This window comes from Triturus cristatus, chromosome 12 (genome assembly GCF_964204655.1).
Source record: "Triturus cristatus chromosome 12, aTriCri1.1, whole genome shotgun sequence".
In the NCBI taxonomy this organism is placed as follows: domain Eukaryota; kingdom Metazoa; phylum Chordata; class Amphibia; order Caudata; family Salamandridae; genus Triturus; species Triturus cristatus.
The window spans coordinates 67646325-67790503 of record NC_140595.1 but is presented as its reverse complement, the minus strand read 5'-3'; the positions used below and the strand labels follow the sequence as shown (position 1 = coordinate 67790503).

The 144179-nt window shown below is 44.0% G+C and overlaps 2 protein-coding genes across 2 annotated transcripts; both read left to right on the top strand.

The window, feature by feature from the left end:
• The first annotated feature begins 9320 nt into the window (after positions 1-9320).
• On the top strand, positions 9321-38640 carry LOC146772511 (uncharacterized). The gene is made up of 6 exons (XM_085639855.1): positions 9321-9453; positions 18270-18383; positions 20206-20532; positions 23781-23932; positions 29982-30094; positions 37703-38640. The coding sequence occupies exons 1-6, from the start codon at positions 9363-9365 to the stop codon at positions 37875-37877; spliced, it is 972 nt and encodes a 323-aa protein (XP_085495981.1). The 5' UTR covers positions 9321-9362; the 3' UTR covers positions 37878-38640.
• Positions 38641-63196: 24556 nt separating this feature from the next.
• LOC146772510 (uncharacterized) lies at positions 63197-104914 on the top strand. The gene is made up of 6 exons (XM_085638017.1): positions 63197-63328; positions 71035-71148; positions 72589-72957; positions 75394-75545; positions 81644-81756; positions 101755-104914. The coding sequence occupies exons 1-6, from the start codon at positions 63247-63249 to the stop codon at positions 101924-101926; spliced, it is 1002 nt and encodes a 333-aa protein (XP_085494143.1). The 5' UTR covers positions 63197-63246; the 3' UTR covers positions 101927-104914.
• The last annotated feature ends 39265 nt before the right edge of the window (positions 104915-144179 follow it).

Below are 144179 nucleotides of genomic sequence, written 5' to 3'. Positions count from 1 at the left end.
GGAAGATAGCCAAGACTTCTAGCTGCTGGAACAAGAACAGGAGACCAAGGTATGCCATGTTTTCTACTGTGTGAGGGCCCATCACCCAGGACGTCAAAACCACTTGCCCTGAGCCTGGAGCACCAGCCTTTTGCCCGCCTGCCAAGACCAGCGGACACTGAGGACGAGAGCGCCTAGAGTCCATTTGATGGCCAAGACCAGTGGGCCCCTTCGAGGAGGGGGAAAGTGCCTGGAGGGAGCGGGCGCAGCAGGGATATTGCCGAGAGGATTCCAGTGAATGACGTGTGAGATGCCATATCTGGTTGGGATCATTTTAAGAGTGTTGGCTGTTTGCCTGGTCTTCCAGAAGCTAGGGAGCTTGCTGTGGTGTGCGTGCTGTAGTCAGTGACTTCCGTGCACCTGTAGGAGGCCGTCGCCTGTGTGCACACTGTAGTCGGTGAACCCATGTGCCAAGAGGAGGCTGCATGAAAGACAAGTCTATTTGCCTGCACAAAATTAGCTAGTTCTATCTGAGTACAACTGGGTACAGAAAGTGATCCATAGGTAGAGGTGGTGGCCTTGCAGCTGTCATTATTGCAACCAACTCAAACTGTGAGATTTACCTTTCAACCACCCCATAAATCTGAAATACTTCTAATACTATACAATTCTCCGCCTGCCGCAAAATTTCCTCTCTGTATCACAGAGTTCCTGCATCTGACTTCCATTTCATTCATTCATTTTTTAATTTAATGTTTTTTTGGTATGTATTAAATCCATTTTGTGAGCTGAAAAGCCTTCCCGGCTTGGAAAATGCGTTTACCCTTATCAAATTGCAATTCAGAAGGGGCGTAAAAGGGTCATCCTCTCCTAGATTAGGTACGGTAGGTATCAATAGTTTACAAAAGCAATTGCGACTGCAAACTAGTGATCATTTACCAACACCTCAAAGGAAGTCATGACTGATTTGCAACAGGGAATGTGCCCCTTTGTTTGCTTAAATAAAACTAGTTGCTCTTTTGGGAATGCAAACATAAGGATGGTGGTTTGCTGTTCTCTGCAGGCCAACATCCCCGTGTTTGCAGCCAGTCCCAAGGCATCAGAAATAGAGAACTGCCTAATTAACATTCATTAAACGTTGGTGCACAATTTATCAACACGTTTCGTGGCTTTAGTACATGGGGCTCCTTATTTCTTATTGTGTTTGTTTTCCTTTGCACAGATAAGAAATATTTCTGTTATTATTTCACAATGTTTGTGACCCATGCGGTATCTGATGGTAAACCTTGTTGTATTCAAGAAGATGCAAGATGTGTCTAATGGGCTTCTGCATAATTTTGAAGATCCAGAAAATTGCTCATTTTAGCCACCTAAAATGTTGCCACTTTGGATGCATTAATAAGCTTCCCTTCAGAAGCATCTTGACAACCTATGAAACGTTTGGGAAAAGGTTTTATGATCTGAACACTTTTATCCAATTTAAAAATATTTTTGGTATTAAATCCATGTAGGTCCCAGAGAAATTTGTAGACACCTCTCTAAGTTCACTAGCTAAGAGACACAGGCATCGCTAACTTCAACGGTATTTGGTTTCTCCAATGGCCCGCACTCAAATGAACATTTTTACGGTCCCACTGGTCAACAGGAAGTCTAACTAAATTTGCATGGCTAAGTCCTCCCCTAAATTGATTAATGCCTTCCCCCTTGTACCTAAAGATGCCACTTATGTCAGAAGATGTGAGTCAAAAAATAGTAAATCTATACTTAGCTGTATATCCATACTTTGACAATAGAATGCTGGTCAGTATCATGGATGTTACCTTTTTGCATGTCGATGTGTTGACTGACAACACGGCGCACTTTCAAAAGCCAATACACAATGGAAGGCCTATCGAATGAAGGTAATTGACGTTTTAAATTTGCCATTTCATTTGCTTCATAGCTTTATGACACATTATACGCAAGCAAGGCCCTCGCTTTTGCAGGCGGATGTTTCCTAACAGTGAAGGACAGTGTCTATCTCACCTGGAGAACGAAGGATGCCCCTAGTCCAACTAAAACTCACATCTGAACATAACAAACCTGCCATTACCTTTTGCCTAACATTTGAACCCATATGCAACTTACCCAGTAGCCCTTTAATGTCTCGTGTGGCCGTGTGGAGGCCGTTAAACGGCCACATCCCACAGAGCTAGCAGATCTGCATTTTATTTATCATACAGACTTGCTTGCCCTCTCCAGTGCTTGTTAGACTATAAACAAGTGATGGTTATCATCTAATAACACCGCGCGCCCAATTTTTGTTTCACCTTAGACAACACTTTCTCTCCTATGGGTCCAAGGAGTTGAAAAAGTGACATACTTGAAACTACAGCTTCCTAAAACTATTCCTATTCTTATTATCATTATTTTCACCATTAATAATACCATTAATAATGGTGCTACTGCTGATAATGATATTATGATTATTATTACTATTACTATTATTATTATTATTATTATTATTATTATCTTCAATAATACTAATAATAAGAACCACATTAATTGTGCTGCTACCAATAAAAATGTAATGGTGATGATGATGTTGAATAATAATAATATTAATAATAGCTATTAATATTGTTAATGTTCTTGTCATTATGATAACTATTATTAACCCTTTCCATGCGCTTGTCGGCCAACGGCCGTCGCGAGCACTACCTCCGTAGTGCTGCGCATGTCTGTTGGCCGACGCGGCCCCACCCGCGCAAGAATTTACCCGCACCGCGGTGGATTTTACGCCACGGCCCACCCTGCCAGCACACTAAAAAACGTGAAAAATAATATGATAATAAAACAGGTTTTAAACCCGTTGCATTTTTCTTCTAACTAAGTGTTAGCCTTAGGGGTGGGGCCAGGGGGATGACAGTCACTGAGGGGGAGTGGTATGCACTGCCTTCAGTGTGCATGTCGGTTTAGCCGGCCGTCTCAGGACAGCCAAGCTGTTATGTGCACTGAAGCTGTCACCAACCTGTGCTGCCACGGCCGGCTTTAGCACTGGTAGCACCCAGTGTGACAATCATTTTTGGCAGCCCCACACCCTATGACCACCTCCTCGAATTCTGCACTACCAACAGGCAAAAGTGCCCCTCATCCCTCCAATCATGTTATTGCTCAACACAGCCCCCCCCCCGAGGTCAGCACCCCCTCCACAGGTCAGCTCCCAGTGCGGCCGCATCGGTCGCACTGCCCTAAAGCCGGCCCTGCGTGCTGCGTTGCCAGGTTGGAGACAGCAGGTACAGGCCTTAGTCTCTGTGGAAGCACAAACCAAGGGCGCTCGGGCCAATCTTGGCTCTGCTGTCAATCTGCATGAAAGCGGCATCATGATTGGCCGCAAGGGATTCTTGGAGCCTGTCTGCAGAAGAGCGTGATGTGCCTGGCTAAAAGTAAGTTCCTATTTTTTTTTTTTCATTGTAGTCCGTTCCCCCTCCCCGCCCCACCACTCTGCCCTGACACCAGCTGCAACTGGTTAAAGCTTGGGGGTTTATCACGTGGGCACATGTTCCCTCACCTGCAATTTATGAATACTATGCATTGCAGAGGATGCTGAAAATATGTATTGGTGCACTGCAGTCACCCTCGATCACCTCTGACTGCCAGGCTCTCCATGGGTATTTATGCCCGTGGACCAGACCGCCCAGAGGGCTGCGGTGCACCTATTACAACCTATGATGTTCAATTTGCAGGCGAATACAGTTCGGAGGGGGGAGATATGATTCTTATTTTTGGGTCGATGATACCTCTAGGGCATTATTATCAGCCTACTGAGGCCATTTCATATTTCAGAAACTAACTATATAATGGAATTATTTAAAAAGAAGGTCAATATAGTTTTCTGCCAGGAGATTCCAATGTGAAACCACCCTGCTAAGGATCCTTAAATATTTGGCTTCCTTAGAAAGTTCTTCTATTATTTGTCCTACCACTAAAGTCATTTTGATTACCTCACTGGTTCCAATTTCGCACCTCCAATCCGGGACATGCATTTGATTTTTTTTGGTACGAAGGTGACAATTTGTTAAAGTTGTTTGGTCATATATTGGGTCAACACAACATTATATAAAGAGAAAGATTAGAAAACCATAAAGTCTTCAGGAAAATAAGTTGTGGTTCATTTCACAAAAACAGTAAAATTATGGACTGAGAATTACATATCCACCTAAACATACTTTCACAAGTTTATTTTTGTTGGGCAAAAAAAAAACTTAATATCAACCATAAACTTAAACTTATGACAAAAAAGTATCTTTGTGAGTCGGATCCATGGGTCTTCCTTTGAATCGCGTCAATTGACAGGTTGGTTGAGCGTATAATGTGAAACTAACCAAGAAAAATACCACACAGCACAGCTGCCTCTGAAAATGTTTTTGTTATTTTTGATTTATTTCATCCTTTTGATTTAATGTTTATTTAACTTCAAAAAATGTTGGGGCACCCACTGAGCTCTACAAATTTAAAGCAAATGCACCTCACTCATCAATTTCCACTTCAAGGCCTTAGATGCAGAGTATTTCAGACCAGGACTCAGTAACAGACACTATTCTATGGGTAAGAACTCCATCTACCCACTAGCACATCACTCCGGCCTCCCCTGCACCTCCTAAGAAATAACTTACAAAGGATGACTGGAGCAGCCAATACCCCACTTATCAGTGTATTTAATTAGTTCCAAAGAGAAAACTATTGCACAATTGTAAGAGCCCAGTGGCCCTTTATTAGTCAACCACCTTGCCCATTAAATTATTAAGACATTACTCAGCACTAAAATCAAGTCACCAATGCAATACTACTCATCACATAATATGAGTAAATTGCCCATGTTTCAATGAAACAACAAAAGAATCCTATATGCAGTTTGTATTTGATTCTTTATTTATCATCTGGTCTCGGGCTGTCCGTATATCTAGCTTCATATCTGTCGTAAAATAAAATAATAAATCCGTATTTCTAAAGCGCAAACTACTCACCCTTACGGGTCTCAAGGCGCTGGGGGCCGTCGTGGAATTTAAGAGTCATATGGTGCTGTGCTGAGCTGCCACCGGAGATTGAACCGTGAACCCGGTGCTCCGAAGTCAGCTGCCCTGGCCATTGCACCACACCTCTCCCACGTACGTTGTACGTCACTGTTCCCCTGCACCTCCTCTCTGAGGCTGTTGCCTACTATGCAGCATGCACAGGTTGTGGCATATTGATCATTATGTGATGCAGCGCAGCAATCCTCCTTGCTGCGCTGCGTGAAAGGGCAGGAATGTGCGGTCTTTAACATAATACAGAGCATTACTGCCTTTTCCCAGCACTGCCACACCGTGCTGCCTAGCGCCAACGCAGGCACTCTTGCGTGCAGGATTGTTTTTGTGCAGGAAAAACACCTTCCAGCACAAAAACAATCCCCTCAGTCATTTTCCTCCTTCTATGAGTGCTGCAGAATGCAGTGCACATAGAAAGAGGGAAAAACTAAGAGAAATAAACATATTTGTCCTTGTGACGCCTTTCCTGGGAAGGCATAGCATTTTGGAGCATTCCCAGGTCTACCAGTAATGGTAAATTTGGGAATGCATCAAAATCCATGGGTGTTGGAACACCCACGCCCCACCCATGGAATGCCTCCCTGGAGCAGAGTAGCACAACGCAGCGATTTGTGCTGCGTTGAGTTATTGCATATGTATCAAGCCACTCTGGGCCACACAAGGTAACCTTGCATGGCTTGATAAATTGCAGTTAAGGGTTGCATCACGCTTACACCCTGTTGCTTGATGCAAAAGTGGTTCACCCCTTTGATAAATGTGGCCCGTAGTATCCAATTCTGAGCTCATATTCCTCACAATTGACCAGAAGCTTAAGACAAGCCATCAAGGGGGCGCCACATAAACCCAGCAAGCCACTTCCTGAAACTGTATGAGTTTAATTGGTTTAAAAAGTAGTGCAAAATGTAGAGGCAAAGAAAAGAGACATAAAAAGTTGAGGTGACCGTAACCCACATAATTGTGTGTAGCATAAACACGTAGAGTTACCTTAGAATTCTGCGAGATTACCCCGAATTACGCAAGAAGAGTAATTCTGCTTTTAATGCGATTTCTAAGCATAAAAATGCTCGAGGATGCATTTTTGCACTAAGAAATAGAGCCAAATGTATCAGAGCGCAATTAGCATGTGCAAGCGGTCGTTCTCTTGCAGTTTTCCCCCAAATTACATGAGCAGGAGCAATTCTATAATCATCTCTAATTCCACATCCTAGAGTAACATGGAATTAGCAAAATTACTCTGATTACTCTGGCGTAAATTAAATTCCACCCAGGCCTAATAAAAAGGTAGAGGTAAAAGCATTGTAGATAAAAAGTATCTCAATAAAAAATACAACACTGCAGTGGTTAATTTTACCAAAGTATATATGAATTGTATACAGATATGCATTAATCTTGGGGAGAGGATGTAGCCTTACAGCTAGAGCGCCCGACCTCGAAGCTGGGGAACTGGGTTCGAGTCTCGGCAGCGACGCTCAACATCCTGTGATTCTAGGCAAATCACTTACTCTCCCAGTGCCCAACAAAACAAGCATTTGCAATGCAATAGGTCTCACATTATTAAAGTTTGAGCTATCGGCATACCTAAATAATGCAACACCAATAGCTCAAACTTTAATAATGCAAGACCTATTGCATTGCAAATGCTTGTTATATTATTCATTGAACAAGCATCTCACAGCGGCTTTGCCTTTCATTGTGGTCATCTAGCTGATATCTTGAATGACTGGTTTTGAACTGGGCCAACACAAAAGTTTAAGTTATCTTTGCATGGTCCAATGTACCTAATAAGAACACCTTTGATAATTAGTTGATTAAACAATAATTGTACACTGATGGGAAAGTAGACACATATGAAGCAATAGAAAGAACAATAGAGGTACGCTAAATTTATCTCCTGTACATTCAAAGTGCTTAAACATCCTTTGCCGTAATGTGGCAAAGACCAGTACTTTGAAATAAGACACGAACAACCATTGAACAATGTTTTTGCATGAATACCGATTTATAAAAGTCTTTTAAAAAACACAAAAACGATGTAAAAGTATAAAATACTGCTCAAATTTACGTACTCTAACAAAAAACGTCCTCCCACACTGTGCCTTGGATTTTGGGAGCGAACAGCTCTTTTATGATTAGATCAAAGACAAGTGCTGCCTGGAATCATGTCCATATTTCTGCCACTTTATATTCAATTTATGTCCACCCGTGTGCACTTCATTAGCCCTTTTCAGTATTATCTGCTCAAATAGAGAAGGCAGAAGCAAGCGGCAGGGAAAGCGATTGCTTTCACTTTCGCGATCGCTTCAAAAGCAAAGAAGCCCGCGAGTGGTGCGCGCCCGCGCAACAGCGAGCCATATGGTTTCAATTATCGCGCCCGTGTCTGGGCACGATAATTGAAACCATATGGCAGGAATGCGCGTAAAAGACACCAATAGGCCATGGGCGAAGCAATGCGCCCGCCTTTGGCCTACTGTGTGATATCTTTAAAACAAACATGCAGGCAAAGGCCAATAGCAGGCCACAAAAGTAAAAACACACGCACAAGTGTGTACAATTCCAGGGTCCGTTTCGGAACCCCGTAAAAAAGGACTCTCGCTGCACGAGCAGGGCTACGCACTGCATCGCTAGGCGCGAGACCTAAAAATGAATGTGTCCTCATGTAACGAAACTGGTGCTCATGTAAAGCGCTCTGATACCCGATCTCTCGGGTCTAGTTCGTGCTATATAAAACTCTAAAAAAAAAAAATCTTCACCATAATCCCTAAATGGTACTCCTTCTTAGCTCTAACCTTAACCTGTTCCCCTTACACCATATTGCTGTTTTAAAGGGGGTGCCCCTGGACCATTTCTTGTCTATGTTTCTTTTGCATTTTCTTTTTGCACCATTAGTTACACCTCCCATTACACTAACCCTTACCCGTGCCTCAATCTAGCCTAACATTAACCTCACCCCTTGTCGAAACCCTACTCCTTACCCCAATCCTTACACTAACCCGTACTTCAAACCTAACCGTAACACCATCCCTTACTCTAAACCTAACCTTAACTTCTACACATAACCTAACTCTAACTATTAACATTCTTAATGTCATTCCCGATGCATCCATTTGTTTACTACTTTTTTCAATCTTTTTTGTAGTTTACTTTTGTGCTTTTTTTACCTCTTTGTTGTTAATCTACCCTTTATTGTACTTTTTTACCATAAACCCTCAATCATCCAGTGACTCCACACACTTGCCGCCATCACACTCATAAATAGTTGAGGTTAAAACCTGATTTAAGTTCCACTTGTTGGTACACCCTTACAACCACAGCAAGCAGTGCACATGTAGAAACACTGCGCACCCCTTTCCTTCTGAAATACAGCGCTTTCAGGAAGCAAAAAAGGTTTGCTGGATCTTACAAAATCCTGAACCAAATAAATACTAACCTCTACACATGTGAAATATCTTGGTGAAAATCAACATCAAGTAACACTTCCTACACCAGGAGACATGCTTTAGTGTCTCGAGGCACGCATGTGTAGTTTGCTGCCAGTAGTGACTCAACAGTCAAGTGTGACCAGGGCTGGCTTTAGCGCTGCTGGTGCGACAATCTATTTTGACGCCCCCCCATGTCCTACTCCTCAGATTCCCTCACTAGCACTCAGCAAAGGTGCCCCTCACCTCTCCATAGCCCCTCTCTCATATACATTTCATTTGTTTTAAAGCTCTGGTAAAGGCTGGCTTTACTAATTCACTCAGCTATCCACATAAAATACAGATCTGTACTTTACAGCAGGCGTATTAACCCTCTGCGCTACTTTATGTTGAGTCAAAACTGTCACCAGAAAAAATTCGATCCCTCTCTCTAGCAGAAAAATTAATTGCAAGAGTTATCTCGACATTTTTATTGCTGCCTGGAAGCTGGTCGCAGAAGGAACTCCGCAGCAGGTGTTTTTAAATTGTAAGTTATTGCTAAACACAAAGCCCCCCCCTTAAGGTTGGGGCCCCCCTTCCAGGTGAGCGTCCAGTGCGGCCGCACCAGTGGCACCTCCCTAAAGCGGGCCCTGAGTGTGACAGACATCAACGGGTGAACTAGAAAGGAAATAACGTAGCATTGCTCTTTCGCAACAGCTTGTAGCATCAGTTGAGTATGGAGCTCCAAAAATGGTTTGGGCACATTTCTTCCTCGACGGATTGCTAAAATCACATTTTGCAATGGGTAAATTTGCATAACTGAATCCAGCCCTAGAGTTCTTAAGACTTTACTTCCCCTTTCTACAGCTGCTGCCTACATCACTTCAGATGTACTCCTGATAGTGTAGGGTCCACAGCCGTGATGGAGCCTGAGGTCACGTATGCAGAGCTGAAGTTCCCTCCTACAGCACCACCACCAAGGAAAGGACAGGTGGCCGTGGTCAGGACAGCAGGTAGGGGGCACTGCAAACAAGCTTTCATAGGGCCTTTGCATGAGGACTTCTGTAGAGGGCTTGGCAAAGAACAGCTATAAGGACACAGCTTTAAGATTTCTATAGGGCACTGTAGCAGATCTTGTGTGGTGTCACGCATGATTTCAGTAGGGTCGCTGTATCCTTTCTTATGTAGGGTCACTATAACATGGCCGTCGTCTATGAAGTTACTGTTGTTCAAATGGCTGGAGTTGCTTTTGCAGGGTGTTTGAATGATAAAAGCAAGAAGACATTTGTAATGTCGCAGCTCCAGCTCTTCTGAGGGATAACTCAGGTAGTTCTTTAAGGGCACTGCAACAAATATTTTCTTTTTCCACTGCAACAGTACACCTCTTTCCTAGTTCTTATATTTGACAAAGGTTTGAAACAGAAAGTCTTCTTCTGGGATATGTCAGAACATTTCAAACTTAGGGCCTTATTATGAGTTTGGGTGTGCGGGTGAGCAGGACCGTCCCGCTCCGCTCCCGCACTGCCAAACCCATGTTTGAACAGCCTGCCAAATTAGGAGATTTTTCTTGTCTGGCAGCGGTTCTTTGGTGTTTCCACGGTGGTGCTTATGACATAGGCACTGCAATGGGAATGTCAAAATCAGTACCTGCACGTCATGGACTGCAGCAGGCGTAGGGCCCCCTTTGTTTCCTCACCACAACACTTTTCATGGTAGTCACACCACCATGAAAAGTGTGGCTGTAAGGAAATTCTTATTATGCTTGGTGGGCTGCAGTGGCCCACTAAGCATATTGCGGCCTCAAGACTGACGCAATCCTTCCAGGGATCTATGATACCTGGAGGTTGCGATGGTCCAGGGTGGCCTGAGTGCCCTGCTCCTAATAAGGCGGTCAGGAGACCACCACTGCCGTGCACCCGTGAATCTGGCAATTCGTGGACCACCAGACTCGTAATAAAGCCCTTAGCATAATCGTTGACCAGCACTGACAGTGAGGAGGAGATGTGGCTAGTAGTGACTAGAGCAGTTGACATTGGAACATGGGGAACCAGGCTCAATTCTTGGCCTCGGCTCAACATTCTGTGACTTCAGGCAAATCACCTAATCTGCCAGTGGCTAGGATAAAAAAATGTGTAATGTCTGGTTCTCCACTAACGCGCTATAATAACCTCAGGGCCAGTTTTGAGATACAAAGAAGAGCTCAATATCTTAAGGTGTCTTTTCATTGAGTGTTTATTAAATCATACAGTAAAAATAAGAAAACTATCTTGGCAATATTAATCTAAATCAGAATCTCTTTATAATGTTTCACCGTGCGTGCTAAAAATATCAATGCATAGGCATCAGTGTGTTAGAGCGCTATCAAATTGTGAGAATCTCACGCATATCTTTTAACCATACTGTACTATGGTACTAACTGTTTGATTAATAATGGAAAACCCCGAATGTACATTTTTTGGGGAAGTAGCCACAAGAGCTAGCTATCAACTTCTCTTTGTATTTCCTGTTTAGATTGGGTTTAAAGTTCAGAATACATGTCTTTCATCTCTTGACTTTCCCACAACTACTAACACTAGAGGTGTTGGGTTCATGGTCACATGTTTCAAATGAGTAGTTAACATAAGCGTAGGTTGGTAAACCCTCTACCAGTTTAATCCAAGTTTTTCACAGAATTGTTCCTTTTGTAGTGCTATCCTGGTGCATGCTCTGTCCAGTGGCATTGAAGAACATTCCATAGTGAAGAGGGTGTATAAACTTGTATCAGTCCAAGGATGCAACCACCACTAATTCAGATGAAAGAATCATCGTAAGCCAGAATTTATCCAATTTAAACCATTTTATTCAGTTAATCCTCGTTTTCTTGTTTATAATCCAGAAATTAGTAATTTTAATTTTCAAATGCGTGTACAATGCTAGTCCATGCATTTTCTACAGCATGTAAAAATTACTAGTTCATCAAATAAAATGTTATAACGCAATGCATTTCAGGCATTTCACCCTTCCTCAGAGGTCCTACCAAAAGAACACCCTAGTTTTATTGAAAAGCTGTGAAGGGATGGTTAAAATATATAATGGGATTTATGAGACTTAATTATGCCACTCATTTGCTACTCAGGTCGACATGTTTCAGCCCTCAGTTGGCCCACAAAGGAGTCCCGGGGCTTTCCTGAGCACCAAAAAACCCTATGTGACCCTATATAGTTCCCTTAATCAAAATAGTCATACACACTCTCCGTGCACACTCATACAATGCCAGATCACTAATATCTGATTACTTCAATCAGGAAGCTTTTCCTTCTCAGTAAAGGGTCCATAACTATGGGAATCTACCACCTCATGGAGGATTAGAGTGGGGAAGTTATGTAGTCACATATGAAGTGCACGTATGTCCATTTTGATTAAAGGAAATACATAGGGCCTATCAATAAAACTAGGGTGTTGTTTTGGGAGATGACAGGGATTTTTAAGTAGATCCCTCTGACTCTCAGTATACTTTCCCTCAGTCTGTTGGCAAGGGCCCGCCCACCATTAGAGGGTGCTTTGGCGAGCGTGGGATCGCCTATGATGAGGCACACCCGGGTGGAGAGGGACCATCCCGTTCCTTTTAAACATATGTCTGTTGGGTCCCATCAGTGGAACTCTGGGATAGTTGGTCCACTTGTAATAGAAGAATTTCTCATATGGCAGGGTGGCTCAGCCCCAAGGTAGGGCTGGTCTGACATGGGAATGTTAATTTTTTGATTTTTGGCTGTTGCAAGGGAAAGCATGAACGCCTGCCCTATAAATCACTCTCCTTCCCCCGGCCCTACTAAATTGAATGGGCGCATGCGTTGAGGATACTTTATGGGCCTGTTGTTGTTAGGCATGGGGTTCGTCTCAGCTTTGGAGATTCCCTCCATCGCTCATCATCTTAATCCTCCTCACTAGCTCCTGATAGCTAAGTGTGTTCTCTTCAAATCACTTTGCATTTCCTCCTTACATAGTTTAGGCCTGCTCTATCTTCCGATTCGTCCTCGTCAATATACATCAGTCAGATCTATCCAGTCCAGAAATTCCAGCCGTTCCAAAGCCTTAACATCTCTTGAACTTGTACTGGTGACCACTCCTTTTCCTAGTTGCTGACCAAACATTAGAACTCCTTTCTTATCAATCTTGAAGCCATTACGAACCATCTTCTCTATAGTCATCAACTATAAACTGTAACACTTCATCCTTCGTCAAGCAATAGCTTAGGCTCCTGGCTTTCCAGATGACCTATGTTATCGCTCTGTGCTGCATCTTCCTTTGCGGTGGATGATGTTGGGTCTTCACCTAGCCCATCTGAGTGCAGTCAACCATCTGCAGAGGGCACTAGGGGGTAGGAGGGAATATTTGGCCTTGTGACTTTACTCCAAACCTCTGCAGGTGAAATGTGAATTATCTGTGTTTGGTACTTGTGCATTACTGATTTTGTGCCTCCTGTTGTCCATATTTATTGGTTGATGTTGTGCCTGCCTGACCATGTGTTCCTACTCCTCTATGTCTCCCTATGTGTTCCTGCTTCCGTGCCTCCAGTGCTCCAGGTTGTGCAGTCACACGGATTCTATTTCTCCGTTTCATTTGCGCCTATCCGTTTTACACCTACCACTATCCTTCTCCTATCACTCCATTTCATCTGAACCAAACCGTCACCATCCCTGAGTTCCCACTCTCTGTATCCCTATCCTGATCTTTGTCTTGCCACGTCACATGGGGCCAGATGTTAGCTGGTCGCAATTTTTCTGTGGCTCGCCAAACAGGAATTGCGAAGCGCCGTTTCAAGGGCGTCCCTTCCTAATAGCGAGTTTCTACCCCATGTAGGAATCTTTTCGACCGCAATTGTGGTCGCAAAACACTCGCAATTTACCACCCTCTTCAAGAGTCCCCAGGGGATCCCTTCCCCTTTGAAAATGCAGGGAAAATATTTTTTAGGGGCAGGCAGCGGTCCCAGGGACGACTACCTGGCCTTAATAATGAAACGAGAACGTTTCATTTTTAAAAAAAAAAATGCATCCGTTTTCCTAGGTGTTTTCCTGGGCGTGGCTTAGACTCGGTCGAATGCCATATACCAGACGTGCCAGGCTGAGCTCATTTCCCTTACCGGTTGCACAAACCAGCCACAAGTAATTCACCCTTAAGGTAGGCACTGACACAAGATCTCCGAAGCCAGTAACCCCCTTGTTTTCCACCACCTGCTTGTTTCGTTTGTTAAGCTCCTTGCAATCGCTGCTCGGCAAACTCAGACTTACATTCCGGCCGAATGAAATTTTGACTGTATGTGTAAAGCCTTGCCGTCCCTCCCTACAGGGGTCATCCAGTCATATATCCCTTCTGGCCAGCTCCAATACTACCTCGGCCTTACATGGCTCGTCGCCACGGCATGGTGGTACTCTGTATACACAAGCGTCCCGTAGTACACCTGCACCTCCCAGCATATGTGTGTGTAATTTCGATCCATTCCTCTTTCTACTGCGTTTAATCTTGTGACTGACAATAACCTGGACTGGCACAATACATACCTACTCCTTGCCTCTAAACATTCAGCACCGCTCACGGTTTCTTACATGTTGAACCAACATCACATGGTCCGGTGGCTATCCAGCTTTCCTTTGTACCGTTGTCTATTGCAGTACCTCACCTCCCTGTGTAATCATTCTGATCTGGGTTGGAACTAGAGTTTTGAGCAGTCATCTGCTCTTCACCAGATTTGTGCTCTTTTTAGCATACATATTCCACTCCTACTCAGCTGTATTTGTATGTATATGTATGACTGCATGCCACAGTCAACCTTTATGTCCCCCTTCCTAATATAGGGTTTGGAAGCCACCTCGAGGGCGTGCGCTGAGGGTGAGGCGCCATTAGCTCTCCCGACAAAACGGGTAACCATCACAAATTGATCATTTGTATGAATTGCATAGCCACATTTACACTGATATTATATACATGTGGCACTTTGCTTAAGGAGTACGTGTGAAATGTGTAAAACTTTATGTTTTTAATACTTGTCTCTTTAGAGGGACGACGTTGACCAGCAGAAAATGTAATTGTTTCAATAACCTACTAGCTGATGGTATCCTTTATTAACCGCCTACTAGATCTGGAATGTGTGGTTAACTCACTTCATTTTGGTCCTGAAGAAAGCCACGTCACCTCTACGGAGGGCATCAAGGCTGAAACTTGTTGACCATCTAGAGACCATAACAGGTTGAATCCTCCTGCCATAGCCCTCACTCTTTTTAATCCTGAGCCCTGGATGTCCCATTAAAACTTGTCCTGACATACCAGGGAGTTAGTTTTAACTTCACTTTAACTTCCCCTCCACGCCCAGCTCATCAGAAGGTTTTAGAATACCTCTTAACTACATTAATAAAACATCCCTGAGCTCCTCCCTCTCAGTGAGGGGGTTGTAGCCCGCACTATGACTAGGTTCGCAGTACAAGGAGGTTCCTGATGATGAAGCATGCCACCCATGGGTGGGTGAAGGTAGTCCGTCCTATAAAAGGGACCCCCGCATTCCCCCTCTTCACTATAGACCCAGGGGTGCTTTTTTGTGTTGCTATATAGATTAAGAAATATACCCAGAATTACGAGAGCCTGAGCCGAAGTCCGGACTCGAACCTGGTTCTCCAGTTCTAAATTCGGTAGACTGGGAGGCGGAGCAAGATTATGCATAGGCGTGCCATGGCCATGAGGTAAAAAAAGTGTTTCAAGGAACCCCTAAAATCTGTTAATTTATTCACCTGTGTTTTAAAGGTGAGACAATCTTTTTAGCACTGGGATGACAGAGCTTCTGCCCTTGAAAGGCAATCTCTGCCCTCTGTCCACAATCTGGATTGGATCCAGGAATAGAAGGCAGAAAATCTTAAATGAGATGCTTCTCTTTTTATTAAATAGATTGTAGTGCCATCTCTTCCATCTGGCAGTTCAGCCTTTTCTGCCAACAATGTCAAATCATTTTGCTTTTCCATATTTTTTGCAACATTTCTGTACGTATTTTCAAAATGTCTTGCAGGGATATTTCATAACATCCTCATTCAAGGGGGTATTATATCAGGTCATGACACCACATGTTAGAATAAATCAGAACAGCACGATATTACACAGCAGAGTATGATATAATGGAGCATCATATATTACGATGTGGTACTAAAATGGGAAAACTATAAGTGGCAAAATAAAATAATTTAAAAAAAGAATGAATTGGACCAGGCGCCAACAATGCCATGTGTCGCACCTTACAACCTGGGCGTCTTCGCCCACCCTGCTGAATGTAGTATATCAACTAGTGAACATGGGGCAGGTAGTGCAACAATGTCCCTAAAGAGAAAGGAGAGCGCGGGAAAATCTGAAAAACTTGAGTAAGTGTAATGACTTGGGAACTCATGGGTACATCCCTAGAGAGAGGGATTACAGTTGGCGTGTGAAGGTAGGTTGTGGGTTTCTGGGAGGGGACAGGTACAGAGAACCATCTTGGGGCAATGACCATCCATTGAATCAATTCTTCACAAAGATATCTGGGTTCACTACGTACAGTTCAGCAAGCGTCAGCGAGCATGTGTATACAGTCAATAGATGTAGAGACATCTTACTAATGTATAAAGATACACGCCCCGCCAGAAGTGTGTAGCTTCGGTAAGATGGAATAGGTTGATGAGACACACTCAGGTTAGTGAAGAAAACACTTATTACCACAAGAATGTCCCCTCTGCATTCAGATGTTTGCTTTCTATCTAATTAGGGTAAGCAACAAAAGAGTGATCCAAACTGTATGGGGGGTTCCTAAGTGTGTAGTGGTGACCCACTCCTGAACAGAGTTCACAAGAGAAACAAAAGAGTTATGTCCAACCCGTTGCTACGGGTGGGAAGGGAAAGAGACCCTTTTCTTTAAATAGCCCTCACTCACTCTAATAGTGACATGCTTCATCATAGGGCTCACCCCGACTGCTAAAAGTCGGGGTGGGCTCGACTGTATTTCAGGGAGCACTTAAGATATTGTGTAAGGGGGCGTACTCCTAAAGATAAAATTCCTCACCTACTCCTAAAGAATTCTTTAATAATGGAGTGGGGGGGAGGCTAAAATATATATAATAGGGTTTTAAGGATGTGATGGTCCTATGACCCTTACTCTAGCACCAACATTTTTCAGCCCTTCCTATGTGGCCTAAGTAGGTCCTGAGCTTTCGTCAGGGTGGGATGTAAAGAAGTTACTTCCCCCAAAGACGTGCATGCGTGTCAACTATTCGTTTCAGGCACTCCTAAGTGATTAGAAACTGGAACAAGCCTAATACTTGCCACTGGTCTCGGTGAGGAATTACCTATGTAAAGAAAAAACATATAATATATGCACTTGTTAACATATACATTGTAATTAATACTTGATCACCAGTTTCACACCGATCCCTCTAGATCCATTGTTGTGATAATGTGGGCGTTTTCACCCTATAACCCCATTGTTTCAGCATCTTGCTGCAGGGGTTGTATCCTTTGTACTTCAAGTATACAATAATACTTACACTCCTGTGACTTTCACGTGTGATATGCATAAGTGAAGAAAACAGACATAAAGAGTCTGATACTGGTTGGTCTGTTGCATGGCAGGTGAGATTGGATACAGGATTTATATAGCACGAAGCTTGGCCAAATGCATGAGACCTCTTTATCTGAGACTCACCAATTTTACAAGACAGACATATTTTACACATATTTTATTAGACATGGGGAGGTTAAGTGATTTGCAAAAAATCAGAAGAGGTGAAGCTGAGGTTGGATTCAAACCTGGTCCACCAGTTCGAGAGTTGCAGCTCTAGCCACTAGCCCACATCTTCTCCCCTATAGCTCCACTCATCCAGGTAGCCAGCTTGAGGCAAGGAGTACATTCAAACACTGTGGAAGATGCTTGAGACCCACATATACACGTCACAATGCATATCACAGATCCATTGCAGATCATTGCCAGAATCCAAACATGCCACTTGAGTGAGTGGATGGTAGAAAATTAGGGATGCCAGACTACTCCATCAAAAGAAAGTGTACCACTTCCTACACATATCAGATTTCCACTGACACCCGCTCTAAATCAAGTGCATGCAGTTGGGCAGTCTGTCCAAATCCTTCAATGTTTGCTCACCATAAATCCCTAAATCAGATCCATGCTGTCCAATCAGCGTAGAGCGGTAGGATAACTATGCCTACCAGATGGCCGTTTACTAGTAGCTCCAAGTGGCAGCTTTGATGTGAGTCACCGCAAAAGTGGAAGGCCATGTCAGAAGCGCCAGGCCAATCTGCGAATGACCAGGAGAGGGTAAACAGGATGCTCCCACATGCAATGCATCTCCCAATGCCAACAGCATAACACCACATGACTGGGTGCTCCTGTTCCCTCAAGTCTCACAGTTAGATTATTAATAGTATTTGTATTACAACTACCTTTATATTTATTAAGCACATGCCTATCTAAGCACCTTCGCACTACGAACAAACGAAAGTAAACATAAAAAATAATTAAAAACAAGTAATACTAGAGTACAAAAACCCTGCATGGAGTGTCTGCATGTCTAGGACAGAGGCTATAAATAGATCTGTTTATAGGACTTGGGCTGAAAGGTGGGGCCTCCTGAAAGGTGTGCACTACAGGGGCTGCTGATGCCACTGTTAAAGTTGTGTTATGTGCTCTGGGGCGTGCAAGCACAGGCAGAGATGCATGACTGATGGGAAGAGGTGTAAGTGTTCAAGAAACCACAAGACCGCCCACATCAATCGCAGATGACTCACGCTGTAAACTTGTAGATTAGTGACTTGTTCCTTCTTTCAGAGACCACGACTGGAAAGACACCGGTTTCTTCCCCAGCGTCTACAAAGTTGGTGTGGACTCTTGCCATTTTAACTCTTATCCTGCTGGTGCTTGTGATCACTCTTTTAATTCTCTGTAAGTATATTCCAGAATATTATTTTGGTATTTCAATAAGCATTGTTCCAAAGCTTACTTAAAAAACATGGGTCTTCACCTGTTCTTTGGGTTGGGCTTCTGATGGTCGCCAGGTGTCGTAATATTGAGAGTACCCCGGGAGCATAACTGCCGTAAGCAACAGCTTTTTGTGCTCCTGGGGCACTTTGATGTTCTAGAAGGATCCACAGTCATTTGTGCTGCCCCTTCTGTAATACAGATCGCGTTGGTGGAAAATATGCGCAATTGCAATCTCAAGGGGTCTTTCCCTCCTTTGCTTGGGATTTTGGTTCCAGGGGAATGAGGGAACCTATTCCTTTTGCATCAGCCAAATATTACAGACATTGTGGAGGTTGCAAAGAATCCATCGAGATTCACACCGACTATACACCAGATAAAGGTGGTGCACAGTCAGTGCAACCGTCTCGGTCACCCTTGGTGAGGGTGTGACATGGATTACCCAGGATCCCAGTGTAGGCGCAGAGGCAAAGAGTCCATCAAGAGGCACACTGACTATGAGCCACATAGAGATGGTGTACAGTCTTTGCAACCTTCAAGGTCACCCATGGGAAAGAGAAGACATGGATTACCCAAGGATCCCCATATAGATGGTGCAGTCACTCACTGTGCATGCCTGCGGGAGGATTTCTGCCCTCTTTGAACGGAATGCTGGTTGCCGCCAGCGTAGTGAACGTCAGACAGGAGGCTTCAAACAGCTGGTCTGTGCTTCGCTGATGAGCTGTTCGCAATAAAGCCACAGTGGGACAGTGTGCCTTATCTATAATGCAGCCACTGGTGCACCATATGTGTACAGTGGATTTCCCTATGGCTGCTAAGTGTTCCACCATATTTTGTATGATACCAACTTTTTGCATTCCAGAATTCGTAATTTTGAGGTTGTCATTATAAGTGGGCTTAGAAATACCAGCATGCAAAGTGATATTGGCTCATAAAACGAAGAGCAGCAGAAGGTGTGGTGTCATGCATAAGTTATACCATCAGGCAGGTGTGCTTCCTGTGTGATGTTTCATTGTCTATGTTGAGTTTCATCCTCTCACACTGCTCTTAATGCATGGGGGGGATGCACTGAAAGGGTGACCAAAGCATTTAATGGTACCGCCGACCATGGTTCCCTGTCTTGGGCATTTCATCTACAAATCAATGTTATCCATTGTGTTAATCTAATTAGTATTTTTGAAGCACACCAAGACTACAATACCCAGAATGCCTTAGGTTATTATACAAAGGATCAGGCCTGGAATCGTGTCAGTGAAGAGAAAGTACAGAGATGGCCAACCTACTGATGACCCCATTATTAACCTTACATTTCATATGAATGTCTTGCCTTATGTACCTTGAAGCACCAAAGGAGTTAGCTAAAAGACTTTTCAGGGGTGTCATTTAAGGGTAGGTAGGGCTAGCAAATCCCAACTCTCTGCTGTAGTTTCTCTCCTCCTATGTCATTTTAATGGCAAGGCTAGTTTTACCATCAATAGGGCTCAAAATGAAAGCACTCCTTGGAGAATTGTAGTAGCGCTTGCGCTAGCAGGACTGGGACTGCTCTGGCTCGGAAAGGAAAACATTGCAACTAGCAGATGGTTTAATAGAGCTCTAGAGTGTTTCTGAAAGATAACCGAATACTCAAACTCCCTTTGCCTTCTTAGAAGACATTTTGTGCCATTTTTTAATGGTCAGCTGCTCTTGATACGGATCCATGATAATTACACGTACAAATTAAATTTAAAATGCCTCATGCCTGATTGAATTTTGTGACTCTGTTGAAGTAATCTTTCATGTGTTCCAGCCATGAGGTGGTCCAGTCAACTGCAGGAGAGGACAGCGGAAGTGGTGCAATGCTCTGCCAATGCCACCCTTTTATCTGAAGAAGTCGGGTATTTCTCCAAGCAGTGGGGCACCTCCCAACAAAACCTTACCCAGTTGCTAGCAGAGTACGACACAATGACCTGGCTGTACCAAAATCTGTCTGTATCCTTCCAAAACACCAACGAGACTCTTCAAGGCCTGCTGGAGCAGCAGAGGCGAGCGGAGGAGCACCGGACCCAGATGTGGCAATGGCTGCAGGGACGAAACCTTTTTCAGTGTTCGAGAGTGGACATGAGTGGTCATGCAGGTGAGGCAGTTTGTGTGAGTCCGATAGCTTGGCAGGGATATAGTTTTTTAGGTCTCGCCTGACCCAGCGCATGCGCTGGTCTGGCGAGACATTTTGAGAGGGCTCCAAAAAGTGCTACCAGGCCAGCCTAGAGCTACGGTGCATGTGCGCGGGCGCGCGCGTCGCGCTTTACCGCGATTACTTTCACTTTCGCGGCCGCTTTGATGTTTGATCGCGATCACTTTCACAGCCGCACGGCCGCTTTGATGTTCTCCGTGAGGCTTCAATAGATTGCAGCAGTTAAAACAAGCATTGGCATAGCCAATAGGTCTCGCTTTTGGGACCTTATAAGTGTTTAGTTATGCAACTGTTGCATGGCTAAACACTTATAAGGTCCCAAAGGCGAGACCTATTGGCTATGCCAATGCTTGTTAACCTTATAATAGTCTCAACTGAAGTTCTGCATTTGTAGCTTGATAGTCTATATGTTATGAGGTTGTCATCCATCAAAAATAATTCCTAAGAATTAGGTATATTCAGAAGTTGAATTCTGGTGCTCAATCCCTTCAGACACAAAATGAAAGTCATCTTGCTGTGTGTGGAGGAGATCAGCTGAAATTCCGTTTTTGCAGACTTAGTTTAAGTTGATTGTAGGTCTTCTAAGATTGTATGTTCTTAATGGTCTGTGTAAAAGATGTTTTCAAGAGAGGAAACTTTTAAGTAATTATTATATCTGTGGCAGAGATCTCCCCCTTTGGTTAAGTACAGGGGAAAAGTAAAAAAGTTTATTAAACAGTGTATTAAAAATTCTAAAATGAGTAGGAATACTTTTATGTTGAATAATTTTGTAAATTAGCTTTATATATTGTAAATACAGAACACAATTCAGAAATGAACTTACCTTGAATGTAAATGTTAATTATTTGAAATATGTTAAAATTACATTCATTTTTTTCTGAAGTTTAAATTAAAAAACAACCTAAAATTAAAAAAATAATATCTTTTACGTACTATAGATTACTTAAAATTATCTGTAGAGTTGATTAAAAGATTAATTTCAAATCCGACTTTGCAGGGCCCCCATGGGTGTAAGGCCCCCTGTTGATCCCTTCACCCCGTGGCAGGCACCTCAAGGTGCCTGCCACAGGGTGCAGGGATGAACTGCACCTCAGCTCTTTACAATGAGAGAATGCATTCCAGTCGGAATGCATGCTCCCTTTGTAAAGAATAGGAATGCGACCAAACAGTGTTCGTTCGCATCCTAATTGCTGGGTTGGGACCACCAACAGAAGGTCGTTCAGTCCCAATTCCGAAATGATGTCGGACGGACTCAGGTCCGTCTGACATCGTAATCGGGCCCTAAGTAGTAAATTTACATGTGTGAGGATCTTATAATAAAAAGATAGGCAAGGTGAAGGTGAGGATTTACACTCATAGGCTTGTGAATTACATTCTGTAGTATTTAAGTAGTTCTAATGTAGAAATACATTATATAATACAAAATGCAGTTTGTGATTCAGGCCAATAGATTCCATAACACACTTGACTGTTCATTGTGACCGTGATGGGCTTGGCCTGCTAGACCTACTAGGTAATGTGGTTTCCCATGTCAGTGTCAGAACAAAGAGGTGGCGTACAGGTAAGGAGTCATTTGGGGGTGTAAGGCCCGACAATGTTTGAGATCTGTATGGCCGTGTTGAGCAGGAGTTTAAAAATCCATGACAGCAGAGATCTGCTAACCAGTTCGAAGACGCACTGTGCCGAAGATGCCCTTATGCTAAAGAGGTTTAAGAAAAATTCAACTAGTGTTCATCTAGAATTCGAAAATCAAATGATTTATGCTTAATCAGCAAACGTCCAACCATATTTCACAATCTCTTTATATGCTTAGTTTGCAAAATCCGTTCATAGTTTTTTGCACTTCGTCTGATGATCAGAAAATAAATGTCTTCAAGACATTCCAATATCAAAGATGTTGAATTTCCAATGTATTTTGGTTCATAATAACCCTTTGTCAGGGTACACTTTCAACACAGTTTGTGCGCGCTCAGAATCTCCTGCCAATGGTGCTCTCTCAGAATCTCCTGCCAATGGTAAAACAATTTTACCATTTGAGATTTAATTTTCAAATTCTGGATGAACCTCAGTTTAATTTTATTTAAAGGTCTTTAGCCTGTGGGCATCTTCGGCACAGTTCGTCTTGGGACTGGTTAGCAGAGCTCGGCTATCAGCCATTTTTAAGTTCTATTTTGAGTTAATTGGACAGAGAACACAGCAGTACGCACGTCCTATACTGATGAACTCTTATTCACACAGATTTATTTAACCGATTGCATTTTTCACACTCAGCATTGATTCATGTTGAGCAGGGGGACATTGTGCGAAGTTCAGAGCATCTTGAGATTAACTTTGGTAGGGGCTGGCAGGTACATGCCCCTCTTAAGTTAGCTGGAACAGGATGCTCACAGCTTTCAGTGCATAATGTGTCTACTTCTTAATAAAGAGAGTTGTCCTGGTTTTGAAGTTGTTACCAAATTCAGTCCATGAATTTGTCCAGTCCAAGGACTGAATGTTCTGGGGGATAAAAGTGAGAATTTGATGTAGCTGGATAGAGAAACTGTGTTTTTCAAGAACCCAAAGCACAGTGGAAGAAGAGAGCATTACAAATTCAATGCAAATAATCTGGACTCCGGAAGGTTAGTTGGTCAAAGTGCGTTTTATCAATGACCCAGGTCTCAGGGCTCCTTCGGCCTGATCCATGGCTGGGTATCCGAATAGGAAATCCAGAGGAAATGGCTTGAGACAGTAATTGATGAAACAGACGTAGGTGGAAGAGAAAATATTTGTTTAAAGAATAAACAGGAGCAGATAAAATTGCGGCACCCCGCGGGATAACTGTACAACAGCCAGTTCCTATCATAGTCTTCCACTTCTTTGTGGTCTATCTTTGCTAATGTCTCACATAGTCTGATCCAGAATCTTGGGAACAGAAGGATCCGGGGAATCTGAAGATGGACTACTTCTTAATGATCACAGGTCCTACCTGGTACCAAGAGATGGTTTCCTTAAGCCAACAATGCAACTGTTGGCACCTTGATAATACTTAAGCACTTAATTACTTCCCAAAAGAATCTGAAAATCTAACACGCTTACAACATCCACTTTGAGTTACTAAGGACCACACAAATGAACTAGCAATGACGCTGTCAATAAACTATATCAAGCGTTAACGGCACTTGTTTCCTCCCCTTCCCGCCCTCTCTTTTCAGCCATCCGTTGTAGGTCCTGCCAAGAGGATTGGACGTTCCAAAATCTGCACTGCTACTATTTCTCCCAACAAGGCCTGAGCTGGTTGGACAGCCGACAACAGTGTATGTTTCGTGAGTCCCAACTAGTGTCAGTGAACAGCCGGGAAGAACAGGTGTGTTAACTATACTTTCGAGTGGGACCACAGCCCTGTAGGCAATAGATTTAGATCATTATCATCTTACAAGGTCTGGATCTAGCATTTTAAATATACATGGGAGCAAACAAAAGTCTTTTCTTTTCAATGTCTCGCCTTCCCTTATTCAAAGTGTTCTTTCGTCGCAGTGGTTTTCTCACTCTACCTAACTATGCAAAGCACTACTTAATTACGAACACAACTCAGTGTTGCATCAGGATCTTTGTTGTTCTTATAAGGAAAGGGGATGTGTCACATCCATGCCCTATGTTTTAGGCCACTGACCAGCTTGAATAAGTGATAAAGCGTGAATGAATGGTAACTTTGGAATGCTGGCTCTATGAGTGCTAAAGCACAAATGGAATGGTAAGTGAGAATGTTGACTATGAGTGATGTAGCGTGAATGGACTGGTAAATGTGGAAAGTTGACTGCATGAGTAATGAAGCGTGAATGGAATGGTAAGTGTGAAATGTTGGCTGCATGAGTGATGACGCGTGAATGGAATGGTAAGTGTGAAATGTTGGCTGCATGAGTGATGACGCGTGAATGAAATAGTAAATGCCAAATGTTGGCAGCATGAGTGATAACGCGTGTATGACATAGTAAGTGTGGAATGTTAGCTGCGTGAGTGATGAAGCGTGAATGAAATAGTAAGTGTGGAATGTTGGTTGCATGGGTGATAAAGCACAAATGGAATGGTAACTGTGGAATGTTGGCTCTATGAGTGCTAAAGTGCAAATGGAATGGTAAGTGCGGAATGTTGGCTGCATGAGTGATAAAGTGTGAATGTAAGGGTAAGTGTGGAATGTTGGCAGCATGAGGAATGAAGTGTGAATGGAATGGTAAGTGTGGAATGTTGGCTGCATGAGTGATGGAACGGGAATGGAATGGTTAGTGTGGAATGTTGGCTGCATGAATCAAGTGTGAATGGAATGGTAAGTGTGGAGTGTTGCCTGTGTGAGTCATTTTGGGATCTGGAGGCTAAACAAAGATGTCCTTGCTACTGTTGGGGTGTCCTATTTACCCATTCACTTCATATATACTTTTCTCACTTGAGGTGTACATGGAAATAACACAGTATAGAGGTATCGCTCATGAACTGGTGTGTCGTGCCTCGTGACTGATACCACTTTACAACACTCTTTCACATGAGGAAAGAGTGATATATCTGTGAGAGGCAGTGCAATTTCCAAACCAAACCAACTGAAGGAAGCCACTTACAGATCTGCCAGCAGGTTGCCCCCAAAAACAGAAAGGTTGCCATGGTGGTTAGAGTTAGGTGGAGATCAAAATGACACCAACTAGGCTTTCACTACCAGTTGTGCGCAGTAGAATTTCTGCATGTTTCTCTGTAGAACTACGATACCACACTACAACAAGTTATAGGTATGCAGAATCCTGCTTGGTAATTGCAGGTGAGGGTATGCAACCGGTAATACCACGCTGGACAATGCAATCTGCTTTTCAGTTACACTTTCCACATGCTAACAATCTGTGGAATAAGTGAACATAAAAGTGCCATAAATTGGGATAAACATGTAATAATAGATATAATATTCCAGGCATGCGCATCATTGCCCATTCCATAGAACAGTAATTGCCCAGCATTGGAGTGGTATAAGCACCTGGTATCAGTAATACCCATTTTAAGTGGGTAATAAGTAATGAAGGCCCTAGAGGGTACCAGTCCTGGTCGGAGACAGTAATGGCACCACTAATGAAAGAGCTAAAAGCTACAAGGATGAGGTGGGATCTTCCTGGGATAATATAAAACTGCAATTTTGGGCAGTGGCAAATGTTTACTCCTTGCCGAAATCTGTACTTTTTTTGCAAATGAGCAAAATAGTTCTCCAAAGTTTTATCAAACAGCCCCTATTATATAAACTCTGTAAAAATGCTAGAATGTCGTAATCACCAAGCCCAATTTATTTAAAAGTTATTGAATAAAAATGTGTCAGCTTTCTACCGAAATCTAGGCGGAGTGAAAACTTTATATAAGTAGGGTAATCTCTTTATGTGGGAATAGAAACAAGAGGATATGTTTCATTGCAATCATTAAATAGAGCACATAGTCATCAATTATGAGGTACCGGGATTTAGGTGCTGATACAGTGTGGCCTACAGTTATGTTTCCAGACACTCAGCCCACAGTTACATGTGGCTATGATGAGTTAATCCCCGCAGGCTGGAGAATTCCTGGATTGACCTGATTTTGCCAGGTGGAATTCCATAGAGAATTCCCAGTTCCATTGGGGATTAACCCAGAAGGCCATTACGAGGTACAGGGCAAGAAGAGGTACATTTAGAAGTATACAAGGAGAAAAAGAGTTGTGGGCCTGGCCCTCGGGAGCATCCTGTGTTCACCATGCCACAGGAGTGGGGGGTCCTAGCTGTGCTGGTCTTGCAGCCCAAGCCTTTGTGGCTTTCTTTAGCTAGATTTCCCCCCTGGGAAAATTGATCACAAGTGTTCCTGCAGCCAGAAAATCCTAGTGAAGGAACTCTATGTCGGGTATAAATGGTCAGGACAGTTTTCTACCCTGGAATACAGCGTTGCGCAGTTTGTAATCAGTACAGTAGTACATATTTATTAATTAAATTGTTATTGATTTCAAGAGGGGGCAGTAAATTGTAAACGCTCCTCAATTATTTAGCAACACTGGGTCCATTTTCAGCTCTAAAGAGGTGCTCTTCCTTTCTGTTTTGATAATGAAATTTGATAATAGCAAGAATAACTCCAGTTGATTGTAACACTTTAGATCACTACCCAATGCGCCAGCCTCCATCTCCTTAAACTCTGCCCCCCAAACTTCCTATTTAATTGATTACATTGATTCCAACTGACCCAATAAAATTAGTTGGAATATAAATGAAATATAGTCAAAATGTTTAGATGGTGTGTAATGTTGATGGGATAAAAGTCAAACTCGGTTAATGATTATATATGTTAAAAAAATGTATAGAGATGGTCAGGTGCCACAAAACAATTTCAGCAAAATATTTTTGTTAGCTTGTTATACCATTGTTCCACCCTACTGTTAAAGCCTTCTTATTGTATTGTGTGTATTGTTGTCGCATTTAAACACACTGGCAGTCAGTCATGCACACTATGGCAGAAATGCAGAGAGGCCTGAGTGTCCAACCCCCCTAAAATTTCTGTCTAACACCGGCATTCCATGGGATCTGGTCCATTCTTCCAGAAAGGGTTACAAATGTGCATTTGTTTAAATGAACTACACTTTCAGCTTACCAAAAGTGACATTCATTTGTCCATTATGACCACCAGGATGAAAAATGGAATATAAAACTTTTCTTCGTATGCGTTTACTTCGCATGCCGTTACTACGCGGTCGTTAGTACGACCGCGTTGTTACTTAGCATACCTTTACTTCGCAATTCGTAACTACGAATTGCAGTAAGGGGGTGCTGAATGTTGGAATAGTATAATTCACTATTCCAACTCCAGTCTATGTGGACACTAGGGAAGGTGTTGGATTTTAAATCCAACACCTTCCCCCCTTACTGCAATTCGTAGTTCAGAATTGCGAAGTAAAGGTATGCTAACTAACAACGCGGTCATACTAACGACCGCGTAGTAACGGCATGCTAAGCAAACACCGCTTCCCTGAAAAATTTGCATCTAGTCATCTTCATCCAACTTGATTCCCAAAAGAGACCTTGAATGATGAAGCTATGGCCTTCATCTCAAAGATCGCTGGCCTTGACTTTGAATTTGAACATAAATTCCAGAATGTTTCCTATAGGTATATGCAGCAACCGGTGAGGATAAAAAAACAAAACATCCAGACAACAGCTTATCATCTCTAAATGGGTGGTCTGGAGGAAACACTTAGTCAAGTCCTGAAAGGCTTCTTAAAGACCTTGGCAGCTAAGGGTTGAAAGCATTAGAGCGGTGCCTTCCTTGTTCCCCCGAATCACTTACTGGTTTTAGTAGCTATGAGCTGGTATAAGGACAACAGCCCCAGGATGTACTGACCTCCCAAAATGTACTGCATGACACAAACCATGAACTCACAAGCCTCTGTTTTCTGGAACACTGAACCCCTTGGGCTCTGGCTCGATTGTATGAAGATGAGGCGAAGGCTAAAGATCATGTACCTCTACTCATATTAGGTCTTACAAATACCTACTACCAAGCATGAAACCTTTAGTCCCAGAGCTCCATTGACAGATTTCAGACTTAAAACAAACATAATGAACTCTTAACTTGGTGACACTTACTGCCATCCTTCTTCGCCCCGCCACTGCACCTTCCCCCATTCAAACATGCTTTGTAGTGGCCTTAGCGGGGAACAAATCAGATACAAAAAACAAATATATAAATCCAAATGATGGAAAGCTAGTTCTGGAAGGGAGTCTAAATTATTGTCCCTCCCTTCTGAGACATGGAAGTGAGACTTTCGTACAGGCATTTTCTAAGCCTTGACCAGTGCAATTAATTAAGAATGGTGGCCCTAGCCCTGGGCTACCAGATTCAGAAATAAATAGGCTTCAATTAACTTGTGACTTACATTTTTGATCATTGGACGAAGAGGCTATGCGCATATGCAATTGTTTGTCCAACTTTGGAGAAAGCTTTGCCTAGTGAACTGTATTCTTATCAAGGTGACTCTGAGAATGTGCAAATGTAAAGAGTCATATTTGATGAGGTAGGTTATTGAGAAGTCTTTTCTAAAATGGACACAAGCCCCTACCAACCTAAGTGGCCTGCTTCATCTTCAGACTGCTTGTCTTTCATCTCTCATCACGCTAAAGGGTTAAGGGGCTCTAAAGTAAGAGCTTTTAGGGGAGATTATTTTAAAAAGTAGATAAATGGGACTTTTTTCTGAATAAATTTGCCTTCAGGTAAACTTTAAAACTCCTCTATGTTGTCTGGACGAACATTAAATACACAAGGTTGGGACAGTAATACATGGATACTAATGGTCCCTCAGTCCCTTCAGCCATTATGTTGATAGGTACCAGTGCGCAGGGTATACTGTGTCTTGTCCTCTATCTCCCTCTTGGTGTATGTAGGTGTCCAGCAAACTCTCAAGAAGATGTCTTCTGCTAGCACTTCATGGTACTGCAGGCAACAAGGGGATACTATGGAGTCTGCCAAAAATGACCCGATGCCACATTTCCCACTAGAGGTCCAGTTCTATACTGGGCAGAGTGGAATCTACTGAGTGTTGATTGAGAACTGAGGTCTCAAGACCTTGTCTCCAAGTGACACAAGATAGGGGCCCAATTCTTCTGGGTTGAGGAGGCTCCAGTTCCTGCAACCCAGAGTTTATGGTCTTCATCCCAATCACAAATTACCCAAATTTGCTACAAACCACTCCATAAATTCATCACCACAATCTCCCTCTTCATACACTGGATGCAACACCTTAATTATACTGATCCTTTAAAGGATGCTGTATCTCTCATCTAGATGTGGCCACTATTAAAATGGTCAAGTATTGAATAACACACAATCCAAAGTGACCAAAATATGAAGCCTTAGACCATCTTTTTGTCTCTATGTTGATAGGCACAGTATAAATCACATTAAGTAAACAGACAGATAAATAATCTTCCTCCCGTGATGCAACTAATAGTTAATTACTGGAAAGACTTCATGTAGTTAATATTAGACATAAGGGTGATCCATGTACATCATTGTTTCCCTTTTTTTCAGTGTTATATTGAATTAAAGTAGACAATGTGTGTGTGTGGTGGGTGCATTGCTGTTGTGCTCATTGATTCTTTTTCTATTTCTGGTATTTTATTGACACTAGAATAAAAGTTGGTGTCTGTGATGTCATGGCTGCTTTGCTTTAGGATAGAAAACAGTGAGTATGTATTCTCTTGCAATAATTGTCTTTTGGTCAATTTTATTAATTGTAATAGAGGTGGAGTGATGATACTTGTGCACTTGTTTACCTGCATGCGTTCACAAGCTCTTTTCTTGGATTCAGTGTTTTCTTATCGATTTGATGTAAGGTGGTGAGCGCACACTAACAAATACATTCATGTTATATTCAGGTGTTTATTAACAGCAGATCACAAAATGCAAACGATAAACTTTGGATTGGATATTCGGACTCTCAAAAGGAAGGCCAGTGGCTCTGGGAGGATGGCTCGTCTAACAGCCTAAAGTGAGTTATTCCTTACATATTTAATGGCGCTTTATTAATAGCTGATGTAATGCTTGTAAGAAATTTGGTTACTGGTTGAGGGGTTATGAAACCCCACTTAAGCAGGAACCATCTTGTCAGAGTGAAGTCACAAGCAAGCCCCAAATATTAACCTGTGCTCAGCCCTCTGGTAGCATGGCACAGAACACTCAACCTTATCTCTGAGGCAAAGTGTAGAGTATTTATGCAGCAATTCACACTCTAATAAAGTGAAAAACAACACAATAAAAAATCCAAACCTATTTAGAAGAATAGAGTGACATTTTGTAAATAATTTAAGACCATAATGACACACATCGAAACAGTAGAACCGGAGAAATGCAATTTTAAAGATTTAAGTGAAAATATCGCCAAAATACACATAGTGCCAACTGTGGTTATCTGGTCGCACCTAGGCCGGGACAAAGTCCCAATTTCAGGCTAACCACGATGGAGTGCAGGTCAGCTAGAGGGACCGAGTTCGGCCTGCTGAACTAAGTACCTTAAACCCATCATCATTCCGCACTTCTCTTTCCTACTTGTCATCCGTAAAAAATCTGGCTGGCGCCCAGACCATAGCTAAACCTCCGCCTCTTACCAAGCAATCTTGTGATGATTTGGCTAAATTCTTCTCTGACAAAATCAAAATTATTCATTCTGAAATTGCGAATTCTCTCCTAAACTGCATGATCTCCTCTCCTACCCAGATCAACATTTGTCACGAACTTTCTAGTGATTCTCCCAAATTATCCTGCTGGCCTCCTTTGAACTTAGAAACTTTTATATCCAATCTTGGCATCATTAGATCAGGCTCTCCCAATGACCCTCTACCGGCTTCCATAATGCAATTACTCGACCCCATCCACCTCCAGGTGATCATGGACGCCCTTAATTGCTCCCTCACAACTTCTACCGTTCCTACCACCTGGAAACATTCCATGGTTGTTTCCTTGTTGAAAAAGCCTGACGCCGATTCTCAAGTTTTGTCTAATTTTCGCCCTATATCTCTGATTCCGATTTTTTCTAAGTTGCTGGAAAAACACATACATACGCATCTTGTCAAATTTGTGGAAACCAACAATCTCCTTCACTCATCTCAGTCTGGCTTCCGTGCTGGTTTCTCCACTGAAACCACACTTCTTGGAGTGTCAGAACGATTGCGCCACCTATTGGACTCTGGTGAGACAGTAGCGCTCATTCTGTTAGATTTAAGCGCTGCGTTTGATACCATCTCTCACCCTATCCTAATTAACACTCTGGAATCCTTTGGTATCTGTGGTTCAGCTCTTGACTGGCTATCCTCCTTTCTCACGGATCGCACTTTTCAAGTATTTTCTGCCTCTGACAGTTCTAACACCTTCCCTTCACCATTTGGAGTCCCTCAGGGCTCCATTTTAAGTCCGCTGCTTTTTAATTTATACGTTAGGCCCCTGGCCGACATTGCTGTCAACAGTGGCCTAACTCTATTCACCTATGCTGACGACTCTCAAATTATTTTCTCACTTTCCAAATCAGATCCCTCCTCTTCTGTTTCTACTCTTCAGTAGGGTCTACGCCAAATTGCTGCCTGGATGAACAATAATTATTTAAAGCTTAATGCAAATAAAACGGAGGTACTTATCCTAGGCAAACAGAAAGATCTTTGGGGTGCACGTCACTGGCCTAATGAGCTGGGTCCTCTTCCCCGTCCAGTTGACCACGTCCGTAATCTAGGATTTTTCATCGATGACTCTCTGAGAATGCACCATCACGCCACTAAAGTGTCTGCCACCTGTTTTGCTATTCTAAAGTGGCTGCGCAAAATTATTTGGATGCTGCCTAAGGATACTCAAAAAACCGTCGTCCATGCCCTTATTACATCCCGCTTGGACTACGGTAACGTTTTGTTTTTAGGTGCAAACAAGACAATATCCCGCAGGCTGCAACTCGTGCAAAACTCCGCTGCTCGACTTTTATGCGGAATTTCCAAACACGTTTCCATCTCCCCCCACCTCCATGCTTTGTACTGGCTCCGTATCGATAAGCGTGTTGAATTCAAAGCCCTTTCCTTTATGCACAAAATTAAGTGGGTCCGTGCACCCGACTACCTCCAGTCTCTTGTACGTCAGTATGCTCCAACTCGCACTCTCCGCTCCTCCTCCCTTGAGAAATTTGTTGTGCCTCGGTTCAAACTCTCTAGAATGGGAGGTAAATCTTTTGCTGTTTTGGGCCCCTCTCTCTGGAACTCGATTCCTATTGCCTTGCGCAGAGAGCCATCCTACTCCCACTTTCGCTGTGCCCTCAAAACCTGGCTTTTTACTCATTAAATCTTCTCCTTTCAGCATTGTCGTCCAGGCGCCGGGAAACCCTTTTTGGGTAGCTGTTGCGCCATACAAGTTAAATAAATAAATAAATAAATAAATAAAATCCGTCATTCAGCACTTCTGACCACTATTCGCCACTTTTTATCCATCATCCCTAACTCTTATTCCTCATTCATTGTACATCACCTATCATTCTTCATGCTTATTTAGCATGCCTCGATTTTGTTCATGATACTGCATTAGTCATTTTCATTTCTCACTCAGCGACCCTCATTCTTTTTCCTCTTCCAGCATATAGGTGTAGATTCAAGACCCATGCCATGTAGGCTCCTCTCCATTCCCAAACCCATTAGAGCTCTGACTTCAAGACTGTGCAAACAGAATAGTATTTACCTAAATAAAATCAAATGTGGTAGAGCACAGGATTGACCGGACACAAAAACCGCTGCATTTCCTCTCCTCCGCCTTCCTCCACCAGCATGTGCAGAGGAGGAGCCTGTCTTTCAGTGGATAGATTAATAGGACGCAGCCCGCTCTCTTCACTCCGAATGGCTATTGTCATCCAATCAGTGTGAAGGCGCGTTTCAGCACATTGATGACTTAGGAAAGAGACTGAGTTATGAGGAGTAAGACTGAGGGATGAGGATGTGAGGAGAAGGGTGATGAATGAAGATGATGGATAAGCAAAACTAATTAGAGATTATGTGGAATAAGAATGAAGGCTAGTGAGTAAGAACTAGAAATGGTGGATTGGAAGTGATGGATGAGCGGTATAGGATGAGAAGTAGGGGTAAGAAGTGAGGAATGAGAATGATAATGAATGAGAAATGACAAGGATGAGAAGTGAGGATGAGGAGGGAGGGAAGATTGATGATGGTTGGGAGATGAGAAGCTAGGAATGAGGGACAATATTTAAGGGTTGAAAACTAGGAATGGGAAGTGAGGACTGAGGGATGAGGAGTCATGGATGGGGAGTGAGGAATAAGGATGTCAAACATTATATACAGTAGAGTAGACTGTTGCTAGTGCCAAATTCCAGTGCCTGGATACCCTCACAGGTAACAAGAAGTGCTCTACAAATCTACTGATTGATTGATTGATTGATTGAAATCCGATGATATACTAGCTGCATGTTAAGATAATTGGCTGAAGGATGGCTAAGTTGCCTCTTGAGGGACAGATAGATTGCTACACTGGAGCAGGCCCCTTAAAGAAATATCCCCTGATTGATTTCTGAGATCAGTCATGCTTTGGGGGCAGGAATTACCCGCTGGAGCCTTCGTAAAGAAGTAAAGAGTACCGAGAGGGGAGCAAGATGATGAGCGTGCTGACCACTTGAGCGCACCTGGAAGAACAGTTGTAAACCTTTCACCAGCTTTAGGTCACACACTATAGACATGCAAGGAGAGTTTGACCTATCGATACCACCAGTCTGGACGTAATCGTACTTTTATACTCAGGAAAATGACAAAATGAGCACCTTAATAATTATGGAAAAGATTAAATGTAAGTTGACAACAACATTTTTTGTAAAAGTCATGATGCACTTTTTTCATCTTTGAAGCATTGTACAAGTTAACTAATCATCATTTCATTACTACTCTTACTTAATAACTAGTTTAAAAATCTTTCTAACCCTTCCCGCCACTCATTACTTGTCACTCACATGACCTGTTGGTGCCTGGACTTGTTATTTTAAATATCAGTCTTCCTCACATGAGTGTGCTAGGGAGGAAGAGGTCACTTGTGCAAGTTGAAGTGCTGACATATATGATTGTGCAAACCTGAAAAGTGTAACTCTCTTCAACAACACCTGATAAATAAACCATTCTGAGGGGGTCTTCCTATAAGCCAGTACAAGGAGGGGGGAAGGGGTCAAGGGTTTAATTATTTTCACACAAGAAGCACCAGTGCAGCAGGGGACCAAAAATAATAAAAAGGAAGATGGTCCAACATTTGCTTATCAGCATTTATGAAAAAGAAATAGCCAAACATTTAATGGACTATCTTGGGACCCGATGGTGGTGGGATGCCAGAAGTTGACATGCCAAGTACATAATCTATACCTGATCCAAGATGACTAACATGTGCTCCATCAAGGACAATTATCACAAAGGTTTTACTCATGATGTAAAAGCAGGGAGTGAAGCAACAATCTATGAGTGTGGCAAAGCGAGGGAAAGGAGTACAACACAGAAAATCCAAATTAAATAATGTGTTATATAACTGTTTCTCATGGTCACACTTGGGTGTAAGGAGAGCTACACTGCAAATCCAGTTTTGAAGATGTCCCAAGAAAGTCCTCATATTATCTCAAGAGGTAATCCTAAAAATGCAAGCTAAACATTTCCATGGGATGCAGTCAACAACAAAGAGATGTGTTTTTCTGCAGTGGATGAAGTTTGAGAAGGGCCGTGGGAGCAGTAAAACGTGGAACGCGCAAGTATTATGTCCTGAATGAACATTAGTGATAATAGACCTAACTACCATAAAGTATTATGGGTAATTAGGACATTTACTACACAATCTTCTACAGGCTAACTGTTTGCTACGTAATTTCCGTATTTTAAAAGGGTTATGTTGTATTGTGGTCTTTGAAAAGGTTTGAATAGCTTGGTGTGCGAACTTAGACAGGTAGACGAGAGCAGAATAGAAATCCATGGAAGAAAATGGGAAGAGGACAACCCAAGCAAAACAGTTAAGAAAAAAAGGCTTCAAGGTCCAATCCAATTTTATTAAAAAAATAAATAAACAAGACTTCAAAAAATCAAATGAATAAAAAATGGTAAGGATATTTATATGATTAACATATGTAACACAACTAATTGAATGAAAGCCTGAGTGATAATTCGAAAATGATAAACCGTCAAGAGAACAATACATTTTTCTTTAATTTTCACTAGGGCGCAGCAGTGTATTGAAATGTTTTATTGAAATACAACCAACCTGCCAGAAATCTGTTTCAAAAAGCCTGAAAGGCTGGGCCACTGAAACGCTTACCTTCATGTGATTTCCACATGCACCTATGATGTTGACATAGTAGTAGAAGTTCTAAAACATCTTACAAGTTGTAGCATTCTTAAGCATGAGTTCTACCATGCTCTGTCTTTGTGACAAAATGGTTGTGTTGTGGGACACCTCTAGCCACAGAGGACTGTGCTGATTTACCAACCAAAGGATCAGCAGCAAAATCTTCCAGGTCTGTAGGACTTCCTGAGCTTCATCTATTCCTGTACACTCAAACTCGGAGGTCTTCAGGGCCAGACAGCAGCAGACAGTCTACTTGGTGCAGTAATACTTTTTGTATGTTCTTTCACTTGGGTCCAGGCACTTTGCAGCATTGTTCTTGGATGGAGCTAGTTTGGATTCAGCCTTGATGTTTCGGGCAGCCTTCTCCATTGATTGGGGGCTAGCGTGGTCTGGTCTAGTACTGGTTCCACAGTCCATGCTAGCTTCCCTTTCAGTAACCAGGATACAGTTAGGCCAAGGTTCCTGGTAGCTCCTGCTCCAACAACCAGTGTACAGATAGAGCAACCTTCCTGTTGCCTCTCGCTCGGGCACACTGGGAACAGGTAGGCCCACTTTCGGGGTGAAGGAGATGGGCGTTGGATATTCCGAGCAGCACTAACTCTGCTGTTAAAAAGATGCCCAGAAAGGGTCTAGACCTCACAGCCTTCCTTTTAGATGCAAGCCACTGCATCCTCTTCATCCTGCAGACGAAAGTCCACCTGCTTCCATACTCGACTCGCACAGCCAGTGCATGCAGCCCAGCATCTCACACTACTAACATCAGAAGTTCTATAAATATTGTCCCCTTTCTCCGTCTGTGAAAGGAAGAATCCAAACAAAGCTTAATTTCTCTGTCTATTGACAGGGCACTGTTCATCCACTCTGTAGGGTCTGGGCCACACTTAATGAGGCCGGACAAGCAAATATGAGAACCCATAAAGGTCTTTGCAGAGATGGCACCTATAAAATTTAATTTTTGGAGAGACTGCTGCAACATAGTTTGTCGGTCCCGTTTTCATGGTTCACTGCACGCCTTCCCTGTCACAACGTCCTACAAATGCTTCATTGCAGAGGCAGTATCTTACTGACAACCTGCCCAAGTCCTTCCACCTTGGTCATCTGTTCCATTGCCATTAACTGGGGTTCCTTCACCAGCCATCCTCCAGCAATCATTGTTCGGCCACCCAAGCTCTCCTTCTTTCCTACTGCCATCATCTGCGTCTTAACACCTCAAGCGGGACATACAAATGGGCTGTCGTATGCTTGGAGTGTATGGTGACACTCTACATTCTTCCTAGTTGGCTAATCTTTGTCTTTCTCATAGAGGGAATTCATCTGTGCTCTTCAGTATAGTCCTATGCTGTTATCACTGTTATTGCAAATGGCACTGCACACAATACGAGCTGTCTTCTATCACTGTACTACAGGTTATGTGTTCATTCTAAGGTGAAATGTTGGCCTACTCACTCCAGCGCTTGTGCGAGTAGCATTTTACTGACAATCATCCACTGATAAGGGGTGTGAGATGGAGGGTGGAAGGACATATGCCTCATGAAGCCCTAAGACCGAGTATTTGTACTCAACCCGATCTCCAGTCCCCTACACCACACTTAGCTACTGCCTGCTGAGAGAACAGTGAGCAGGAAAGTCATGCTTACTTCTCAAATTCTCATAAAACGATAGAATTCCACTCTAGGGATAATGCAGTCATTGGGTGCTAATATGTTCTATACTATCTCTTCCTGCAAATCAGTGAATGAGAAAATTTAAAGGGACAATGAAGGTGAAATCTAAACAAGATATTTATTATTACATAACCATTTGCCTTTATCTATAATCCATAATGTGTCACTGGTATACACTGTATTGTTCCATCGCTTCACCATAATGATGTCTCCGGAAGTTCTACACTCAACACATCTTTGTGATTTCAAGATCAGGATTTAAATTCCTCCAAGAGCAACTCTTAAATCTTTTCAAACTCAACAAACTGATTCTATAAAATTTGAGTAACACCAATATCTGTCCTTTTCACCTCTTAGAAACATCTAAGCTGCGATATTAAGTACCCTTTAAAAAATAGATGATTAAAACGTTAGTGTTTTTAACTTAAGTATGATACATATTATGTTTACAAGGCAAACTGCTAATTATTGTTACCATAAGACCTGATTTATTGTTAATCTAATGCTTTCATAATAGTAATACATGCAATACAATCGTTTTATTGACTAATGATATTAAATACATTTTTACTGTCCCATTTTTTTCTAAACAGTTTTTGGAGATGGAGAGAGCCAGATAACTATAGAGGTGTAGAAAACTGTGCCACAACAGAGCAGACGGGAAGTGTTACATCATGGAATGATGATGACTGTACGAAAAGATTACGATACATATGTGAAAAGGATGCAGACCAGGTGCTCTTCAATAGCACCGGTGTATTCTCTTAAACATCTGCAACTGGTCTCTCTCTCTCTCTGCTTGACTAAGAACCTGATCGGTGTTTGGAGTCTACCTTCTTATTATTCATAGACACAGTTACATGCAAGTCATATGTTTCTATGTAACGTCATCGGTCCAGCAGCCAATCACTATAAAGGTCTCTGGAAATGAATATGGATGCACCTAAAATGATCTCGCTCTAGAGTTCACTCTCTCACTGGAGTCCATTACAGTTGCACTATGAGTAAGAGAATGTATTGGATGACTTGAACGACAAACACTTTGAACCCTAATGACAATTGCAATTCAGAGTAATGACTTCTAACTAGAACAAATATTATTATTAAGTACTCAGATTGGAACTTGCCTATTGTGAAGATCAGCGTATGTGCTTGATGCAATGATCTATGTCCCTCTAAATACCCTTCTGCATATTGGATCATGACATACTTCCGGTTAGCTGTCTGTGTAAACAGAAAAACCTCCAAAAGATAAACATGTTGATAGTTTACGTTTCACTTATCCCCTCAATTCTCCAGATCTTACAAGATCCTACAATCATGTACTTCGGAAAGGATGAAAGCCCGCTTCTTTAAGCGGTACTTAATCTATGTGTAACCCTCGTGGACACTTTCAGGAAACATTAAGTCAGACATTGACTCCTGTATATACATTGGGCTCTGGGCCTACTCTTCCTGTTCTTGTTCTAGGACATGGCAAAATGGATTTGTGGGCTGGTGGACTAGAATATAAAGCCACATGTGTGCATGTAGAATCTTTACTTTAATTCTGAAATAGGATGAGGTACCCGGGGAACGATGAACTTAAAACAAAAAGACAAGAGTTGGGATTGGATTACAGAATCCTGGTTTTTGTAGCATGGTAGATTGAAAATCCTTGAAGATTCCAGCGTTAGTTGCAGTCTTTCTTAAATAATCACTGTTGCAGGGATTCTGCACATACACAGAACTCTGCGCAGTAAAACAGAACCTCGGTGTGTAGGGGCTGAGCCTTCCTACCGCCTCAGTACCCAAACTCCCAAAACCGACTAGCTAGAGTGACTCCTTCGTTTTCCTACATAATCATGAAGCTACAAATGATTAGACAACCCAGAACACAGCGCTCCCGACTCTCTCAGGAATCGCGGTACCAAGACAGACCCTTTCGCTCACTCACTCGTAACTGTCCAGTGTTAGTTGCAGTCTTTCTAAAATAATCACTTTAAGATTGCCAATTCACTGTGTGGCGATAGATGCAAGCCTTTGATGGTCGCAGTAGCCATTCGAAAGAGTTGAAAGACTTAGGAGCTCTTAGTCAGTTCTCATGTCGTTTTTAAAGGTGGGAAGTTTAGAACTGCGGAATCCTGCATCATTGAGCACTAGTTTGGAGAGGTGTCAGGAAGCAGGCACATCTACAAATGAAGAGCACTGGTTTCCTCAGGTAATTTAAACAAAACTTAACCAATGAAAATGTGGCAAGATTAAATGAAAGCAGAAGTCCTTCATTTACACTATAGTGAATAGAATTTTTAAAAGAAAATATAATTTAGGTTAATAGTAAGAGAATCGGTTAAAGAATATCTAGTAGTCAACAGAATACTGTGCAGGGTCAAGGGTAAGGACGCAGCCAATGAGTGACTGGAAGGGAAGCTGGGCTCTGAGAGCGGACGTGGCCTGCTGCTTTGTTGTGATGTAGTGTTCTTTAAAGAAATGTGTCTTCAGCTCTTTAATAATCTGGATTGGGAGGTGCTAATGGACACTGGGATACAGTTCCAGATTCTAGGGTCACAAAGTCTATTGCCATGTTTTTGAATTACTTTTCACACGTCTTCTTGACCAAACTGATGGTACCTTGGTTGTGGGTCTGCCAAGAACCTACAGATGTTTGAGCTTGTTGTATATATAAGACGGGGTGCCAGTTACGATGGTTTTGTAAATTATGCAACTGGTTTTGAAGATGGTGGTGAGTGACAAGTGCAGCCAGTTGAGTTATTTCAGTATTGGGTTGATCATGCTTATATTTCTTAATGCCCTGGAAGTGGTTTGCGGGATGCCAGTGTGGAGTCTGGGAGGCCAAGGAAAGGGTGCTGCCACCAACCAGATGCAAGTGTAAGAAACCTAAATGGCAGTTCTGAAGTTGCATTCTAGGAGGAATTGTTTCATTTTCTTCAGTAGAGAGCTGATAGCAGGTTTTCTTGACAATGTGTTCCACAAAGGTGAGGTCAGTGTCCACGGTGAACCAGAGTGACACATGTTAAAGACAGAAAGTCCGGCTCGAGATTCATCTAGGTTCATGTTGCTGAGCCAGGAGTGAACTATTTGAAATCCTGTCATGGTAGGTTGATCTTCGTATAGGTGTGGTACATCCAGGACTGGATTAGGTGCGTGCAGTGTTGGAGGCGTAGGAGACTGAAGTGGAGAAGTATTTCAAATAGAGTTGTGTGTTGTTGGAATGCTGCTGAATTTTTATGCTATAATAGGTGAGTGGAGTCTCAAGGGGCTCCATTTAGAACAAAGAAATATGTTTGATCCTTGAAAATGACCATGACACGCTATTAAGTCAACAAGCAGCCATCGAAAACAAAAGAATTTAGACAGCATACACAAACCCTCAGTTTGAAAATCCAACATGATACTCGCTTTCAAAGTCAGCTAAACTTAATCAGATTAAGGTTAGCTCTTTCAGATAAACACACTGTTCATCAAGGGTCTTATAACGGAGTTGCCAAGGGGCAACTACGAGTTTCCTAGTATCTCCAGGTTCGGCATTATCAGGTTGGGAAACTCTGGATAATCCTGTGCCCACTAAATCTGGCCCTCATATTCCTAAACCCGCAATCTCTGGACCTGATAATCCTATGCCCACAAACTCTGGCCCTCATAATCCTACGTCCACAAACTTTGGACCTGATAATCCTATGTTAAACACAGATGGGGCCGCTCCTATTGGAATGACCGAAAAAAGTGCTGAGTAGTGTTATGTGAATGTGAGTGTGGACATCTCACAAAAGGTTACGGACTGGCCTCACACACCACCTGGTGTCATGCTTCATCATTGGCCTGTCCTCGCCCTCTAAAAACTTGGTTTGATAGAGGGCGGGCATACACCTGACGACAGGAATACACTTCTAACTAAGTGGGGCCCAAAGTGAGTGAGTGAAGTTAAAAACCATTATAGTAACCTCATTTACTTTTTAATGATCTAGGAGACTATATGGTATATAAAAACAGGTGAACGGCGAAATTGGGAGAGTTATTATCCACTCGCCGTATGAAATTGGTTCTGAAATTGGGTCGACATGTTTCTGCCTTATGTCAACAGAGGTACTCGGCATTCATCAGGACCTTAGTACTTGAACAAATACAGGGCTCCACTCTTACCAACACTATGGTTCGAGGAAATCTGCGGTGGGGTGACCTTAGTCACTCTCTGCTGTTTTATGGGTCATAAGTACCCTGCAAAAAAGACAAAATAAACAAACAACACATACTCAGCAACCGTTAGTTATGGGGGTCATTCATGAAAAGACAAAAGCCACTACTCACATTTTTAAGTGCGCGTGGTGCAAGTGTATAACACGTGACTGACAAACGTGAATACACAGGTGATTAAAACATAGGGGACAATTACTTCCCACTTCTTACCTACAGCCCTAACCCTATGTACTTCATGGGAGGGGAAGTAAAGGAGAACCCCTGTAGTCAAACTCTGAAGAGGTAAGCATATAAAGAACAGTTTTAGGCAGCATGGTTTGGCCGAAACAAACAGAGAAAGACAGACTAACGTTAAAGACATCCTACTGTGCAGGCATCCAACGTCCACTCATAGCCCATCGTCTTACTTTGTCAAGGTGCGTTCTCCGCGGTATCACCTAGTTGTATACTGTGCTCCTCCCCGGTGACAAGTGAGTCTGGATAGGGGAGGTTTATAAATAGCGCCCTTAATTGGTAAAGTGCAGGGAGGGGCCTGCTTATACCATTGCTAAGGCACATCCGTGTGGAATCCGTTGTCCAAAATGCGCCCGGTACTCTTGTTGCCTGATCGAACCTGACTTCCGGGTGATACGTCATTACTAGACGACGTGGGATCCAGTGTCCAATACAAATCTGGTGAAAACTGGAATAACTAGATGTCACTCCCCTATTTGTGCATAGCTCCCAATGGGCAAGCCTGTTACATCTGGTGTGCGTGTAAGGTGAAGTTGAGTCTGTGAAGAGGAAACGATGTTGATGTCGTCCTCTGCGTAATGTAAATGAAACCGTTACCTAGCGCTACTCTCCCGAGGGAGTGGTTTATACCGGAAGGCTCTGTCCCAAAGAACTGAGAGATCAGCTGTCAGGCAAAACAGTAAAACGAGGGAATAGAACATCCCTTCGTTAAATCTACTGACACACTCTCATGTCAAGGCAAGATATTCAGTATATCCAGTGCATTGTATAGAGGGGTTCTATTATGTATTATATTTTAAAATATAAAAAGAAGAGGTATACTGGTGTTAGGTGCATATAAGTACTATAGTTGTACTGACAGCTTTAGTAAAGGGAAAGCGTTATAGTCCCTGTACAGGTATATAAATATTCTATTGAGGGATACGCGGACCTAAAGTAGGATTACCGGTCAGTGAAGGGGGTTCATTTGGTGTACCTTGTTCCTAACCTGATTTATCAGGGGGATTGAGTGCCCCCTTTAGTTTTTATCCCCAAGGTTCCTATTCAGATTACTACCTTCCCTTCTGGAGCCAGGGGATTTCATCATTCAAACCAACGTCCCAAGTGCGTAAGCGGAACACCCAACGTTGTTCCCTTAGAAAAAGGGCTTTGCTTAAGTCTGTTTTTCTTTTCTGCATAACCTCCAAAACCACCCATCTTATGTCAGTGTCTTTATGGTTTGCCTCAAGACAATGTTTAGTTAGCTTGGTGTTGGATCTACCGCAACGGATAGTACTGCGGTGTTCGTTAACTCTGGTTTTTATTTTTCTAGTGGTCATACCCACATATCTGAGGTTACATGGGGATGTCAGAAGGTAAACGACCCCCTGTGTTACAGTTGCTAAAATTCTTTAACCTCCAGGGGTTGCCTGTCCCAATGTCAACTTCTTTGGTTGTGTATGTCTGGGGGCATGCTATGCAATTACCACATGGGAAATGTCTGTGTGGTCTTGACTGGCCCCAGAATGTTACCTGGTCTGTGGTTTCATTCTGGTATGTTTGTGCCTGGACCAGATCATCACATAAGCTTCTGCTACGTTTAAATGCAAAAAGCGGGGTTTACCAATGTTGGTTGGCGCTGTTCAAAATAGACCATTTCTTTCTGATGATGTTTTGGATCCAATTTGATACAGGAGTATAGGTAGTCACACAGACTATCCTATTACTTTTTTCATTGTTGATGGTTTCCAAGAGGCTCACTCTGTGGTTATTCCTGGCCCTCTTTTTTGCTTTTTTTACCATGGTCATCGGATAATTCCGATCCAGTAGTTTTCTCTCCAGTTGATTAGCTTGTTCTTTGAAAGTATCTATATCAGAGCAGTTCCTTCGTATCCGGAGGAATTGACCCACTGGAAGGTTTTGTCGTAGTGCCCTCGGGTGGAAGCTCTCATATAACAATAAGCTGTTTTTATCAGTGGGTTTGTTATGTACTTTGGTGTGGATCCCATCTGGACTCATAGAGATAACCAAATCTAAGAAGATGGCTTGGTTATTGTCAATGGAGTATGTAAATTTCAGGTGTTCGTCCTTAGAGTTAATCCATTGTGTGAATAGAGTAGCTTCTTCCATTGTGCCCCGCCAGATGATAAGAATATCATCTATGTAGCGCTTCCAGGTCTTAAGTTGTGCTGCATAGGGGTTATTCTGGTTGAAGATAAAATCCTCTTCAAATTGGTGTACATACAAACATGCCATGCTCGGCGCAAATGTGCTTCCCATGGAGGTACCGGAGATCTGATGGTATATGGTACCTTCGAAGTCAAAAAACTTCTCAGTTAAGGCAATTTCTGAACATTCTAAAATGAAAGATATCGGGGTGGTGTAGACCCATTCCATATTCAGCAAAATCTGTTCAATTACCGCCAGGGTGCGTCTCTGCGGAATACTGGTATAAAGCGCCTCAATATCCATAGTAATGAATATGTCTTCAGTGTTACTTATCTCAAGGTCTTGTAGATGGCATAGGACATCTTTTGTGTCACGTAAGTATGATTTCAATTTTTGAACAATTGGTTTAAGAATCCAATCGCAAAACTGTGACAAAGGTTCAAGCAGTGAACCCATGCCGGACACAATTGGTCTACCTGGTGGTGGTGTTTTGCCTTTATGAATCTTAGGGAGGATGTAGAATCTGGGAGTCCGAGGATTATCATTGGTCAGGAATTCGGCTTCTTGTTTCGTTATCCAATCGTTGGTAACTGCCTCATGTACCATAATTCTAATACGGTTCATAAGACGGTTGGTAGGATCACTGTTATAGATATCATAGCTGTTGGTATCACTTACCAGTCTATTACATTCATTGCGATCCATTTCCAAATTCATGAGTACAATAGCGCCACCCTTGTCGGCTGGTTTAATTACCATCTCACTGTTATTCTTCAAAGATTGAAGTGCATTCCTTTCACCTTTTGTCAGATTCTGGAAGCCTCTTGTATTCTGGAAATCAATTTTGTCCACCTCATTCAAAACTGCTTGTTCAAAAGCTTGAATGTTACATGGTTCATCTTGTGATGGTGGTGAGAAAGTAGATTTCTTCCTTAGTCCGGTGTTGTTCTCGGAATTGCATTCTTCTTGGTCACCGAAGAACTCCCTGAGTTTTATCTTCCTGAAGAACTGTGCCAGTTCTGTATGCAGACGGAAGGGATCATTAGTTGGCGTTGGTACAAACCCCAAACCCTTTGATAAAACCGGCTCCTCATCTTTTGTGGTTATGTGGTTACTCAGATTGACAATATTACTCACTCCTTGCTCGTTGAGGGGCCGTTGACTTTGCCCCTGCTCTGAGTCACTGCTCCCGTTGCATTTGGTATTTGGTCGTCCCATTGGACTCTTGTGTTTCTTCTTTGTTTTTGTCTTCCCCTGCCCCTGCCACGGCCTCTGGATAAAAAAGGCCTGGTCCTGGTGGGAATCCAAATCCTTGGGGGTTGTTGCCAGAAACCAAACGGATGTATTGGTGGTACATACATTGGGTGATGTGGATTTTGGTATTTTCTCCCAAATTGCCTGCCTGTACTTTCATCGCTGCTACTTTCCGAGCTACTCCTTTCTTCTCCCGAACTGAATGTCCAGTTTTGTGGGGTCGGTCTGGACAGTTGTTTGCGCGTTGTCTTTGGTTGTTGTGGCTGATCATAATATTCATCTGTCGTATAGGGATATACTGTATCACGATTACATTTTTGTACATCCTTTTGCAGTTTAGTGATTTTACATTGGGTCAAGTATTCTCGATATTCTGACTGATCGGTATTGATCTCTTCCAGTTTCTTCTTATAGACAGTAATGTGGACAAGAGTTTTCAATCGGCTTTCACTTTGTTGTATCTCAATAAGTAGTGCATCCGCTAGCTGTCTAGCAGTGTTGATTATATGAACCAACCAGTCCTTCGTGCATTTCCATGCAATCCCGGACCAGTTAGTACGAAACTCCTTGTTGTCTAAAAAGAGTCTTGGTCCGTTGGTCACCACTAGTCCTCTCGGGGCAGTGTTCTTTCTAAGATATTCGGTCATAAAAGCCCCGTGGAGGGCTGTTCTGACCTGCTGTTTCTTCTTAGCAGTAAGAGCTTCCCACTCATCTGAGTTTTTTAATGTTTGGGTTACTACAGTTTCCGCCAGGAGAGATGGAGTTCTCAAGATCTCAGCGTAGTTTTCCTCTCCAAATGCTAGTTCGGACTGATAATCCTATACCCACAAACTCTGGCCCTCATAATCCTACGTCCACAAACTCTGGACCTGATAATCCTGGGTCCATAAAATCTGGACCTCATAGTCCTAGGCCTATGATCTCTTGACCTCATAATCCTATGGCCACGAACCCTGGCCCTCATACTCCTACGTCCACAAACTCTGAACCTGATAATCTTATGCCCACAAACTCTGAATCTGATAATCCTATGCCCACAAACTCTGAACCTGATAATCCTACGCCCACAAACTCTACACCCACAAACTCTGAACCTGATAATCCTGTGCCCACACACTCTGAACCTGATAATCATATGCCCACAAACTCTGAACCTGATAATCCTATGCCCACAAACTATGAACCTGATAATCCTATGCCCAAAAACTCTGAACCTGATAATCCTATGCCCACAAACTCTGGACCTGATAATCCTGTGCCCACAAACTCTGGATTTGATAATTCTACGCCCACAAACTCTGAACCTGATAATCCTATGCCCACAAACTCTGGACCTGATAATCCTGTGCCCACAAACTCTGGACCGGATCAACTCTGGACCTGATAATCCTGTGCCCATAAACTCTGGGTCCGATGATTCGAGGCCTGAAGACGCCAGGCCCGCACTCATAAATGTGTCAGCAGGGGCTGAGGGCAGCCTCATCACTCTACAAATACTGGAGACTGGGTGCTGCAGAAAATGATTCCACAGTGAAAACTTAAACTGCTCTGCCCTTCTGGCGTCCCCTGACCAATGCAGCCACACCACAGCTGAATTTCCACCATTCTGTAGGGATGTACCCTTTTAATCCCCACAGATATTAGCAGGCATTTCAAACTAAGGTTCAGGCCCTCCAAAAGCCAAACACCTATCCCCTAAGATCTCTTAATGTGAACCTGAGACCATACCAGGCATCTTCACCAAATCTGTCCTTAAGCTGTAAATGTATCCCTTCTACAAACAACTTCAAGAGCACCGTGACAAACGCAAATCATGGATTCAGATAACATAAGAGAATGAACTAACAGGGAGGGGAGAGTACTAAAAACCAAGAGGCCTGGCTTAAAGTGAGAAGTTACAAAGTCCTTGCTGAGTCTTGGGGTGATCTTGGACTGTTCTTGGGCAACTCACTTGATTGAGCTAGGTATATATTTATTCTGTTCTGGGCCAATGTAACCAGATCTATGGCTTTGGATGTCATAATTTTTCAAAACAAAGAGACAGCTCTGCTGTTGGAGCCTCGCAGATTTATTGGATCTCAAAAATAAAATATTGAAAGAGCTGCCAATGAGAAGGATTTCTGTGTGTTGAAAGTACTTGTAGGAGATAGGTAATCAGTTATACATGGCATGCAATTCATGGTGTGCATTTTCTGTGGTTGGAACTTTTCAGAGGACTGTAGCTGTGCAGCAAGGCTGGTCTGAAAACCATTCAATTTTACAGCAAATTGCATGAGCCTATGGGCTCTGAGTTCACTCCAAATCTATTGACTTTGCCCGGACAAGGTACATCTATTCAAAAAACACAGAGTAGGTTTATGACACACTCCAACCAGAACAAAATACCAATCAGGAATTGCATGAAACCGATTTCATAATGATAACCAAAAAAAGTTTTAAACACAAGGCCCCTGATGCCAGGCATGAAGAGAAATATTAATTGGTTTGTTGGGGTGTGCGCCCTACTTTAGCGTTTGGATATTTCGTAGATTTTGACCCTGGCATAAATCCAGATGTTTTTGAAAGAGACATAGTCTATGGGGAAAGGACCTAAACCATATGATGAGAAAAATAATTGAAAAAATCTGGTGGCAATGCTTATTTACTGCTGAGAGCTTCGGATACATACATTCTGTGGCATGTGGTAAAGGGGAACCAATGTCACAGGGCGCCTTAATGGATCCTCATTGTACTACGTGCTGGATGATAATGAACGTGCAGCTAGAGGCCGCACCGTGGCACTGTCTAGCGCAAGAATGCATCAATTCCTTTAAAAAACATACAAATTCATATCCAATCTAGTGTCTGGGGATGATACAAAATTGTTGATTCTGCAGGAGGAAGTCCCCATTGAAAGTTTTATTCTGTATTATAATTGATCTGTTTTTTTTGTAGACCTTGAATTACATTCTACATCTATTTTAGAAAGTATTTGAAATCGTGGAAGCCTACCAAGGAAAGAAGAAATTGAACCAGTGTTGAAGACCAGAACAGTTTCACTTCCTTACTCATCATAGGAAACACCTTGCTAGATGTGACTTCCGGGTAGGTTAGAGTAACTCTCAGCAACCTTGCCACTCCATACTCAGACTAAAGGTCAGAGTATGCTTTTGGACACTGATGTTAGAACCGGTGCCTCCAATACTCCGCTGACCTGCAGTATTCAAGGAGACATGCAGAGCAATGTTAGCTGTAGATGTTTAAAAGCGTTTTCGCTAGAGTGAATATGGCGCCCTGACATAAGCGTACTGGTCTTTAACTGTTGATTAAAATGAATTCAAATGGAAACATGCAAGAGTTTGGATTTATGATACCTTGCATGTAAGAAGATATGATGTCTGCCTGCAACTTGCCACTGGTGAGCTCTGTCGGCATTCATCGCAGCAGCGACCAACATAAAAGAAAACAATTTCAAATTAGTAGTTGGTAAGTGTGGTGTAATGGCTCAGAAGCCTACCGTGGCTCTGTTTCCAATTTTAGATCCATCCTCCATCAAAAAACAAAAACTTTAATTGTGCCACAAGCAAGTATTGTTGGGCTACGGATAACACAAAAAGCAATAATTCAGATAACCTGGCTTGAAGTGTCTCGATGTGCAAAGTGCACTCCCTCCCCCCCACACAACTTGTCCCATCGACATGTGTATATTGATTTTGTGAAGGTAGGCCCAGCTTCCAAGATGACATCTACAACCTCGGGAGGGAGATCGAAGGAAGTCAGCTGTTACAGCTTAATCTCCGAGCATGGAGGTGAAGATTGTGCAGGCCTATGTGCATGACCCTGCCCTGCTGCTGCAACAGAAGATCCTCCAAAGGTGGCAGCCTGACTTGGAGAGCAGATGCTCACACCAAAAGGTTGTTGATACCTCACTCTCCTGGTCCAAATCCAGTGGCACAAGGATGACTTGGACCCAGTCCTTCCTTTCAAGATCCACTAGGCAGCAGTGGTTGAGTTCATCCACTCTGGTGTTTAAAGGTCCCATCAGGTGGTGTGCCACCAGGAAAATTCCCTGGTCTTCAAGCCATTTCCAATGGCATGGTGCCTCTTGGCACAAGGTCCATGACGCCGCTCTGAATATTACAATGCCACATGGCAGTGGTGCCTATGAGCACCTGCACAAGCCTCCCTTTGATGGATGGTGTGAATGCCTTCAACACCAAGTGTATGGCCAAAGTTAAAAAAAAAGGTTGATGTGAAGCAAGGACTTCACCAGAGGCCAGCTGGCTCTGATCACCACCTCCCTCAAGTGGCCATCACACCCAGGAGTGATCATTGTTAGCTCTGGGCGGAATAAGAAGAGGGGATTGCCAATGGGCCAACCACCACTGCATGTTTTTTGCAGGCACCTCCAAAATCCGATCATGATCAGAGAGGTCCCACAGATCCCACCGCAGGCCCCGCATATAACACCGGGCCTGCTTTATCAGTAGGATGCAGGAAACCATGAAATCCAGCAGCCTCAGAGTTATCCTCACTGAGATCCAGGACAAAGGCTGAAACAAAATGCTCAAATCTCCTGGACTTGCCATTTCCAGGGAAAAGCACAAAACTACAGTGTCCAGAATGGCTCAGAGGAAGGGGAGCATCTGCAAAGGAGTCGAGTGTGACCGTGGCAAATTTTTCGTGAACCTCAATGAAGTGAGGAGGTTTGCCGTAGTCTGGAGTTGAGTAACGACTGCCTGGTTGAGCCTGGTTGAGCCTGCCTTCACAGCCAGTCATCGAGGTAGAGGATGATTGGAACCCAGACGTTGTATTGTGCTGCAACGACCGCCATCATTTTCATGAACATCCGAGTGGCACTGGTGAGGCCACTGGGGAGGACAGCAAACTGAAAATGCTCCTGCCTCGCCTCACCGTGAATGACAGAGAGGCCTGTGGGCTTCAACGACAGGCATGTGGAAACAGCTGTCCTGTAGGTCCAACACTACCATCCAGTCTCCAGTGTTGATGGCAAACTTGCCCTGGGCCAGGGTGAGCATCTTGAATTTGTCCTTCCACAGTTAAGTATTGAGAGCGTGAAGGCCTAAAAATCGGATAGAGGCCTCTGTCTTGTTTTGGAACCAAAAAGTAATGGGAACAACAAAAATGACCAACTTCAAGACTGGACTGCACACTGTTCCTAATGTGTATGTAATCTGTTGGTACAGTGGCCATGAAAGGGCTGGGGGGATGCTGAACTGGCTGGGTGGCTAGCGATACAGAAAGACCATATGAGACCCATACCAGAGCCATGAAATTGCTGATGCACCAGGCGTGGAGGAGCCGAAAGGCCCAGGAAGGTGCTGTAACTGTGCTATCTTTAAAGTGCTCCAGGACAGAGTCTGCTTTCGCCACGAAAATATGGGAAACATTGAATGGCATGTCCATAAGACTGGCCTGGACTTCACCTGAAAATCCAGCTGACCTGATCCTGGCGTGTCTGCAAAGGACCACACTGATGTTTGTGGAATCCAGCCCCGAGTAAATAGTAAACCTGGCCACATCACAGCCATCTTACGTGGCTAGAGAAAGGATGACACAAACTTATTCTAGAACCATTGGTAAGACCTGGTCTACTGTGTCCCAAAATGTGTGAGATAGCAGCCTAAAAGGCAACTGGCATTCACCAAGGGAAGGGCTAAACTTGTGGACAAAAAGACCCTTTTTTCAGAAGGTCTCTATCCACTTCGATTCTCTGCCAGGGTGAGTGGTCGGTAACATATTTGGGTTAAACTTGTTAACTTAAGCCTGCACTACAAGGCAAGACTCTTTGGTGTGTGGTGAGGGGTAAGAAAGTCGGAGTCATTGGGAGCAGGGCGATGGCACCTGGCAATCTGCCACTCGACAGGGGAAACTGAACAGAGCTTAGCCCAGATCCCCAAAAGGGTATCTGTAAGCACCTCACTAAAATAAGCAGTGGCTTAAAACATGTTAGACTAGCTGAAGCACCTCAGCTAAAACATTGGTCTTTACTATCTAAGTAGGGGGGTTAAGATCAAGAATCACTGCCGCACTCAGCAGAACCATGGCAAAGGAAGCATTTTCTTCTGTGGTAAGGTCTGGAGGTGAAACCAGTCTAGTGTCTGTGGAAGTATCCAGACCACTGGCATCCTGGAGACTTTAAATCAATTGTCCTCGTGAGGAAGCTGGGCAAATTCATCCTTTGCATCATATCCACCATTAATAGCTAGCAAAAATTGTTCCCATGGAGCTCATTTTCAAGAATAATCTTTTTTATCAAAAATTCTTACTTTGTGTTTGGTTTAGTCAAAGAAAAGGAAGGAGTAAAAATAAGGCAGAGTCTATCTGCTGTAAATACATTGCAATAATACAATGCACTTGTTTGTTTTGGAAAGAAAGTAGCCAATTGGATATGTTCAATGGCAGCGGCTAAGTCACAGTAGCTCATGGCTTTCCTTGGTCAAGAGCACTATGGGTTGGCCATCATTGTCCAGAGCCGATTGCGCTGCATCAGTGGCTCTTGTTCCCGTGTGGGTTGTGACGCTTAGGAGAGTGCCGGTACAGAGGTAGGTCCATAATTCAGAACGAAACTGAAGGACCCAATTGGTCCAAAAGGTGGTCCTAATCGTAGAAACCCGGTTAGTAGGCCTCTCAGCTCCTTGGGGGTCAACATGCTCATCAGGGGAGGCGGTAATTCAAATTGTCTCAAAAGGGGAATGGCTTCAGGAGCAATAAAGGGGGCACAGCAACACCCTCACACATTCTCTGGAGATCGAGAGTAGTGGGATGGGGCAAATTCCTGCTTGGATTTCTAGTATTTATTTGCCCAACGATTTGGACCACGATGACAAGCTATCATGGGAATGACCTGGGGACTTGTGCCGGGACTCTCCTTAGGACCCCGACCAGTCACAACGTGGAGTATTGTGGTACTTTGTCATGAACAGTTACGCTTCTTGATCCTGGGTGACCATGAGGTGCATCAAGGCATCATCACTATAGGGCTTGGAGTCGTGGTCCGACCACAGGCAAACCATGTGGAAGATTGTCACTAACATCTGTTTGACATTCCCCACAAGGTTTAAACCCTGTAGGGGTGAGATTTTTCCATTGCACATTGTAGAAACGTTTTGAAAAATCTAAAGAATAGGGTTGAAAAACGAGCGGTAGCTCCGGATCAGCATCTGTTGGCGCAGAAAGGAACTGATGTCAGTGCATGTGGGTGGCACCTATATAGGGTCTTGCATGTCACTTGTGGAGTCAAGCAACAGTACAGATGCGCATGGTGCCACTAGTTGGTTCACAGGGTTACTGCTGAAGATTTTCCAGCTCCAATCTGGTACTGGAGGAAATATTCAAAAGGTCAGGTATCGGCAGTTAGAAGTCTCTATCAGAAATATTCCCATTAGACTGGAAATACTTTATAGTACCGCAAGTAGGGGTTCAAATCCTAAACATGTCAAGCCTGCAGGTGGAAATAACTCTCCTGTAGGTCCAACACTACCATCCAGTCTCCAGTGTTGAGGGTGAGCATCTTGAATTTGTCCTTCCACAGGAAAGCATTGTGAGCGCGAAGGCCTAAAAAACGGGTTGAGGCCTCTGTCTTGTTTTGGAACCAAAAAGTAATGGGGATAACAAAAATGCAAAAGGACTCCTGAGAACATCTTATGCTGCTTCCAGACCCGTTATAACCAAAATAAGCACTCAAACTTTGCATTTAATTGGAAGGAGAAGCAGAAGCTACTTCTAAGGTTGGAATACCACGCCCACTCCCAACTGCAGATAGGTACAGGTAAAATGTCTAACTTGTGCCCTTGCATTTGTGTGAGTGTGCAAACATCTGTTTCTTTCAAGGCTGCTTTTTTGGATGCAACTGTTAAACATATTTATGATAGCAAATGAAACTTCACTGAACAGGCTGTGGCTCTCTGTATGCTGTTTAGTGATCTCCAGATACAGCAAAATCAGTCTGCACTGAATAGACTTGAAGATGCGTATGTCGTCAGAAGATAAGAGATGGCTTGAGCTATTAGGTGTGCTGCAGGCTTTGATGGTGGCTGAAAGGTAATGAAAATTGCATTTTCTTAATTAAGGTTTGTGGCCAAATGAAAATTGGATAGGAATGTGAGGTTCAATGCTGAAGACTGGGAGACTGTTCTAGCTCATTACTGGCATTAAACAATTAGTGCAAAACGGTAACAAAGATGGAATACGTTTTATGGATGCAATGTAAAACACAACAAAAAATTGGACTTTTGACATTTTAATTGTCAACATAGGTTTCTGTACATATTCAAAGACTAGAAAGTAAATTTAGAAAGCTACAGCCACAAAGTCCATTTTTAAAGAAACTACTGCAATTGATTAAAAGTCAATACAAAGTACAACAGCATCAGACTGTATAAAAAAGATTGAATAAAAAGAAATATTGATATACTCTATTTAATATTTCCTTTCTACAAAAAACATACAGTATGTACAACAGTTACATGACTTAACATACAAACATTAGAAATGTTACATATTGGGCTAATAGCCCACAGCACAAAGTGGAACAGAGACCTGCAACTTACATGAGTGGATACAAATATGCATATTACTCTATGACCCCATGCCCCTCCCCACACACAACCATAGCTTTGACTCACGCTTCTTCTTCTGATCAATTCCTTTAACCCAGCGATTCAAACTGACTATGTCACACCACTAATTTGGTGCATCAACAAATTTGTGCCTACAGTGTAGGGTTTTGTCACAGGAAATTGAGTGTCTGGTTTCTAAAGGATTGAAATAATTTTCTTTATTTTGTGAAAAGTGTTTATACTTCAAGGTTTATATTTGGTATGTGAAAAGTAAGTTTACTAATATATTCAGAATATAGAAGATCCAAAGGTTCTACATGGAACCTTAATGCATCTTTGCATCTTCCTTTAAAGAGTTTCTCACTTTGCAGACTATGTCTTCCTTTAAAAAAAATGGAAACTCAATGAACAGTCTGTGCTCTGCCCATTTTAACATAAGAAGAGAAGCAATGACATGTAGTGAACTCATGCTCTGCTAATTGGCATGCAGATCCAGCAGAAAGATGGAGAATGGGTGAAGGACCAGGAATGGTGAGGTGCTGCTGCAATTCTGCATTACTGGCTGCAAGCAGGGACTTGACACTTAGGCTGCAGTGAAGGTCATTTAGCTAAGGACACAAGTTCTCCCAGATGGGTTTATGTGTAGTCATGAAAGCATGGCAACTAGTTGTATGAGGATTTAAGCTTAGTATTGTGCAGTTGAAGTTCAAGGATGTGGTCGCGACACCTCTAAACATGTACATAGTGTAGACAGTTGGCCGTGATATTGTGTTTAGAACGTTGAGGGATTCTATATGAAGATCCCAACCCTACAACGTTTGGGTGTGCAGATAGGTCAAGGAGCCCATATCCTGTGAAGGACTGCAGTTGGTAGAGGGCCCTGGACTGGGACAGAAAACTCAGGATAGCGAACAGGCTACTTTTATAAATTAGGTGTGTGTCAAATAGGCTATGGTGACAAACAGTGTGAAATACGTGCTGGTTGTTGCAGGTGGTGGGCAGCGGCACTCATTTTTGGAGACCATATTTTGATCCTCAGTCACTGACCAAGAGAAAGAGAGAGAATGGTATGAAATGGAGGAAGGAGGAAAAGAAAGATAGCAAAACAAAGTCAAAGTGAAAGAGCGAGGAAAACCTGCAAGAGTGGGATGAAGTGGAAGGTGGTGGAAGAAGGAGGCTAGAGTTAGAATCGTGACTGGGCAGCCTTAGTATTCAGTAGTCCTGTCATTCGGCAGCACCAGGGGTGGGAGGGCTCCTGATAAAAACTTTGTCCTTGCAGTTATTATTTTTAAAAAAAATTTATTATTTATTTATTTATCCTTTATAGATGAGACTTTTGCTCAACCTTTATGTAATGAGCGATCCTTTCCACCCGAACTAGTGGGCAAAGAATTTTTCCATCAGCAGTATACAAATGACATGATGATTATGGACTTAGCACATACTTGTAGGATTACTGTAGTTTCTAAATGCATTTGAAAGTTGATTCCCCCACAGCTATATGGAGAAACATAATTTTGAGATGCTTACATTTCTTGGATTAATTTTCATTGGGTGACTACATCCATGGTATTTTTCATTTATCCACACCATCAAGCTGAAATGAGAATAGACTTTGTCAGATGAGATGGTCATTTCTGCTGGATGCAGAATTTTAGAGTCTGTATTTAAGTTGCTATTGTCCTTGGACACTCTTTAAAGGGCTTGATCTAAAACTAAACATTGGCGGATTCCAACACATGGTATGCCACATATTAATGCTCTTTGCACAAATGTTGGTTTTACAACTACATGCTCACTTGATATGGAACATGAAACCTTTAAACCCGAATTGACACCTGAGATAAAGATCTTACCCTCTTTTGAGGACTGGCAGACATTTGATAGGCTAAACAGATATCAATTCAGTATGAGCTGATTTAATGAATTGACACCGCAGCTTTACCTAATGAACCCTTGCACGGAGGGATCCACTACAAATTTTTGAGAATTCATTTAACGTATACACCAATCCAGAAATGATGTGGTGGTGTGCTACAATCTGTAAATAAGGAGCAGCAGACCTGTCTGTTGTGTGGTTTCAGGCTGGAGTCCCTGTCCCTTGTGTTCCCAATATGTCTGGCTTTTTACAATAAAAAAAAGATACAGGCTACATCCAATATTTAGAGCCATTAAGATTTGAAGCATTAAGGACGCTATAGCATCTATTTCGGGAGGTGATATTGCTCAGCTGGTGGGCAGTTCAGGGGGGAGATATGGTTCTTATTTTTAAAGCAATCATACCGTTAGGGCATTTTTATCAGACTGCTGAGAGTAAGGTGACTGCCTTGCCACTTAGTGCCTAAAGGACACCAGCTCCACAGCTATTGGACTGGGAGAGCCGCTGTGGTAGCAGCCGCCGCCGCTGGGGACTGCATGTCCCATAGTCCCCTGCCTACCATCACCTATGCCTGATCTGTGGTGCTACTTAAAGAGCACAGAGCTCCCGCAGCGCGGGCTGCACCCAGGCTAAGGTCGGGCCCGTCCTGCCCAAGAAGAGCCAGGGGAGGGCCATTCCCTTTGGTTTTATTTTATTTCGCTTCAGTTTGTTTTACTTCCATCCTAGTGGGCAGATATTATGCCATCTTGGTTCGGCTACAAAACCAATTGGGAGCGTCCTTTCCAAGCTTGTGTCAGTATGATTGCGAGCAATCACAGAAGTTGCCTCTCCGACGGGTGTATGTATCACAGTTGATAACATTTCTTCTTTTAGGGGGGCTATTAGTGCACTTTGACAGTGCTTTCCTTTGTTATTGGCCCTCGGACCAGCTTGAAGTTCATTGAGAGCGTTTTAAAGCTTTTCCCGTGTGTCCTCTGATCTGGCTTCTGGGAAGATTGCTGTTTCCATCTATATCAGTCTGGGCCGCTCCTTATGTTTTCAGCTTGCTATTTCTTCTTTTCCCCTAGATCCAAGATAGTGTTCTTATTTGATTAACCTCAATTGAAAAGGGTGCTTCCAACAACACCATGTTTGTATTGCACAAATTTAAAGCTCCAGGACAACTATTATCCCCTAGGGTTGTTGTAGTCTGGCTACATGTTTGTTTCATCAACTTGAACCATTACGCAATTGAATCACATCACAAAGTACTAACAGCGAAAGGGAGGTATATGGAGCAAGAGAAAATTATCGATAGGCACATGTGTGAACCTACCAACAGAAACACTTCACGCCCACATTCAGAGAACTGTACATTGGAGGACCTAGCTAATTTAATAGAAGAAGTGGAGCAGATTCTTTGCCCCATTGATCAAAGACCTTCAAAATCCAAACCCCGCAACCCAATCAAAGTTGCTCCTCTATTTAAGAAAACTGGTATTTCATCTAAATCCCAGAGTACCCAAGTCTTCTAGCTGTATGTGCCCCCTAGCAAAACAATGTTTACCAACTGATTGCCTCGCTCATAATGCATGTTTGGAGTCTCCAACCGTCCCCTTAAATCAACAGCCCCTGGATCCGAGCATAGCTTGTGCAAATCAAGTTCCTTTGATAGTCTGTTCATATCGATTTGCACCATTAGCTACATCGGTAGAGTCCACAATCACCCCCTGAGAGGGGACCACCCCCACAGTGCAGCCTGTTCAGGCTGTGGTGACCAAAGATCAAATAAATGATCTCTGGGAAATTATTTCTATTTTGAGGGTAGAAATTACAGAGTTATGAGCTAAAGTGTGGGCACTTTCAGAACTAGGTTATGCGGAACAAGTCTGGGAGGAATGTGTGACGTTACAACGCATACATTTACAACGCATGCCTTTACAACACAGTATTTACATCGCAACATCCTTTACAATGCATACATTTACAACGCATGCCACTACAACAAATTTTTTTAAACTACATTTACAACGCATCCCATTACATCGCATTATACCTTTACAACGCATACCATTACATTGCATGTAAGGTAAGTGTTGGATAGTGTAGGGGTCAAAATTACTATTCTAACTCCAAGGGGTGCAACAGTAGGGTAAGTGTTGGATAGTGTAGGGGTAAAAATTACTATTCTAACTCCAGGGGGTGCAACAGTAAGGTAAGTGTTGGATAGTGTAGGTACTATGCGTTGTTATGGTATGCGTTGTTATGGTATGCGTTGTAATGACATGCGATGTAATGCCTGCGTTGTAGTGACATGCGTTGTAGTGTCATGTGTTGTAGTGACATGCAATGTAATGGCTGTGTTGTAATGACATGTGATGTAAAGGATGTTGCGATGTAATGACTGCGTTGTTAATGTAGTGCGATGTAATGACTGCGTTGTCAAGGTTGTATCCCATCTGGAAGTGCTGAGAGGCCGGTAGAGGTTCCTATTTGAAAGAGCATCTTGCTGACATACCACATAATACAGTTCATAATGTAACACCTTTTTACAAACCAATAGACTGCCCCTCTAGATCTTTAGGGGCACTGCCAACCCTAGTAACGGCCAAGATCCCTCCATTCCTAGGCTGAGTCTTCTTAATATCCCCTCCTGCAGTGTGCCTTTTGTTCAACTTCCTCCTGAGTTCTCAAGGGGAACTGCTAATCTCAACTCTATTAAAGACCCTCGCCATATTAGGATGAGATTTTCAAATACCTTCACTCCTAATACATCTATTCTCAAACCGTTCCCGCCCTCTACTCAAGAACGTCGGAGGGGTAACCTAGAATCCGAAACCTTTCTGCATCTCTGGACTATATATACAAGAGGGTTTCCCAATCTTCAGTCACACTACAGAGAAAATGAGGCTTCCCTTATTAATAAATCCATCCATTGGATAAGGGGCGTCCGAAAATACTACAGTGTGTTTCATTCAGATATTCTTGGGGCTACTAGGTAACTGTCCACAGTTGATCCGCATAATCTTATCAAGCTAACTCTTTTGCATCTGTCTATAGTGAATGGGCTACTAACACTGGAACCCAGAACATGTCCCCTGCAAACTCCAATATTCAGTTTAAAGCTCACCCATTTTCACAGAAAGGGGGGCTGACCCCAAATACCCTTCTCCGTTATCCGTAAATGACTGACTAGAACCTAAAGGAAATGTAATCTCATAAATTGTTTAACTAGTTATACTACCGATCTGACGATAAAATTTCACCATGAGTCTAGCCCATGGAATAACTTGAAAATCAAAGATCCAACTATCTCTAGCCAAGCCTTGACCTCTGCGGGCTCTGATTATGTATCTGGCCGAACCCCGGCACAACTTAATCTACATTCATATCAGCCCCTTATTGATTACCAGGAGACTGAACATTTCCCTAGAAGGCCACTCAACTCAATTAAAAAAGTTGGGGACCACCCAACTTTAATCTACTGGAATATTGCAGTCCTAAAGAGTAAACTGGTTCAGGTGGATTGGGGGAATTCTATAAATAGCAGCGCCATTGTCGTGTTTCAGGATACATGGGAATTGGAAGCTCCCTATAGGCATGGGTATAAAAATATTTTACACCGGCCCAAAAATCTGTGGCCGGGAGGACTTGTTATATGTCTTAATGTCACTGTGGGTTATTCTGCCAAGCAATTATCTCACCCTGCTGGGGGTAGAAATCTTCCCTTGGTATGGGAAGAAGCTATATACAATGTTGACAACAGAAGCACCCCAAGACCAAATTAAAGGGCTAGCCAGTGATGTGACTGTTATTGTTGGTGGAGATTTTAATACCACTTTTAAACCCTCAGTTCTACTGAGGGACATTGCAAGCACGGAAAACTAAATTTGGGGCATTCCCCAACTCTTTGGTCAAATTGTATGGTCTTCCACAAAAACTTACAACTGATAGATTTATGTATAAGCTTCCAGATGAAAACTTAAAATGGACGCAATATGATTTGATGCCCGACTTTCAAAAGAAACACTCATCAGAGCAATACTGACTATGGGGCATACCATCAAGGCTAGGCGATAAAATTATCGCCGCTTTAGAGTCCGTTTTCGGACGGAAAGCGGCGATAATTTTATCGCCTTATCAGCAAGCTCACGCTATCCCGTGAATCCTTGCCTTATTGCCCTTTCCCCCAACGCCCATCTTTGCATCTCCAATGAGATGCAAAGTGGGCGTTCCTCCCCAAGATAACGGGAGAAATGTCGCTAAGTGACATTTCACCTATTATCTAGCCACACGCTAACCTGCAGAGCGACAAGAAAAGTAGTGATAACCTCGGTTATCGCTACTTTCCTTACGCCTGCTTTTCAACTGACTTAGCCATGATATCCTATGGAAGGTGGATATCATGGCTCAGTCTGCCTTGCCCTATCAGCAAGCTTTCACCAAACGTTGTGCGATTATCGCAGGATTTCCAGCGATAATCGAACAGTTGGCAGCTTGCGCATTGAATTTTATCACTTTGGAGATAAGCGTTGCTGATAGCACGCTATCTCTGCGATAAAATTCAGCGTTGGCCGGCGATAATTATCCTCGCGCTAAGAGCGCTGAGCGATAATTATCACCTGACCTTGATGATATGCCCCTATATTCTTGTGGGCCTTCCTTGTTGGTCTACTCTCATTGACCTAGAAATCGTTCCTCGACTAGAAAGTGAGTACTTTCCTCTGCTTCTTTTCAATTCTGAACAGATGACTAAACCTTTGCACCAGGTCAGTGGCAATTTATCTGTTACCAACAATTGGCGGAATGTCAAATGGGAGTCCATTATAATGAATGAGGTTTCTCTTCGGCAGGTTTATTCATACCTGACTACAATCTTGCCTGACTTTGCTGATCCAGAAGACTCCTATGAGGCTATTATGGCCTTACATGGCAAGTGGTTCCTAGAGCTAAAAAAGCTCTTACTTTGCTAAACGTTTTCTCCAAAAGACCCTGCCTCCTGCTGTTTACCATTGTGGATATAGTAAGTCCTGCAGGAAGGTCAAATAATCACTAACATTAGCTATAAAAAAAAGTCACTTGTTCTTTAATTCAGTCTGCTAGAACCGAGCAAAAAGTTGTCCAAAGGCAGGCAAAAATAGCCTGGGATACTGCTATCTGCAATGACATCTTGACTGCAGTTCGCACGGGAAATCAGACAGCATTTTGGCGTTTGATTAGTCATAGCTCAAACATTTCCTTAATGAGGCCGGAGAATCATATTCTTCCCCCAAGAACTGGGTCAATCATTTTGAAGCCCTCTACAGTGAGAAAACTGGCGAACCCTACCCTGTTCTCTCTACAGCCATTGACGATCCAGGCAGTGACACTACATCTACAGTTCTTCCATGTAGGTCCGAAAATACCAGTGGTTTTGACCCCTTTCTTTGACCCCTTTTTTACTCTGGCTGAAACAATACCTAAATCGTATAAATAATGCTATCATGGCTGTCGCTCATATCCGTGTTTCCTGGAAAGTAGCAGAGAAAATACATATTTATTAAAAAAAAGGCTGCAAATCCGATCCAGGCAAGTACCACCCCATAAGTCTTATTGACGCCATCCAAAAATTATTTTGCAGGCAAATCCTTGACTGTCTTCGGGACTGGATGGGCGTAAATAACATCCTCTCCCATTTTCAAGCTGGAATCCGTACTAAGGCAAGTGTGGTGGACCAGGTCTTTAGATTTCTGTTCTTGAAGTGGAAGTCAGTGGACCTCAGCAGGGGAAGCCTGTATGTGGCTTTCTTCGATCAAAGGTATGCTTTTGTCATGGTCCCAAGAGAAAAACCTTGGTCCACCTTGAGAGAGTTGGGCCTTCCATGTCCTTTATTGGATATGGTATCCCTTAAAGAGATATTTTTTCTCAGGTGAGATGGGGCCCAAATGGTGAAGCAACTGAGAAGTTTAGTGGGGCCAAGGGTGTTAGGAAAGACTGTGTACTTGCTCCAAACTTATTTCTCCTCTTTATTAACGGGTGTGTGGACTTTCTTCTGAATTGTGATAATGACCTGCCTAGCCTGGGGGGGCATCAAAACCCCAGTTTTATTATTTGCTGATGACACCTTGTTGACTTCCCAAACCCGAAAAGGGTTAGAACCCCTACTGAATAGATTTAAGCTGTTCTGAGCAAGGGTTATCCACAAACACTCCTAAAACCAAGTTTGTGGCACTTCTAACTCACAGGCATTTTAGAGGGGTCATAAGGCTGGATAGTCCTTGAGAGAGTCTTGGATTTCGAATATCTGGGCATCCGCTTGTCCAATAGTAATTCTTGGGTAAGACAGATCTTGAAGAGCTTCTCTTTTGTTAACCCACAGGGCAGCAGCTACATTTAAATTTGCAAGCAACACCTCTATACACCCTATATCTCTCTTCTTGAAATATGGAGAGCCCAAGCGGTGGCTGGTGCTACTTATGACATGGAAATACGGAGCTACTGCAACGCTGACTCCTTAGGAGTTGCCAAAAAGATGTTTTTGAGAGCAGCCTTAAAACTACCTAGAAGTACTTCTTTGGTTTTTAAGTATGACCCGGACATGTCTCCCATTACTTCCAAAGTCAACCTGAAACCTGTTTTATATTGGATAAGGATCTGGAGTAAACCAGAGCTACTTCACTACAGGAAGGGCTTGAGAAACATCTTTGGAGAAACAAACATCGTGATCATCACTTCCATGGTTTAAGCATGTGCAAGAGTCTTTATATACTGTGGGTTTGACTGACGTCTGGATCAATCTGGCTTCTATTTCTTGCAGCTCTTCCCGAATGGTTAAGTCTCGTTTCTGGGAAAGTGAAGACCGAGCCCTGGTACATTCTCAAAATCTTGGTCCCCTCAAAGACCGATTTCTGGAGGTGAAGCCAATGTTTGGTTTCAAGCCCCTTATGGACTCGATTGAACCACCTTTTATTAAGGCTTTTTACATCCGATTTAGACGGGGTGTCTTATCGCTTGCCAGTTTCAGTGCCAAATGTAAAATCTGTCAAGCCTGTCATAGCGCTGACCAATCTGATGATCATCTCTTGTTTTTCTGTTCAGCACTTATCTGTCAGCGAAAGCACTGGACAATCCCTTGCAGGAATCTAGGAGTTCGACAGTAGAAAATTGCACTGAGAATTTGCAGATTTGATGTTTCACCCTGTATAATGTTCTCGAATGCCAAATTACTTGAAAGTGCTTGGCCCATTAGATCTACGCTCCTCCGATATGGGGCACCTTGATTGAATAACCCTGTATGTATTGTGGTCATTTGATCGAATCTTTCTGTAATTGTCTAAATTGGTATTTGATTATCATTTAGGGTTTTAGCTTACATTTAGTTTTTTTAATATGTCATCCAAGTAGGTCATATTGATATATATTTTTTGGAAGCAAAAAGAAGTTTGCTGGGTCTTAAAAAAACCTGAAACAAATACAGGTTAACCTCTCCACATGTGAAACTATCTTGGTGTAAATCACCACCAAATAAGACTTCCTAAACAAGGAGACCTGCTTGAGAGTCTTGCAGTGTGTATAGTTTGCTGCCAGTGGTGACTGAACAGTGAAGTGTGACAGACACTTGACTCCCCCGGGGACCGCCACCTCCACGTCTGGTGAAGTAAAAAAGGAAATCCCTTAAAACATTGCTCTTTCGCAACAGCTTGTAGCATCAGTTGAGTATGGAGCTCCAAAAATGGTTTGGCCACATTTCTTCCACGGCGGATTGCTGAAATCACATTTCGCCATGGGGAAATTTGCATAACTGAAATCCAGCCCTAGAGTGATTAAGACTTTACTTCCCCTTTCTGCAGCTGCTACATACATCACTTCAGAGGCTCCTTCTTGATAGTGTGGGGACCACACAGCCGTGATGGAGCCTGAGGTCACGTATGCGGAGCTGAAGTTCCCTCCAACAGAAAGGAAAGGACAGGTGGCCGTGGTCAGGACAGCAGGTAAGGGGCACTGTGTCTGGGTCACTGAAAATAGGCTTTCATAGGGTCTCTGCATGAGGACTTCTGTAGAGGGCTTGCCACAGAACCGCTATAAGGGCACAGGTTTAGGATTTCTGTAGGGGCACTGTAGCAGATCTTGTATGGCAGAGGTCTTCAATCTGTGGGGCGTGACCTCCAGGGGGGCTGTGGAGTCATGGAAAGGGGGTGCGCGCATACCCCAGCCTTATTGTCGGCACCCAAGGATTGCTGAATGGCAACAGCTCAGAGTTGTTGTACCAGGCACATCCTCCCACTGGGGACTGCCCTGAGACGCAAACCTTTTGTGCACACTCTTCACCAGCTGATGAAGGAGGATGGGTCTTGGCGACCACGACCAATAGGAGGCAGTCAGGCTCTGCGGTAGGCGAGTACCAGCTTAACATGAGCTCAGCACGCCTATTCATGTACCGGGTCCACAATGGAAGGTGCGAGCTGGGCTTGAGGGGGTGGAGGGGGCCTTTCTAACCAAGGGAAAATGGGATGGAAGTCAGAGGCCAGAACCACCAAACCACAAACTTTTCTTACCTTCTGCTATCTCGAAATTTGTCATTTTTGCTACTTTTGTCACCTAATCTACGCAAATACTTTTATAATGCCTACTGTGAAGGGCTCTTATATTTAGAAGTGGTTTTAAATTTTCTATTTTTTTATTGTGGTGCATGAAAAAACCTTTGTACTGGAAAGGCTAATTAACATCTGTTGGTAGAATATATTTCCTTTTAAATACATGTTTGCAGATTATTTTGAACATTTATTTCTATAAACTTTTAGTTTTGTATTCCTTGCTCTCATTGAGGAATAATTCTGCCAAATATGATATTTTTAATGTGCAATCGCACAACCCTTTGTGTGATGAAGATGTTTTCCGCAGTGAAAGCACTCGCAAACATATTTAAATAGCCGTTCCCTTACTTTCTGGAAAAAGACAGCCGTCCTGGGACGGTTAATTCTGATAGTTAAAATGCTTTAGCTGATCTGTCATTCAAGGAGTGTCATGTGCTGTGAAACGATAGCCAGGCAGACAGCTAAACAAGCCTTCCTGCCAGGGTGCCTGCTTGCCTGAAAGAAATGCAAATGTGCGCTACGAGTTAATCTGCAAATGTAAATAAATGGTGCTTGGAAGCAGGTACTGGTTTTAATTAATCAACTCATTCAATGCTTTGTGATGACAACGATGTATTCTTTTTGAGTGGTAGTGTAAAGAGAACAATTGAGCTGTTAAGTGTGTGCTTTTAAGTGTACTTGTATTTGTATAGCGCTTACTACCCCGTGAGGTGTTGATGGGAGATTATTGTATAAATAAGAAAACATATAATCTGGGTATTACTAGAATGCAAGTTTTAAATAATGACTTACATATTCACAATGCTTTCTGTCACAAGCTGTGACCTTTTAGAACTAAAAATGCACAAGTCACTATTGTCCACTGCACCATCTAAGATGTAATTCTGTGGCTCTCTGGTTACACACAGACCTCTGCATTTCATTAACTAATAAAGGTTTCATAATGTACTATTTTGCATTTCCCAATGAGTAACAACTTTTAAAATACATTTTTCTTTTAAGCTACCCGTTATTTTATACGTAGCTACCTGGCAGTGAAGACCTAAAAAACGTACAGAATACACTGTTTAATATTACTTTCCCACCGTAAAAATGACTTGCCGCGGGAATTGAGGGCGTTTCTGGTTGTTGATAATGAGTAACAGGTTCTAGAATTTTTTGTCAGGAGGGGGGTCCTTACACCTAAAAACTTTTGACAAGGGGGTCTTGACCTCATCAAAAAGTTTGAAAACCTCTGTTGTATGGTGTCACACATAATTTCTGTAGGGCCGCTGTACCCTTGCTTATATAGGGTCACTATAACATGGCGGCTGTCTATAAAGTTACCGTCGTTCAACTGGCTGGAGCTGCTATTGTGGGATGTTTGAATGATAAAAGCAGGAAGACATCTGTAATGTCACAGCTGCAGCTCTTCTGAGGAATAACTCGGGTAGTTCTTTAAGGGCACTGCAACAAGTTTTTTGTTTCGCCACAAACAGTACGCCTCTTTCCTTGTTCTTATATTTGACAAAGGTTTGGAACAGAAAGCCTTCTTGCCTCAATATTCCTCTGGGATGATATGGCAGAACAATTCAAACTTAGCATAATCATTTAACAGCGCCGACAGTAAGGAAGAGATGTGGCTAGTAGTAACTAGAGTGATTAACATTGGAACATGGGGAACCAGGCTCAATTCTTGGCCTCGGCTCAACCTTTCGTGATTCTGGCCAAATCACTTAATCTACCTGTGCCAAGAATAAAAAAAAATGTGTATTGTCTGGTTCGCTATTGAAGCCATCTAATGTTCTGAGCTCTAAGTTTGAACTACAAACAGGAGCTCAGTCTTTTAACCTGTCTTTTTAATTATGTGCTTATCAAAGCATACAGTAAAAAAGAAGACTATTTCAGCATTATTGATTTATTCAGAATCTATCGCCTCTTTATAGTGATTCACCTTGTGTTAAAAATATGAATGCTTAGACATTAGTGCTATCAAATTGTGAGGGTGTCACGCTTATATTTAACCATCCTGTATTAGGTTATTATTGGTTTAGGTCTCGCCTACGCAGCGCGCATGTGCTGCATTAGGAAAAAGACCTTTAGCAAGCGGCACAGCTTTGCGGGAAAAACGTGCATGCGTTGTATTGCTTCCAATGGCAACGCGTGCACGTCTGGCGATTCCCTTGCAGGAGCGAGCAACGGTGCCATATGTTAGCAATTATCGCGCTTTGCTGCTCGCTCCCACAAGGGAATCCGGCGCAGGCCCCCTTCCCCTGCTGCCGCGCGCGCATGTGCTTATTTTTTTTAAAGCTGGCGTCGAAATGATGTGAAAAGACGTGCGTTTAAATGGGTTTCACAGAACTTGGAAACATCTCTCGAGTCATGCTCATGACTCACATACTGTTGCCATTTCCAATTCAACCTCAGCATTTTAATGCCCTTAAAATTAGAGCGTCTGTTCCAAAGAAACTAAAACGGACGACGTCCCTGACATTTATTGGACTCTGCATGCGAGGTGGCATCTTTTCCAACAGCAGCGAGTATTGTTGTCAGTGATGTCTGTGTTATGTATAGCTAGTGTGGATGGGTTCCTCGCACTGTAAATGGCTGCAGAAATAATAATAATTCAATCACGTAACGCAAAGTAGGTATTAAGATGAAAAGCTGAGTCAGGCCGTCTAAACAAGTCCGGGCCGGTAAAGATCGCTGAGGCTCTCAGCAATGTTAAGGAACCCAAAGCAGATGTGCACTGAGGGCAGGGGCTCACCTGTCATTATTACTGTAATTATGTATGCAAAGATCTCCTTCTTTAAAACAATATTAAAATTTACTGCAGGTCTCCATCTTAAGTTGCTATTTCCTATTGAGTAATGTGCGGTTAAAAATAAAACAATACCCCTTCTCCCCCGCCGTCATCTACTCTGCAGAGACCTTCCAACCCCCCCCCCCCCACAGAATTAGCATCTGCATATTGATAGACACTGCTTGTGCTTTGTTGCTAGAGTGGGAGCCTTGCTAAGGGTGGACAGAGTGTTTGTGGTGTGTTCATCATGCATTGATGCAACCCTTCCAATTTAGGTGGCAATGCCTTTTATTTACGTGTTGGTTTTTAAAACATAAATAAAAGGCATTGTCATTCACAATGCCAATAGGTTAAACTCTCGCAAATGCAAGACCTGTTGCATTGCAAATGCTTGTTTAATAATGTAAACCCCCACATGTTAATTTTCTCCTCTTTGTATTTCCTGTTGGAATTGGGTTTAAAGTTCAGAATAGCAAGTCTTTCACCTCTTGCCTTGAACTTATCTCTTCAATTTCCCATGACTACTCAACAGAATTTCTGTAAGCCCTTGTCTGTTGAGTCATTGTGAGAGCAAGGTCTACATGTGTCATGTTTATGAAGGAGCAGGGACCGCTAACGCACGTCACTTGCATGCCTATGTGAGTACATATTTTGTTTCAAAGGTTTTTTTGTCTGAGCACGTTTCAAATGATTTTCTATGTTGCTTGTTTTCATGTTCTTATTTTCTTTTCTTTGAATAAATGCTTTTGTTCTTACATCCATGTGTCCTGTATTTCTCGTATTGATAGGTAAACGCACATAAGGGTTTTTGGGGTGTTCAGTCAATTGAACATGGTTTTCTCTTAATTTCGATTTTAAACTCTGTTTATGTAGAAGACCAATCTAGAGTTTCTTCTACTGATCTACCAGGGGACCAGGTAGCCCCTGATGTGCTGATGGACTATGGTTAACTGGGTCCAACCAAAACTGAGATTTTACTGAACCAAAATAAGGCTTGTAAATTGGTCTAAATATTGTAGTCGACGTCTATGGGGACTACCTTAAACTGGTGGGAGGAACTTGTGGACTCTGCTTGATTGTGAGCTTTTGTAAATGTGGCAGTGATCCACAAGTTGGGTTTTTATCTTCTGCACATCTGTAACTGGATTTTTTTCTTTCTATCCTCCGTCATCGCATTGTTGCTACCAATGCTATTTGTTCAATTGAGTATTACTTTTCTCTTCTTGACTTGAAACTTACCAACATCTTCAACATAGCAGTTGAGTGTGGTTCAACCTGATGAGGTTCAACCATGTCTTTCACAACCGAAATGATAAATAAAAAGCTATTTTTAAATCGGAGTATATCATGCAGAGACTTTTTGATGGAAACAGCCCCCACATTATGGTAAAGAATTTTTTTAATTACAACCTTTGTCATGTTCTTAGATATAGTTCCTGGCTGCTACATAAATGCAAACACCAAAAGTTGGGTAGGTGGGCCTTTTGAGGCTAGGCGCTGTATGGTGGATCTCCCTTTCTCAAGTTACCCCCTGAGTTAACGATCTTCTTTAGTTTAGACGCAAACTTAAAACCTCTTTTTTTGTTTATTAGCTTTGCAGTTGTGTTGGGCTGTGCTTTACACACATGCCTCGCTCCGATAGCGGCAAGAAAATCTTTCCAGAGTGTAAGTTGTGCTTTCTACAAGTTGTCACTTAATAATAATAACAACAATACTAATAATAATAGCAATTAAAAAAAGGCTCTTGTGTGCTGTCTGTGGGATTACTCTACAGGTGTTTGTGCTGTTTGCTGAGGTTTATAGGGCTGTTGGTGTTAGGCATGGGATTAGTCTCAACTTTGGAGATTTCCTCCATCTATAATTATCTTAATCCTCTTCACTAGCTCCTGATAGCTAAGGGAGTTCTCTTCAAATCATTTTGTATTTCCCATTCCTCCTTACATAGTGCAGGCCTGCTCTATCTTCCGTATCATCTTCCTCAATATACATCAGTCAGATCGCTCCGGCCCAGAAATTCCAGTCGTTCCAAAGCCTTAACATCTCTTGAACTTATACTGGTGACTGCTCTTTTTCTTATTGGATGACCAACCATTAGAAATCCTTTCTTATCGATCTTCGAGCCATTACCAACCATCTTCTCTGCAGTTGTCAGCTGTGAGTTGTAACAATTCACCCTTCGTCAAATAATAGCTTAGGCTCCTGGCTTTCCATGTGACCTATGTTATCGCTCTGTTCTGCATCTCCCTTTGTGGAGGATGATGTCGGGTCTTCACCTAGCCCATCTTAGTGCTGTCAACCATCTGTGGAGGGTACTAGTGGGTAAGAGGGAATATTTGATCTTGTGACCTTACTCCAAACCTGTGCGGGTGTAATGGGAATTTTCTGTATGTGGTGTTTGTGCACTTCTGATTTTGTGCCTCATGTTGTCCATATTTACTGTATGATGTGTCTGCTTGGCCATGTGTTCCTTCTTCTATGCCTCCAATGCTCCAGGTTCTGCAGTCACATGGATTCTAAGTCTCCATTTCATTTGTCCCTATCCACCTTTATACCTTGGTTCACTAGGTCTTATTCAGTAAGCATGTGTATGCAGTCAATGGGGTGGAGATATCTTAGTAATTTATGGGGCATAAAGGTACATGCACCACCAGAAGTGTGTAGGTACGTTAAGAGAATATGACTTGTTACAACGCGAGTCATCACAACGCGTGCCATAACAACGCGGTCATTACAACGACCGCGTTGTTACCACGTAAAGCCATTACTACGCAAGTCATTACATCGACTTGCAGTAGATAGCGTGCTCAACATTAGAAATTTACAATTTACTATTCCAACTCCAGCCTACGTAACAGTAGAGAAGGTGTTGGAATAGTAAAATATACTATTTCTAATGTTAGCATGCAAGTCAATGTAATGACTTGCGTAGTAATGGCAGTGCGTGGTAACAACGCGGTCATTGTAACGACCGCGTTGTGAGGGCATCGCGATGTGATGCCCGCGTTGTAGTGGCTGTTTCCCACATTAAGATAGTAGAGGTTGATGAGACACACTCAGGTTGGTGAAGGAAACAGACATAACAAGTCTGGTACTGGTTGGGCTGTCGCATGGCATATGAGATTGAATACGGGATTTATATAGCACATAGTTGGGCCAAATGCATTAGACCTCTTTATATGAGAATCACCAATTTTACAAAACAGACAGACTTTACACCTATTTTTTTCAGACACATGGCGGTTAAGTGGTTTGTTTAGAATCAGAAGTTGTGAAGCTGAGGTTGGATTCAAACCTATCCCCACAGTTCCAGAGTTGCAGCTCTAGCAACCAGCCCACATCATCTCCCAGATAGCTGCACCCATCCATGTAGCACGCTTGAGGCACAAAAGTACATTCAAACATTTTGGAAGACGCTTGATTCCCTCATATACACGTCACACTGCATATCACAGATCCGATCCTAATCCATTGCAGGTCAGTGCCAGAATCCAGACATGCCACCGAGGGAGTGGATGTTACAGAATTAGGGATGCCATGCTACTCCACACTTTCTCCACATATCAGATTTCCACTGCCACCAGCTCTAAATCAAGTGCATACATTTGGGCAGTCTTTCTTAATCCTCCAATTTTTGCTCACCATATATCCCTAAATCACATCCATGCTGTGCAATCAGCATAGAGCGGTAGGATAACTATGCCTACCAGATGGGCGTTTACTAGCAGCTGTAAGTGGAAGCTTTGGTATGGGTCACCGCATAAGAGAAAGGTGATGTCAGAAGCGCCAGGCCAATCTGAGAATGACCAGGAGAGGGTAAACAGGATGCTCCCACATGCAATGCATCTCCCAGTGCCAACAGCATAACACCACATGACTGGGTGCTCCTGTTCCCTCACAGTAATATTATTAATATTATTAGTATTACTACTACCTTTATATTTATTAGGCACATGTCTATCTAAGCACCTTCACAATAGGAACAAATGAAAGGAGAGAAAAAAAGTACCCCAAAAATTAAAAACAAGAGGATAAAAACACTACATGGAGTGTGCATGTCTATGACAGGGCCTATAAATAGATCTGTTTATAGGATCTGGCCATAAATGGGGGCCCCCTGAAAGGTATGGGACCCCTGTACTGCAGGGGCTGCTGATGCCACTGTTACAGTTGTGTTATGTGCTCTGGGGCGTGCAAGCATAGGCAGAGATGCATGCCTGATGGGAAGAGTTGTAACTGCTCATGAAACCACAAGAGAGCCCACATCAATCACAGATGATTCATGCTGTAAACATGCAGATTAGTGACTTGTTCCTTCTTTCAGTGACCACGACTGGAAAGACACCTGTTTCCTCGCCAGCGTCTACAAAGTTGGTGCAAGCTCTTGCCATTTTATCTTTTATCCTGTTGGTTCTTGTGATCACTCTTTTAATTCTCTGTAAGTATATTCTGGAATATTGTTTTGGTATTTCAATAAGCATTGTTCCAAGCGTTTTGCGCTTCTGCGACACTTTGGCATTGCAGAAGGATGCACAATCATTTTTGCTGTGTTGGCGCTAAATGTTTGCAAGTGTGATCGCAAGGAGGCATTCCCTCATTTGCATGGGGGTGTGGTTCTGGGGAAATGAGGAAACCCTTTGCATTAACACAATATTATAGACATGGGCGCAACCCTCACGGTCCCCTTGGGATGTGGGTGACATGGTTTGTCCCAGGATCCCTGTCTAGGCAATTGGGTTATTCACTGCACCTGCCTGCAAGGGAATCTCTACCCCTTCGAAGGGCATGCCGGTCACATCAAACAGCTAGTCTGTCCTTCTCTGACGAGCTGTTCCCAGTGAAGGCATGGTGTGACAGTGTTCCCCTGGTGCTACATATGTTTAAAGTGGATTTCCCAGTGGCTGTTGAGTGATCCCCTATTCCTTCTACTAGTTGTCTTTTTAGCCCACAACACTTTGTATTCTAGAGTTCATAATAATGAGATTGTCATTATAAGTGGGCTTATAAATCCCAGCATGCAAAGCGATATTGGCTCATAAAACCAAGAGTGGCATGAGGTGTGGCGTCATACATAACTTATACCATCAGGCAGGTATTCTTCCTGTGTGATGTTTCATTGTCTACATTCAACCTCTCACTCTGCTCTTAATGCGATGGCTGCACTGATGGCTCCGGTGACCAAATCATTTAACGGCACGGCTGACCATGGTCTCCTGTCCTAGGCATTTCATCTACAAATCAATGTTATCCAGTGTGTTAATCTAATTAGTTCTTTTGAAGCACACCACGTCTACAATACCCAGAATGGATTAGGTTATTATCACACAGAGGAATAGGCCTGGAAATGTGTCAGTAAAGAGATAATATAGAGGCCGCCACCCTACTATGATCCCCAGCTTTGACCTCATAAGTCATATGAATGTCTTGCTTTATGATCCTCGAAGCACTCAAGGATTTATCCAGGGTATTTTCCAAGGGGTCCATTGAAGGGTAGAAAGGGGATGACAAATGCTAAATCTTTGCTGTAACTTATCTGCCATGTCATTCTTGATGGCAAGGCTAGTTGTCCCATTAATGTGGCTTAACAATTAAAGCACTCCTTGGAAAGTTGTAGCAGCACTTGGGCTAGCTGGACTGGGACTGCTCTGGCCTGGGAAGGAAGGCATTGCAACTAGCAGATGATTTTAAAGACTGCTAGAGTGTTTCTGAAAGATAACTGAAGGCTCAAACTCCTTCTTAGAAAAAATTGGGTGACATTTTTAGTAGTCAGCTGCTTTGGTTTTGAATCTATGAAAATTAAACGTGCAAATGCAAATTTAAAATGTTTTGTGGCCGATTGAATTTTGTGACTGTTTTCGTAATCCTTGATGTGTTCCAGCCACGAGGTGGTCCAGTCAACTGCAGGGGAAGACAGCGGAAGTGATGCAATGCTCTGCCAATGCCACCTTTTTAGCTGAAGAAGTCCGGTATTTCTCCAAGCAGTGGGACACCTCCCAAGAAAACCTTACCCAGTTGCTAGCTGAGTACGACACAATGACCTGGTTGTACCAAAATCTGTCTATGTTGTACCAAAATCTGTCTATATCGTACCAAAATCTGTCTATATCGTTCCAAAGCAACAACGCTACTCTACAAGATGTGCTGGAACAGCAGACGCGAACGAATGAGCTCTTGACCAAGATGTTGACCTGGCTGCAAGACCGAAACTTGTTTCAGTGTTCTAGAGAGGAAATGAGTGGTCATACAGGTGAGGCAGTTTGTGTGTCCGAAAGCTGGGTAGGGGCATAGTAATTGATCCCTCACAATAGTCTCACATGACATTCTTCATGTATGGCTTGATTACTTATATGGTTATGAGATTAAGTCACAAGTAATTCCTAATCATTGGGTCAGATGTAGACGTCATGTACTCAAGATGTTCAGCCATAATTTAAGAGGCATCTATGTGGTGTGGAGATCAACTGAGATTCAGTTTTTGCAGACTTAGTATCAGTTGATAGTAGGTCTTCTATGATTATATGTTCTTAATGATCTGTGTAAAAGATTTATTCAAGAGGCAAAAGTTTCAAGTAATGGTGAGATCTGTGGCACATATTTCCCCCTGTGGTTAAGTACAGAGGAAAAGTTTATTACACTTGAAAAGAAAAATCTTATGTTGAATATTATCGCAAATTAATTTATATATCTTAAATGTATAACAAAATAAAAAATGCTGCAGCACTGTTAATTGTAATATAAAATGTAATTAATTTCAATATATTTAATTGAAGTAATATTTTTCTTGAGTTTAAATCAAACAACCAATATTAAAAAACAATATATCATGTTTTAATTATTATTAAAATTATGAGTAGAATTACAAATAATACTTTAAATGTTACTGTTACATTAATTGGATTGAGAAAAAGTTTTAAAATATTTTACCATTAAATACTAATGATTTTTTAGATTTTTTTTTAACATTAAAGTACATTTATTTGTCATTCTAACTAGTTTAAATAACTTAATTACATTTAACATTATTTTCTATGGGGTTTCATTCTAAGTCCTTACTGCCATAATGTTCTATGGGAGGATCTTGCAGTACCAGTGGTTGACCCTGTGTGATGCTGAACTTACTTCAGCTCTGATCTTAAGTACATTTGCAACAGTTTTGGGCAGAAGTGCAGTTTGTGAATTGCAATGGTTTATTATTTTGTTGGAGGGTGCATGTCCCTACTTAAACTCCCCCCTTACCTTTTCTAAACACCTTAATATGCCTCTCTAAACTCCTCTCATTTAGTAGTAAGTATGCCACTTTTTCCAGCCACTTCTCTTGGCTGCCCCCAAGTTTACTACTAAATAGTAAACTTGCATGTGTGAGGATCTTCCAAGAGAGCGTTTTTCAATTGCATTTTGCAGTAAGTAAGAAGTAGTACTATAAAAATGCTTTACATATTACAAAATGCAGTTTGTGAATTGAGCCCAAGCCTATAGATTCCATCGCGCCCTAGGCTGTTCAGTGTGACCACGCTGGTTTGGCCTGTCAGACCTACTGGTTGATGAGGTTTTCAGTGTCAGTTCCAGACACAGAGGTGGCTGACCAATAAGTCATTTGGTAGTGTAAGGCCTGACAATATTTGACATCTGTATGCCCATTTTGAATAAGAGAACATAACTCATGTTATCTGGTATGAGAGGCTCACGGCTTTCAGGGTGTCATCGGTCTAGGCCTGAATAAAGAGAGTTGGTATGGGTTTGATACCAGTACCATACACCAAGGCCTGAATGTTATGGGCAGATAAAGGTGAGGAAGTCAAGGTGTGGTGCAAGAAGAGAGCATTAAACTTGCTGTGAAAATAATCTGGGTTCTGGAAGTTTAGCTGCTCAAAGTGCCTTCTATGAATGGCCCAGGTCTCGGGGCTGCTTCGGCCTGATCCCATGGTGGGCATCAGAATGAGAAATCTAAAGGAAATGGGCTTGAGATGGTAATTGTGGAGACTGAGTTAAGCGGAAGAGAAAATATTTATTTCAAAAATAGACTGGAGCCGATAATACAGCTGTACCCCCACACTAACCTAATTCTCCAACTGCCCAACCCCCAAATCCCCGTCCTAGTCTTCCACTCCCTTTGCTCATTCTTGCTAATGTTCATCCCACACTGATCCACCTGCCCTTGCGCTACAAGAATACAGCAGAAATACGGAATCAAAATAAACTTCAGGCATTAAAAACTTACAGTGCTGGGCCAAAATGTATGCAAAGATGCAGAAAGGTGGGCAGCAATCTCTGGGAAGGTGATCAGCCTTGGTTATGTATAACTGGTTTGAAGTAAGGCTTGAAAATGGGAGTAAATGTGAGTGATTGCAATCATACGTATAGCTCTGGTCATAATTAAAACTGGGCCAAATCTAGGACATGTAACCCAGAGAATGGTATGACCCAGGTAAGCTGAAGATGGACCCTTTCTAAATGTTCAGTGATCCTGCCTGGTTTCCATAAGCCACCAGTGTAACTGTTGCCATCTTGATCACATCTAAGCACATTGATTTCCTCCCAAAAGTATTTAAATATATACCCAGCTTACAACATCCACTTTGAGTTACCAAGGACCACACCATCGTAACAGCAATTATGCAGTTTATATGTCGATATACTGTATCAAACATTAACGGCACTAGTTTCCTTTCCTTTCTCTTTTTAGCCATTCGTTGTAAGTTCTGCCAACAAGCATGGACACACCAAAATATGCATTGCTACTATTTCTCCCAAGAGGCCCGGGACTGGTGGTCCAGTCAAGGGTGGTGTAGGCTCCATCAGTCCCGGTTAGTGTCCGTGAACAGCCAGGAAGAACAGGTGTGTTAACTTCTCGCTCTAGTTGGATCACAGTCCAGTGAGTAGTATATTGTTAGAGCATCATTATCTTGCAAAGTGTGGATCTAGTGTTTGAAATATACATGGGTGCAAACAAAATGCTTTTCTTCTCAAAGTCTCCTCAAAGTCTTGCCTTCACAGCATGTGTTTTTTCTCCAACATGATTTTCTTGCTCTTTTCTCAACACTCACTACTTAATGATAAAGCTAACTCTGTGTTACATCAGGCTCTTTGCTGTACCTTTATGGAAAGGTTATATGTTAAATCTATACCCTACGTTTTAGATCACTGTTCAGTCTGCATGAGTGATAATGCGTGAATGGAATGGTAAGTGTAGAATGTTGGCTGCCTGAGTGATAATGCGTGAATGGAATGATAAGTGTGGAATGTTGGCTGCCTGAGTGATAATGCTTGAATGGAATGATAAGTGTGGAATGCTGGCTGCCTGGGTGATAATGCATGAATGGAATGGTAAGTGTTGAATGTTGGCTGCCTGGTAATAATGCGTGAATGGAATGGTAAGTGTGGAATGCTGGCTGCCTGAGTGATAATACGTGAATGGAATGATAAGTGTGGAATACTGGCTGCCTGAGTGATAATGCGTGAATGGAATGGTAAGTGTGGAATGCTGGCTGCCTGAGTGATAATGAGTGAATGGAATGGTAAGTGTGGAATATTGGCTGCCTGAGTGATAATGCGTGAATGGAATGGTAAGTGTGGAATGTTGGATGCCTGAGTGATAATGCGTCAATGGAATGGTTGGTGTTGAATATTAGCTGTATGAGTTACTTGGCATCAGTAGACTGAATAGAGAAGTTCTTGCTCCTGGTAGCGTGTCCTATGGACTTACTTCCATCATATATACTTCTTCCCATTGAAGCTTACATGGAACTATTCTACATGAACTGGTGAGTCCTGTCTTGTGACTGTTACTACTTTACAACAATCTTTCAGGTGAAGAAAAAGCAATCTGTCTAGGTGCAATTTCTAGGGCAAAACAACCCCAGGAATTCAATTACAACACGACTTGCAGATTGCACCTAAACCCCCTGCCGTACAATAACAGGTTTTAGGTGCATGAATCCAGCTTGGTATTAGCATGTGACAAAATTGACCCAGCAATACCACTCATGGAAATGCAATCTGTTTTTCTAGTCATATAATCCACCGGCTGAAAATAGCTGGATGAGTGAACATAAAAATGCCCTGAAATTAGAACAGTACGTCAATAATAGGTCTATTATATAAAACAAATGATCAAAGTTGTTTTTCAAGGCGTTTTTTTTCATACAACCCCTATAATATAAAAACTGTTCTGATTTTGTTAATCAGCTAGTCGAATGTTTTTGAAAGTCATTGAATAAGAATTTGTCAGATTTCTACTAGTCTATTTGGAGTAAAAATCTTACATAGGAAGGCTGATGGCAGGCTGCACCTGCGGACCCCTCCCCTAGTAAACCTAGAAACACACAGTGCCCACAAACCTATAGTACTCAAGAGCAGAACAGTGACGAGTGGATCAGCAAAATCTAGACATTGTCTCCTGGCTCCCACAGCGACAGTACTGCAATGACAAATCGTGGGGCCTGCCTATACTGAATGCTGATGGGGCACCTCCGATCCACTAAAAAGATGTCGACGACTACATGTGCTAGCCACAGACATCCCCTGACTATCCCGGCACTTTGTCTGACCTCAAGACCAGACCAAAATTGTCCGTTCCCCGCTGACCCCACAGATCCTTTTGGTGGTCTAAGAATCATGAACTGCATTAAAATCCAAAATGTATGCACTCTCCAAAGACATTAATCCACTGAGTGAGGTTTATCACAAAATGAAGGACTGAGTTGCACTTAATAAACAAGCGTTACAGAAACTTTTCCCTCAATACACTGATGCATCAGCGCGCATACTGGAACTCACAGAAAGGGTTCGGGTCTTGGAGGACCAGGCCAAGGATATAGAAGGCCGATCGCCCCATAATAAGCTATGGATTATAGGAATGTCAGAAGGAGCGGAGGTATCCAATCCCACATTGTACATCAATGGCTTCAAACGGATGTCGCTCCTGCTGGACTTTCGGCCATGTATGTGGTGGAACGGGCACGAGTGCCTGCTAGACTGCCCCCTCCTGGAGGTCCTCCAAGACCAATGGCGGTCAAACTCTTGAACTATTGCGATCAGAACCATGGACTGCACTAAGCTAGAGAACAGCACGCCATCGTAATGGGGGCATCTAGGGTATTGATTTTTCCGGTTTCACTTTGGCAGTTCAAAAAAGCTGGGCCTCCTTCCTGGCAGTCAAAAAGAGACTCCGGGAATTGTCATTGAAAAATGCGTTGATATTTCCAATCTGTTTGAAAGTGAAATCTGGCGAAAACAAGTTTCTCTTCATGGATGCTAATCACTCCCAGGCCTGGCTAGTGAAACACACAGCCCTTGTGATCTTGCTATCACCCGAGAGTTTGGTGGCAGGTAGCAGTAACGCCTAAACCTCCCGAAAAGGTCCTGGCCCTGATGTGGGCACTTGGTGCCTCCCCTCGCAGGCCCAAGCGTAGGTGGAACGCCAGGCAGCCATCGAAATGGCAGCCACACTTTGTGGTCCTCGCTTATCTACTCCTGACTCATCATCTGGCCAGGAGTCTGCAGTCGTATCCTCAACAATAAGTTCAGTGCCACAGTCTCCCAAATCCCCTAACCTCCTGGTAACCCTAAAGACTACTGACAACCTGGTGTAGAGAAAGCACCCTTAGATTGCTGGGGATGGGGGCCCCCACCCCTATCTATTGTGTAGTACTGCCATACACCTTTATTTTGGGGCAGGCTCGCCTTCTGTATTACTCGTCTGCTGTTTGACCATGGTCTCCCTGGAGGGCCTCCAAAAATTGCCTGCATGTGGCACCCATATCCTCTTAAGGATGTTGCTGGCTGACTGATGACTGGCTCCCCCCTTGTAATTGGTTGACTCTGTACAGCTGAAAGAATTCTCTTTCTTAACTGCTTGTTGCTCTTTTGCCTCATGACTGTGTTCTCCTCAGTTGAAAACTGTTTGAAATTTGGACAGTTAACTGTTTTGTTGTTACTGGCCATGATGTTGTCTACACATGTGGTGGATCTGCATGAGAGGAAGTCCCCATTCTTGTTCCCAGGGTCCCTTTGCAGAAACATTTGTGGTCACCTTTGCTGGTGTATAAGGACCGCCCTCTAACTTATATAATGCTTATGGCCAGCACAGGGAGAAGGGTGAAAATGTGCTCTTCTCCTGGAATGTGCGCTGTATGGGCAGTGCTAATAAACATTATCAAATTTGAGCACACCTAGTCCATCAGGCGGCAGACATAGCCTTCTTTCAGGAAATACACCTAAATTCTGCAGAGGTCCTGGCCCTTGGGCACAGATGGCCTGGAGAAGTTGTTAGCACCACTTACTGTTCCTTTACGTAAGTGGCCACTTCCTGGATTCGGCCTGGGAATCCTTTCCAAGTGAAGGAGACCTGGATTGTCCTACATTGGCTCCAACTGCTATACTCCGCTCCCACAGCAAGGGTCAAGACCAGACGTCATATCTCTGAGGCATATCCAATGGCCACAGGACGAGACTGGGGTGCCCTCTATCTCCTCCCCTGTTGATCCTTGCGGTCTAGTCCTTAGCAATCAAACTTCCGGCAACGGAAAAACTCTGGGAGACATCCTTTGGAGACACAACAGACAACGTCTCCCTGTATGCAGATGACATGCTACTATTTCTCTGTTGCACCTAAGTCGATCTTAAGCCTCTTTCCTGGCTAATGGCCAAGTTCTCCACCCTGTCTGTCCTTAGGATTAATCCCACAAAAAAGTTCCTCTTTCCACTATGACAAAGAGGGCCCCCACATCTACTCAGATTTGGGGTGGATCCTATTCAGTGGGCAGCAGACTAATTTAAATACCTCAGCATTAGAATTTGCGACATCCCAAAAGATTTATTGGAGAGAAAACTGGGCACTGTGGTCCAGGCTGCCCGGGCTCGGGTCACCTTCTGGAACACTCTCCCACTAACAGTTATGGGGAAAATTGCCTTTTCTAAAATAGGGGTCCTACCACATTTGCTTTATTGTTTTGTTAATCTCCCAGCGATCATTCCAGGAAACAATTTCAGGAATCCCAAAATTATACTGCGCAACTTCATATGGGGCACTAAGCGAAGGTGGATTTCATTGACCAATCTCTACCTCCCCACTGATTAAGGAGACTTCCGAGCATATTAATACATGGCTTAGATGCAATGGCCCTCACTCTAGTTAGCAGGCCATCATTTCGCCGAAACAGGCCTCACAACAGACCGGATACATTCTTGGACACTACACAAAACACTTTTCCTGTATACTAAAGACCCCCCCAAAGTGCAGTATACTCGTAGAGGTAGCATGCATCTGTTGGCACAATGCACTCATATACACAAATGCTGCACCTCCTTATACCCCGGCTATCTCACCGGAGGTTCTCCCAACTCAACCAGCGCGGATTTCTTCTGGAGACTGAACATGCTGGGAGCTTGCATTCCTGTGTACCATGGGGAACCTATTTGAGGACAGCCTTCTCCTTTTGAAGCCCTGAACAACCCATGGGATATTCCTACGTGTGAGGTCCTCACATTTGGTAGAACTTGGCTTGTGATACACCACGCTTCGCAGGCGATCCAACGCGAACCACCCACACATGCGGTAATACAGACTCTTCGCACAATGGGGCTCGGTAGGAGACTAGTGTCCTGACTGTATGGAAGGGTTCGGAGACACACTGGAATCTCCTTACACACACTTACGTCTGACTGGCAAGATGAACTCCACATAGTCTTCAATGATAAGGATTGGCAAGCCACAGTGGTGCAAAACCCCTCACAAAATCCATGTAATTCTCTTTTTAAAATGTACACAAATATAGGTTCTCCACAGAGCCTATCTGACTCTGCAAAATTATGTACTTTTCCCCTCATTTTCTCCGAATAGGCCACAATGTCAACAGATGCCAGCACACTTGACCCACATATTATAGAATTGCGCAAGACTGCAGCCCTTTTGGTCCGGCGTGCTCTCCACGCCTACACAACTCACCACATGAGGGGATGCCCCATGCATGGTAATGGAGGACCCCCAGAGGTCTCTCTCCTACATTTGTTGGAGCCCCCTTCAAGTCCGGACCTACCCGTACAACCCACCCACCAACGAAGTGCACTGATAATAGGACAATCTCCATAGTAGACTGTAGTAGACTGATCTGGGCCAACCCCTCACCACACAATTTTGATCTCCCACCCCCCAAAAGTGTCCACCAGAAACTATCCACTAAAGGAGCTATGAAACCACAACTCCCCGCCCCCACCTCCCTTCCCTTCCCATCCCAACCCTTTTTTTGTTGACCAGTTAGGTTTTCTCCCTCAGATACACTGTCATAGATTGTGGCACCTTCCTCCTGCTTGTACGGTGTACTCGGGGGCTGCCTGTTAAATATAGTCATATAAATCACTGTACTTTTCAACCTGAATAAAAACGGTTTGCAAAAAAAATGTACCAAAAGTTGCTATAAAGGACTACATAAATTCATCAACAAAACCCCCCATCTTTAATCATGCTACTTGTATGGTAGCACCTTAATCATACTGATCCTAAGAGGATACTAGTTTAGTAATGGAAAGACTCACTTGCTACAGTTAAAATTAGGACTAATATTGATCCATATGCTTTATCGGTTCTCCTTTTTTATTGAGCGTTATACTACTATTAGTTTGACGATGTGTGCGATTTGGGTGTGTTATTGTGATTCTTTTCCTATTTCTGGGATTTTATTGACAATAGAACAAAAGTTAGTGTTTGTGTTGTCATGGGCTCTCTTGTTGTAGGATAGAACATGGTGAGTGGGTATTCTGATTTGGTTTCTATCTTTTGGTCAATTGTATAATAATTGTAATAGACGAGGAGTGAGCATACTGAGTGTACTTGTTTGTCTGCACGCATACATGATCTCTTTTCTTGGATTCAGCATTTTCATTTCATTTGGATGTAAGGCGGTGAGCGCACACTAACAAATTCATTTTACATTCAGATGTTTATTAACAGCAGATCAAAAAACTCATATGATAAATTTTGGATTGGATATTCAGACAATCAAAAAGAAGGCCAGTGGGTCTGGGAGGATGGCTCTTCTAGCAAACTATGGTAAGTTCTTCCTTACACATTTAATGGAGCTTTATTAATAGCTGATGTAATGCAGTTAAAAAAAAAAGAAACCCATTTAATGATAGTATGTCATGTTCCCTTTTTTTCTGGCACATTTAAGTAAATAAGATCACTGTATCATCTCAGTTTTCAGAAAACACAACACAGTTTGTCTAGTTGTGAGTTCTGTCTGCATATGCGCAGTGGGGTTTATAAGGAATTGGGTTATTTGTTGAGAGGGGTGGAAGCCCTGTTCAAATAATAAACACAACATTTGTCAGGGTGAACCACAAAAGTCACTAAATTAACCTGTGCTTAACCGTCTGGTACCTTGGCACATAAGCATTGAGGCTTAACTTAGAGGCACTGTGTAAAGTATTTATGCATCACACAACCAGGAAAAGAGTGAAAATACAAAACAGGAAAAATCCCAAACCAATTTAGAAAAATAGAGTAATCCATAAAATGACACTAAAACAAATTAAATCCAAACAATAGAACCAGAGTTCTGAATGTTAAATATTTTTAGTCGAATCTAGAGCCTAAAACATCAAAGTGCTAACCGCAGGTATCTGTCGCACGAGACCAGCTCAAAAGTATGCGATGGAGCTCAGGGCGGTTACAAGGGGTGGATCGGGCCCAGTCTGGACTTACCTTTTGACTTAGAAAAAAATCTAGAAAAATTCTTGGAGAGGGTATTTTTCAGCGAAGCAAATCAGCAGGCTATGTCTGAGGAGGAGTTGATGACGCTGAGAAGCCACTGGATGAAATCCAGGTGAAGCCGTCAATGAGGACGAGATAAGCTCCGAGCAGGAAAATAATTTACATGCCAAGATGGTTGTCGTCATCATCGATGGGGAGCCAGTCGACATCAAGCCCCGGGAAGATTTTTACCTTCAGCCTTAGACTACTTTTTGGAAATCATATTCTTCCGCTGAAGAGGATTTGCTGCTGTGGAGAAGAAGGTAGCAGGAGCTACGGCTAAGTGAGGCAGACCAACAATAAACCTTGGGCAAATTGGGTGGCAGGTAGGTCCCGGCCTTCTGGCAGTTCTCCAGGTAGTTTCTCATGGAAAATTTTCTAAGTCTCAACTTTTAGGGCCAGGCAGGAGAAGTACCACCAACACAATGTTCAAGGGTCCAGGACCTGGAGTGCACCAAATTGTCAGTTAGGACTCACTCCAGCAGAATCCAGTAGCAGGGGTCAAGGCATAAGGTGCTTGATAAGTGCCCATTCCACACACAGGAGTCCAGCCACCTAGCTCTTAAAGTCGCTCCGGTGCTCCTCGTTTTGAGGGGCAGTGCTGCTCCTTCAGACAGCAGGGCAGCAAGGCAGTCTTTTTCAGCAACAGGGCATTCCTTCTTCTGAGTCTTCTACAGGACACTGGCAGAACGCATGAATGATTAGGACAAGAACATGGCAACTTTCTAAAAGTTGCCTTTTCAGAATTGTGACTTCAAATCCAGCTGCGCTATTAAAGAGGATTTTAAATTACAATTATTTTTAGTCGAAACACCATATCTCTATCTATTCCCAATCCAAAGTTAGCACTTATTAAATGTAATAAGGTAACCCAGTGTTAGTCAATGGGAGAGGGCTCCTTATAGTAGTGGAAAACAACTTTAGGAGTTTTTCTCTATCAGGACATGTAAAACTTAAATGCACATGTCCTACTCTTTAAATACTATGGACCCTACCCTATGTGATTTTAGGGCCTAATTTAGGGCTTACTTATAAGTATAAAAATGAAGGTTTCGGCCTGGAAACATGTTAATTTTGCTAGATTGAAATGACAATTGAAAACTGCACTACAGGCTGCAATGGAAGGCCTGAGGCATGTTTTAAAGTGCTACTTTAGTCGGTGGCACAATGAGGGCTGCAGGCCCACCAGTAACATTTAACTTAAGGGCCGCCCTGGGTTCATGGAATTCCATATACTAATGACATACAAAGAAATTAAATATGCCAGTCAGGAGTAGGACAATTTTATCATGTTTTAGGGAGAGAGCTGGTTAGCAGTGGTAAAGTGCACAAAGTCCTACAGCCAACAAAAATTAATTCAGCAAACCAGGAGGGGTGAACGCAAAACATTTGGGGGAATATTAAACCAAGGATTTCAGGTCTAACACTGGTTACTATATGATATAAAAAAATATTGCATTCACTTCATTGGGCACTATGACACTGTCAAGTTAGGTAGATGTGGATTTCAGAATAGTAAATATATATTATCAAGGTAAGTAGACATGGAGTTAAGATAAGAAAATATATCCTTACCATGGCGATATAGCAGTAGACAGTGAGGTGTATGCAATATTCATATAGATCGATATTGAACTCTTTTAAGGCAAGTCCTTGATATGGGGACTACAAGTGTTTGGAAAATGTAATCCATGTGCTTTCTGTACCCCCTAAATAATGTAGACCTAGACTTTGATGGGGTGGTGCCTTTATTTAGACTGCACCCAAAATTTCTCAGATTAAAATGGAGTTTTCTTTTTTTCTAGCTGTAGATTACATTAAGGTGAGTCTGATTTAATTCACTCACTGGGTTGCCAATAGTAATAAGGAATGCCAATAGTAATAATGAATGTAATAAAGCTCACATACTATGGAACTCAATAAGTCATCCTGGCACTAAATAACTGGGCACAAGGCCACTCCAATATTTTCGGTGAGGCCCAGGGCAAAAGCTAGTGTCGGGGCCCAACCTAAAGAACCTGTTTTCAGTCCCAGATTTGCTGCGTGCCCAGTTTGTGTATCCCTGCACAATTAATTTTCCTTCATCGTGCCTCCTTTTCCATGATAATCACATATGGGAGCACCTTGAAATGTTTCAGTTCAGGGTTCACACAGTACAAGAACATATTTTTGATATGGTTTATGTTAGAAAAACCCACTCCCACACCGGAAGGGTGGTGGTGGTGTTCTCCCAGACACGCTGTGGTAGCTTGGCTCGAGCGGTAAGGAAGGCACCGTGTTAAGCATACGACATACCCACACATTAACCATGCGTGCATCCGTTCCAAAAACGACACTACACCTTAAAAATTATACTGAAAATATATCTCTTTATCTTCTTTTCTCTTAGTTGCTGATTAAATAAATAATAATACAATCACAGTACACAAGGCTTTTTCTGTGGAAGGGTACGTCAAATAAATACTGTCTTAACGATTCAATAAATAAGGTAGATCATAAATAATCAAGGCATAAATATAAGTGCATTACATAACAGGCAATTAAATATTATGAGGCAATAAATACTGCGAGACCATAAATATTGTGCGACAATAAATACTGTGAAACAATAAATACTGTGAGGCAATAAATAGGATAAATACAATAGATACAGTGCTCTCAATAAATAATAAAAGCCAACAGTGACACTTGTAAATCAGTTCACATTCCTGAGGTACTATGGGATGATTTGACCCAATCCCAACTTGTAGAGATTTGGATGGCCTGAGGGGTATACTCCCTGGCTTGGACAAGGCTGAGGCCTAAACTGAGGTAGATCAAGGGGGAATCTAGAGATCTGGCTCTCCCACACTACACAACCCCTCTGTATTAGTCTCAGCTCACCCCTGGCACAATCAAGCTGGTTCCAGCACCTCTCTAGCCCCTAGGATAGTCTCTCAGGGCTCCACAGGGCCTTAGGCGCCCTCTATTCCACTTACTGCCCTTTTTATGAAGCTCCGACGCCGCTGGAGTCGTGTCGACGCCGTGAGGCGGTTCCGGTTCGATGTCGGCAGCCTCGGCGCGATGTCAGTTCTTGACGACGTCGATAGGCGGCTCCGGTTCGATGTCGGCCGCCTCGGCTCGATGTCGACCTCCGGTTCGATGACGTCGGGCAGTCTTGGCACGATGTCGACTTCCGACGGCTCCGGTTCGATGTCGGCGGCCTCGGCTCGATGTCGACCTCCTGTTCGATGACGCCGGGCAGGCTTGGCTCGATGTCGACTTCCGATGGCTCCGGAGTGCGATCTCCACTCCCGACCTCTGGTGCTCCTTTCCTCAGGTTCCGGCGACTCCGGAGTGCGACCTCCACTCCCGACCTCCGGCACGATTCTCTTCAGGTTCCGGCGACTCCGGAGTGCGATCTCCACTCCCGACCTCCGGCACACTTCACCTCGGTCTCCGGCGACTCCGGAGGGCGGACTTCACTCCCCCGTCGACGCCGCACACTCGACCTCAGGTGTCTTCCTCCACGACCTCTGGTACTCTCCACGACCTCCGTCGGCGCCCTCTCTCGACCTCTGGCGGCTCCGGGTACGACGTCTGCTTTCCAGTCAGCGCCGCTTCTCCACCTCGGGCTCCAGGTCTCTAGGCTTCTCGACGTCGGACTTCAGGTAGTTACCAGTAACCAGGTCAGGTACTTGCTGTTCTTTACTTTTAAGGCCTGTTCCTGCTGTCCAGGTCCTTAAGATGGTTTTTCTTGCTTTCTCCCACACAGGGCTCCAGGCTGGGCTCAGTCAGTAGGGACTAGTATCAAGGGTGGGTTTATGGACCCCACTCCAGGCACAAGTTTCCACCCCTGCTGCCTCACTCCTTCCTCCTTCAGGTTTCTGCTCCTCTCTCTTCACCAGTCAGGTGCCAACTGCCAGCTCCAACTGTCAACTCTGGCTTAGCTTCCCAACATTCCAAACCGCCTCCAACTGTCACAGGGTTCCAGAATGTTGCAGAAGGTTCTAGTAGGTTCCAGTGATGTCACAGGTAACAATGGGTGGCCACCATTTTGTGCTCCAGGCCCTCAGACAGAAGTTCCAGGGGTAGATAAAATGGCTCCCTGAATCTGCATCAATACGAAAAAGTCTGGTGGTTCCCAAAAAGGAAAAATACTAACAGGGTTTGAGGCAAAAGTGGGACAAAATAAATAATGATGAGGAGGGACCACCCAAAGGGCTGACAGGTCTAACACTCGTCCCCCCCAGCTGAAAGTGGGGAGAGCTACCCAACCCATTGGGAGTTCTCATCACTAAGGCGGAAATACCTTGAGAGACCGTCTGCATTGGCGTGGTCCACTCCAGGCCGATGTTCCACCTGAAAGTCCATTCCCTGTAGGGAGATAGACCACCTCAACAACTTGGGATTCTCCTGAGCCAACTCCTGAAGGAAGGCTCGATAACGTTGAGGGACTACCAAGGCTCGTGACGATCCATGTAGGGGTGCCTTGGGTTCACTGTAGAGGAGGCCATCCTCCCAGTAAACACTGTAGTTCCCTTCAACGTTCCCTGCTGCCTGGGCTTTGGCCTGATGCCTCAGCCCCTCAAGGGTAGGGCACTCCCTCTGGCCCTGGCAGAATTCCTCCCTGGACGGGCCTCCCTCCACGTGCCACTCGGCCGGGATGGGTAGGTCCTCCAGTTTGGTAACATCCCCCACCGCAGACTCCTGGTCCACCACCTCCGGTGGCCTATCCGTCCTACGGGGTGTGGATGCCGAGGCAGGTTCCTCCTGTCCTCGGTTCTTCCCTTGACTGGCAGCTGGCTGGGCCTTTGTTCCAGGCTCCAGCCGAAACGAACTCCCTCTCCGGGTAGTCTCGGACCTTGTGCTAACACAGGCCCAATCAGGTGTACCCAGCATCTCAGTATGAGTCCGGTATTCCACCTCCTTCCAAGCATTGTGCTCCATGTCATTCACCAGCAGACAATCAACTGGCACGGCAGGGCTTACGGCAACTCGAAGTGAACCTGCAACCCCCTCCCATTCAAAGGGAACCTCGGCCACTGGATAGTGGCCTGTTCTGCCGTCAGCCATTGCGGCTGGGTGGAGTACATCGGGAATTACCTGCTCTGGAGACACCAGTTGGCTACGTACCATAGTCATATTGGCTCCTGTGTCTCTCAGAGCCTCCCCTCTTTGGCCGTTGATGGTGACCCACTGCCCATACTTTACGGTATTTGCGGGCACCTGGAACTTAGGAACCATCTCCCGTTCTCCCAGGGACACTAAAGTGACACCCGCCCACTCCCTTCCCTTAATTAAGGGCATCTCCTCCCCGAGCACTGCACTAGCTACTCCGGGGGTCTTTCCTCCAATGGGAGGGGGTGGTCGTTTCGGGCACTTCGCATCTCCCTTATAGTGTCCAACGCCACCGCACTCGAAGCAATGGACAACCCTTGGCTGCTGACTCTGGCCAGGATTAGGGTTTCTGGGTGGGTTAGCCCTAGGGGTGAATCCTGTTCCCTTTCCTTGGAAATTATTTTGGGGGTCTTTGGAGAACTCCTTTTTCTTTTCCCCTCCCTCTTTCTTCTGGGGGGCGCCCTGTCCGGCCTTTGGAGTATCCCCTCCAGTCCCCCTTGTGGACACCCGGGTACTAGCCCAAATGTCCACCTCCTCAGCAAGCTTCCGGGGACTGGTCAGCTTGCTATCCACCAGGTGTTGACGCAGTTCAGGGAAACATTTCTCGAGCAGGTGTTCCATCAGTACTAAATCAAACAACCCCTCGTAGTTCCTCACTTCACTGCCCTGAATCCAACCCTCTAGTGCCTTCTTTGCATAGTCCAGGAAGTCCACCCAATTCTGTGTGCCCAGTTTGTGACTACCCCGGAACTTCTGTCTGTACTTTTCGGGTGTTAGTCCAAACTTTCTTATGAGCGCCAGTTTCATGGTGGGGTAGTGGGTCTGCTCATCCTCCTCGAGGGCCAATAATGCATCCCTACCAGCTGGAGGCATGTACTTGTACAGTCCCGCTCCCCAGTACTTCTCTGGAACCCCATGGGCCCTTAACGAGACCTCATAGGCCGCTAGCCACTTGGCGATATCGTCACCCGCCCCATAGCTAGCTACTATGTCCTTCGGCAAGTAGGGTTTGGGTTCCCTAGTGAACTCTCTTTCTTCGCTGCCACCATTAGGAACAGGGTGTGCCCTGACTCTTAGGATCTGAAGATCTATCTCTTTCAGCCTTAACTCATGAGCCATCCTCTGTTCCTCCTTCTCTTTCTCCAGCCTTGCTAAGTCCCATGTGAGCTGTCTTTTCTCCCTCCGGTCTGTTAACTCCACTTCAGACAAGCCACCGCTAGAGGCACTGCTGCCCTTCCTGGAAAGTGTCCTGGGCCCCGCTAACAGGTTCCCCACCTCAGGTTGGTACAAACCAGCTCCCTCACTGTCGGGCTCTCTATCCCTGTCCTCCTCCTCAGCCTTGCTTTCTCGTCGTGCCTCCCCCCAAGCCCTTAAGCTGGTTTGGAGTGCACCCTTCTTTGCTCCTGGGGGACAATACACCCCCTCCCGCTGACAAAACTCCCTGAGTTGGGCCACAGTGTAATTTTCCACATTTTCTAAGACAAATTCCATTTTGCCCACTCAGAACAGAAGACAGGTATTTGCAGAAGCAATGCGGGGGGGGTACCTTTAATAATACCTCCTCCCACCACCAGAGTAAATTTGGAAAAACAAAAACTCACAATTAGGAAGGCCGCTTTGAGAAAACTCCCGGTGTAGGCCTATGGACTACCCACAGTTATTGTCGAGTATACGTAGGCACAGCTCAATCCCGCCGCTGAACACCAATCATGTTAGAAAAACCCACTCCCACACCAGAAGGGTGGTGGTGGTGTTCTCCCAGACACGCTGTGGTAGCTTGGCTCGAGCGGTAAGGAAGGCACCGTGTTAAGCATACGACATACCCACACATTAACCATGCGTGCATCCGTTCCAAAAACGACACTACACCTTAAAAATTATACTGAAAATATATCTCTTTATCTTCTTTTCTCTTAGTTGCTGATTAAATAAATAATAATACAATCACAGTACACAAGGCTTTTTCTGTGGAAGGGTACGTCAAATAAATACTGTCTTAACGATTCAATAAATAAGGTAGATCATAAATAATCAAGGCATAAATATAAGTGCATTACATAACAGGCAATTAAATATTATGAGGCAATAAATACTGCGAGACCATAAATATTGTGCGACAATAAATACTGTGAAACAATAAATACTGTGAGGCAATAAATAGGATAAATACAATAGATACAGTGCTCTCAATAAATAATAAAAGCCAACAGTGACACTTGTAAATCAGTTCACATTCCTGAGGTACTATGGGATGATTTGACCCAATCCCAACTTGTAGAGATTTGGATGGCCTGAGGGGTATACTCCCTGGCTTGGACAAGGCTGAGGCCTAAACTGAGGTAGATCAAGGGGGAATCTAGAGATCTGGCTCTCCCACACTACACAACCCCTCTGTATTAGTCTCAGCTCACCCCTGGCACAATCAAGCTGGTTCCAGCACCTCTCTAGCCCCTAGGATAGTCTCTCAGGGCTCCACAGGGCCTTAGGCGCCCTCTATTCCACTTACTGCCCTTTTTATGAAGCTCCGATGCCGCTGGAGTCGTGTCGATGCCGTGAGGCGGTTCCGGTTCGATGTCGGCGGCCTCGGCGCAATGTCAGTTCTTGACGACGTCGATAGGTGGCTCCGGTTCGATGTCGGCGGCCTCGGCTCGATGTCGACCTCCGGTTCGATGACGTCGGGCAGTCTTGGCTCGATGTCGACTTCCGACGGCTCCGGTTCAATGTCGGCGGCCTTGGCTCGATGTCGACCTCCTGTTCGATGACGTCGGGCAGGCTTGGCTCGATGTCGACTTCCGATGGCTCCGGAGTGCGATCTCCACTCCCGACCTCCGGTGCTCCTTTCCTCAGGTTCCGGCGACTCCGGAGTGCGACCTCCACTCCCGACCTCCGGCACGATTCTCTTCAGGTTCCGGCGACTCCGGAGTGCGATCTCCACTCCCGACCTCCGGCACACTTCACCTCGGTCTCCGGCGACTCCGGAGGGCGGACTTCACTCCCCCGTCGACGCCGCACACTCGACCTCAGGTGTCTTCCTCCACGACCTCTGGTACTCTCCAAAACCTCCGTCGGCGCCCTCTCCCGACCTCTGGCGGCTCCGGGTACGACGTCTGCTTTCCAGTCAGCGCCGCTTCTCCACCTCGGGCTCCAGGTCTCTAGGCTTCTCGACGTCGGACTTCAGGTAGTTACCAGTAACCAGGTCAGGTACTTGCTGTTCTTTACTTTTAAGGCCTGTTCCTGCTGTCCAGGTCCTTAAGATGGTTTTTCTTGCTTTCTCCCACACAGGGCTCCAGGCTGGGCTCAGTCAGTAGGGACTAGTATCAAGGGTGGGTTTATGGACCCCACTCCAGGCACAAGTTTCCACCCCTGCTGCCTCACTCCTTCCTCCTTCAGGTTTCTGCTCCTCTCTCTTCACCAGTCAGGTGCCAACTGCCAGCTCCAACTGTCAACTCTGGCTTAGCTTCCCAACATTCCAAACCGCCTCCAACTGTCACAGGGTTCCAGAATGTTGCAGAAGGTTCTAGTAGGTTCCAGTGATGTCACAGGTGACAATGGGTGGCCACCATTTTGTGCTCCAGGCCCTCAGACAGAAGTTCCAGGGGTAGATAAAATGGCTCCCTGAATCTGCATCAATACGAAAAAGTCTGGTGGTTCCCAAAAAGGAAAAATACTAACAGGGTTTGAGGCAAAAGTGGGACAAAATAAATAATGATGAGGAGGGACCACCCAAAGGGCTGACAGGTCTAACAGTTTAATAGACAATAATGTTTTTCCTTCTAAAACAACAAGAAAGGCCATATCAGGAGGAACAAGACAACTGACTTGGCTCTCAGCACACACGTTTACCACCAAGGGCATTAAAGCTATTTCAATCAACGCACGCTCATTAGTAAAACATAATACGAAAATTGCAGAAATGATAGAAATACATAAGCTCGATCTGGCTTTCATGACAGAGACATGGGCAGATGCAGCCTCAGACCCAGAGCTTGCACTAGCACTCCCCGCAGGGTTTACTATCACTAGAGCTGATAGAATACTCAAGCCGGGGGAGGGGCGAGCGATCATCTCCAGAGAGGAGCTGCCAGTGGTTAGATCCTCATTTGGCAGCTCCCCTGATTGTGAAACACTATTTTTCCCGATATTACTCAATAACTACACACTAAAAGGCCTTCTCCTTTATAGGCCTCCGAGGGCACGGTTCCCTCCTTTGGACAGAATCAGTCCCTTCCTGGAATCCAGTATAAACTGTTCTGATTTTACAATATTAGGAGATTTTAATTATCACTTAGAAAACTCAGCAGACCACAACACTGCCACACTCGTCGGTGCAATGGCGGGCTTCTCGCTGGGACAGATAGCTAAGCAGGAGACACATGTCGCCGGACACACCCTAGATGGAATCTTTACCTCAAAATTGTAGAGGTAATGCCCGTCCCTTGGTCGTACCACAGAGCTATAATACTCACTGTAAGTGCAGATATGCACCAACCAACATCAACAAACACACCCATCTTGGTCACCCATCAAGATTGGGCTAATATCAATACCCCCTACCTACAAGCTTTATTACTCAAAACTAAACCGATCCTCTTATCAGATACCAACGCAGTTGTTCATAGATTAACCACATGGGTTAAAACAGCGGTAGATGCTGTAGCCCCTAAAAAGAGTTTCATTTCCAGAAGGAAAAAGCCCTCTGAACCTTGGTTTTCGGACAAACTTAGAGCACAAAAACAAGCATGCAGAAGGTCATAATGAAAGTGGAGAGTAAATTACGATCAGGCTAGGACAACCAAATATACACAAACACTGTCAGAATACAAGAAACTGGTGATAGAGGAAAAAAGTTAATATTTTACAACAAAAATCCTGGAGGCTAAGAACTCCTGTAGGGAGCTTTTTGCTACAGCAAAAAAACTAGCCAAGCTACCAGCCAAATCTCGGGCGGCTAGTTGCCCGGAATTTTGCAACACTCTGGGACAGTTTTCCATAGATAAAGTTGACACAGTATACAAAACCTTCAAAGAAAGCACTCACTCCTCTAAGATTACTAAGTCAGGGTCGGATACCCGCACATCTGGTACAGGTTTCTCCTTTTCTTCTCTCTTGGTGGAACAGATTATTCAAGTGGTGAAGACAACTAAGTCAGGAGCCCCATTTGATCCTTGTCCCCCTAAAGTTTTCCATTTGTTCCCAGAAATACTAAGTGAACAATTACGTTTAGTGTTCACGGAGATAATTCAGTCAGGCCGTTTCCCTGATGTGTGGAAAACAGCCTCAGTCCTGCCTCTCTTAAAAAAATCGAACCTTGACCTTAAGGAGCCCAGTAGCTACCGTCCGATTTCTAGGATTCCTTTCCCGTCTAAGGTTCTGGAGAAATTGCTTAACACACAGCTTGCAACTTTTATTTCCGCTGGAGACCTCCTGGACCATTCACAATATGGTTTCAGGGAGGGTCACGGAACAGAGACTGCTCTGGTCATGGCGGTAGAGGAACTTAGGAGAACACTGGATGCAGGGGGGAAGGCTGCCTTGATTTTATTAGATCTGTCGGCAGCCTTCAACACAGTTAACCACGAAATATTAACTGGCAGACTAGCGGAGCTGGGGATTCAAGACACAGCCCTTAATCTACTGTCATCCTACCTAACGGATAGAACTTTCTCAGTAGAACTGGGTGACTCAGCGTCCAAATCTTTCAAACTCCTCATTGAGCCCCAAACTTTTTAATATTTATGTGGCTCCTCTGGCCTCGATCGTCAGGCAGTGTGGGTTTTCGTTGATTTCCGACGGTGATGACACCCAGGTGGTTGTATCAGTTTCAAATAACGTGGAGGAGACAGCGGATCGGTTTAACGACTGCATGTCTCAGATAAACACATGGATGCAGGCCAACTGCCTGAAACTGAATGGTGAAAAAAACTGAAGTCATGTTACTAGGATCCAATTCTTCCTTTTGGTCTTCTAGATGGTGGCCTGCCAATCTGGGCGAATGCCCAATCCCAGTCCCTAAGGTTAAGAACCTAGGTGTTGTCTTTGATGACAAATTGACATTTGATAGTCAGATCAATAAGCTTTCCTCCACTTTTTGGGGTGTTTTAAAGACAATCAGGAAAATCCGCCCAATCATTCCCCCCGATGCATTAAAAACACTTGTTACAACCTTGGCCCTCTCCAGACTGGACTATGGCAATGCCCTATGTTTGGGGATACAATCCCAGTATCTACTAAAACTGCAGCGATTGCAGAATGCTCCAGGCAGATTAATACTGAATATCCCCAAATATGAGCCAGTCTCCCACAGATTGAGAGCCCTCCACTGGCTTCCAGTGAACAAAAGAATTACATTCAAATCACAATGCTTAGCCTATAAAGCTCTACATGGTAAAGGGCCACAGTATCTGAGGACGCACTTGAAATGATCTGTGCCAGCCAGAAATTTAAGATCATCTCACTCAAAACTGCTACAAATACCCAAGTTCAAGCAGGTACGGTGGGGGGGGGGGGAAAGTTTCCTACTAGGGACAGCTAAAACTTGGAACCTCCTGCCAATTTTTTTAAAGAGCAGCACTTCGCTCATGTCCTTTAGAAGAGCATTGAAAACTTGGCTATTCTGCAACTGATTATGCCTGAATCCCATATCAGCATCCCCCGGTCCTGCCAACTCTAGCACCAAGATGCCCTTGGGCATACGTGTGCTATACAAGTTTATTAATCAAATCAAATCTTGAATCCTTATCATCAGAGCAAAAGGGGGAAAGGAGATACCCGTCGAGCGACTGAAATGCACAATGTGTAATATACAAATCTGGTTTCACTCCCAGCCTCCCATGCACACAAAACTATATGACCACAGGCGATTGCCTTACTTGACTGAGCCTCTTTTTACATGATACCACATTCCAGAATACCTTGAAATAATTCAGTTCAGGAAGCAAGCTGTACAAATATTTCTTATGTACATTGTTTAATAGATCCTTCTGTTGCTCAATCCATAAAAATCAAGGCACAAAACAACTGACTTGCCTCTTGAGTCATTAATGAAATCACCAGAGCAGAGCATGTGTGTGGACCATTACTTCAAACACAGGTCTGGCAGTGCAGTGATGTAATCGAATGTGCTAAATTGAAACAATCCAAAATAAACTAAAAAAAATAAACATATCTGAGGTATAAATTGCTAGGCAGCGACACATGCAGCAGAGCTTTAGACATAGGCGTAGGTAAGAGCTGTTCTCTTCAATCTCCATGGTGCGTTGCTCTTCCCAGTAGGATGCAGTGCAGACGTTTCTGTGTAGAATTAAGAGGGCAACTGCTACCTTCTCACAGCCAATGCCCTAATGGGCAGATAATTAGGCAGGAGATCCTTGAGTGTTTCGAACGGGGGTACGGTCTCAAGGCTGATGCATGCATGCCGCCCACATCCAGTTAGGTGCGAGCACAGCTTGTTAGCATAGGCTTGGCCTGTTTCATAGTCGGGCTAAGATTACACCGCACTGCAACCGTCACCACGTGTCCCAACAGCCTTGCAAGAAGTATGCAATAGGAACAGGAGTTAGGATAACGGCATCCTACAATAGATGCCATAGAATGGTCTGTCACTAGGGCTGGTACCAAAGCCAAGGATATCCTAGCTGCATGTTAAGATTCGTCCCTGGAGAATGGCCAGGTTGTCTCCTCAGTGAGAGACCCTTCTCCTGAAGTGATCTCTGACCACTTGAGCGCAGCTGGAAGAACTGTTGATAACCTGTCGCCAGCATTAGGGCACACACTAAAGACTTGTATAGAGGATTTGACCCATTGGCACCGCTGATATGGAAGCAATTAAACAAAGTAACATCTGGAGGACTGAAAATACTGGTAGAAGTCGAGCATGTATAACATCTGCCGAACCGTCACAAAATGACAGCCAGTCAGAAAGGACACAGTGTCAGGTTGTCAGCAGCACAAGATGGAGTAAATTCGCCACTAACCTCTGCCTAGCAGCCAGCGGGGACGATGTTGTGCAGAGAAGCCTCCCTCCTTGCCAGGGCACTGCTCCCCAGAGTATGTTCAAACACAGCTATGGAAGATAGCACCCCGGGGAAAAGGGAAGGGGACAAAATAACAAAACCCTGCCGGGAATCCCTGCATCCTAGGTCTGGTCTAGGTGTGAATACAGATGTACTGCATGGAAAACAAAAGAAGGCAAGAGACAAACATGAATTGTACAAGTTAATGGCCACACCACATGCAGTAGCAGTCAATCGCTCTCTTTCTGTCATTCACAAATTACCGGAAGATATTGAAATAGGTTGCACGAATTAGACCAGGAAAGGAAATCCTCATAAGTCACTGTTGGACTAACTAATAGTCACTTATTCCAGAAAGATCAGAGTCAAGGCAGTAACTTGTCACTCCAACCGCTGTTACCTCACAGCAGGCAAGAGTGGACACACAAAAGGTTTCTTTTGCTGTCCTTGCCAGCAGTGTGTGTAATAAATGCAGCCCCAACCGGTTCAGGAAGCCACCGGGGTTCTGCTCCGTGAATGCGCGGTATGAGAGTAGCGCGCACAAACACAATTTGAAACATAGAAATAATAAGCAGGATAAGCACTTGAGAGGAGTACTCCGGCACTTCTCTCTCTTTCGATATAGACACGGTACCTGCACGCCGCCCTGCTGGGAGACGTGAAAACGCCATCAGGGGGCGAGGGGGAAATACACACTCGAGTGTATTACGGGTTCTTGGTAGTCTTTGGCTCGTCTCCAATAACGGCTCAGCAGGTGATTGTCGACAGGCGCGTTGAAATACTCCGCAGCACACGAATGTCTCCCAGGTCTTGCAAAGTCCTCTGCGAGCAATCCTCTACGGATAAACAAAGGAAATATCGGCTACAAAATCCGTCCAGCGGGAAGGAAAGCGTCCGCTCTTCTCTAAGCTCGGAACAAGATTGTCAAGCGCCTTCCCTTGCACCGGAAGCGCTTATATAGAAGGCATGCCTATGAGGATGGTTCCGTTTTGCACTGTGATGCCCCGCTGCTTTCTGGGTAATGTAGTGCAGCGGGCTACCATACCTTTCATACCGCTGTCCATGCATAGAGGGAAGGAGCCTTTGGTGTATGTGTCTCTGCCTTGCCTTCTTTGCGTGTCGGATCGCGACACACAGGATTGCCAGTAATATCTCATTTTTTTGGTTCTCTTTCAATTAACAATGTCAAAAAATCTTTACATCACAGTTTTTTGCATCCAATGTAATTACATATAAACAAACAAAGACCTGTAGCAGAAAAGCCATGAAACTAGGGCCTTGATTTACTATAAAGTCACGCAACGCAGCAAGGCAACTTGTTGCGCTGTGTGACAGGGAGACAGCAGGAATGTGTCATATCTACTAAGCTAGTGCACATTCCTGTTCTTTCCCTGCGCTGGCGCACCGAGCGCAAGTGTTACAGGCAGAATTATTTTTGTGCAGGAAGGAAAATACAGAGGGATATGTTGTATATCTGTTTGCGTATGGCGCTTATAAGCGCGGTACCATTCCATGTATCGCTTTGTGGGCGATACAAAGCAGCTTGAACATGAAACTTCTGGCAACCGGTAACCAATGCATGGCTTTCAAGGCAGGGGAGATGTGGTCTTGTGGTTTGATATGCAAGAGTAGTCTGGCAGCCGAGTTCTGAATCCGCGGTAGTCTTTTCATAGTCGTTAAAGGTGATCTGTGGTAGAGGCTATTGGCGTAATTGAGTTTCGACAGAACAAGGGAGATGTTAGCTTGGACCTTGTGTGGAAATCCCAAATGGGGGGAAGACTCATCGCAGAGTTTTTATAGTAACAAAGCTTGATCTTGCTAGTTTGCCCACTTGGGCATTCATCAACAGCTTGGAGTCCATGGTCATTCCGAGGTTTCTTACTTCCTTTGATACTTTAGGCAGTGATCCCAGTTCATCAGGCCAGGCGGCAAGCGGGTCTTAATGTTTCCAATCGCCACACATGATTATTTCTGTTTTTGAAGCATTCAATTTGAGATGGCTCCACATCATCCATTGATCCACAGCTCTGAGACAACTGAAAATTGGCGAGTTTCCAATGTCTTTGGGCCATTCCAGTTGATGGAGTATTTGCGTGTCATCTGCATAGTTATAGCACTTGAGGTGAAATTAATTGATCAGTATCGGTAATGACTTCATGTAGATGTTGAAAAGCATGGGCGAGATGATAGAGCCTTGAGGGACCCCAGCTTTTGTGGAGTACGGTTTGGATGAGAAAGGTGGGGTATGGACGACATTCGTTCTGTTCCGAAGGTAGGACGTGATCCAGTCTAAAGCAGTCCCCTCTATGCCGACTTCGTAGAGTCTTAGTAGCAGAGTGTCATGGCCAACCGTGCCAAAGGCAGCCGAGAGGTCCAAGAGGAGTAGGTGGTGCAAACCTCAAACGTGTACATCTCTTCAATGACACCTAATAAATAGGTTGTTCTGTGGTGTCTTGCTGTGAGCCAGTACAAGGATTGGGAGTGGAGTCTATTGTTTAATTATTTTCACGTTTTGTTATCTGCATTTATATAGAGCATGGCTGCCCCAACCTGGGCTATCAAAGACACCAAATGCAAGCAGGGCCCTAAAAAAGACGGCCATAAGATGTTTCTGAAATATTGATCCGTTCGGGCTGGATCCCAGATGAAAAGGCTCTTCTAGAGGTGTTATAGGGATCGTCGCCTGCGGAGGCAGGCAACAGCGATGTTGTGTCTACCAGCCAGGACACAAACATTTGGCTTGTCGTGTGCTCGGAAAATTCAGCCTTTTTTAAACAAACTCAAAATTGAAAATCCAAAACAATTCACACTTTTTATAACCTGCATGGCTTTCCGATGCTTGTAGGTGTTCGAACTATATATACAGACACATTAGAGCTCTTGCTTGAGTGACATTTTTCTCTTTAGCACTTTTTGGAGTTTCTAAACATTTTTTTTACATTTTTTAGCAGAACTATGGTTTTTACTACATATGTTTGCGTACCAGTATCAGTACCTAGACAGGTAGTATGTTAGAATTAGATTATGTTGTTCAGTTGGATGAGGAGTGGGTGTTATATTCCATATAGGTACCCCAATATAGGCTCGGGTAACATCCCAACCTTTCACCTATATTGGCCCCTAAACTACATACATAACGGGCTGCTAGGACTGACCCTTTACCTAGTTACAGAACATGGGGTTTTCCCTGAACAATAGCCTCATACATTATGCATGAGTATCCTTGGATTCTTGGAAACTCAGCAGGACTACCATCTCCTGCACGATAACTATGTACAAGGTTCATTCCCGATGTCATCCTAAGTCCGACAGTGGCACAGCAAGGTAGAACCCCTGGGCATACCTTCGGGTATATACACATCAGATCTTGCTGAGATAGTCAGAGGAGATCAAGACTTCCATGCCGACACACTGATGCGAGACGCTGAGGTTCCTGCATGCAGACACTCAAGCTCGCAGTGGTCTGAACATCCCTTGCGGGGTGACCAAGACGGGGTCCCACAGTCTCTCACTTCCGGTTATGGGGTTGACTTTATCCTAGAGGGATTCTTGGCTTAACACCTACACATATTCTAGGTACATTTTGGTACATCTAGTTAGTGTAGCATTGTAGGAGTACGCATTTTATTCTCATGTATTTTACATAATTGCCTGTATTCATGGTTATAGCAAGATGGTAGAAACCTGCCATCCGTTTACCTTTTTAGTGCTTCTAATCATTTATATCTGTTTCTCTCTAGCGGTTGTTTAAGCACACCTATTTTACACTAGAATGACAAATGTTCAATAAAATGCTTATTGAAAAACGTCCATATCGTTTATTCTGTGTATCTCTCTGAGGCAAAGTGAGCACGAGTGACTGAGCGAAAAGTATTCAACTGTTTCCACTGCCCTGAGGGATCAGGGTTGTCATGTTCGATAGTTGCCAAGAACTATTCTCTCCTTGGTAAGAGGAGTTTCTAGTGGCACTGTGAGCTAGCTGGTATACAGGCTGACATACACGTTGGGGGTGTCTGGAATCAGTCCGACCTTCCCAGCCCAAAGATCAGCAGCAATTCTTTCCAGGACAGTAGGACTTCCAAACTCAGAGGTCTTCAGGGCCAGACAGCAGCAGACAGTCTACGTGGTGCAGTAATACCTTTGGTATGTTCTTCCACTTGGTTCCAGGAACTTTGCAGCATTGTTCTTGGATGGAGCTAGTTTGATTCAGCCTTGACGTTTCTGCCAGCCTTGACGTTTCTGCCAACCTTCTCCATTGTTTGGGGTCTAACGTGGTCTGGTCTAGTACCAGTTCCGCAGTCCATGCTAGCTTCCCCTTTTGTACCTAGGATAACGATAGACCAAGGTTCCTGGTAGCTCCAGCTCAAATAACCAGTGTACAGATAAGGCAACCTACCTGTTGGCTCTCGTGCCAGCACACTGGGTACAGGTAGGCCCACTTTCGGGGTGAAGGAAAAGGCTTTTGGACATTCAGGGCAATGATAACTCTGCTGTCAAAGAGATGCCTAAAAAGGGCCTAGACTTTAAGCCACTGCATCCTCTTCAGCCTGCAGACTGGAGTCCACCTGCTTCCATACACACTGCCAGGGCATGCAGCCCTACATCTCATGCTACTAACTTTAGAATGACCATAAGAAATGTCCTCTTTCTGCATCTGTGAAAGGTAGAACCCAAACAAAATGTAATTTCTCCGTCTATTGACTGGTAACTAGTTATCCACCCTGTAGGGTCTAGGGCACACTTAATGAAGGAGGACAAGCCAAGATGGTAACCCATAGAGATCTTAGCAGAGATGGCACCTATAAAATTAAATTTTTGAAGAGATGGCTGCAATAATATTTGCTGTTCTCATTTTCATGATTCACTGAATACTTTCCCCACCACAAACAACGAACAACTGCTTCATTGCAGAGGCAGTGTCTTGCTGGCAACCTACCCAAGTCCTTCCACCTTGGTCATCTGTTCCATTGTCATTAACTGAGGTTCCCTCTCAAGCCATCCTCTAGCAACCACTGTTTGGCTGCCGAAGCTCTCCTTCTTTCCTACTGCCATCATTTGCATCTTAGCACCTCAAGCCATCTCTGTGGTCCACTGTTCAAGTATAAAGACAGTCCATTTGTATGTCCCACCTGGAGTGTATAGTGACTCTGTACATTCTTCCTAGTTGGTTAATATTTTTCTTTCTCATAGAGGGAATTCATCTGTGCTCTTCGGTATAGTCCTATGCTGGGTAGTTTGTTACCCAACACTGTTATTGCGCATGGTACTGCTCACAATACGAGCTGTCTTTTATCACTATACTACAGGGGCTGTCTTCTTTCTGAGGTAAAGTGTTGGCCTACTCACTCCAGCGTTTGTGCGAGTAGCATTTTACTGACAATCATCCACATATAAGGGGTCTGCGGGGGAGGGTGGAAGCACAATCACCTCATGAAACCCTAAGTCATGGCATTTCTACTCCACCCGATCTCCAGTCCCCATCATCACACTTAGCTACTGACTGCTGAGAGGACAGTGAGCAGGAAAGTCATGCTTACTTCTCAGCTAATGCAAGTTCTCCCAAAACTACATCATTTCAGTCTAGGGATAATGCAGTCATGAAGTGCTAATATGTTCCATACTCCATCCTCCTGCTCAATCAGAGAATAAGAAAATTGAAATGGACAATGAATGAAGGTGAAATCTAAGCAAGTTATCTATTATTACATAAATATTTACCTTTTTCTATACTTTGAATCCATAATCTGTCAGGGGTACAGATGTTTTGTTCAATCGTTTCACCATAAAGATGTCTCAAGGAGTTCAGCACTCAACGCATCTTTGTGATTTGAAGACCAGGATTTCAATTCCTCCAAGAGCAATTCTTCAATCTTTCCGAACTCAGCAAACTGATACAATTAAATTTGGCAACAGCAATATCTGTCCTTTTCAACTCTTAGAAACATATGAGCTGCAATATTAAGTGATCTTTAAAAAAAAAAAAAGGTAATTACTATTTTGTGAAAAAACGTTCGTGTTTTTAACTTAAGTATGATACATATTATATTTGCGCTGAAACTCACTAATCAGTGTTACCATAAGGAGTGTTGTATTGTTAATCTAATGCTTGTCACAATAGTAACATATGCAAGACTTATAAATGATATTACATTTATTTTTATTGTCCCATTTTGTTTCTAAACAGGTTTTGGAAACAGGGACAGCCAGATAACTATTATAGAGAAGACTGTGCCACAACAGAGCAGACTGGAAGTCTGAATTCATGGAATGATGATCAATGTATGAAAACATTCAGATACATATGTGAAATGGATGCAGACCACGTGCTCTTCAGTAGCACCGGTGTATTCTCCTAAACATCTGCGACTAGTAGTCCACTCCTCTCTGGAATGATTAATCCTCCTTTTCGATGTCTGGAGTCTGCCTTCGCGATTAAACATAGACACACCTACTTGCAAGTCATATGTTTCTATGTGACGTCATCAGTGCAGCAGCCAATCACTATAAACATCTTGAGTAAGGAGTATGGATAAACCTAAAATTATCCCACTGTAGAGCCCACTATCATTGGAATTTATTACGGTTGCACCAGGAGTAAGCCGATGTTTTGTATGACTTGGACGAGTAAAACTCTGGGCCCTAATGACAATTGCAATTCAGAGTAATGACTTCTAACTAGAAATATAATGGATGCAATGCATACCAAAAGATGGAACAGCGTCTGTAGCACTCAGATAGGAACTTGCGTATTGTGAAGATCAGCTTATGTTCTTGATGTAATGATCCCGCAAAACGTTTCTATATATTGAATCTTGACATACTTGCGGTTCGCCGTTTGAGAAACCAGAAAAACCTCCAGAAGATAAATGTGTTGATCCTTTATGCTTCAGGCCCCCCCCAACCATCCCAGAGCTGTCAAGACTCCCCATTCATGCACTTTTGAAAGGATGAAAGTCCGCCTCTTTGGGTGGTACCTAATCTATGTGTAACTCTCATGGAAACTGACAAAACATTAAATCAGACATTGACTCCAGTATATACAATGGGTACTGGACCTTCTCTTCCTGTAGTTGGTCTAGGAGATGGCAAAATATGTTTTTGGGCTGGTGGACTTGCATATAGAGCCACATGTGTGCATGTAGAATCTTGAGTTTAATTCTGAAATAGATGAAGTACCCGGAGACTAGCGCACGGAGGGGGGGAACGTATACAGGAGTCGCGCTTGGATTATAAACTCCTGGTATTTGTAGTGTGTGAGATTAGAAATCTTCAAAGGCTCTAGCGTTGCAGAGTTTGTTAACTACTCACTTTTAGATTGACAATTCACTGTGCGGCAATAGATACAGGCCTTTGGTGGTTGCGGAGACCATTAGGAAGTTTTGGAAGATTTCGGAGCACTTAGTCAGTTCTCATATCGTTTTTTTTTTTTTTTTAAAGGTGTGAGGTTTAGAACTGTGGAAGACTGCTTCCTCGAGCACCAATTTGGAGAGGTGTCAGGAAGCGGGCACATCTAAAAATGAAGAGTGCTGAATTCCTCAGGTAATTTAAACAAAAGTTAACCAAAGAAAAGGAGGCACAATTAAAAGCATTTAGAAGTCCTTCATTTTTAGACTATAGTGAATTTAATTTAAAAAAGCAAATATAATTCAGGTAAACAGAAAATTGGTTAAGCAATTTTTAGTGCACATAATCATAAAATAAATCCAGATTCAGTATGAGGCTGCTATTCGAACCGCTATAGAGAAAAATATCACAGGGTTAATGCTCTCCAAAGTTTGGAGGAGAAGGGTAAATAACAATGGTTAACAACAGTGACATTACTAGTGTAAGTTACCTATATTGAAATCGGGATAGTTACAGGTCCTTCTTGTTATTATTCTTAAAGGTAAGGATGGTTCATCCTACCAAACACACACAAGAACATCGGAAGAATATATGTATGTATATATATATATATCCAAACAAATGCCACTCGTGCTACTGAACTCCTTACGTGACGGGTGCTTTCCTTCGTGCAAGTGGCATGCACGCTATAAATGATCAATCAACAATGTCCCACATCAGAGAACATACACGGAGCACTCTTGGGTCTGGAAAACCTTTATTTCACCCAGCATGACGCGTTTCGTCAATCCGACTTTTTCAAATGCTGTTCGGAGTAAAGGAATCTCTGGCATTTTCAGTGTCTTTAAAGGCTAACATTGGGCTCCTCCCGCACAATTTCAGCGAGGGAGGACTGCACTTGCAAGCAGTTCCTCCTCATTGGTCATGGCTGCCATCTTTGAGTGTGCACCGCTATTGGAATACCCTGGTGGTATTTTCTTTGAGATGGTTATACTTTGTTGTAAACTTCCATTCAGTGATGGGAGGAGGGGGTGCCCACTTCAATGATCGCACCTTGCCACAGCGATGTGTTTGTTTCGGGATGCCCAAATTCGATGCATCAGCCCATTCGTCAACCTGCTTCGATGTTATATATATATATTTCACTTCACACTGGGCGGGATGCATGGCCATACCTGCCCCCGCCGGATGGATTCCAAGGCACGGAGGTTGATGCGGTTTGGGGACCCAGGGAAGCGCTTGACAGACATCACAGCAGGACATTGGTTTCAGAAGTACCTTTGATTGTCCAGCACGCAGTACGATCATTTTGGTATCATAATACCCCCCTGCTTCACCTACCTGAAAGCCAACAGCATTCTGGGACCAGTAGTTCACTCTAAGCCCGTGAGCTACTATCCGTGAGCAAACACACCTGTTTGGGGGTGGAGCTGACGTTGTCCAATAACAACGGAGCGGGACTCATAACAATTGGGACTGTGAAACCTCCTGAACACTGCTTGGGCACTGAGGAAGGCCGTCAGGCCGAAATGCATTGGCCATAATTAAAGTGTTTCCCCGGTTCTCCTCTGTGTGGCCTCTGCTCTGTCCGTGAAGAGGGAGTTTATGGTGATATATATATATATCTATAGATATAGAGATAGAGAGATAGAGAGATAGATAGATAGATAGATAGATAGATAGATAGATAGATAGATAGATAGATAGATAGATAGATAGATAGATAGATAGATAGATAGATATAAAGGCACTTAGATGTTGATGTGTTCGGTGGTTCATCTTGTGGGACTCTGCCCCTTTCTACAGCCTTCTAAGACCCTCTTACTATTACTAAACATATTTATGGTCCTGTGCAGATACATTTTAATTCGTTAATGAAATGTTTAAAGACAAGATAGCAATAGAATTATCAGTGTAATTGTGCTTGCTTTATTTTCATGGTTTGTTCATTCTTAATTTTATATGTATTCATACTTTTGAATAAAAGGTACTAAACACAATCTCATATATGCTGATTAATTCTTCTTAAATCTATGTCCTGTCGGGACAAATCAAAATAAGGTAAGAACACATAGCATTTCACCTATAAACGTATATTTACAGTATTTATACATCTCCTTTTCTTTTGTAATCTTATCTGCTTGTTTAAAAATTAATCTCTTGCGCGCTATGTGGTTCCTTATTTCCCTGATATTTGTTCAAATTATTAATTTCTCTCTCGAATGCGTGATTTGCTATGGCCCATTATGAATCGACTTACCTACGCGCGCAATTTCTATGCTACTGTTATTTTCACGTTCGTTTGAAAATCGTACACAACATTGTTTTTTCTCCTCATCTAAACGTGACCATATGAATCTCTTGCGCGCAATGTGGTTACTGCTACCCTATCTTCTTTTTTCCCTTTTTTTTCCCTGATATTTGCTCAAAATCATTCAATTTCTCTCTCGAATGCGTGGATTGCTATGGGTCATTATGGATTATGTTATTGTTATTTTCATGTTCGTTTGAAAATCGTTCTGTACACAACATTGTTTCTCCTCTCTTAAACGTGACCATATGATTTCCTTTTATTTTTGTTTCCAACAATGATATGTCTGATAAACTGTATGTGTAATGTCTCCTCTCCTTTCTTTTTCCCGCTAACCTTCCACTTCTTACCCTTTATTCTCCATCCCCACTATGCTCTACCCTGACCACATATCCATGTACTTACTGTCGGCATGACGTGCTTTCATAATAACCTAAATTTTGTAATCCAATTAACATCTATGTGTCTTCACGGATTACAATTTATATGTATACCACCTAATATGACTTGAACTTACGTATATGACTAACGAAAATTCCATTCCTATTTACATCCTAAAACCTCACCTTTTCCCAAACTCCATATCCGCTTTCAAATCTTGGTCCTGCCCCCACTTGCTTCTTGCCTTCTCTATACAAACCCTCATCCGACCACTAACTTACATCTATCCTCACCCTAACTGTCTTTCTTGCGTCCTCACTAACACTCTGATGTAAACTATACGTCTTCCGCTCCTAAACCTTTATCCTTTTCATCCTTTTCTTCCCCCTTTTCTTTACTCTTCTTAACGTCCAATAAATCCCGCACCACCTGTCTAACGCACTTTCTTGCTACATGCTCACAACTCTCACTGAATGTTATTAAATTTGTTCTATTACACCCTATATGTACAGCCCTGAGGAAGCCCCAGGCCGGGTGGCCATGTAGGGGACGAAACACGTGTTGGCAGTGCCACCTTTTCTCTGTCCTTGTACCCACTCTTATGAACAGAGTGCCAATAAATGATTACTCACCTTTGGATTAACTTGTATAGAACTGGAATTTCTTCCACAAAAAATAAGACAAATAATCTTGCCCAGACAAACCTACAAAACTCTGCTCTAATTAGGGGGATAGGGGTCTCTCCCCCTGTTATGGGCAAGAACCAGCACAAAAAGGATTTATGCTTAATATCCGGCTAGTAAGGGATCAGGACCTTTTTCCCCTTTCTTGAAGAAAGCATTTCAGAAATGCAATGATGTCTATTAAGGTCCACCGGAGGTCAGACCTGTGGTGGAATCTAGTGTTATCTTATTAGTATTTCTAGAGCTCAATGTTACCATTTTGTTTGGTACTGAAGTGATCTCAGAGCCTATGCACCTTTTCAGTATAGTTCACAGATTTGCACCCACCAGTGTTTTTTTTTTAATATGTACGTTCTATTTGTATATTGCAAACTTAGCCAATAGTCAACAGAGAATTGTGCAACGTCATGGGTAAGGACAAAGTGAATGAGTGACAGGAAGGGAAGCTGGGCTCTGAGAGCTGAGGTGGCCTGCTGCTTTGTTGTGATGGAGCGTTCTTTAAAGAAATGTGTCTTCAGCTCTTTAATAATCTGGATTGGAAGGTCCTGATGGACACTGGGATACAGTTTCAGATTCTAGGGTCACAACGTTCATTGGCTTGATTTTGTATTCTTTTTCAAACTTCTTCTTGACAAAGGTCATGGTACCTTGATTGTGGATCTGCCAAGATCCTACAGATGTGTGAGCTTGGTAGCTAGATAAGCAGGGGTGCCGGTTACGATGGCTTTGTAGATCATGCAACCTATTATGAAGATAATAGTGGTTGATAAGTGCAGCCAGTTGAGTCTATCAGGATGGGGATAATCATTCTCAAATTTCTTGATGCCCTGGAAGTGGCATGCTGTGGCTTGGGAGATGCCAGTGTGGAGTCTGGGAGGCCAAGGGGCAAGGTGTTGCCACCAACCAGATGCAAGTGTACAGAACCTAATTGGCAGTTCTGAAGTTGCATTCTAGGAAGAATGGTCTCACTTTCTTCAGTAGAGAGTAGATAGCAGGTTTTCTTGACAATGTATTCCATGAAGGTGAGGTCAGTGCCCAAGGTGAACCAGAGTGACACATGTTAAAGACAGAGTTGGGCTTCAAATCCATCCAGGTTCATGTTGCTGAGCCAGGTGTGAACTATTTGACACTTGTTTTTCTTGCAGAGTAGTAAGAATCCTGTTGTGGTAGGTTGATCTTCAGATGGGTGCGGGACATCCAGGACCGGATGAGGTGCAGGCAGTGTTGAATGCGTAAGAGACTGAAGTGGAGAAGTCTTTCAAATAGAGTTGTATGCTGTTATAGTTGAGTGGAGTCACAAGGGGCTCAAATTATAGCAAAGAAACATGTTTGATTATTGCGAATGACCATGACAAGCTTTTAAGTCAACAAGCAGCCATCAAAAACAAACATATTCAAACAGCATACATAAACCTTCAGTATGAAAATGCAACATGAAACTCACTTTAAAAGTAAGCTAAACTTAATCAGATTAAGATTATCTCTTACTATAAACAAAGGGGCCTGGCTTAAAGTGAGAAGTTCCAAACTCCTTACTGACTCTTGGAGCGATGTTGGGCAACTCTTGATTGATCTAGGATATGTTTATTTTGTTCAGGGTCAATGCAACCAGATCTAAGGCTTTAGATGTCAGAATTTTTCAAAACAAAGACAGCTCTGCTGTTGGTGCCTGGCAGATTTATGGAAAAAATAAAATATTGAAAGAGCGGTCAATGAGAAAGATTTATGTGTATATAAAGTACTTGTAGGAGATAGGTAAACAGTTACACGTTTTTGTGCAATTCATGGTGTGCATTTTCTGTAGTTGTAACTTTTCCGAGGAATGTAGCAGTGCAGCAAGGCTGGTCTGAAAACCATTCAATTTTACAGCAAATTGCACAAATCTATGATCGCTAAGCTCAGCCCCAATATACAGACTTTGTCCCCGCTAGGTACAACTATTCAAAAGCCAGAGTGGGGTATGACACGCTCTAAATAACACAAAATACAAATCAGGAACTGGATTCAAAGTTTTTTACAATGATGACCAAAAAAAAGTTTGAAACACAAGGGCCCCTGATGCCAGGCATGAAGAGTAATATGAATTGGTTTGTTGGGGTGTGCGCCCTACTCTAGCATTTGGATATTTTGTAAATTTTGACCCTGGCATAAATCCAGATGTTTTGGCAGGAGACATGGTCTACAGTCAAGGACCTAAATCTTTATGATGAAAAAAATAATTTGAAAATGTGGTGAAAATGCTTCTTTACTGGTGAAAGCTTCGGATACGCACCTTCTATGGCACGAGTGGTAAAGTGGAACCAATGTCACAGGGCACCTTTATGGATCATCATTGTACTACGTGCTGGATGATAACGAACATGCAGCAAGAGGCTGCACCGTGGCACTGTCTAGCGCAATAGTGCATCAATTCCTTTAAAAAAAACATACAAATCCATATCCAATGTAGTGTCTGGGATGATACAAAAGTGTTGAATCTGCAGGAGGAAGCCCCCATTTAAAGTTTTATTCTGTATTATTATTGATCTGTTTATTTGGTAGACCTTGAATTACATTCTACATCTATTTTAGAAAGTATTTGAAATCGTGGAAGCCTACCAAGGAATAGAAGAAATTGAACGAGTGTTGAAGACCAGAACAGTTTCACTTCCTTACTCATCATAGGAAACACCTTGCTAGATGTGACTTCCGGGTAGGTTAGAGTAACTCTCAGCAACCTTGCCACTCCATACTCAGACTCAAGGACAGAGTATGCTTTTGGACACTGATGTAAGACCCGGTGCCCCTAATACTCTAATGACCTGCAGTATTCAAGGAGACATGCCTAGCATTGGTGGAAATGTTATCTGTAGAAGCTTAACCCCTTCAATGTGCATGACGGAGCGGTTTCGTCATGCGCGTCGGTTGCGTTGTGCGCATGACGGAACCACTCCGTCACGGCCCCGCCCACTCAATAGAACCTTCAGCACGGCGCGGTAATCCGCGCCGCGCTGAAGGGGTTAAAAGGGTTTTAGTTAGAGTGAATATGGCGTCCTGGCGTGACCGCACTGGTCTTTAACTATTGATCAAAATGAATTTGATTGGAAAGATGCACCATGACTTCATCTTACATGGAAGAGGATATGATGGCTTAACCCTGCCTGCACCTTGCCTCTGGTGAACTCTGTCGGCATTCATAGCAGCAGCGACCTACATAAAGGAAACAATTTTAGATCAGTGGTAGGTAAGCACACCTCCTATAGCCTTAAAAATGCCCAAGTGGGTGAGGCACGGATTTGACGGGGAGAGAAAGGATGGCCGCAACATAGTATAGTGGCTCAGAAGCCAACCATGGCTCTGTTTTCAAGTTTAGATCCATCCTCCATCAAATAAAAATATAAAAAAGATGCTCCCATGAACACTTTCAGTGATGCTGTTCTTCATAAAATAAAAATGAGTTCAGGGGAAACGGTAACGCAAGCAATCAAATCAAATTAGGTGTTTGTTAAGTGCGACTACTCACCCTTAAGGGTCTCAAGGTGCTGGGGGGTGTGGGAGGGGGTTCGCAGGTTCCAGTCCATCAAGGAGGGGGTCTGTCGAAGAGCCAGGTTTTGAGGTTTCATGCGAAGATGGGGAGCGATGTCATCTGTCTGAGGAACAATCGTACACACAGGAAAGACGTCAAAAAGAAAAGACACAATGAACTTTCCTTTTGTGAGTGTGGGGAGGTAGACCTGAGACATGGATTTTACCGCAATGCAGTCACCAACATAATGCGAACATCCTGTGGCTAGATGTTCTGCAACCACAGATAACACTCATTTGTATTTGTCAGTGTAGCAGCATGTTGATATGAGATATGACCATATTTTCTGAAAAGACAAAAACCCCAAATGGCCGCATAATGAACAGATGGTAGTTTCAAAACTGACTTATGAGGAAGTTTCTAATCTACCCAAACGCAGTAGTATAGCAGTTAACATACAGCTTGGACTAACAGTTTGCCTACAGCAGCAACTTGAATAAGTTACTTACCTTCGGTAACTCCCTTCCTGGTGGATACTCTAACTGCAGATTCCTCACCTTTTCAATATTGCCCATGTGTCAGTCCAGACCTGGAAACCTTTTTCACGCAGTACGCCTGCACACCCGTAGATGGCATCCAGCGGCTTAACCTGACCTCGTTCCATGGAAGTGACATACCAAACAGCATTTAGCTGCCACTCGCACACACTGACGGCAGTTTCTTTCTAAGCTGTCCGTGCCCTCAGATGCAGCACCCAACAGCACATTGGCTTTAACTAGTTTTCAGACTGCTGGACTTGGGACCTTTTTGCATGTATCAGCCCAGTTCACAAAGCAGGGAGGATGTGAGGGTCAGTGAGAAATATAGGTTTAGAATATGTACCAGAAAAAGCATCACCAGATGTAGGTAACTTGTTCTTCTGATAGATACTTTTAACCGTAGATTCCTCACCTTTTGAATAGGTATCAAAGCTGTACCTCTCAGATGCTGGGTCTGTGAACTAGCTTAAACAAAGGAGACCTGGAGGACCTAGCAGACTGTTCAGACAGTAGTCCTTGGCTAACATTTTGAATAACGCCCACGTAGCAGTCTGGCAAAACTCCAGAAAAAAAGCACTCAGCGTACCAGTGGAGTTGTAGCAGACTTGACTCTGGTCAAATGTGCCCACAAACCTTCCTGGGGCTGCTTCTTGGGCACTGCGTAGCAGATTTTAATGCAGAGCATGATCCACAGAGAGATGGTCCTTGTCTGCACTTCCTTGACCTTCTTCACTTCAGCGAATGCCATAAGGAACTGATTGTCACATGATATTCCCTGGTACAAATGATGTAAAAGGTCAGAGCCCTTGGTTCTCAGGACCATCTTGTCTTGAAAGAAAGTAGTGCATGGCAGGTTGATGTAGCAGTCTTGCTGCTTACTCATCCCACTGCGCTAATGTTATGGAGACAAAGGAACCCTGTCTTAAGGGTGAGGAGCTGTTCCATACAGCTGTGCAGAGGCTTAAAAAGAGCCCACATCAAGAAGGTGAGGACCAAATTAAGGTCCAACTGATGCATGATAAAGGGAATGGGAGGAAACAAATGTTGCAAAACCTTGAAAAACATCAGAACAATGATTTAGGGAGGCTGATGCAGCAACTGCCAAAACGAAAAAGGCCAAAACAGCTGGCAGGGAAACTTTTTTTGTGCCACAAGCACGTATTGTTCAGCTAGAGATAACGCAAAAAGCAATAATTCAGATAACCTGGCTTCCAAGATGACATTTATAACCTCGGTAGAGAGATTGGAGGAAGTCAGCTGTTACTGCTTAATATCCAAGCATGGAGGTGAAGATTGTGCAGGCCTGGGTGCATGACAGAAGATCCTCCCAAGTTGGCAGCCATATTTGAAAACAGCTGCTCACACCAAAGAATTGTCGATGCCACACTCTCCTGGCCCAAATTCAGTGGCACTAGGATGACTTGGACCCAGTCCTTCCATTCATGATCCTCTAGGCAGCCCCTGTTGACTTCAACCACCCGGGTGTTTAAAAGTCCCATCAGGTGGTGATTCACCAGGAAAATCCCCATGTCTTTCAAGGTCCACAACACCGCTCTGATTATTGCAATACCACATGGCAGTGGTGTCTATAGCACCTGCCTTCCTTTGATGGATGTCGTGAATGCCTTCAACACCAAGTGGATGGCCAAAGTTAAAAAAGGTGATGTGAAGCAAGGACTCCACCAGAGGCCAGATGCCTCTGATCACCACCTTCCTCAAGTGGCCAGCACATCCAGGAGTGACACGTCAGTCACCATTGTTAGCTCTGGGTGGAATAAGAAGAGGTGTCTGCCACTGGCCCAACCACCGTCACAGGTCTTTTGCAGTCTCCTCCGAAATTGGATTGTGATCACAGAGGTTCCACAGATCCCACTGCAGACCCCGCATGTACCACCGACCATGCTTGACCAATAGAATGCAGGAAGCCATGAAATACAGCAGCCTCAGAGTTATCCTCACAGACCCAGACTGAACAGGGGTCTTATCCCAAATGTCCTGAACTTATCATTTCCGGAGAAAGGCACAAAACTGTAGTGTCCAGAGTGGCTGAGATGAAGGGCAGCATCTATAAATGAGTCAAGTGTGACTTTGGCACATTTATAATGAACCTCAATGAAGTGAGGAAGATTGCCGTAGTCTGGAGTTAAGTAATGACTGCCTGTGTGAGTCTGCCTTCAGCAGCCACTCATTGAGGAAGATTGGAACTCAGACAGCCCAACAGGCTGCAATGCACACCATCACTTTAGTGAGCACCAGAGTGGCACTGGTGAGGACAAAGGGGAGCACAACAACACTACCACCCACTCTCCAGGGTCGAGGTCAGCCAAAATTTGGGCCAGGGTGAGCATCTTGAATTTGTCCTTCCACAGGAAGGCATTGAAAGGGTGAAGGTCTTTAAAAAAAAAAAAGGATGGAGGCCACCATAATTTTTTGGGAACCAAAAAGTACTGGGAATAATAAATAAAAAAATGACCAACTTAAAGACTGGGCTGCACACTGTCCCTATTGTATAGATTTTCTGTTGGTACCTTGGCCAAGAAAAGGCTGGGGGTGATTGCTGGACTGGCTGGATTGCTAGCGACACAGAAAGCCCCTACAAGACCCCTACCAGAGCCATGAATTTGCTTATGCGACACGTGTGGAGGAGACGAAAGGTCCAGGGAAGGCGCTGTAGCCCTACTATCTTTAAAGTGCTCCAGGACAGATTTTACTTAGTCCCCAAAATGAAGGAAATTGTTGAATGGCATGTCCTTAAGATTGACCTGGACCTCACCTGAAAATTCAGTTGACCTCATCCTGGCGTGCCTGCAAAGGACCACACTGATGTCTATAGCTCTACCAAGAAAGTTTGTGGAATCCAGCCCACACCAAATAGTGAACCTGATTACATCACAGCCATCCTGCTTGGCTAGTGAAAGGATGACACAAACTTATTATAGAACCATGGATAAGACCTGGGCTACTGTGTCTCAACATGCTTTAGAATAGCAGCCTAAAAGGAAACTGGCACTCACCAAGTGAAGGGTGTTGGAAGCTGACTCATTATGTGATATATCAATAATCTGATATACTGTGTAAAGAGTCCAGGGGTTCCCTTACTAGTGAACAGGGGGCTTGCTATGCAATCCCAAGTGCTCTGTTAGGGGGTAGTGTGGTCGAGCCGCCATGGGCTTAACACAGAGGAATGTAAGACATTTCAATACACAGAATGATTAATAAATGACAACATGACTCAAGAATATATCCACACCAATTTATTTAAAAACATTGGAAATATCTTTATATAGGTTTAGGCATCAGAGAAAAATCGTTCTGGTAAGTACGTTTTTAAATAAAAATTATTTTCACTTCAAAAAGTGGACGCTGCAATTTTTGAGTTCTGCAATGTTATCCTATGGAAGGAAGAAGTTCTGCAAACAGGTATAGTGCATAGACTTACAGGACCAATCTCCAGGAGTTAAGGTGAGTGCTTGGCAAGGTCCAAGGCAGCACCAACAGATCATCACCAGCGGCACAAGGGTGGCTGGGTGCAGAGAGCAAATCAGCATCAGGAGGCCAATGCTTTTCAATGGGGATCGGTCTCAGCAGAAAGATGCTGCCGGTTCTGGCTAGGAAGCCAGTCAGGCTGAGGTGGGTTCAGGCCTTGCAATGCTCGGGGACACCTTTGGTCCTGTTCTCCAAGGCCCAGGAGCGATTGGTGCAGAGGTGTCTTTAGGTGTTGGGCTCTTCCTTATTTATAAAGAGCATGGCTGCCCAAGGGCTTCCTAGCGCTACCAAGAGAAGGCACAGTGTGCTACCAGGAGAAGGCACAGTGTGCGAGAAGGATCTTTAAGGAAATAGCCACGTCTTAAGTTTTTTTTCCAAAACTTCTTTCGTCTCAATCTCAGTTCCTTAGTCATGGAACTCCAGAGATTTGGGGCAAGGTATGAAAAGGATCTCCCTCCCAATCTCGCTCTCTTTATCCTTAAGGTGTTCATAAGGTAGTCCGATGAGGACCTGAGAGATCTATTGGGGACATAGGGGTGACCATGGTTTTTAACAAGGGTGGACTCTTATTGCACATGACTCTGACCACTGTTCTCCATGCCTGTTCTGGGATGAGGATCATGATCTTACGAATCAAGGGCAAAACAGACAGCAGAGAGTTTTGTAGCTTGTTTCAATCTAGAGTTTGTGGTCTAGCAACATCCCCAGGTTTTTTATAGAAGGCTTTGGAATCGGGGGGCACCCCACTCCTCTGGCCAGCTGCACCTCAACAATGGCCCAGGGCAGTTGCCCAAGAACATTAGATCTGTTTTATCGCCATTCAATTTTAAATTGGAGTTGGCCATCCAGTTGGCTACTTTTTCCAGGCATGGTACCAGCTGCAGATGATTGGAGTTAATTTCCTCCGACACAGACTACCAATTATGTATCATCAGCGTAAGACACAATGGGGAGTCCGAACTCCTGAACAATTTGTGCTAAAGGGGTCAAGTAGACATTAAAGAGGGTCAGGCTAAGGGCTGAACCTTGAGGAACTCCATGGGGAGCCAAGAAGGTATCAGAAAGATTGGCCGATTACATGCATTGGAACAACCTTTCGCTTATTATTAAGGGTAGCTTATAAAAGCGCTTGGTTACGCCAAAGCGTGTCCCCGCGCTGCAACTGAAGAACTCTGAGCTAGGTGGAGACCAGTGATCCGTTATCTAGAGAACAGGTGTGTTTTTAGGTTCTTGCGGAAGCTGGATTCGGATGGATCCAGACGGAGATGGACAGGGAGGGAATTCCAGCTTTTCGCTGCCAGATAGCGGAAGGAGCGTCCGCCCATACGGGCTCTTTTGACCCTAGGAACCTTAAGTAGGCCCTCATATGAGGAGCGCAGCTCGCGCGCAGGTGTATACCTTGTCACTAAGTTCTGGAGTGGAATAGGAGATTTCTTAGCCAGGATGCGGTGGCATGTACAGAGGGCTTTGAATTCCACTCTGCTTTTTACTGGCAACCAGTGGAGGGTTTTGAGAGCGGCTTTGGTGTCTGATCGTTTAGGGATTTTTAGGATGAGACGGGCTGCCGCGTTCTGTATTACCTGAAGGCGATTCATGGCTTTGCAGGTGGTACCCAGGTAAAGTGGGTTGCCGTAGTCTAGGCGTGATGTCACAAGGGCATGTACCAGTGTTTTCCGTGCTGACATAGGAAGGAGGTCAAGGACCTTCCTTATGGTTTTTAGGACACCAAAACAGACGCCTGCAACTCGGTCTATTTGGGGTCCAAAAGATAGGTCATCATCGAGCAATACGCCTAGGTTTTTTACTCCCTGGCGGGGTATGGGAGCTTCATCCAGACATGGAGGCCACCACGCCGATGACCAAACAGATGGGTTCCCCCCCACAACGAGCACCTCGGTCTTGTTGCCGTTTAACTTAAGGCAGTTGGTGGACATCCAGGCTGCAAGTTCTTGCATGCAGTTCCTGAAACTGTCCATCGCAAGACCGGGTGCACGCGATAGGGAGATAGCCAGCTGCGTGTCATCGGCGTATGACACGATGCTCAATCCGTGACTCACGGCAATTGAAGCCACTGGAGAGACATAGAGATTAAACAAGGTTGGGCTCAGGGACGAACCCTGGGGGACGCCCTGACCCAAACCTATGTTTCTCGAGTAGTGGTCGCCCTGACGAACCTGGAAGCTTCTCCCTGTCTGGAAGGATTGTAACCATTGGAGTGCAGCTTCGGACATACCTCCGTTGTTCAGACACTGTAGCAAGTTGTCGTGCGCCACAGTGTCGAACGCTGCACTCAGGTCCAATAGGATGAGGGCCATGGTGTGTCCCTCATCTACCCCCTGACGTAGGGTCTCAACTGCAGTAAGCAGTGCGGAGTCTGTAGAGTGGCGGGGGCGGAATCCGAATTGGGTGTCGTGCAATAAGGCAGCCTTTTCCACGAAGTCCATTAGTTGTTTATTGACCGTTTTTTCGGCCACCTTGGCTAGGTAGGGCAGGAGTGAAATTGGGCGGAGATTGTCAAGTTTCTCAAAACTGATGGTAGGTTTCTTCCTGAGGGGCAGAACCACCGCCTTTTTCCACTCCCTAGGTACTGTCTTGGTGGTAAAAGATACATCAAGTACATGTCTAATGTATGGTTCTAGTACCCTCAGACTATCCGTCAGGCGTTTGGGTGTGGTAGGGTCTCTCGGAGAGCCCGACTTCACCGACCTGCAGATTTTTAAAAGATCTTCCGTGGGAGGGGTAGTAAAGTTGATAAGTCTAGGTTTATCTCCCCACTCCCTTGGGCTTTCAACGAAGTCTGCCCCAGTTTTGGACTGCGTAGGGAATGCTGAGTAGATTTTTGTTATTTTATCTGAGAAAAAATCTGCGATTTTGTCACACAATTCTGGCGAGCAGTCAGCGGGGGCAATAGCTGGGTTTCCGCTTGAAAGAGTTTTGTAGAGTGAAAACAGCTCTTTCGTCGAGTTACCAGCCTTACTGATCCTATTCGTAAAGTATGCTGTTTTTGTCTTTCTGATTAGTCCATGGTAGATTCGTCTCTCGGTTAGATAATTCTTTCTGGTTTCTTCAGAGAGAGTCTTGCGCCATTCTCTTTCGGTTCTTTTCAGTGCAGTTTTCTGAACTCTTAGTTCAGCGTTGAACCACGGGGCAGTTTTGTTTATACGTCCCCCAGATTTGGTTTTTAGAAAAGGGGCTGTGCAGTCTAGTGCCTGATTAATGCGTGTGCAGAGGTTAGCATTGGCTGTATCAGCATCCTTCCCTCCTGGGCTTCCTCCTTTCGTTAATTCTGCACAGAATTTGGACTGAGAGAATGTAGCCCATTTCCGTTTGAGGTGGTACATAGCTGGTGGCTGTGGGGGTCTGCTTCCCGGGATTCGTATGGAAAAAGGGACCAAATAGTGGTCCGACCATGGGATGGGAATTGGGGTCATAGCTTCCGCTTCCCCCCAGTTAACAAATATGGGGTCCAGCAGATGACCCTGTTGATGGGTAGGGCCTCTAACAATTTGGGTAAGTTGGAGGGCTTTCAGTGCCTGGCCAAAATTCTTACTGACGTGGTCTGAGGGGTTATCAAGATGAAGATTGAGATCCCCGAGTACCAGAAACTTGTCAGTGCACAGTGCGGTTTCCATGATTCCTTCAACCAAACTCTCCTCGAACCTGGCTATGGGGCCTGGGGGTCTGTAAATTAGTATGCCCTTTAGCGTGTAGTTATTATTCACTTTGACAGTGAAGCTCCCTGCTTCACTGTCCAGGATGGGAGAGCTATCTAGCTGGCATCGTAGGTTTTCGCGGGCTATAATTGCGATTCCGCCTCCTCTGCCTGTGGGTCTATCCAGTCTATGTATTGTATACCCTCCTGGAGTTGCCCCAAGGGCGTAGGGTGTAGACTCATTATCTAGCCATGTCTCTGTTAGAAACACAAGATCCCATTGGTTCTCAGTAAGTAGATCATATAAGTCTAGCCTGTGTTTTCTCAGTGAGCGTACGTTAAGCAGTCCGCATTGTATGGTATAGTACATGTTGGTTGTATTCTTACCAAGGTCGAATGAGAAGTGACAGTGTTCGCAACCCATATCGTTTTCCACACATAGACTATGCTTGCAGGAATCGTCGATTTTGTGGCAAGAGTTCAGTAGATCCTGCTTGCTCCACCGTATGTGGCCATCTGGAGGAGCAGGGGTTGTGGCCCTGGACCGCGTACGACCGCGGACGGGTGCAGACGGGCTTGCCTTAGGCGCGCCTTCGGCGCGCAGACGGCGCTCCCGCTGCGCTCGTCCGCTGCGCTTGCGTAGGAAGCACATTTAAGGAGAGGAAGGGTGGGCGTGGCCTAACGGGTGGGCGTGGCCTCGCGCTCGCGATGGCGGCCGTGAAGTCCGCTGCAAGGAACAGCGCTAAAATCCGCTGTAAGTGCTTGCAGGACTTTACAAATGCAGAGTGGGTTTCTCAGTGGACACAAAGTTTAAACAAATGTAAAATAATCAGAAAATGAGCAGTTTTAAAATCACGAGTTACACCACCTCTGGCTTCCGCCTCAGAGGTCTTCAATTTCAATTTCAATAGGCGCGCTTGCAATCAGCGCTTTTAATAGGCTGGGAGGGTGGGCGTGGCCTAACGGGTGGGCGTGGCCTCGCGCTCGCGATGGCGGCCGTGAAGTCCGCTGCAAGGAACAGCGCTAAAATCCGCTGTAAGTGCTTGCAGGACTTTACAAATGCAGTGGGTTTCTCAGTGGACACAAAGTTTAAACAAATGTAAAATAATCAGAAAATGAGCAGTTTTAAAATCACGAGTTACACCACCTCCGGCTTCCGCCTCAGAGGTCTTCAATTTCAATTTCAATAGGCGCGCTTGCAATCAGCGCTTTTAATAGGCTGGGAGGGTGGGCGTGGCCTAACGGGTGGGCGTGGCCTCGCGCTCGCGATGGCGGCCGTGAAGTCCGCTGCAAGGAACAGCGCTAAAATCCGCTGTAAGTGCTTGCAGGACTTTACAAATGCAGAGTGGGTTTCTCAGTGGACACAAAGTTTAAACAAATGTAAAATAATCAGAAAATGAGCAGTTTTAAAATCACGAGTTACACCACCTCCGGCTTCCGCCTCAGAGGTCTTCAATTTCAATTTCAATAGGCGCGCTTGCAATCAGCGCTTTTAATAGGCTGGGAGGGTGGGCGTGGCCTAACGGGTGGGCGTGGCCTCGCGCTCGTGATGGCGGCCGTGAAGTAAGCTGCAAGGAGCAGCGCTAAAATCCGCTGTAAGTGCTTGCAGGACTTTACAAATGCAGAGTGGGTTTCTCAGTGGACACAAAGTTTAAACAAATGTAAAATAATCAGAAAATGAGCAGTTTTAAAATCACGAGTTACACCACCTCCGGCTTCCGCCATCAGAGGTCTTCAATTTCAATTTCAATAGGCGCGCTTGCAATCAGCGCTTTTAATAGGCTGGGAGGGTGGGCGTGGCCTAACGGGTGGGCGTGGCCTCGCGCTCGCGATGGCGGCCGTGAAGTCCGCTGCAAGGAACAGCGCTAAAATCCGCTGTAAGTGCTTGCAGGACTTTACAAATGCAGAGTGGGTTTCTCAGTGGACACAAAGTTTAAACAAATGTAAAATAATCAGAAAATGAGCAGTTTTAAAATCACGAGTTACACCACCTCCGGCTTCCGCCTCAGAGGTCTTCAATTTCAATTTCAATAGGCGCGCTTGCAATCAGCGCTTTTAATAGGCTGGGAGGGTGGGCGTGGCCTAACGGGTGGGCGTGGCCTCGCGCTCGCGATGGCGGCCGTGAAGTCAGCTGCAAGGAACAGCGCTAAAATCCGCTGTAAGTGCTTGCAGGACTTTACAAATGCAGAGTGGGTTTCTCAGTGGACACAAAGTTTAAACAAATGTAAAATAATCAGAAAATGAGCAGTTTTAAAATCACGAGTTACACCACCTCCGGCTTCCGCCTCAGAGGTCTTCAATTTCAATTAGGAAAGAGGTGAGCCATTTTTTGGCTTGGTCCTGGATCCCGATGTCGCCCAGTCTCTCAATTAGGATACTATTGTCCACAGTATCAAAGGCCGCACTTAGGTCTAATAGGAGAATGGCGCGGAGCCCCTTTGGTCTAGTATCATTTTTAATTTGTCAGTTATGACTAGGAGGGCTGACTATGTGCTATGTCCTGGACGGAGCACCATTTGTAACTGGTGCAAGATGTTGTTTTCCTCTAAGACCTGTGAAATGATGCTGTTGACTTGTTTTTCTAACACTTTACCCAGAATGGGTAATAGTGAGATGGGTTGGAAATTCCCCAAAACTAAAGGATCTAGTTGAGGTTTCTTGAGTAGAGGCTTCACGATGGCATGTTTCCACATCTTAAGGACTATCCCGGTGCTCAGTGATCATGTAAGAAGGTCTGCCATCGTAGAGAGGATGGGATCTCCGCCTTGAAGTAAGATTTGAGGGCGAGCAGGATCAAGTGGAGAGCCAGACTTAATATTGCCTAATAATAATCTTATAAGATCTTTGTCAATTAGCTGGAAATAACCCAATATTGTAGAACAAGGTGGGTTTGATTGATCTGGACTAGCGAGTTGGCTTTTCGAGTCCGACCTTGCCTCCCTCTCTTCAGAGCCACCCACAGGGTTCGTGTGTAGTGAGTTGATGAGGTTTTCAACTTTATTGTTGAAAAAAGAGGCTAGTTCATTACAGCGGTCGTTAGATGAGTGAGAGAAATGAATAACTTGCCCAGTCGTGGTGAGCGACTTCACAATTTAGAAAAGTTCCTTGGGGGAGTTTGAAGCAGAGTTTATCTTCTTCTTGTAAAATTTTGCCTGCGCTAGTTTTATGTCATCATGATATGGTCTGATGGCTCTTTTTTTTTTTTTTTTTTAAAGAAACCTTTATTACACATTAAAAAGATACAAACAAGGGCCTACAACCACAAGGGCCGGCCGCTAGAAAGCTCGGGAGCCAGCAAGGCAACGCCATACATTCAAATGATCCAGACGCAAAGGCTCCCGAAAGTTCTTAAGCACATATAACAGGCCGCGGTCACAGTCCAAGGGCGATCAAAAAGGACGGTTTCATATTTTCTATTAAAAAACAAACAATAACACACAAACAAGGCAATGAGAGTCCGAAATAGCAGCGTGCGCTCCCCAGGACGGGGGAAGATCCACATTATCTGGAATAACTCTTGACAGGAGGTGGTAGTGGGGGGCGGCGGAGAAGAGGACAAAGCACACACAATTACGTAGAATGTGCAGCTAGGGGGACAAATCGACGTCGACCTCTCGCGGCAGAGGCGGAGCGCAGATATTTCCACGATAGGAATTCCATGGACCCCACACCTTAGTCCACCTCCCAGGCTTGCCTCTCGCCACATACACCGTCTTTTCCCTGAACATACACCAATCCATATTCTCCTTCCATACCGAAATCGTAGGCGGCCTCGGGGAACCCCACAACTGTGCGATATTGCGCTTAGCCACCATGTACCCCAAAGTCACCCACTGCGTCTGCGCCGCATTATAGTCATTTTGGTTCCCAGACATTCAGAAAACACCTCCTGGCCTCTGGTAACAAAGCGACATGCGTGACCTCCTCCATTACAGTATGTACCCCGTTCTAAAATCGTACGACCTCCGAACATTCCCATAGGATATGAAGAAAGGTACCCAACAAGCCACAGCCACGCTTACACATTCCATCCCTCGAATAACCCATACGTATCAAACCAGGTCCTGTGACATACACTCTATGGAGTATCTTCAGCTGCACAAATCTAAGGCGGGCCGGGATCGCCACCTCTTTCGGGGAGGCCACCGCTGATACCCAATCCTCATCGTCCAGTTCCAATCCGTCGGCCGTCCACGCCTCCCGCAGATGGGTCAGCAAGTCCGTACGATCATTAATACGTTTTTTATAGATCAGAGAAATAGTGCTGTCGGGCACATAGCCATCTAACACTCTATCTTCCAACGGGGAATATTCTGGGATAGCAGCAACATCCGGAAAAACCGAACACAGCGCATGGTAGACCTGTGCATATCGGAAGTACTCCCTATCATTTAATTTGTATTCAGTTTTGAGCATTTCAAACATTTTAAAGGACCCTTTCGCCCAGAGGTCACCCACCTTACTTATACCAATCATATCCCATTTCTCAAAGCCTTTTGTTTTCCACAGACAACCCAAGCGCTGGGAGGCATACAACGGCGTCGCTCGAGTCAAGCGATCTCTCCACCCCATCGCAGCATTCGCCGCATGCCACACGCGTACCGCAACTTGCGTTGGTCCTGTCAACCGTGCATCCGGAGTTGCCGAATAAAGTGCCCTATTGTAATCCCCGCCCGGAAGTAATAACTTATCCATCTCGAAGGCCGGATTCAAAGCAGGACCGTATATCCCGTGGTTCACCGCCGCCAACTGAGATGCCCAATAGTATCTTTTAATATCGGGGAGGGCAACACCCCCATCATACCAAGGGAGTGTCAACTTGGCGAGAGCGATCCTCGGTCGCCCGTCCCAAAACAGTTGGCGCTGAAGACCCTCCACCTCACGGAAGTAACGGGCCGGCACGACATCTAGCGGATTTTGTAAAGCGTACAAGAAGCGAGGCAGCGACATCATTTTAAACAATGCCACCCGTCCGAGCGGCGAGAGCGGAAGCCGTCACCACCTCGCGACGTCAGCCTTCAATCGCTGGAGTGGAGGGAGAAGGTTTCGCTCATAGCGGACCGCGGGGTCCAGTGATATGAAGATTCCCAAATATTTGAACCCCAATGTAGCAATCTGAATAGGGCACCCCCGCGGCAGGAGGGGGGCCTCGCCCGAGAGGACGTAAACACATGACTTGGCCCAGTTGATAACCAGGCCAGAATTACGACCGAAGGAATTCAATACGTCCACCAATACAATTAGCGACTTTCGAGGAGAGGTGAGATACAAAAGGATGTCATCCGCATAGAGGGAGACACGGTCCTCAAATTCCGGCGTCCATCTAATGCCCCGCAACGACGGCTCCCAACGCAACCAGGCAGCGAGAGGTTCTAAAGAAAGTGCAAAGAGGAGGGGCGACAACGGACAGCCCTGTCGCGTACCTCTCCCCAGCGCGAGGGGAGCTGACACCCTACCATTCACCGCAACCTGCGCCAATGGGTCAGCGTATAGTAATTTTACCCACCCAATAAATTCAGGGCCCAAATATACGGCCACTCTAAAGTATCGAACGCCATGGTAGCGTCCAAAGACGCCAAGATGGCCGGCTCACGCATAAACTCCGCTCTAGCAAGCACGCCATGCAACCGCCTCAGATTCAGGGCGGTATTACGATGAGGTATAAAACCGGACTGGTCCTGATGAATCAAGTCGCCCACGACCCGAACCAGACGATTGGCCAATACCTTAGCCAGAATTTTGGGTTCCGCGTTCAACAACGAGATAGGCCTGTAGGAGGCACAGCGGTCTCGCGGCTTCCCCTCTTTATGTATCACAACTATGGTGGCAAGACGTTGGTCAAGGGGGAGGGAGCCCGCCGCCCGTGCAGCGAGGAACATGTCACGGAGATACGGTGCTATCTTATCTGGACGCAACTTATATAGTTCAATGGGGAGACCATTGGGACCCATGGCCTTACCAGAGGCGATCGAGCGAATGGCCAAAGCAATCTCATCCGGCGACAACTTCGCCTCCATCAATATGTTATCAGCCTCCGAGAGGGACGGCAATGCAATATCTCTAAGCAACAGATGAGTCCTCCTCCGAACGCCCAGAGACCGGAGAGTATACCCCACGGAAATAATCCGCGAAGCAGTTAACAATTTCTACCGGGTCAGTCACACACACGCCATCCACTCTCTCCACAACCGGCACCACTCTACTCGCTCTCTCCTTCTTGTCCAACCAAGCAATCAACTTTCCGGCCTTATCTCCCACATCATACAATCGTCCTTGTTGCTCTCTACTCATCCTTTTAGCAGCATCCGTGACCAGCGCTCTATAATCTGACTGTTTAAGGCTGAGAACGTGCAATTTCTCATCCGTAACACCCCGCTCCAAATCCCCCTCCATCTCAGCTATGTCAGTTTCCAGGCGAACCACCTCTTCCCTCCCGCACCTCCTAGCATGGGAAACAAGAGACAAGGCATGCCCCCGGATCACCGTTTTATAACCTTCCCATAGGGAGACAGCAGATGACACTGACCCTACATTATCGTCGAAGTAGTGATCAATGGACTTAACCAGTTCCGCGCGAATATTAGGGTTACGTAAATACCAGGGGTTAATTGGCGCTACTCTTCCCTCTGCCCCAGGAACAACCTCCATCTGCAACAATAGAGGGGAATGGTTAGAAATACCTCGGGCCAAATAACGCACCTCCCCGATCATTCCAGCCTGGAACGCCGGCATAAGTATATAATCAAGTCTCGAGAGACTCCCGTGGGCCCCCGAGTGGAAGGTGTATTGTGCCTGTCCCGGGTGCATCAGTCTCCAGCAATCCATAAGTCCTAAAGTATCTAGAAAGCCACCCAGCCAGGCCTGGGCTCTAGGGAGATCCCTGGGGGGGTGACGGTCCTCTATACCGGATTCAACAGAGTTAAAATCACCCCCTAACACCAGAACCCCCCCAGGGAGTCCCAGGACCAAACGCCCCAAATCAGCAAATGTAGCCGTCTGCAATCCCGGTGGCACATAAACAGCAACGAGCGAAACAGTTCTACCCTCCCATCTCCCCACCAATGCTGCATATCGCCCTCTATCATCGTGGAGCACCTCGTCCACCTCCAACAGGAGAGAGGCCCTGACCAAGATACCCACTCCCCTAGAGCCAGAAGTGAAACCAGAGTGAACAGCAAGGCGATAGCCCCGCCTATTCAGGGCATGGAAGGAGTTCCCAATCAGATGTGTCTCCTGCAGGAAAACAATGTCGGGCGAGATCCGTTTCAAAGACTGCAACACCACCCCGCGCTTGATCCTATCCCCCAGTCCGTTCACATTCCACGAAAGTATTCTCAATGCCTTACCCCCCACCCCGCTCCCGTGCATGATGCCCACATCCCGGAGAACACAACCAGGACAAATCAGCAGCTAACCTCACATTGCCTTGTGAAACAAACAAACAGTCCCCAACACCCCCCCTCCCCCACAATATCCAAACCACAACTCCCCCCTCCCTGCACCCCTGCTTGAGCCCAAACAGCCCCCCCAACTTGCAGTGTGCCTGTCGCCCTAACATATACTGAACCACAAAAAGAACCCCTGAAGGAGGAAAGGGCCCCAATATGCTCTCCACAACCTCCGAGCATTTGAAGGGCATATTGCACCAAACTTGAGTCCCATAGAGCTAAGGTACAAAACGTCACCAGCGTAGTCCATCACCGGGAACCAAAATTCTAGTCCTGTTCCGCCGAACCCTCGCCACTCTCCGCCGTCTGACCATCCCGACCTCGATTCCGAGGCAGGGTATCAAACCAGTCTCCAACCGCCTCCGGCCGGTCGAAGAAGTGCGAGCGATCCTCGAACTTAACCCGCAACCTGGCCGGAAATAGCATCGCATACTTCAGCTCCATGTCCCTCAAGCGCCGTTTGACGCCCAAGAATCCCAGTCGTTTTTGGACCGCTTGCGTAAAGTCTGGATAGAAGCAGACGTTAGAGTTGTCAAACTTCAGCGGCCCATTCACCCTCAACGCCTGAAGGATAGCATCTCTGTCCCGAAAGTTAAAAAGTCAGGCAATTATAGGCCGCGGGGGAGCACCCACTTTCGGCGCACCACCCGGAATTCTGTGAGCCCGCTCCACCGCAAAGAATTTGCTCAGCCCCTTGGGTGCGAGATGGTTGACCACCAGATCCTCCACAAAAAGGTCAGCAGCAGGGTTCTCCGATCGTTCCGGTACCCCAATTATACGAATATTGTTCCGCCTGGCCCTGCTTTCGGAATCCTCAAATCGACGGTCAGTTAGGTCACTGGCCAGCCGTAACCTACGAACCTCCGTTTGCAGGGCGGCCACGTCCACAGTTAGGCTCGACGCTGTGTGGTTCAAAGCATTGACCCGCTCATTCGTTTTAGACAGATCCGCCCTGACCAGATTTACATCGATCAGGACCGCATCCAATTTGCGAGCCAGGGTATCAAACTGCTGACCCACTGCAGCCTTCATCTCCTCAATGGCGCCCATGACGTCTATCAAAGTCAAGTCAGCAGATAGGCCCGAGACATCCTTGGACCTTTCCGGCGATTTATGCGACCCACCAGGGGATCCCTTTGTCTGCGCATAGCGGTCCATGTTATTAGCCTGGGTGTAAACTCCCCGCCGGGTATTCTTGGGTTTCTGCTTGTCTCCGTCCAGCCTCGCCGCCATCGCCCGTGACCACTGAGATCGGCACCTGCCAGCACAGGAGTAGGGACCAGACAGCTAATTCAAGGGACCACAGCCGTCACGGACTGTAGCCTGTGTATAGTCCGAGATCCAGGCCAAACACTCCACCATCCACGCTCCTCTGGAACATCAAGGTCCCTCAGCCGATGTCAGCAAACAGGTTCGAAAACGAAAGTGAAAGTGCGGGGTACGTGACAGGCCAGGCCCTGCATGCCGCTGTTGTTCACTTCGTACCCGGGCACCTCACCAACTCGAGTTCGGGACTAAGGCAGGAGCAGGCCGTAAACTTCAGATCGCAACCATTCCGGTTCCCCGAGCCCGATTTGAATTTGGAGAACGGATGGCACCTCAGCTCAAGCTCATCAACAAAAGCCCGTCGACAAAACCAGGATTAATTCAGGATAGACGTGGGAGGTTGCGGAGGCCCTCGGGAGCCTTGAGCCTACGCAGCCATCTTGGTTTCGCGCTAGGCTCCTCCTTGGTGATGGCTCTTTTTAAAATCAACTTGAGGTCCAGAGCGAAGTTTTTTCTTGAGTTTCTTTCAAGTTTCTTGCAATACTTTTTTTGAATTGCAAGCCAATTATTAAACCAAGCAGCTCTTTTAGGGTTGTATGGTGCTGTCTTTCTGAAAACAATGGTCTACTGAATGATTGATCCAGTCTACCCATTGTTTGTGTGCCTCGTTGGTATCTCTTATTAGAGAGGGAATGGTGGACTCAAGACATTTGGTCTAGTTTACCGGTGCGACCCTAGGCCATTTTCTACCTCGGATTGCGCTATCTGCTGCGGGTGTGTGTGCAGCTGGTTTGGCAAACAAAAAAGGAATATAGAAATTGGCAGACCAGGGAACTTGGGCTGGAAAAGGGACCTTCATTCTAGGGTAATTCGAGAAATTGGATCAAGATGACCTCTTTCATGTGTAGCTGCGCCCACAAGCTGGGAGAGTTGCATCACCTCTAAATCGCAGAGTAATCTATGTGCTGACAGGTTCCTGGTATTGTCTATGTGAATGTTAAGGTCCCCAAGCACCGTAAAGGCATCTCTTCCTACAATGAAACTGGCCAAGAGGTCGGGGAGGGCCTCAAGAAATGTCCCACAGGACCCAGGGGGCCTATAAACGAGAAGTCCCGAAAAGGATGCAGTGGGAGGCAAGTGCTATTCTGAATAGCATGGCTTCACAGTTGGCTATTCTGATAGGAGTGGATGAGCAGCCAAACTGTGCTTTATGAATGATGGCCACTCCTCCTCCTGGCTTTCCCACCCTGACTTGTCTATTAAAACCATATCCAGGGGGAAGAGTCATAATAATAATATCTGGTGCACAGCTCTCATTAAGCCATGTTTCAGTGATAAGCAAAATATCTAGAGCCTCTTCCTCTAGTAGCAGCCCAATTTCAATTGTATTTCCTGGCAAGGATCTGCATTTTATCAACCCCATTTCCAAGTGGTCATTAGTTTCTTGAGTGCCTTGTGAGCTGGCTTGGTTAGGTGAGCTCCTGTCAGTGGTGAACTGGTAGTGTTAACACGGTGTCCCATTTCCTATAAGGGTGGCAGGCTCTAGAGTGTGTATGGGATGGGCCTGAGCTGTCTCAGTTCCTCAGTAGTGAATGTAATATGATTTGAGGAATTGGTTGGAATCTGGGCAGAGTTCCTGACCCCTGGACCCGTTCGGGCGTGGACGGGCGCTGACAAGCTTGCCTTAGGCATGCCTTTGGCGCACCTATGGTGCGCCCGCTGCGCGCCCGTGCTGCTGCCGCCATTAATAAGCGAGCCCCGATCAGCTAGAGTGCACACCTGCGCAGCCCTCTTTATGGTAATGTGGAATGTCCCTATCCTCTCTATGGTTGGGTGAGTCAATTTCGTCCATTCAGGACTTTACAGTTTTCAAAGACTGACGAACGGTGATTTAAAAAAATGTTGCAATCAAATTCAACAATTAACATTGAAGATTTCAGCAGTGCATGCACAATGATGGCTACAGTTATCAGAGCAAGATGCCCAATAGCTTGATAGAAAAAGCAGGGGGAATGATAGCGTGAAAGTTCCCCCAAAAAGAGTACTGACATGAGTAGTGCCTTCTCTCAGCTCTTACAAGAGCGGTAGAGGGGAGCCTGAATTTTGGGGCTGCAGGCAACGTTGTGGAGTCCAGGAGGGGTGAAACCACGATGGACTCGAGCTCTGAAGGGCTAGGGAACCTTGTTGGCACCACTGGCCCACTTCAACTCAGGCTTTTTCGAAGGCAGGAAGTCCTCCGCAGTTTCTGGAGTAAACAACTGCAGGATGAGTCGAATATGCAGGAATTTTCAACAAGGGCTGAAGACAGGCCGGCAGGGTTGGGGGCCCAAGTCAGGTGCTCTCTTCAGTCTTCTCTGCTTAAATGCTGAATTTAGGGGTGTTTGGGAGTGGAGGGTAGTAGCCAATGGGCTACTGACCCTAGAGTCACAATGGCCCCTATATGACCACTTCCTGTGGGAAGTGGGCATAACCCTGTCTCGGAATTCCTATGTATGCCATCACAAAGATGGCTACATCTGAAAATGTGTGTCCACCTCACAGTTATCCCACCTTATGGGAGGTATTGGCCTGGGGTGGCATGCCTACCTGAGTAGCTAATTTACCCACCTGTCTGGGTGCCAAGTGGGCTCTTGACAGGGGAGGGGGGTGGCCTCCTCTCCTGTGAGGGGAGTCAGATTTGCATTCCAAAGGCAGCGGCTCCTTTGAAGCTTGCCCGCCGAAGGAGGCTAATCAGCAGGTCATCCTGTGGGAGGGGTGTGTTACACCCGTGTCCCGAACAGGCTTTTGTACCTGATCTCCTGAGGTCAGAAATTTGTCTCAAGTGGCAGAATCCAGTCAGCAAGTACACCAGAGGCTGGTAGATTTTCAGGGGCACCTCTAAGGTACCCTTTGAGTGCATATTTTGATAAATCCAACACTGGCATCAGTTTGGGTTTATCAATACAAGATGTTTGGTACCAAACATCCCTATTTTCAGTGAAGCCATCATGTATGTAGGGAACTTGTTTTCACCAGTGTCCAGTACATGGTTTAAGATGGCTTCCTTGGTCACTTGCACTGACAGCAATAGAACTGACCAGCAGAGGGGCACATATGCTCATTTGGATATGTCCTCACATATAATATTGCCTTAAGGCTGTCAGGCCTGCTGTAGGGTTGACTTAGAAATATCATAAGCAGTGGTAGGGGACATAACACACACGGATGTGTGACATGTCGTGTTTTCACTTTTGTCTTAAATAAGACACGCAGCCTGCAATAGCAGTCATGCATGTGCTCGGTGAAAGGTCTCATAAGGTGGCACAATTCGTACTGTAGCCCCTAGGTTCCTTCTTTGGTACCTCAGGCACCAGGGTACCATTTACTAGGGACTTAGAGGGTGTTAAAGGTTTTGCCAAATGGGGGAACAATTGCACAGTTTTAGGAAAGAGATCTGGCACTCGGGACCTGGTTGGCAGGAACCCAGTGCACATTTAGTCGAAATCACATCATATACTAGACAAAACGTCGGGGCAACTATGTCGAAAAGGGACGCTTTCCAATAAAGGGCGAAACTAGTGGATGAAAAGACAATTTCCCTCTGAAGGTCTCTATCCTCTCAGATACCTTGTCAGGGGGAGTGTTCGGTAATGATTTTCGGTTAAACTTGCTGACTGAAGCCTGCACTACCAGGCTCTCAGACGTGTGGTGATGGGGAAAAAAGTCTGGGTTGCCCAAAGCAAGGCAATGGCACCTGGCAATCTGCCACTCGCCCGGGGGAACTGAACAGAGCTTAGCCCAAGTCCCCAAAAGGGGTATCTGTAAGCACCTCACTAAAATAAGCAGTGACTTAGAACTTGTTAGACTAGCTGAATCACCTCAGTTAAAACATTGGTCTTTACTTTCTAAGTAGGGAGGTGAAGATCACGAACCACTGCAACCATGGCAAAGGAAACATTTTCTTCTGTGGCAAATCATGGAGGCAAAACCAATTTAGTGTCTGTGGGAATATCCGGACCACTGGCATCCTGGAGACTTTGAACTAATGGTCCCCATGAGGAAGCAGGGCAAACTCATCCTCTGCATCATATCCATCATTATCAGAATCTGTGCAAAACAATTCATGTAGGACTCAAGCTCTTCGAAAAAGCAAGCGCACCATATGGGAATCAGAAGAATGGCTAAATGGCTGCGGCTCAGTCAAAGTAGCTCATGGCCTTGGTCAAGAGGACTATGGGTTGACCATTGTTGTCCGGAGACGACTGCGCCACATCAGTGGATCTTGTTTCTGCATGGGTTGCGATGCCAGAGACCGAAACCATAGGACCCAACTGTTGCAGAGGGTGGACCTAATCGGAGAAGCCTGGCTGGTAGGCCTCTCAGTGCTTTGGGGTCCGCAGGCACATCAGGGGAGGCTGTAGGTCAAATTGGCTCCTAAGGGGAATGGATTCAGGAGCAATACGGGGGGCGGCACAGTGACATCTTCATGCTTTCTCTGGAGATTGTGAGTGATGGGACAGGATAAACTCCTGCTTGAATTTCTAGTGTTTATTTTTTACCCAAGGATTTGGACCACAATGAGAGTCCATTGTGGAAACGACCTCTGGACTTGTACGGAAACAGTCCTTAGGTCCCCGACCAGTCACAAATTGTTGTATTGTTGTACTTTGTCATAAACAGTTTCGCCTCCCGATCCTGGATGACCGTCTGGGTGCATTACAACACCATCACTGCAGGCCTTGGAGTCATAGTCCGACAACAGGCAAACCACATGGAGGACTGTCTCATACACGTCTTTGTGACATTCCCCACAGGGTTTAAAAACTGTAGAGGTGAAATGTTTGCCCATGCACATTGTAGAAACTTGTTGAAAAAAAATCAAAAGAATAGTTTAAGGATGAGTGGTAGCTCTGGATCAGCATCTATTGGCACAGAAAGGAAATGATGTCAGTGTATATAGGTGGCACCTATATAGGGCCTTGCATGTCACTTGCATGGTGCCTCTAGTTGGTTCACAGGATTACGCTGAAGATTTTCCAGCTCCAGTCTAGCACCGGAGGGAATATTCAAAAGGTCAGGAATCTGCGTTTATAAGTCACTATCAGAAATATTTCAATTAGACTGGAAATACTTTATAGTTTCGCAAGTAGGAACATGCCGAGGCTGCAGCGGACTATAGAGCAAAAGGACTCCTGGGATCACCTTGTGCTGTTTCCAGGACTATTAAAATCAAAATTATCACTCAAACTTTGCATTTAATTGGAAGGAGAAGCAGCAGTTGCTTCTAAGGGTGGAATATCACTCCAAACCTCTTTCTCGTACATCAATTCTTGTTCTCCTTTGAAGCGAACTTGAAATATTTTTTGCTGGCAGATAGCAATAGGTAAAAAGTCTAACTTATGCCCTTCCATTTGTGTACAAACATCTGTTTCTTGCAAGGCAGTATCTTTGGATGCAACTGTTAAGCATATTTATGATAGCAGATGAAACTTCACAGAACAGGCTGAGGCACTCTGCAGTATCTGGAGATCACTAAACAGCATAGAAAATCAGTCTGACGGGGGCAAGATGGAGGCCAGTCACTCGGCTGACTGAGCTGTGTGAACGCTCTCTCCTGGTCAACTCTCCCGATCACTGTTCATTACGGCTCCTGGGGAGGAGGTGATTTACAATATTGCTGGTCATGCTGTGAGGGTCACCGCTACTACGTAATCGACTTACAAGCAGGATTTTGTTTCTTTGGCTTGGTTCTTCTGTGTATTGCTCCAGCCACCGCCGTCTGTTTCATCGCTTCGGTTACCTGTGCAACACTATGCCTCCGAAGGGGAGGAGCTCAGTCACTGCCAGGAGCCGTGCGCCGGCAGCTCGGGTGGCTGGTCTAAGGAAATCGGCCGGTACAGAAGAGGAGTTGCTGGCCCCTCAGGTGGATACTTCAGCTTCTGAGGGCGCGGATTGCGGTCAGGTAGCATTCGCAATACCGGCACCGGCACCTGTACCGGCAAAAATTAGGCAGACCCTCCCCGCAATGTTTAAGGCACAAGCATGTAAAACGAAGACTCCACAGCCGCTGGGGGGGGGGGGGAACAAACGCGGACAGCCTCTATCGTTTAGGTCTCTGGACGCTTCGGGAGCAGAGAAGGTAGGCGCTACTTCGGCTCCTGCAGGGCCAGCTTGGTCTGCTATAAGTACGATATCAGGTGAAGGCACACAAGGAGTTGCTCCCCGCTCTGAGCCTAAGGAGGCGGGGATCGAGGGTAGAGAGGAGAACAATAGAGAATAATATTCATCCCGTGCCTAATATTGAAGTCCAGCCAGCATTGTCAATTGCATTCAATGGAACTCTGGGAGATGTAGTCCCAATCACACCGATTAATCAAAATGGGGCCTCTTTTGAACCAAAGACCGACAGACTGCTTCCCCAAAGCAGGGTTATTATAGATGTAGGGGACCAAGAGGCTCACCAGAGTGCTTTGGTTAACCATAATGGGAGTGCAAGAGACTTAGAAGGGGGAGATACATTTTATTCTCTGTCTGAGCATACTGGTTCATCGGAGGAGGAAGGATCGCATAAAGATTGGACTGGTGATGACCGGGAGTCCAGTGACTGGCGAACTAATGAAGTGTTGGGTCAAAAGCTTCACCCCTTGGTCCCCGCACAGTCCAAAAAGCCATTAGAGAACAAGGGCCCTCTTATCAAGTACGAACCCAGGCTCACTGGCTTGGGATTATTCCTTCTCTGTACAACCTGGCTTGGGGGGTCACCCTACAGAGATCTGGGGGAGGGTAACGGGGCTAATCCTTCCCAGCTGCCTCCTGGTGAGATGACACTCTATTACTTATCAAACTATTATGGCCCATCGTGAAGAGTCTCGTCAGAAAAGTGCTCGAACCCAGGGTGCATGTCGGAGGATGCAAAATTCCATTCGTAGCGTGGCCAAAACATGTTCTGATATTGCGTCTAGAATTGTCGAGGCGGAGGATATAATCTCCACTTTGGAAGACGATTTGGCTACTCAGAAGGGCATCACAGATCTTATTAAAACCCAAAGGGAGGACATGTTCTGGAAGCTAACAGACCTTGAAAATAGGGCCAGGAGGAACAATCTTAGGATTCTTGGTGTTCCTGAAGGGAGTGAAGCGTCAGACATTAGACAATTTGTCGTGGAATTGTTCATCAAAGCTTTCCCTGATGTTAAGCAGTGGGACTGGTGACTTGAAATTCAGCGCACACATCGCTTTCCGTTTAAGCAAAGGCAGAGTTCTGCCCAGACTGTTGATAAGCCTTGTGCAATTTTAATTTGTCTTAATAATTATCTAGCTAGGGAGAAGATCTATGACCTAGCTAGACCAGACAGGAAGTGGTCAGGGAAAGGCTGTGAATTTTTCGTCAGACCAGACTTTTGCCCAGCAACTGTGGAGCGGAGGTGGCAGCTCCGCCAGTTAATAGACCTTTCCAGCTAAAAGGGGCTCAAGCATTTATACTTTTTCCCTCCAAGCTGAAAATTGTCCATCAGGGTCAGACCAGATTCTTTGCTTCTGAAATTCAGGTGAACGAGTTTATGAATGCAATTTAGTCATGAATCGGTGCCCCTTTTTTTTTACTATTGTTTTTCTTTTCCAGGAGGCTAGGTATATACAGTGGGGTATGGGCCGATTGTATGGGAAAATCATTGCTTTTTTCTTTGGGACTTCTCCCTTCGGGGGGGTCTTTTCTGGCTTTTTTAGGCTCATACCCATGTAGTTGTTTATGATCGGGAGAGGTCCCCAGGGGAGAGCGAGGGTGTACCAGCTCTTTCCATCACAAGGACTTCGGTCCTGTTGCCTCATAAGGGGGGTTCAGAGGTGGGTGGGTTCAGGGGTGGTGGGGTGTTGAAGGGTGAGGGTGGTGGTCTAGGTGCTAGGCAGGGGAGGGTTGGTGGGGGTTCACTAAATGCTTGAATTTGAGTTTGAGTCATAGCTATAGTATTTATTGTGGTTTTTTGGGGGTTTTGTATACTTTGAGTATTGGTGTAAAATGGTCATTGCTATACAGTGAAGGTTAGGTCTCTTCAAATTTAAATGGGACAGGCTAAACTGTGTTTATGTTCTTGGAACATTTGTGGTCTTACTGATGGTAAAAAAAAGGGCCTTGTTCTCCAAAATCGTTCATGCTATGCAGATAGAAGTACTCTGTCTACAAGAGACACACGTCCTGGGATAAACGGAGCTATTTGAAAATCCCTGGCTATGATTTAATTGGTTGCTCCAGACAGACTTCTATGATCAGAGGGGTGGCCATATTGTTGAAATGGGGGGTTGGATTTTGTAGTAAAACTTGTCAGGATAGTGCGGGTAGATGGGTAATAGTTGAATTAATGGTTAATAAAAGATCTCTAACCATCTGCACTATTTATGGCTCAAATCTAGATGATCCGGAAGTGTTAAACCATCTGAACCTAGAGTTAGCGTCATGGCCAAACCCTATTTGCATTTGTGGAGATATGAATATTAATCTGTCTGGGGATTTCAATTTAGCTGGTGGTCAAAAATATCTGGACAGGAAACCCAGAGTCTTTAGGTTTCTGCAAGCATTAATTCAAGAATATAATAAAGATCAAGACGGTTACACATACTATTCCGCCCCCCATAATAAAATGGTTCGCTTGGACTATTTTTTCATGTTGGACCAGCTAGCAGAGGCAGCTTCCATCTCTGCCCCCCTAAGAATTTTGTCTGACCATAATCCTCTGATCGTATAAAGTCCCTTTTCTTGTAGGGCCAATGTCCCTAGGACCTGGACATTTGAAAGGAAATTATTATTGGAGCAGGCTTATCAGGATCATATGAGGAGGTAGCTGAGTTTTTAAATATTAATAGGGGCACCGCCTCCAACGGTACAGTCTGGGATACGCTTAAGGCTGCAGTACGTAGGGAGACCAAGAGCTTTGCAGCCTTTCGGTGGAAAACTACACAGGAGCAAATTAAGGGGCGTATCAAGGAGCTTGGGGCGGCAGAAAGGGAATTAACACGTACAATTAAGGAGGGTCTTGATATAACTCAAAATCAGCAATCTGTTGCCATAATAAAGTCCAAACTTCTGGAATTTTTTGGGCAGAACTTAGCTGCCAAATACTTGCAGTATCGCCCAATGATTTATGAATTTGGGGGAAAATCTGGCAGAGTTCTAGCGAAACGGCTTCAGCAGAAGAATCTGGCCAACCGTATCACTAGAATTCAAGAACACCAGGGTTATATTCATGATACAACGGAGGCTGTCATGGGCATTTTCAGGAGTTCTACACCACACTCGATACGGAGGAGAATCTTGGCTCTGAAACTGAACTCAATGCCTGGGATTTCTTTAAGGACATTGACACCCTCCAAGTCACTACTCAGCAGAACGAAGATCTTTCTGCCCCCATAGAGTGGGAGGAGGTTGAGCTGGCAATTAAATCATTACCCAATGGTAAGGCCGCGGGCCCTAATGCCATTCCACTGGAATTTTACAGGGCCTTTTGCCCGGAGATTCAGCAGGATATTTTATTCAGGGCGGCACAGAGGGGCACTATACCAGACTTGTGGCGCCAAACCACGATTGTTCTGTTTAAAAAGAAAGGCAAGCCAGAGCTAAACCCCTCATCTTTTCGTCCTATCTCTCTGATAAATACAGATAGTAAAATATATTCTAAAATTCTATCTACCAGACTGGCATTGGTAATTGCCCCACTGGTCTCATTACGCCAGCAAGGCTTCATTCCAGGCAGGGATACGGCCGATCACGTTCGGCGTGTTATTGCACTCTTGGATTGGGCTCAAGTGACTGGCTCTCCCCTCGGAGCAATCCTGTTGGACGCCGAGAAGGCGTTTGACAGGGTCGCCTGGGGGTTCTTATGGGCAGTTCTTTGCTGGAAGGGCTTTAGTCCCCAGTTAATTCGGGCTATTCAAACGCTGTACATGTCTCCAGTGGCAACGCTGCGCATCTCTGGTCTGGTGTCAGCATCTTTTAATATCAGTAGGGGCACCAGAAAGGGTGGTCCCTGCTCGCCCCTGCTCTTTGCTCTATACATTGACCCTTTTCTTAGTAAGATTGAAGGTACTGTTGATATCTTGCCGGTCAGGGTTAATGATACAGAGTATAAGTCGCTGGCATACGCGGACGACATTGTAGTCCTTACCAGTGATGTCGCCTCAGCTTTCTCTGCTATAAAGACTTTAGCAGAACAGTTTGGTCGGCGGTCAGGTTATAGGCTCAATGTAACAAAAACACAGGTTATTCAAACATCTGCAATGGGCCCTTCCCAAGTCCCTGTGGTTTCAGAAGCAATCTATCTAGGGGTTAAAATCACTGCTTCAGTCATTAATATCCCAGATCTTAATATCCTCCCGGTCATTGAATCAGTCAATTTTAAGCTGGGCAGACTGGAAAATTTACATCTCTCTTTATATGGCTGATGCAACGTCCTTAAAATCTTGGTCCTCCCAAAGTTCTTATATCTATTTAGGACCATCCCATTAGAATTTTCACAACAAAGTTTGGTTAGGGTCGAAAGGACTTGCTATAGATTTCTCTGGGGATACTGCCACCCACGTAGAGCCGCTAAATGGATGTGTCTTTCTAGAGATCGTGGTGTATGGTCAGTCCCGAATTTTTTAGTATACTATTGGTCCGCCATGCTCCAACACTTTGGGCTGCCATTGTTGGGTGAAAGTGCCAAGGTCCTGAATTTTAATAGACCCACTATTTACGAATTGGGGTGGGCGATGCTGCTAAGGGGGTCTTGAAGCGGACCCTTGAACCAAGCTACTTTAAGAAGATAAAGTTTAAGGTTATCCGGGCTATGTTTTCAGTCTGGCGTAAAATTCGCCGTAAATGTCTAATCTCAAATATTAATTTCTATTCTCCCTTTACGGCTGTCCGACTCCTGCCGGCCATCTTTCAAGATCAGGTCACTTTTAGGTGGCAGTTATTGGGGCTGGGAGTCATCGGTGACCTAGGCACTGATGGGCAAATGGCTTCCTTCTGAAAGGATAAGTTTCACCTCAACACCTACGACTTTTTAAAATATCTGCAGATTAGAAGTTTTATAGACAAAACGCAGCACCAAACCTCCAACTTTTTTGTCAAAATGATTTTATTTGATCTAACTCAAAGAAAAGCTAGAATCGGGACACTTTATCAACACTTGTTAACTGGTTTCCCTGACGATCTTGCATTACAGAATGCCAAATGGGTGGCCAAATTGGGTATGACTGATGTGGACATATGCATTGGAGTTAGCAAGCTATGCCCTAGTCTCTGGGAGTCTACGTACTCAAAGCTATATGGCACTATTCGATTTATACTATACACCGGCAAAAATTGCAAAATGGGGGGCTCCAAGGGAATTGCTGTGCTAGATGCGGGGCTCAAGCTGCTAACGACTTACAAAAGTTTTATTCTTGCCCAAAGCTTGGGACTTTTCTATCTGATGTTGAGTCTTTTATAAACTCTATGCTTAATATTCCGTTCAATATCTCTCCACAGATGGTGATAATGGGGTGTGAGGGAACTACCCCACCTGAAATGACGAGGCATGTCTCTGCCTTTTTGTTTAGAACAATGTCCTTAACTCGGCTATGTATTACATCACAGTGGCTTAGTCCCGAAGCACCCACATTTTTTAATTGGAGATCTCGGATTCTTGCTGTGTATAATCTGGAGTCTTCAGTCTATTGAGACGGGGTAGAAGGAGACGCGAGTTGGGCTGTAAGATCTGGGCTCCATTGGAGGAGTGGCTTAGGCAATGAAAAGGGGAAAAAAAAAAATCTTCTTCCCTTAGTTAGTTTAAGTTTAATTTATTTGTTATTTCTCCCCCCTGCTCAGCGAGCTCTATAATTAATCTGTAAAGGTTTAGTCCATTGTCTAGTTTTTTTTCCTCTTCACTGTATATGGTTTAGAATGTATTGATTCTTGTGTTCTTTTAATCTCAATCCAATGTAGTATTCAGTTTTAAGCATGCATGCCATGACTCTCTTTTCTTCTATGTGTATTCTCTTTATAAAGCATTAAAATTAAAAAACATTTTTTTTACAAATCAGTCTGCACTGAATAGACTTGAAGATGCTTATGTCGTCAGAAGATGAGAGATGGCTTGAGCTATTCGGTGTGCTGCAGACTTTGATGGTGGCTGAAAGGTAATGAAAATGGCATTTTCTTAATTCTGGTTTGTGGCCAAATGAAAATTGGATAGGAATGTGAGGTTCAATGCTGAAGACTGGGAGACTGTTCTAGCTCATTACTGGCATTAAGCAACTAGTACAAAACGGTAACAAAGATGGAATAAGTTTTATGGATGCAATGTAAAACACAACAAAAAAATTGGCTTTTTGACATTTTAATTGTCAACATAAATTTCTGTACATATTTAAAGACGTGAAAGAAAATTTTGAAAGATACAGCCACAAAGACCATTTTCTAAAGAAACTACTGCAATTGATTAAGTCATTAAAAAGTCCAACAGCATTAGACTGTATAAAAAAAGTTGAATTAAAAGAAATATTGATATACTCTATTTAATATTTCCTTTCTACAAAAAACATACAGTATGTACAACAGTTACATGACTTAACATACAATCATTTGAAATTTTACATATTGGGCTAGTAGCCCACAGCACAAAGTGGAACAGAGACCTGCAACTTACACGAAAGAGTGGCTACAAGTATGCATATTACGCTATGACTTCATGAACCTCCTCCCCTCACAACCACAGTATTGACTCACGCTTCTTCTAATCAATTCCTTTAACCCAGCGATTCGAACTGACTATGTCACACCACTATTTTGGTGGATCAACAAGTTTGTGTCTACAGTGTAGGGTTTTTGTCACTGGAACTTGTGTCGGATTCTAAAGGATTTGAAAAAAATGTATTTATTTTGTGGAAAGTGTTTATACTAAAAGATTTATATTTGGTATGCGAAAAGTAAGTTTACTAATAGATTGCAAATATAGAAGATCCAAAGGTTCCACAGGGAACCTTAATGCATCTTCCTTTAAGGTTTTTAAAGAGTTTCTCACTTTGCAGATTATGCCTCCTTTTTAAAAGAAAATAGAAACTCAATGAACACTCTGTGTTCTGCCCATTTTAACATTGTAGATTAAATATGCAAGATTAGATCAATTCATTGGTAAGAAAAACTAATATTTTCAGTGTTTGCAGACATTAAGGTCCAGTGACAAAGCAACAGTAGTTAGAGATTTAGACTAAAACATTTGTGACAAAAAGTAAAAATCAGGATTTCCAGTTTTGGCAACCATTTAAAGGTTTGCTATCACAGGGTCTGACAATTGAGTATTAGCCAATATCCAAGTTGCAGGACTTGCTGTGATGGTATTTTGGAGAATTTAACCCTTAGACTTCCTCAGAAAACTCCCAAACCAGTGATTCTCCTAATGTCTGCTCACTACATCTATCACAACAGCATATGTGTGTTTAAGGCACTTCATAATCATCAACTGAAGGCTGAAGAAAAAGTTAACGACAAGCTCTACTCATTAACAGATACCATTACATTTTACTCATTGTCACAGAGTAGTTCGTACAAGGAGGTCATGCAGACTACAAATGCTGAAAAATAGTCATGCAGGACATCTGGACCAAAACAGACACTTTAAAATGATAGGCTTAGTCACAAAAACAAACTATGGTATACACAAGTAAGATACCTCTGAAAAGAGGAATAGGCTCAACCAGTCCACTAAAGCTGCCATAGAAAAAAAGCTGCAAGCTCAAAAAGTTGCAAGTAATGGCAGAAAGAAACAGTTCTAAAAGTGGATCTGTAAAACAGTCCTTGATTCCACCTTCAAGCAGAATCCAAATCAAACGCATCTAAAGCAATAGGCACCAAAGAAGGCCAACCCATAAAATGAAAAGGGCTTTTATATATGTATAAATATTTACTATACACAAGCATTCCCAACCAAATCCTCCAATAGAAAAGAATACTCATAAGTCTATGAGCCTGTCTGCAGAGGAGCCCCAGTAAAATTATAAGTTTGCTTTGCTACATTATAAGAATTCTGAAAGTAAAATTATGGGGGAGGTATTGGATGATAGCATTACTATTGTGTTTAAGCTATGCTTAATGAGGTAACCTGGGTAATGATGTCAGAATAGTTTTACAATGCACTTAGATGTCACAAAAAGGACATTGCAGAAATGCTACTATTAGCAAATGACGAAGTAAGATTAGATAAGTGGATAATCCTTTACTTTCACCAGATTGTCCCAGTAAAGATGCTTTGCAAGAAGAGAACTGTACTGAAGTGTAAAGTGTTGATTGCAAACAGCTTAGCAAAGAGGTACAAATGTAAACTATTAAGCATGATGGAGGCAACACAAACAAGGCCTCCAAAGATCCACTCTGAATATCCTGCGTAATGCTCAGGAAGTTTCTGTTTTTCAGATAAGGCGTGAACCACTAACTGCTTGATAAACAGATAGGTTCAAGTTTCTCATAGGCAGGAGAGCTTGGAGGCGAAGGTAACCAGCCTGGCAGGGCAGTATTGTTCAGTGTATTAAACATTTTACAGAAAAATGAAGCACAGACGCACACCCAGACTCAATAATCTTTTTGGTGTACAGGTGTAGAGCAGGTAAGTTAAAAGGAACTGATATTGTTATCTAGAGACAGTGCATGACATCAACTTCCCAGGTACAGTGCCTAATGCTACAGAGCTGTATGAAGGCATTTATGTTAGAGGAACTTATCATTATACAAATCTGGCAGGCACCTCCACCATGGGGAACCACATTATTAAGAATAAGTATCCTTTCCACTAATAATGTTAAGAAATCTTTAGCTCCACTTCTCAAAGCAATTCTGGCATATCAGAGTCCAAAACGAAATTACAGTTGCCCTGACCAACTGTATTGAGTCACAAATGTGAACCTAAATTCAATTAAATTAAATTCCTTCTTGCCATCAACCAATTTGTTACAACCTACACCAGCAAAATTTAAAAATAGGCAGCAGAGTAATTCAGTAATTACAGTTCTATCTGAAGTTTGTTTCTCAGCTGGATATTTAGTGATGGAGTAAATCTGTGGAGCTGGGTTGGAACAGTGAAAGCCAGTTCACCAATACGCCAAAATATTGGTCAGAGTGACAGCTGCTGACGTTGCCCCATTGGACCATTCCTACAAACACAAATATGTGCCTCGGTTTCCTTTGTACTTGGAACAGGCAGAGAGGGAGGAAAAAAAGCATGAAATTTGCGCTTATGCTGCTTTCTTTGAAAGCAACGTTTCATTTTTCCTTCTGCAGCAGTCATTAGATCGCCTTAAAGAGTTTGGAAGTAATATTTTAAAATGTTATGAATGGTCATTTTCAGTTAAACCATGAACTATTTATATTCCAGCTGAAGGTTTGAATCTAGAGGCCAGCAACAGAAAAATCGCCAATGGGGAAGATACGATTCTATAACAATGAAGCTCTGAACAACATCCATTGTGTACAGTACAACAGCATTCTTCAAATACAATAACTTATTTTTTTTTTATTTAACCTAGGCATTCATAGCGTTTTGCTATTATAACAACCACAAAGGGTATTCCATGAAGAAGCAAGTCTTAGATCTTTGTCCAGCAAAGGTGTACAATAAAGACCCACAACAACACAAATTAAAGATGGAGATCTATAGCATATTTTATATATATATATATATATATATATATATATATATATATATATATATACACATACATATACATATACATATACATAAACACCGAAGGAAAACCATAGCTTCTTTTTTATGTGAAGTCAACCAGGCTTCCTAAAAATCAGTAGGTTTATTGATTCAAGAAGGGGAGGAAGATTATGATAGTAGTTATCGTCATGCTTTATCTTAAGGAGGAAATGTGAACAATTCTTAAAGTTTGAACACACAGCATTGGCTCATGAGAATCTAAATTTGAATTTCTTAGGAGAAGTTATACTGGTCTGACATTAGACTGGCATGCATGAGTGAGAATAAAATATTGTTGAAGCCAGCGCATTTTCTCTAAAACAATTAGAGAGACAGATGAAGAGCTAGACAACTTCAACACTTGGAAAATATTGGGACTCTCCATCATGTTATGTAACTCACATTTGCAAAAGTGGTTACACAAATCTAAAATATTACTGAAGTAGCGATTGACATTGATCTAGACTATGCAAAATGATTTTTTTTTCACTTCTCATTGCTGCAAAAACTCTCATTGGGCTCCGAATGGATTCAAGAAAGATCAAGGACTTGTGGAGGACTGATATCTAAAGTAAGATCACAGACTCCTACATGGACAAGAAGTGGTTGAGCACTGAGTATACAGCTTATGGCATGTAAGTGACAAAAAAGGGCATGTCAGTCTTCATTAGTTGAACTTATCAAATTTCCTTTCTTAAAGACTTAACACTATTCTGACCTCTAGCTGGACAGGTGAAATATCTCAGGACTATTTTATGATGCGGTTTGCTCAAAGAGTAGGTGTGATTTATTAGTGGCCCCATTTGAATTTAAACAAATCACATCATTAATAGTGCAGTTCATCAAAAGATCATTAAACCTCTTATGACAAGAAGTACATATTCACAATTCTGGAAAAGATCAAAGTGGGAGGGGCAAAATAAATATTTCAAATAAGAAGGGAGCAGTTAATCACAAACTGAGCAGGCTGAGTTTGTAACACGGTTTAAAGTCCAACTAAACACCCAATAATGTAGTGAGAGAGAGATGTAAAGGAAACATCACAAACCTTCTTACACTACTACATAGTCCACCTGACCGCATACTAAAACCATGGAAAGTCCATGTAGGCAAACCAGCATGATGTCTGTATTTCATTATTGTGAGCATCTCTGTGCCCGGCTTTTCCCTTCTTCAGATGGGGAAAGGATTAGTGGTCATGTTGGAAATGAAGTTATACTTTACTACACATAGGAGTGATAGGTCTCTCAGGAAGCTAGGAATACTCAGTACTAGTAATGAATATAGTTTTTTGCAAATTAATTACTCATGTGAAAACCTTAGTTATAAGTCAAAACGTATTTCTGTTCCTAGACTTTATTTCACATGGTAACCATGCTTTAAAAACTAGTAGAGCACATGAAATATCTAATTATTCCGTAAATGCATAATTTCCAAAACTACAAATATCATAGGAGGTGTAAACCAGAAGATCTGTATGGAAAGTAAGAATATTTCAGTTAAAAAATATATATTATATGTGTCTATTTTTTCAGACTAGAGACAACATGTGGAATTTTTCTCCTTCCTCCACTATGATGTATTCAGCTAAAATATTTTGAAGTTGGTGCTGTATACCCACCAGGACCTGTGCACTGTACTCGTGTAGGTAACCACAATGTCTACACAACTAACATATTAGGAAGATAAACATAATTCACTTTTACGAATTCATAGATGCTCCATCACCGGCAAACTGCCACCAGCAGTGCTTACATAAATTTTCTAAGGTTAAACATAACACTGAAAGGAAACGTCTAGAGCTCATACAGACTAGTTTCTTCACTTTCAAAACAAATACAACTAGTTTCGAAGCACACAATGAATTCACAGGCAAAAAAAAAAAAAAAGAGATCTTCCACAGACAGTCACAAAATAAATTCCAATATAATATGCATCAGTATGCACTTTAGAATAATGTGTGGAAAAAACTTAAGGTTGCAAAAATTACTAGAGTAACGAAGAATACAGTTAAGTTTCAAAGATGGATGGACTATTTTGGTACCTAGATTTCAAATAATTCCACCATATTATAGACTCAGAAAAACCATGAAAATTCATGCACCATAACAAACAATGATAATTTGATAATTAAAATGTTCTACTTTGACAAGTGCACCATATTATACCACTCAAAGGCTGTATCTCTCAGAATCAAGTAACAGTATTTGCCTCAATTGCGAAGTCCCAAATAAATGTTAATATACTAGAATAATGTTTCCAATCCAATATAGTAATGCAGATGCAATGAATGTCAGCATACTCA

Bases quoted from the DNA above. Each gene is read 5' to 3' on its own strand.
- LOC146772511 (XM_085639855.1), top strand. From the start codon at position 9,363: ATGGAGCCTGAGGTCACGTATGCAGAGCTGAAGTTCCCTCCTACAGCA. The intron at 9,454-18,269 runs GTAGGGGGCACT...TCCTTCTTTCAG, and splicing joins GGCCGTGGTCAGGACAGCAG to AGACCACGACTGGAAAGACA. The intron at 30,095-37,702 runs GTGAGTTATTCC...TTTTCTAAACAG, and splicing joins GGCTCGTCTAACAGCCTAAA to TTTTTGGAGATGGAGAGAGC.
- LOC146772510 (XM_085638017.1), top strand. From the start codon at position 63,247: ATGGAGCCTGAGGTCACGTATGCGGAGCTGAAGTTCCCTCCAACAGAA. The intron at 71,149-72,588 runs GTAAGTATATTC...GATGTGTTCCAG, and splicing joins GATCACTCTTTTAATTCTCT to CCACGAGGTGGTCCAGTCAA. The intron at 81,757-101,754 runs GTAAGTTCTTCC...GTTTCTAAACAG, and splicing joins GGCTCTTCTAGCAAACTATG to GTTTTGGAAACAGGGACAGC.